The 142,808-nt window shown below is 44.1% G+C and overlaps 8 protein-coding genes and 1 pseudogene across 25 annotated transcripts; 4 read left to right on the top strand and 5 right to left on the bottom strand.

The window, feature by feature from the left end:
* Positions 1–30,132: 30,132 nt before the first annotated feature.
* On the bottom strand, positions 30,133–36,398 carry LOC100380709 (uncharacterized). The gene is made up of 9 exons (XM_014211138.3): positions 36,240–36,398; positions 35,530–35,598; positions 35,370–35,447; positions 33,138–33,213; positions 32,965–33,059; positions 32,629–32,704; positions 32,301–32,456; positions 31,986–32,124; positions 30,133–31,872 (listed from the first exon to the last, which is right to left on the bottom strand). The coding sequence occupies exons 1-9, from the start codon at positions 36,350–36,352 to the stop codon at positions 30,632–30,634; spliced, it is 2,043 nt and encodes a 680-aa protein (XP_014066613.3). The 5' UTR covers positions 36,353–36,398; the 3' UTR covers positions 30,133–30,631.
* An 805-nt stretch (positions 36,399–37,203) lies between these two features.
* Positions 37,204–42,896, bottom strand: gemin2 (gem (nuclear organelle) associated protein 2). 2 transcript variants are annotated; one of them, XM_045723584.1, is made up of 11 exons: positions 42,785–42,896; positions 41,761–41,883; positions 41,573–41,657; positions 41,285–41,374; positions 41,132–41,191; positions 40,925–41,038; positions 38,351–38,395; positions 38,160–38,228; positions 37,794–37,904; positions 37,569–37,627; positions 37,204–37,482 (listed from the first exon to the last, which is right to left on the bottom strand). In XM_045723584.1, the coding sequence occupies exons 2-11, from the start codon at positions 41,880–41,882 to the stop codon at positions 37,443–37,445; spliced, it is 795 nt and encodes a 264-aa protein (XP_045579540.1). In that variant the 5' UTR covers position 41,883; positions 42,785–42,896; the 3' UTR covers positions 37,204–37,442. The 2 variants fall into 2 exon arrangements, with proteins under 2 accessions (XP_045579540.1, XP_014066612.1); XM_014211137.3 differs by lacking the exon at positions 42,785–42,896 and having other exon boundaries at positions 41,761–42,211.
* LOC106611179 (melanoma inhibitory activity protein 2) lies at positions 42,336–74,489 on the top strand. Of its 17 annotated transcripts, none has more exons than XM_045723575.2 (28): positions 42,336–42,710; positions 42,809–42,942; positions 43,043–43,129; positions 43,276–48,058; positions 48,245–48,373; positions 48,568–48,632; positions 50,273–50,404; positions 50,516–50,626; positions 50,779–50,850; positions 50,998–51,108; positions 51,270–51,341; positions 51,479–51,583; positions 51,854–51,976; positions 53,262–53,373; positions 54,758–54,804; positions 54,914–55,004; positions 55,632–55,770; positions 61,699–61,800; positions 62,021–62,081; positions 62,197–62,232; positions 62,315–62,382; positions 62,504–62,586; positions 69,105–69,242; positions 69,937–70,065; positions 71,262–71,384; positions 71,821–71,870; positions 72,035–72,209; positions 72,863–74,489. In XM_045723575.2, exons 1-28 carry the CDS (start codon positions 42,578–42,580, stop codon positions 73,039–73,041), a joined length of 7,590 nt encoding a protein of 2,529 aa, XP_045579531.2. In that variant the 5' UTR covers positions 42,336–42,577; the 3' UTR covers positions 73,042–74,489. The 17 variants fall into 17 exon arrangements, with proteins under 17 accessions (XP_045579531.2, XP_014066597.3, XP_014066599.3 ...); XM_014211122.3 differs by having other exon boundaries at positions 48,517–48,632; XM_014211124.3 differs by having other exon boundaries at positions 48,242–48,373.
* A 237-nt stretch (positions 74,490–74,726) lies between these two features.
* On the bottom strand, positions 74,727–82,480 carry LOC106611180 (F-box only protein 33). The gene is made up of 4 exons (XM_014211136.3): positions 81,913–82,480; positions 80,998–81,108; positions 79,858–80,525; positions 74,727–79,570 (listed from the first exon to the last, which is right to left on the bottom strand). The coding sequence occupies exons 1-4, from the start codon at positions 82,449–82,451 to the stop codon at positions 79,305–79,307; spliced, it is 1,584 nt and encodes a 527-aa protein (XP_014066611.1). The 5' UTR covers positions 82,452–82,480; the 3' UTR covers positions 74,727–79,304.
* An 8,231-nt stretch (positions 82,481–90,711) lies between these two features.
* fam177a1a (family with sequence similarity 177 member A1a) lies at positions 90,712–92,241 on the top strand. The gene is made up of 5 exons (XM_014211120.3): positions 90,712–90,831; positions 91,274–91,456; positions 91,578–91,644; positions 91,766–91,863; positions 92,015–92,241. Exons 1-5 carry the CDS (start codon positions 90,763–90,765, stop codon positions 92,207–92,209), a joined length of 612 nt encoding a protein of 203 aa, XP_014066595.1. The 5' UTR covers positions 90,712–90,762; the 3' UTR covers positions 92,210–92,241.
* An 866-nt stretch (positions 92,242–93,107) lies between these two features.
* ppp2r3c (protein phosphatase 2, regulatory subunit B'', gamma) lies at positions 93,108–102,580 on the bottom strand. Its single transcript, XM_014211119.3, has 12 exons — positions 102,383–102,580; positions 102,042–102,163; positions 101,616–101,720; positions 101,363–101,475; positions 100,391–100,488; positions 99,741–99,811; positions 96,534–96,666; positions 96,247–96,378; positions 95,957–96,093; positions 95,488–95,625; positions 94,839–94,898; positions 93,108–93,572 (listed from the first exon to the last, which is right to left on the bottom strand). Exons 1-12 carry the CDS (start codon positions 102,447–102,449, stop codon positions 93,381–93,383), a joined length of 1,368 nt encoding a protein of 455 aa, XP_014066594.1. The 5' UTR covers positions 102,450–102,580; the 3' UTR covers positions 93,108–93,380.
* Positions 102,581–103,702: 1,122 nt separating this feature from the next.
* Positions 103,703–132,647, top strand: LOC145857939 (mitochondrial ribonuclease P catalytic subunit-like; annotated as a pseudogene).
* Positions 132,648–133,155: 508 nt separating this feature from the next.
* Positions 133,156–135,641, top strand: LOC106611176 (proteasome subunit alpha type-6). Its single transcript, XM_014211118.3, has 7 exons — positions 133,156–133,355; positions 133,796–133,890; positions 133,990–134,071; positions 134,190–134,345; positions 134,854–135,032; positions 135,133–135,227; positions 135,434–135,641. The coding sequence occupies exons 1-7, from the start codon at positions 133,280–133,282 to the stop codon at positions 135,489–135,491; spliced, it is 741 nt and encodes a 246-aa protein (XP_014066593.3). The 5' UTR covers positions 133,156–133,279; the 3' UTR covers positions 135,492–135,641.
* Positions 135,642–138,085: 2,444 nt separating this feature from the next.
* On the bottom strand, positions 138,086–141,063 carry nfkbiab (nuclear factor of kappa light polypeptide gene enhancer in B-cells inhibitor, alpha b). The gene is made up of 6 exons (XM_014211117.3): positions 140,768–141,063; positions 139,870–139,975; positions 139,512–139,725; positions 139,227–139,315; positions 138,813–139,073; positions 138,086–138,573 (listed from the first exon to the last, which is right to left on the bottom strand). Exons 1-6 carry the CDS (start codon positions 141,013–141,015, stop codon positions 138,529–138,531), a joined length of 963 nt encoding a protein of 320 aa, XP_014066592.1. The 5' UTR covers positions 141,016–141,063; the 3' UTR covers positions 138,086–138,528.
* Between the last annotated feature and the right edge of the window lie 1,745 nt (positions 141,064–142,808).

Genomic DNA, 142,808 nt, shown 5'->3' with positions numbered 1-142,808 from the left:
TTTCTTCCCCTTCTTGATTATCTCTATCCATTACAAAGGATCTCTGCTGTTACGTGACACTTCCTACGGCTCCCATGGGCTCTCAGAAGGCGGCAAAAAGCTGAATCGTGGCTTTGCAGGCTCTGGCTGAAAAAAAGTAGCGCGTTTGGGTAGTGGCTGGTTACTGTACTGTGAGACTCAGGCGCGTGCCCGCGTCGACCGAATGCTTTGTTTTCTTTCCTCTGTTTACCTAAACGCAGATTCCCGGTCGGAATATTATCGCTTTTTTACGAGAAAAATGGCATAAAAATGGATTTTAAACAGCGGTTGACATGCTTCGAAGTACGGTAATGGAATATTTAGATTTTTTTTGTCACGAATTGCGCCATGCTCGTGACCCTTATTTACACTAAGGATAGTGTCTTGAACGCACGAACAAAACGCCGCTATTTGGATATAACGATGGATTATTTTGGACCAAACCAACATTTGTTATTGAAGTAGCAGTCCTGGGAGTGCATTCTGACGAAGACAACAAAGGTAATCAAACTTTTATAATAGTAAATCGGAGTTTGGTCAGGGCTAAACTTGGTGGGTGTCTAAATAGCTAGCCGTGATGGCTGGGCTATCTACTCAGAATATTGCAAAATGTGCTTTCACCGAAAAGCTATTTTAAAATCGGACACCTCGATTGCACAAAGGAGTTCGGTATCTATAATTCTTAAAATAATTGTTAAGTTTTTTGTGAACGTTTATCGTGAGTAATTTAGGAAATTCACCGGAGGTTTGCGGGGGGTATGCTAGTTCTGAACGTCACATGCTAATGTAAAAAGCTGGTTTTTGATATAAATATGAACTTGATTGAACAAAACATGCATGTATTGTATAACATAATGTCCTAGGTGTGTCATCTGATGAAGATCATCAAAGGTTAGTGCTGCAATTAGCTGTCTTCTGGGTTTTTGTGACATTATATGCTAGCTTGAAAAATGGATGTCTGATTATTTCTGGCTGGGTACTCTGCTGACATAATCTAATGTTTTGCTTTCGTTGTAAAGCCTTTTTGAAATCGGACAGTGTGGTTAGATTAAAGAAAAACTAACAGGTCTGTGAGAGCCGGAATTCTTACTGGTTCGTAGGTGATCAAATACTTATGTCATGCAATATAATGCTAATTAATTATTTAAAAATCATACAATGTGATTTTCTGGATTTTTGTTTTAGATTCTGTCTCTCACAGTTGAAGTGTACCTATGATAAAAATTACAGACCTCTACATGCTTTGTAAGTAGAAAAACCTGCAAAATCGGCAGTGTATCAAATACTTGTTCTCCCCACTGTATATCAACAAATTGGCGAGGGCACTAGAACAGTCTGCAGCACCCAGCCTCACCCGACTAGAATCTTAAGTCAAATGTCTACTGTTTGCTGATGATCTGGTGCTTCTGTCACCAACCAAGGAGGGCCTACAGCAGCACCTACACTGAGGGAAAAAAGTATTTGATCCCCTGCTGATTTTGTATGTTTGCCCACTGACAAAGAAATTATCAGTCTATAATTTTAATGGTAGGTTTATTTGAACATTGAGAGACAGAATAACAACAAAAAAATCCAGAAAAATGCATGTCAAAAATGTTATAAATTGATTTGCATTTTAATGAGGGAAATAAGTATTTGACCTCCTCTCAATCAGAAAGATTTCTGGCTCCCAGGTGTCTTTTATACAGGTAACGAGCTGAGATTAGGAGCACACTCTTAAAGGGAGTGCTCCTAATATCAGTTTGTTACCTGTATAAAAGACACCTGTCCACAGAAGCAATCAATCAATCAGATTCAAAACTCTCCACCATGGCCAAGACCAAAGAGCTCTCCAAGGATGTCAGGGACAAGATTGTAGACCTACACAAGGCTGGAATGGGCTACAAGACCATCGCCAAGCAGCTTGGTGAGAAGGTGACAACAGTTGGTGCGATTATTCGCAAATGGAAGAAACACAAAAGAACTGTCAATCTCCCTCGGCCTGGGTCTCCATGCAAGATCTCACCTCGTGGAGTTGCAATGATCACGAGAACGGTGAGGAATAGCCCAGAAATACACAGGAGGATCTTGTCAATGATCTCAAGGCAGCTGGGACCATAGTCACCAAGAAAACAATTGATAACACACTAAGCCGTGAAGGACTGAAATCCTGCAGCGCCCGCAAGGTCCCCCCTGCTCAAGAAAGCACATATACATGCTCGTCTGAAGTTTGCCAATGAACATCTGAATGATTCAGAGGACAATTGGGTGAAAGTGTTGTGGTCAGATGAGACCAAAATGGAGCTCTTTGTCATCAATTCAACTCACCGTGTTTGGAGGAGGAGGAATGCTGCCTATGACCCCAAGAACACCATCTCCAGCGTCAAACATGGAGGTGGAAACATTATGCTTTGGGGGTGTTTTTCTGCTAAGGGAATAGGACAACTTCACCGCATCTTAGGGACGATGGACGGGGCCATGTACCATCAAATCTTGGGTGAGAACCTCCTTCCCTCAGCCAGGGCATTGACAATGACCCAAAACACAATGCCAAGGCAACAAAGGAGTGGCTCAAGAAGAAGCACATTAACCTGTTAGGGCTAGGGGGCAGTATTGACACGGCTGGATAAAAAACGTACCCGATTTAATCTGGTTACTACTCCTGCCCAGTAACTAGAATATGCATATAATTATTGGCTTTGGATAGAAAACACCCTAAAGTTTCTAAAACTGTTTGAATGGTGTCTGTGAGTATAACAGAACTCATATGGCAGGCCAAAACCTGAGAAGATTTCATGCAGCAAGTGGCCTGTCTGAGAAGTAGTGTTTCATCTTGGCTCTTTTTATTGAAGACTGAGGATCTTTGCAATAACGTGACACTTCCTACGGCTCCCATAGGCTCTCAGAGCCCGGGAAAAAGCTGAACGATATCGAGGCAGGCTCTGGCTGAAACACTTTATCGCGTTTGGCAAGTGGCCGCTCAGAGTACTATGGGCTTAGGCGCGTGCCCGAGTCGACCGAATGCTTTCTTTTCTTTTGTCTGTTTACCTAAACGCAGATTCCTGGTCGGAATATTATCGCTTTTTTATGAGAAAAATGGCATAAAAATTGATTTTAAACAGCGGTTGACATGCTTCGAAGTACGGTAATGGAATGTTTAGAATTTTTTTGTCACGAATTGAACGCACGAACAAAACGCTGCTGTTTGGATATAACGATGGATTATTTTGGACCAAACCAACATTTGTTATTGAAGTAGAAGTCCTGGGAGTGCATTCTGATGAAGACAGCAAAGGTAATAACATTTTTCTTATAGTAAATCTGACTTTGATGAGTGCTAAACTTGCTGGGTGTCTAAATAGCTAGCCCTGTGATGCCGGGCTATCTACTGAGAATATTGCAAAATGTGCTTTCACCGAAAAGCTATTTTAAAATCGGACATATCGAGTGCATAGAGGAGTTCTGTATCTATAATTCTTAAAATAATTGTTATGCTTTTTGTGAACGTTTATCGTGAGTAATTTAGTAAATTCACCGGCAGTGTTCGGTGGGAATGCTAGTCACATGCTAGTCACATGCTAATGTAAAAAGCTGTTTTTTTGATATAAATATGAACTTGATTGAACAAAACATGCATGTATTGTATAACATAATGTCCTAGGGTTGTCATCTGATTAAGATCATCAAAGGTTAGTGCTACATTTAGCTGTGGTTTGGGTTTATGTGACATTATATGCTAGCTTGAAAAATGGGTGTCTGATTATTTCTGGCTGGGTACTCTGCTGACATAATCTAATGTTTTGCTTTCGTTGTAAAGCCTTTTTGAAATCGGACAGTGTGGTTAGATTAACGAGATTCTTATCTTTAAAATGGTGTAAAATAGTCATATTTTTGAAAAATTGAAGGTTTTGCATTTCTAAGGTATTTGAATTACGCGCCACGGGATTACACTGGCTGTTGAGTAGGTGGGACGCAAGTGTCCCACCTAGCCCATAGAGGTTAAGGTCCTGGAGTGGCCTAGCCAGTCTCCAGACCTTAATCCCATAGAAAATCTGTGGAGGAAGCTGAAGGTTCGAGTTGCCAAACGTCAGCCTCGAAATCTTAATGACTTGGAGAAGATCTGCAAAGAGGAGTGGGACAAAATCCCTCCTGAGATGTGTGCAAACCTGGTGGCCAACTACAAGAAACGTCTGACCTCTGTGATTGCCAACAAGGGTTTTGCCACCAAGTACTAAGTCATGTTTTGCAGAGGGGTCAAATACTTATTTCCCTCATTAAAATGCAAATCATTTTATAAAATTTTTGACATGCCTTTTTCTGGATTTTTTTGGTGTTATTCTGTCTTTCACTGTTCAAATAAACCTACCATTAAAATTATAGACTGATCATTTCTTTGTCAGTGGGCAAACGTACAAAATCAGCAGGGGATGAAATACTTTTTTCCCTCACTGTAGATCTACTGCACAGATTCTGCCAGACCTGGGCCCTGACAGTAAATCTCAGTAAGAACAAAATAATGGTGTTCCAAAAAAGGTCCAGTCGCCAGGACCACAAATACAAATTCCATCTAGACAACGTTGCCCTAGAGCACTGTCACGGTCGTCGTAATGATTGGACCAAGGCGCAGCGTGAGTAGCGTTCCACATCTTTATTATAACGTGAAACTTCAGCAAAATACAAAAACAATAAATGATCAAACAAAACGTGAAGACAGTGAAATGCAAACAGGCACCTACACAAAAACAAGATCCCACAAAACACAGTGGGGAAATGTCTGCCTAAATATGATCCCCAATCAGAGACAACGCTAAACAGCTGCCTCTGATTGGGAACCATCCAAGCACACCAACATAGAAATAAACAACATAGAACACCCCCAGTCACGCCCTGACCTAGTATACCATAGATAACCACGGGCTCTCTATGGTCAGGGCGTGACAGTACCCCCCCCAAAGGTGCGGACTCCGGCCGCAAAACCTGAAACCAAATAGGAAGGGTAGGGGGGGGTGATTAGTGTCGGTGGCGACTCTGGTGCAGGACGAAGTACCCACTCATCCCGCGGATCCGCCAGCATCGGGGGCGGCTCTGGTGCGGGCCGAAGAAACCGCTCATCCCGCGGATCCAGCCATGGACCCAGGCTGAACACTGTGCCTGGACTGGATCTCGATGCCGAGGAAGGCTCCTGCCATGGAGCGGGACTGGACACCGGCCCTGGCCTGGACATCGGTGCAGAGGAAGACTCCTGCCATGGAGTGGGACTGGACGCCGTGTCTGAACTGGGCATTGGCGCCGAGGAGGACTCCTGCCATGGAGCTGGACTGGACACCGTGTTTGAACTGGACATCGGTGCAGTGGAAGGCTCCTGCCATGGAGCGGGACTGGACGCCGTGTCTGGACTGGGCATTGGCGCAGAGGAGAGCTCCTGCCATGGAGCTGGACTGGACGCCGTGTTTGGAAGCTCCGGGCCGTGGACCGTCTCAGGAGGTTCTGGGCCGTGGACCGTCTCAGGGGGTTCCGGGCCGTGGACCGTCTCAGGGGGTTCCGGGCCGTGGACCGTCTCAGGGGGTTCCGGGCCGTGGACCGTCTCAGGGGGTTCCGGGCCGTGGACCGTCTCAGGAGGTTCCTGACTGTGGAACCGTCACTGGAAGCTCTGGACTGGGAACCGTCGCCGGAAGCTCTGGACTGGGAACCGTCGCCGGAAGCTCTGGACTGGGAACTGTCGCCGGAAGCTCTGGACTGTGAAGGCGCACTGGAGGCTTGATGCGTGGGGCCGGCACAAGACGTACTGGGCTGTGGAGGTGCACTGGAGACCTGGTGCGTAGAACCGGCACACATGGCCCTGGACAAATGATACGCTTCTCAAGGCGAGTGTGGAGAGCTAGCACAGGACGTACCTTGCTGGGAAGGCGTACTGGAGACCTGGTGCGTGGAGCCGGCACAACTTTCACCAGACTGATAACCAGACTCCTTCCCTTTGTTGATTGCCCCATCTATAACTGTCTGCTCCCTGTTTGTTCCCTGTGTCTGCATTAATGTCGTTATGTGTTCATGTCGACATTGTTTTGTCCTGTTCCATGTCCTTTGGTAATTAAATGTTCACTCCCTGTACAGTGTGCAATCACAGCAGCAAGATTTGTGACCTGTTACCACAAGGGCAACCAGTGAACAACAAACACCATTGTAAATATAACCCATATATATGTTTATTTATTTTCCCTTTTGTACTTCAACTATTTCCACATTGTTACAACACTGTATAAAGACATAATATGACATTTAAAATGTCTTTATTCTTTTGGAACTTTTGTGAGTGTAATGTTTACTGTTAATTTTTTATTGTTTATTCTACTTTTGTTTATTATCTATTTTGCTTGCTTTGGCAATGTAAACATATGTTTCCCATGCCAATAAAGCCCCTTAAATTGAATTGAAATTGAGAGACAGTGAGACAGCCAGAGAATGCGAGAGACACGGAGAGCGAGAGACAGAGACACGGAGAGAGAGAGACAGAGAAAAAGACAGAGAGCGAGAGAGAGAGAGAGAGAGAGAGAGAGAGAGAGACAGCAATACTCAAACAAATGAGTCACACCAGACAGCAACTCAACTCGGTAGTGTTTTACATCAGGTTTATTAAAACATTATTAAACACACCAAACCAATTGGCATTCTGTGTGAATATCTGAATATCGTAGAGACAACAATGCACATAATTCCCATCTCTACAAACAACTGTAGATTGACTGTTTTCATTATCAGAAGACTACCATACAGTTAAAATGACCGTCTTTTTGTTATTTTGTCAGCTCAGACCAGATGGACACACAACACAACAGATCCATCAAGTAGCTCATAACACCAACTGGGTCCGAATCTCCCTACTTCGGCTAAGGTAAATGAACAGACTAGAACAGAACCCACTGAATCAGCATAGGACCGTAATTAGGAAGGGAAGTTAATTTTTCACCAGGTGACAGTGGAGCGATTAAGGCTGGCTGCCAGATAGTGCTTGAGGTGGCTGGCTTGTCGACCCCCGGCTGAGGCCCTAATGGCTCTGAGAGCCTGGGAGCAGCAAACAAAGGTAGAGAGAGGATGAGGAACAGTTATGTGATTCAGGGCCACGACAAGAGTCTTACCACCAGAACAAAGTCTCCCTCCATAGACTATGGGGGAAGAGTGATCAATTGGCCTGAAAGGACAAGGTAAACAAAGTGAGGGTTAAAGGTTTGGAAAGCAAAGGAACTTCCGTTCAATAATCGCTGTTGTTGGAGGAGCAGGCTGTTTTCAAGTGGTGATTATTCACACGTTAACTAAATGCATGAACATAGTCGTTTGGGTCTATTCTTCTATCTGGCTCTTTCTACAAACATTTTACTAGAGTGGCCTACAAACATTTTACTAGAGTGGCCTACAAACATTTTACTAGAGTGGCCTACAAACATTTTCCCAGCCTCACAGTTACTTCTCCACACTGCCTCGCTGTTTATAATTGGGGAACAGAGTACCGAGAACAGAGATCTTTCCAAATCACATCATCTGCTTGTGGAGATCCATTCAAAAGCTATTTTATTTTATTTCACCTTTATTTTAACAAGGTAGGCGGGTTGAGAACAAGTTTTCATTTACAACTGCGACCTGGCCAAGATAAAGCAAAGCAGTGCGACAAAAACAACAACATAGAGTTACACATAAACAATCATACAGTCAATAACACAATAGAAAAATGCAAATGTAGAAGAGTAGGGAGGTAAGGCAATAAAAAGGCCATAGAGGTGAAATAGTTACAATTTACCATTAGCACTGGAGTGATAGATGTGCAGATGATGATGTGCAAGTAGAGATACTGGGGTGCAAAAGAGCAAGAGGGTAAGTAATACTATGGGGATGAGGTAGTTGGGTGTGCTATTTACAGATTGGCTGTGTACAGATACAGTGATCGGTAAGATGCTCTGACAGCTGATGCTTAAAGTTAGATAGGGAGATATAAGACTCCAGACTCATGATTTTTGCAATTCGTTCCAGTCATTGGCAGCAGAGAACTGGAAGGAAAGGCAGCCAAAGAAGTGTTGGCTTTGGGGATGACCAGTGAGATATACGAGCTGGAGCACGTGCTACGGGTGGGTGCTGCTATGGTGACCAGTGAGTTGAGATAAGGTGGGGCTTTACCTAGCAGACTTATAGATGACCTGGAGCCAGTGGGTTTGGCGACGAATATGAAGCGATGGCCAGCCAACGAGAGCATACAGGTCGCAGTGGTGGGTAGTATATGGGGCTTTGGTGGCAAAACGGATGGCACTGTGTTAGACTGCATCCAATTTGCTGAGTAGAGTGTTGGAGGCTATTTTGGCATCGCCGAAGTCAAGGATCGGTAGGATAGTCAGTTTTACGAGGGTATGCTTGGCAGCATGAGTGAAGGAGGCTTTGTTGCGAAATAGGAGGCCGATTCTAGATTTAATTTTGGATTGGAGATGCTTAATGTGAGTCTGGAAGGAGAGTTTACAGTCTAACCAGACACCTAGGTAGTTGCAGTTGACCACATATTCTATGTCAGAACTGTCCAGAGTAGTGATGCTAGTCGGACGGGAGGGTGCGGGCAGCAATCTCTATAGGGCTAGATTGAACGATTTACACAAGCCCCAAAACTGTACAAACAGATCATCAGTGACCTGCCCAGAACAAACAAGGAGAATGAAAAAACTATGAAAATCCATTTTCAACCACTTAAAAAATCTCTACAGTGGAGTGTGATGTATAACTTAACGGTGGATTGGTTTCCAAGGCAACCAGCATTATCTGTCTCTTTGATAGGAGCTGGCTGGCTGGCTTCTGTCTATTTGGTGCAGGAATGAAACTCACCTGAGGCTCTCGGCTGTTTAAAAATAGAACGCCATTAGAAACCGTATGCAGAACCTGCTGCGCGGGCGCGAGGCGCTCAGAAAAGAAAAACTGACAGCGCCACAGTCAGAACACCTTATCAGATGTTAACGTCAATACACTAGAGTCTCAGCTAGAGAAATATGGTGATGACTCAAAAAATAATGGTCACTTTCTTCGAGCAGCTGTGCTACTTTTCAGACTGTAGTAACTTGACAAGGAATGCCCACACGCATTTCAATATTACTTTCCTTTACTTTCAACCCAATAACTAAAAGGTGTACAGCCAGGTACAAATGGCACAAAAATAGCAGAACTATATAGCCCACTCAACCGGTGATGGAACCACATTGCACAGATCTGACTCTTTGTGATGACATCATCAAAGGGGAAAGGTCACGGTCAATGCCAATAATAACCATGTAATTATTTATATAGTGTCCACACTATAACACAGACCAAAAGGCAGAAATAACAAAGTATAGGTATTATATTATATAAAACACAATTTAGACAGAAAAGGTCTGTATTCATGAGAGGTGCTGTACTGTACGAAAAACAATAGAAAAGTTATGTAGAACTAAAACTCACCTTGCAGCAATAAGATAACAGGGATTTGTTTGCCACTCACTGTTCTGATATGAGCAGGAAGTGTCTTATAGACTGCCAATAGACCAATAGCTGTTAAGAAAACACTCCCATTCCTCAGAGGAGACCTGAGCTCAAAAACTTTATCCCTGGCCAACATTCCACAACAGCCCTCACCACAAATGTAAATCCTCACAAAATAACTCTTTCCTCTCTACATTTAAAACATTTTGCCTCACTGAAGAGAAGCATCATATTTTTCACCTGAAAGTCTTTAAACTCTCAAATTAAGATAAAGTAACCTGGGGAGTATGGTTATGTCCCAAATGGCACCCTATTCCCTCTGGCCAAAAGTAGTGCACTATATAGGGAATAGGTTGCCATTTGGCACCCTATTCCCTATGGGCTCTGGTCAAAAGTAGTGCATTATATAGGGAATAGGTTGCCATTTGGATTCTTCATGCAGCCCTCTGAGGATGCCTGACATGAGACAGGGACATAGTCACAAGATTCAGATTAGAACTGCACACATTGACTGTTCTTATCCTAATATTCATTCTGTAACTGGCTGTGACACAGTACACAGTAGACCTGCAGTAGATTACCCAAGTGATCAACCCCCCACTGCCACGACACAAAATCCTTGCCCAAAATTAGTTAAGGATCAAGAAACTCAGGCATTTAAAATGGGTAGATATTCTCTGTGACAAAACCCACAGACCCAACGAGACTTGCTAAACTCTATTCCAAGGTGAAAAGAGCACTTGGTCTGGCAGCTCATCTTTTAACACTTTATGTCTCTCCAGCTACAGCACTGTGTACAACGCAGCTGTCTCCATCACTCACTATAGGATATTACTCTTTGTCTGATGATGTAGAGCCATCACACATTGTACATAGCCTAATGTATGGATTCATTTTGTTAATATTTCAAAACACACTGAATGCAAACATGCAGATAGTGTTAAGCATTTGTAGCTTTCCCTGTCCTCCTCATTTCGCATTGAGCACAGTGCTTTATTCATACAACTGTTATATTTACACATGGTAATACCAATGCTTACCATTTTGTCTAACTGCAAAAAAATCAAATGGACATTGTTCTATGAAAAAGCTAGCAAAAACGACATCGTCAACTAGAGCTGAAAAAAAGCAGTGTAGCAGCACAAAAGCACACGAGGGTTTTTCATTTTAACATCCCTCCCTGATACTGTATATCAAATGGTAGCTCAGATTATCCACACTTTGCTCTGCTATCCTACTGCCACTTTCCTGACTTGGTGTCTCAGCCCAAGTGGTCAGAGCAGAGGATAGGCTACAGTACCCCCGGATCACATGGCTCAGCCACTGGCTTTGATTCCCATCCCACCAGACAGGCTCAGCCACTGGGTTGTAGCTGTGTTTGTATCCAGGCTGCTGGCCGCATGCGGGGACCAGTCAGGCCCAGGCTTTGTAGTAGGAACTGTCAGAAAGACAATGGGAACATGAGTAACTCCTACACTCTGCCTGTCTGGAGCTGCCCTTTGTGTAAAAGGGACAGTACTGCCAACCTACTTCAGCTGGCCAACACTACAAATGGAATAGGATATTCATGTCTCTCTTTCTCTCTTGGGCAATTGAAGGCCTGTGTGTATGCATGTGTAATTCTAAGAGGTAATAGACACATTTGAGTGGTGTGTGTGTGTGTGTGTGTGTGTGTGTGTGTGTGTGTGTGTGTGTGTGGTGTGTGTGTGTGTGTGTGTGTGTGGGTGTGTGTGTGTGTGTGTGTGTGTGTGTGCGTGTGTGTGCGTGCATGCACGTGTTGCTGGGCGTAAGTTATGCATGGGGCAAATGCACATTTGGAATATTAATGGTTATATAAATTCACTGCCAAAACGTGTGGCCCAGGAATCCATTTGACTAAACACAGATAGCTGCAGTGCTTCAATACAGCACCATATGATGTGTGCACTTCATTGGAATGTTTGCTCGGCAAATAACATTATTTCTGGGAACATTTTGATACTCACAGGCAACATAAGACCATAATAGTGTTCCATACCTTACATCCACACTCTCTCTGCTAACATGTTGGTGCTGTAGCACTTTCCCTCTAACAGCTATAAGTGGAGCTGATCTGAGTGCCTCCGCACGCAAGGGAAGCTGGTTGGGTATAGTAAGGATGGATGATAATGGGTGGTACAAGTCGAGAAAACGGTCCTGCTGTTGCCATGGCACTGTCTGCAGGTGATGTCTTCATCGTTCTGTAAGGTCTCCAGGAGCGTGTAGTGCAAATCTGTTTTTATCCTTTTAACCAGGGAAGTCACATTGATATTGATATATCCTTTTATGGGGAGCCCTAATTTCAAGTGTGACCTAACCCTATGGGCCCTGGTCAAAAGGAGTATGCTATAAAGGGAATAAGGCGCAATATGGGACATAACAAAAATGAATTTGTGATGGATCCACCAATACCCCACTGGTCAGCATATACAGTGTATTCGGAAAGTATTCAGATCCCTTGACTTTTTCCACATTTTGTTACGTTACAGCCTTATTCTAAAATGAATTCAATTGTTTTTTTCCCCTCATCAATCTACAGTCGTGGCCAAAAGTTTTGAGAATGACAAAAATATTCATTTTCACAAAGTCTGCAGCCTCAGTTTGTATGATGACAATTTGCATATAGTCCAGAATGTTATGAAGAGTGATCAGATGAATTGCAATTAATTGCGGTCCCTCTTTGCCATGCAAATGAACTGAATCCCCAAAAACATTTCCACTGCATTTCAGCCCTGCCACAAAATGACCAGCTGACATCATGTCAGTGATTCTCTCGTTAACACAGGTGTGAGTGTTGACGAGGACAAGGCTGGAGATCACTCTGTCATGCTGATTGAGTTTGAATAACAGACTGGAAGCTTCAAAAGGAGGGTGGTGCTTGGAATCATTGTTCTTCCTCTGTCAACCACGGTTACCTGCAAGGAAACACATGCCGTCATCATTGCTTTGCACAAAAAGGGCTACACAGGCAAGGATATTGCTGCCAGTAAGATTGCACCTAAATCAACCATTTATCGGATCATCAAGAACTTCAAGGAGAGCGGTTCAATCGTTGTGAAGAAGGCTTCAGGGTGCCCAAGAAAGTCCAGCAAGCGCCAGGACCGTCTCCTAAAGTTGATTCAGCTGCGGGATCGGGGCACCACCAGTACAGAGCTTGCTCAGGAATGGCAGCAGGCAGGTGTGAGTACATCTGCACGCACAGTGAGGCGAAGACTTTTGGAGGATGGTCTGGTGTCAAGAAGGGCAGGAAAGAAGCCACTTCTCTCCAGGAAAAACACTGCAAATATTGACTCTTTCTCAAAACTTTTGGCCACGACTGTACACACAATACCCTGTAATAACAAAGCAAAAACAGGTCTTTATAAATTTTGGCTAATTTATTACAAAAAAAAAACTGAAATATCACATTTACAAAAGTATTCACACCCTTTACTCAGGACTATATTGAAGCACCTTTGACAGCGATTACAGCCTCGAGTCTTCTTGGGTATGACACTACAAGCGTGGCACACCTGTATTTGGGGAGTTTCTCCCATTCTTCTCTGCAGATCCTCTCAAGCTCTGTCAGGTTGGATGGGGAGCGTCACTATTTTCAGGTCTCTCCAGAGATGTTCGATCGGGTTCAAGTCCAGGCTCTGGCTGGGCTACTCAAAGACATTCAGAGACTTGTCCCGAAGCCACTTCTGTGTTGTCTTGGCTGTGTGCTTAGGGTCGTTGTCCTGTTGGAAGGTGAACCTTCGCCCCAGTCTGAGGTCCTGAGTGCTCTAGAGCAGGTTTTCATCAAGGATCTCTGTACTTTGCTCCATTCATCTTTCCCTCAATCCTGACTAGTCTCCCAGTCCCTGGCACTGAAAATCATCCCCACAGTATGATGATGATCACCATGCTTCACCATAGGGATAGTGCCAGGTTTTCTCCAGATGTGATGCTTGACATTCAGGCCAAAGAGTTCAATCTTGGTTTCATCAGACCAGAGAATGTTGTTTCTCATGGTCTAAGAGTCTTTAGGTGGCTTTTGGCAACTCCAAGCGGGCTGTCATGTGCATTTTACTGAGGAGTGGCTTCCGTCTGGCCACTCTACCATAAAGCCTGTTTGGTGGAGTGCTGCAGAGATGGTTGTCCTTCTGGAAGGTTCTCCCATCTCCACAGAGGAACTCTAGAGCTCTGTCAGAGTGACCATCAGGTTCTTGGTAACCTCCCTAACCAAGGCCCTTCTCCCCCGATTGCTCAGTTTGGCCGGGTGGCAAGTTCTAGGAAGAGTCTTGGTGGTTCCAAACTTCTTCCATTTAAGAATGATGGAGGCCACTGTGTTCTTGGGGTCCTTCAATGCTGAAAAAAAAAATTGGTACCCTTCCCCAGATCTGTGCCTCGACACATTTCTGTCTCTGAGCTCTACGGACAATTCCTTCGACCTCATGGCTTCGTTTTTGCTCTGACATGCACTGTCAACTGTGGGACCTTATATAGATAGGCATGTTCCTTTCCAAATTATGTCCAATCAATTGAATTTACCACAGGTGGACTCCAATCAAGTTGTAAAAACATCTCAAGGAAGATCAATGGAAACAGGATGAGCCTGAGCTCAATTTTGAGTCTCATAGCAATGGGTCTGAATACTTATGTAAATAAGGTATCTGTTTTTTATTTTTAATGCATTTGTAAAATGTTCTAAAAACCTGTTTTCACTTCGTCATTGTGGGGTATTGTGTGTAGATTGCTGAGGATTTTAATTTATTTAATCCATTTTAGAATAAGGATTTCCCAAAATGTGGGAAAAGTCAAGGGGTCTGAATACTTTCCAAAGGCACTGTATAGCTAGCAGCATATCTAGTGAGTTCCAGCTTCTTTGGGGTGGCTTTAAGGGACACGCAGCACCTTCTAAAGAGCCCTGTGTTCTCATTAAGCCTAGCTCAACCCCCCTGGCTTTGAAGCTTGAAGGGGAAAATCTCGCTATTGATCTGAAAATCGGACTACTCTCCCTAGAACAGCAAACCGCTGACCACTGAGAAAGTACTGCAGCAAAAAGAACACCTAAATGCAAGTCAGGAGGATTACATAATTCCGTTCCTCTGCATATGACAAAGGGCCAAGAAGAGAAGTATCATAACTTATTATTAACCTCTGAAATTACTGTTGACGTAGTTTTTCCAATACGCAGCATACAGTCATTAGCTTACCCCTTTCACACAGTCACCTGAACATTTTGGCAAGTACTTGATTTTGTAGGAAGGCCGGGAACCAAATACATAAAGTAAGTCATCAAAAGAGGTATGTCTAACATAAATTGTATCTAATGTGGTGGAATGTATACATACTTGGCATAAGTTGATGGTAACAGGCTTCTCCTGTCACTCACTGCCCCTAGTTTCAAACGCAGTGTACGTACATACAATAACTTGCAGTTGCTTGGAACAAAAAAGATCACTGTCCCCAGCACCTCTCCGCACCGATGGGCAGCCCTCCAAGAACTATCCGTAACCCACTCTTGTTCCTCCCTCACACAGCATTTCTCTGCCCCTCTCCCGCAACACCCATCTCCTCCCGTGGGCAGCACTCCCAGAACAAACCCGTTCCTTAGACTACTCTACTCCTGTACTATTCAGACCTGGGTTCAGCTACTATTTCAAATCTTTCAAATACTTTGAGCGTTTGCTCTAGCCTGCCTGGAGTGGTGGGGTGCAGTTATTGGACTATTCTATTGGTTCCATTGTGCCAGGCAAGCTCAATCAAGCTCAGATAAAGTATTAGAAAAAATATCAAATAGTATTTCAACCCAGGTCTGGTAATGTTTATACAGCAGCTTTCCTCCGGTGGGTCAGTTGGTGGGCCGTTAGGTGGAGGGAGAGAAGGAGGATGAGGATCAATAGAAGGGCTTCCTCATCCGGCCTCATCCGAGACGCAGGACACTAATGAGCCGAGAGAAAGAACAGCTGACTACTCACTTTCCATCTTGTATACACCCCGGTCGGACCACAGGGGACTCGGACTTACACACACACGCACACACTGTACTGGGACAAAGTGAAAGCAGATTGCAGGGTGATATGCAAATGAGTTGCTGCATGGATCATTGACTCATATCGGAGCAAACCATGGAGGAACAAAAAACATCATGCAGCCACATTCCTTTGTTTAACCTCTCACTACCCCACTCCACAATGCATAGCAGTAGCCTAGGAATACTATAAAGGTTTTAACACATTTAAAAGAATGCAGGCCTCTCATTAAAATGAAAGTTAGAAGACAGTTATTGGTGATATAAGTATAGCCAGTTATAATTGTAATGGCTTAGCAGATAATAAGAAAAGACTATCAGTATTCACCTGGCTAAAAGAGAACAAATATAATATCTACTGTTTACAGGACACTCATTCAACAATTTCAGATGAAGTTTTTTGAAAAAGGACTGGGGGGCAAAATATATTTCTCCCATGGGCAAAGAAATTCAAAAGGGGGGATGATATTAATTAACAGTAATTTTGATCCAAATGTGCAAATTGTCCAAACAGACCTTCAAGGTAGATGGATGATTTTAAATATGTTATTGGACCATAAACAGACATGGTGTCATAAGATAGTTCTGCAGGAAGGGGTGAAGTCAGGCGCAGGAGACTCAGGTACGTGAAACACGTATTTTAATAAAGGGAAAGAACAGTCCAAAATATCAAGCCGAAAAGGCAGGGAAAATTCCAATAAAGGAAGACTAACATAGTCTTCTAAAATAATTTGGGACGCAGCACAGCAACCCTAACACCTAAACGTTAAGATATAAAAATGACAGGAATAAATTCCCCAACCTACAACAGCAGACACGAAACAATCCCGCACAACCCCAAAAAAGAAACTGACAAACTAAATACCCTCCCACTAATTACAAACACGAAACAGGTGCGCACAAAACAGACATAACTAACAAACACATGAAACATGGATCGGTGGCAGCTAGTAGGCCGGTGACGACGACCGCCGAGCGCCGCCCGACCGGGGAGTGGCGCCACCTTCTGTGGACGTTGTGACACATGGTTTATTAACCTATATGGTCCAAATAATAATGTATCAACTCTACAAGCAACACAAGACTCTATTATTATGGTGGGAGATTATAATATGGTTTTAAATACCTCTATGAACCGTAGAGGAAATAAATGTCATGGATATATTGGAATTAGTGGATATATGGAGGCTTAAATACCCTGACCTAGTGAGATACACATGGCGGAGGTGTAATCAAGCTAGTCGTCTTGATTACTTTCTTATGTCATTCTCTCTGGCACCAAAAGTTTAAAAAGTGTTGATAGGGGACAGAAAGCGGTCAGACCATCACATAATTGGCATATATATTACTCTTACAGAATTTCCACGTGGGCGAGGATATTGGAAATGTAATCAAAGGCTACTGGATGATAACTTGTTTTAAACTAGGACAGAATAATTTATAACTGACTTTCTCCAACATAAGATAGGTACAGCAGATCCCCTTATTGTACGGGACACTTTTAAATGTGCCTTTAAAGGTCATGCAATCCAGTACTCATCTATAAAACAAAAGCAATTTAGGTCAAAAGAGTCCATATTAGCAAAGGATATTGAAGGACTAACAGTACAGATAGATAGCAATAAAAACTGTACCATAGAGGCTCAGAGTAAGTTAAAGGAAAAGCAAAAAGAAATGAAGGAACTTATTCAAGAAAGATCCAGTGTAATATATTGTAAAAATAAAGTGAACTGGATGGAATATGGGGAAAAATGCACCAAATTATTTTTCAATCTTCAACATAGAAATGCTACCCCAAAAAATGTATTGAAACTTCTTACAAATGATGGAGTCACTCATGATTCACCAAACTATATTTTGAAAGAGGAAGTAAAGTACTTTAAGCATATGTTTTCGTTTCAATCTCCTCCATCTCCACTAACCGAAGCTAATTGTATGGAATTTTTTCCTATTAATAATGTAAAATCAACATCTGTACAGAAAGACTCATGTGAAGACCAAATTACAGAGGAGGAAGTTCTTGATGCAATTAAAGCCTTTAAGGCTGGAAAAACTCCAGGGCTGGATGGCACAACAGTGGAAGTATACCAAACTTTTTTTATATACTCAGAAGACCATTATTAGCATGTTTTAACCACTCCTATATAAATGGTAGATTATCGGACACTCAACAAGAAGGTCTGATTTCATTATTACTGAAACGGGATCCAAGTGGTATATATAAAGATCCAGTCCATAAAAAAAATGGAGGCCTCTTACACTTTGGTGTTGTGATGCAAAAATTCTAGCTAAATGCTTAGTGCATAGAATTAAAAAGGTTTTGTCAGATATTATTCATCCTAATCAGACAGGTTTTTTACATGAACGATACATTGGAGATAATGTAAGATGAGTACTGGAAACGATAGAAATATCGGGGAAAACAGATATTTCTGACTTTCTGACATAGCTGACTTTGAAAAGGCTTTTGATAAAGTACGACTGGAGTTTATATATAAATGCCTGGAATATTTCAATTTTGGAGAATCTCTTATAAAATGGGTTAACGTTACCTATAGTAACCATAGGTGTAAAATAGTAAATAATGGCTACATCTCAGAAAGTTTTAAACTGTCAAGAGGAGTAAAAAATGGTTGTCCACTATCGGCATATCTATTTATTGTTGTCATCGAAATGTTAGCTGTTAAAATTAGATCCAACAATAATATTGAAGGGATTAGAAATCCGTGGCTTAAAAACAAAGGTGTCATTGTACGCTGATGATTCATGTTTTCTTTGAAATCCACAATTAGAATCCCTCCACAGCCTCATAGAAGATCTAGATACTTTTTCTAACCTCTCTGGATTAAAACCAAACTATATTACGTATTGGATCACAAAAAATGCAACTTTTACATTACCGTATAGTTTACCGATAAAATGGTCTGACGGGGATGTTGACATACTCGGTATACATATCCCGAAAGAAAGAAATGATCTCAGTCCAATACATTTGAATAGAAAGTTAGCAAAAATAGATAAGATCTTGCTACCATATAAAGGAAAATACCTGTTTATTTGTGGAAAAATCACCCTAATTAACTCTTTAGTCATATTACAGTTTACCTATTTGCTTATGGTTTTGCCAACACCTAGCGACCTGCTTTTTAAATTATATGAGCAAAAAATATTCAATTTTATTTGGAAGGGCAAGACAGACAAAATAAAAAGGGCCTATTTATATAATGAATAGGAATTCGGAGGGCAGAAATGATTAAATATTAAAGCATTAGACCTCTCACTAAAGGCTTCAATCATCAGAGGTGTGGAATCGAGTCACATGACTTGGACTCGAGTCTGACTCGAGTCACAAATATAATGACTTGCAACTCGACTTTGACTTTAACACCAATGACTCGTGACTTAACTTGGACGTGAGCCTTTTGACTCGAACTGACTTGATACCCTCCCCAAGCCCAAATATTAAAAATGATGCTATTTAAAAAAGTGTGCAGCGCATCAACTCTTCATTTAACGGATTACAGTTTGAATCGGACAGCAGCCAATCAAATTGTGCCATTATTTTCGGATATAAAATGACGCTGTATCAACAAAAAACGGATTGCAACTTGCAAAACATGTGGGAAGAAAATTACAGACGGAGGCGCAACAATTTCTAACTTCGTTCGACATTTGAAGCTGCACAAAGAACGGTAAATCGTGGCTAATATGGCTGACAGCTATATAATTTAGAACTTTACTAGTATAGCATGTAGGCTAACGTAAAGTTAAATCAATGAGCCTCCACACAGTCAGTCAGTGCGGGAACGTGATCATTGCACCCAAGATTGAGCTACAACTGCTGGCTAGGCAGTTGGTAGCCTAAATCCTGCCTGATGTTAATGCTGTTCCTAAAACCATTGACATACGTTAGCCTACTGTAACCATACAGAGAGAGTGTGTGTGTGTTTGTGTGTGTGTTAAGGTTGGGCGATTGTGTACAAGACTACATCGCCCGATTGCGCCCCATAGCGATCCTGGGGGGGCTTTCTCATGGCTACCCATGTATTTCCATGGAAATAACGTTTATTTGGAAAGTAATAAATCTAATAAAAATACTCTTTTAAAAAATATGAAATGGTATTACATTTGGTGAAGAGCACATTATAACTTGTTTAGGACTCGAAACTCAAGTTTACATTTTACATTTACATTTAAGTCATTTAGCAGACGCTCTTATCCAGAGCGACTTACAAATTGGTGCATTCACCTTATGATATCCATTGGAACAACCACTTTACAATAGTGCATCTAAATCTTTTAGGGGGGGGGGGGGGTTAGAAGGATTACTTTATCCTATCCTAGGTATTCCTTAAAGAGGTGGGGTTTCAGGTGTCTCCGGGAGGTGGTGATTGACTCCGCTGTCCTGGCGTCATGAGGGAGCTTGTTCCACCATAGGGGTGCCAGAGCAGCGAACAGTTTTGACTGGGCTGAGCGGGAACTGTGCTTCCGCAGAGGTAGGGGGGCCAGCAGGCCAGAGGTGGATGAACGCAGTGCCCAAGTTTGGGTGTAGGGCCTGATCAGAGCCTGAAGGTACGGAGGTGCCGTTCCCCTCACAGCTCCGTAGGCAAGCACCATGGTCTTGTAGCGGATGCGAGCTTCAACTGGAAGCCAGTGGAGAGAGCGGAGGAGCGGGGTGACGTGAGAGAACTTGGGAAGGTTGAACACCAGACGGGCTGCGGCGTTCTGGATGAGTTGTAGGGGTTTAATGGCACAGGCAGTGAGCCCAGCCAACAGCGAGTTGCAGTAATCCAGACGGGAGATGACAAGTGCCTGGATTAGGACCTGCGCCGCTTCCTGTGTGAGGCAGGGTCGTACTCTGCGAATGTTGTAGAGCATGAACCTACAGGATCGGGTCACCGCCTTGATGTTAGTGGAGAACGACAGGGTGTTGTCCAGGGTCACGCCAAGGTTCTTAGCACTCTGGGAGGAGGACACAATGGAGTTGTCAACCGTGATGGCGAGATCATGGAACGGGCAGTTCTTCCCCGGGAGGAAGAGCAGCTCCGTCTTGCCGAGGCTCAGCTTGAGGTGGTGATCCGTCATCCACACTGATATGTCTGCCAGACATGCAGAGATGCGATTCGCCACCTGGTTATCAGAAGGGGGAAAGGAGAAGATTAATTGTGTGTCGTCTGCATAGCAATGATAGGAGAGACCATGTGAGGATATGACAGAGCCAAGTGACTTGGTGTATAGCGAGAATAGGAGAGGGCCTAGAACTGAGCCCTGGGGGACACCAGTGGTGAGAGTGCATGGTGCGGAGACAGATTCTCGCCACGCCACCTGGTAGGAGCGACCTGTCGGGTAGGACACAATCCAAGCGTGGGCCGCGCCGGAGATGCCCAACTCGGAGAGGGTGGAGAGGAGGATCTGATGGTTCACAGTATCAAAGGCAGCAGATAGGTCTAGAAGGATGAGAGCAGAGGAGAGAGAGTTAGCTTTAGCAGTGCGGAGAGCCTCCGTGACACAGAGAAGAGCAGTCTCAGTTGAATGACCAGTCTTGAAACCTGACTGATTTGGATCAAGAAGGTCATTCTGAGAGAGATAGCAGGAGAGCTGGCCAAGGACGGCACGTTCAAGAGTTTTGGAGAGAAAAGAAAGAAGGGATACTGGTCTGTAGTTGTTGACATCGGAGGGATCGAGTGTAGGTTTTTTCAGAAGGGGTGCAACTCTCGCTCTCTTGAAGACGGAAGGAACGTAGCCAGCGGTCAAGGATGAGTTGATGAGCGAGGTGAGGTAAGGGAGAAGGTCTCCGGAAATGGTCTGGAGAAGAGAGGAGGGGATAGGGTCAAGCGGGCAGGTTGTTGGGCGGCCGGCCGTCACAAGACGCGAGATTTCATCTGGAGAGAGAGGGGAGAAAGAGGTCAAAGCACAGGGTAGGGCAGTGTGAGCAGGACCAGCGGTGTCGTTTGACTTGGCAAACAAGGATCGGATGTCGTCAACCTTCTTTTCAAAATGGTTGACGAAGTCATCCGCAGAGAGGGAGGGGGGGGGGGGGATTCAGGAGGGAGGAGAAGGTGGCAAAGAGCTTCCTAGGGTTAGAGGCAGATGCTTGGAATTTAGAGTGGTAGAAAGTGGCTTTAGCAGCAGAGACAGAAGAGGAAAATGTAGAGAGGAGGGAGTGAAACGATGCCAGGTCCCCAGGGAGGCTAGTTTTTCTCCATTTCCGCTCGGCTTCCCGGAGCCCTGTTCTGTGAGCACGCAATGAGTCGTCGAGCCACGGAGCAGGAGGGGAGGACCGAGCCGGCCTGGAGGATAGGGGACATAGAGAGTCAAAGGATGCAGAAAGGGAGGAGAGGAGGGTTGAGGAGGCAGAATCAGGAGATAGGTTGGAGAAGGTTTGAGCAGAGGGAAGAGATGATAGGATGGAAGAGGAGAGAGTAGCGGGAGAGAGAGAGCGAAGGTTGCGACGGCGCAATACCATCCGAGTAGGGGCAGAGTGAGAAGTGTTGGATGAGAGCGAGAGGGAAAAGGATACAAGGTAGTGGTCGGAGACTTGGAGGGGAGTTGCAATGAGATTAGTGGAAGAACAGCATCTAGTAAAGATGAGGTCAAGCGTATTGCCTGCCTTGTGAGTAGGGGGGGAAGGTGAGAGGGTGAGGTCAAAAGAGGAGAGGAGTGGAAAGAAGGAGGCAGAGAGGAATGAGTCAAAGGTAGACGTGGGGAGGTTAAAGTCACCCAGAACTGTGAGAGGTGAGCCATCCTCAGGAAAGGAACTTATCAAGGCGTCAAGCTCATTGATGAACTCTCCAAGGGAACCTGGAGGGCGATAAATGATAAGGATGTTAAGCTTGAAAGGGCTGGTAACTGTGACAGCATGGAATTCAAAGGAGGCGATAGACAGATGGGTCAAGGGAGAAAGAGAGAATGTCCACTTGGGAGAGATGAGGATTCCAGTGCCACCACCCCGCTGGCCAGATGCTCTCGGGGTATGCGAGAACACGTGGGCAGACGAGGAGAGAGCAGTAGGAGTAGCAGTGTTATCTGTGGTAATCCATGTTTCCGTCAGCGCCAAGAAGTCGAGGGACTGGAGGGTAGCATAGGCTGAGATGAACTCTGCCTTGTTGGCCGCAGACCGGCAGTTCCAGAGGCTGCCGGAGACCTGGAACTCCACGTGGGTCGTGCGCGCTGGGACCACCAGGTTAGAGTGGCAGCGGCCACGCGGTGTGAATCGTTTGTATAGCCTGTGCAGAGGGGAGAGAACAGGGATAGACAGAGACATAGTTGACAGGCTACAGAAGAGGCTACGCTAATGCAAAGGAGATTGGAATGACAAGTGGACTACACGTCTCGAATGTTCAGAAAGTTAAGCTTACGTTGCAAAAATCTTATTGACTAAAATGATTAAAATGATACAGTACTGCTGGCTGGTGAAGTAGGCTAGCTAGCAGTGGCTGCGTTGTTGACTTTGTTTGAAAGTGTAGCTGGCTAGGTAACCTCGATAGTTTCAGTGCTACACATTATCATGATACAAAGGCAACTATGTAGCTAGCTAACATAACACTAATCAAGACGTTCCTTTGGGACTTGAGACTTGACTTGATACTTGACGCTCTTGATTTGAGACTTGACTCGGACTTGCCTGTCTTGACTTGGGACTTGACTTGGGACTTGAGTGCTAAGACTTGAGACTTACTTGTGACTTGTAAACCAATTACCTAGTCCCACCTCTGTCAGTCATACAAAAGTTATTCCTAAAACCCGAAATGATTCTCTAGTAAATTAGTAAGAATGTCTCACCCCATGTTCAAGAATGGCCTTTTTCCCTTTATTCAGATCACAACCGCTCACTTTCGGTTATTTGAAAATTAAATAATCTCCAAAATATCATTATTTTTTAAACAAGCCATAGAAAGTTTGTTGCAATTTCAGTTTAATCCACCTGAAAAGACAGAACTGTCACGTCCTGACCAGTAAGGGGTTATTTGTAATTAGAGTTTGGTCAGGACGTGGCAGGGGGTATTTGTTTTATATGGTTTTGAGTGTGTGTTTATGTAGAGGGGCGTTTGATTTATGTTTCTGGGGTTTTTGGTATAGTTCTATGTTGTATAGTTCTGTCTGTTTCTAGGGTGTTTATTTCTATGTTTAGTAATTGGGATTGGGGCCTTCAATTGGAGGCAGCTGGTTATCGTTGCCTCTGATTGAAGGTCCTATAATTAGGAGTATGTTTGTTTTGGGAATTGTGGGAGGTTGTTTTGCACTGCTAGGGTTAGCCTGCAAACTGTTATGTTGTCGTCCGTTTTCTTGTTTTTGTGAAGTGTTCGTGGTTATTTAAAATAAAGGTCAAAATGAGCACTCAACCCGCTGCGCCTTGGTCCAATTTATACGACGGCCGTTACAGAACCCCCCACCAACAATGGACCAAGCAGCGGGCCCAGGAGGAGCAAGGAACCTGGGCTAGGGAAAGAAGGGAGCAGCACCTGAAGTGGAGAAAGCAGCGCGCTCGGGAGGTGATGGCATCCTGGTCGCTGGAGGTATTAGAGGCAAGGATAGACTGGACGTGGGAACAACTACTGGACCATTGTGACAGCCTGCCTGGGAAGCAGGTAGAGGTGGAGAGGCATCCACAATAAAAAAAAATGGGGGGGGGGGGGGCACACGGGTAGTTTGGCTGGGCCAGGGTTAAGCCCCAAGCCAACTAAAGGGAGGGAGGGAGGGAGGGTGGCTGCCGTCACCGACGGCTCCCGTGCTTACACCCCCCCTCCCCAAACCTCCTACAGTGGAGGTGGCTTAGGCTCAGGCCTTAGTCCCCTACCTAACCAGTCCACCCCTACTGAATACCTCGGCCTGAAGCCTGTCACTGTAGATCCTGGACTGGACTCTGGGAGCTCCGGAATGGAGGGCCGACTCTCTTGGTTCCGGACAGTGGGCCGTCTCTCTACGGGGCACTGTCGCCGGAAGCTCTGGACGAGGCACTGTTGCCGGACACTCTGGACGAGGCACTGATGCCAGTGGGCATTTTTCCTATTTTGTTGCATTACAACCTGTAATTTAAATTAGATTTTTATTTGGATTTCATGTAATGGACATACACAAAATAGTCCAAATTGGTGAAGTGAAAAGAAAAAAAGAACTTGTTTCAAAAAATGCAAAAAAATTAAAACGGAAAAGTGGTGCGTGCATATGTATTCACCCCTTTGCTATGAAGCCCCTAAATAAGACCTGATGCAACCAATTACCTTCAGAAGTCACGTAATTAGTTAGATTGCACACTTGTGGACTTTATTTAAGTGTCACATGATCTCAGTATATATACAAGGGGCAAAGGGCACCACCAAGCAAGCGGCACCATGAAGACCAAGGAGCTCTCCAAACAGGTCAGGGACAAAGTTGTGGAGAAGTACAGATCAGGGTTGGGTTATAAAAAAATATCAGAAACTTTGAATATCCCACGGAGCACCATTAAATCCATTTATTTAAAAAATTGAAAGAATATGGCACCACAACAATCCTGCCAAGAGAGGGCCGCCCACCAAAACTCACGGACCAGGCAAGGAGGGCATCAGAGAGGCAACAAAGAAACCAAAGATAACCCTGAAGGAGCTGCAAAGCTCCACTGCGAAGATTGGAGTATCTGTCCATATGATTACTTTAAGCCATACACTCCACAGACCTGGGCTTTACGGAAGAGTGGCCAGAAAGAAATAAGCAAACATGTTTGGTGTTCGCCAAAAGGAATGTGGGAGACTCCCCAAACATATGGAAGAAGGTATTCTGGTCAGATGAGACTAAAATTTAGCTTTTTGGCCATCAAGGAAAACGCTATGTCTGGTACAAAACCAACACCTCTCATCACCCCGAGAACACCATCCCGACAGTGAAGCATGGTGGTGGCAGCATCATGCTGTGGAGATGTTTTTCATCGGCAGGGACTGGGAAACTGGTCAGAATTGAAGGAATGATGGATGCCGCTAATTACTGGGAAATTCTTGAGGGAAACCTGTTTCAGTCTTCCAGAGATTTGAGACTGGGACAGAGGTTCACCTTCCAGCAGGACAATGACCCTAAGCATACTGCTAAAGCAACACTCAAGTGGTTTAATCATTTAATTATCTTGGAATGGCCTAGTCAAAGCCCAGACCTCAATCCAATTGAGAATCTGTGGTATGACTTAAAGATTGCTGTACACCAGCGGAACCCATCCAACTTGAAGGAGCTGGAGCAGTTTTGACTTGAAGAATGGGTAAAAATCCCAGTGGCTAGATGTGACACGCTTATAGAGACATACCCCAAGAGACTTGCAGCTGTAATTGCTGCAAAAGGTGGCTCTACAAAGTATTCACTTTGGGGGATGAATAGTTATGCACACTCAAGTTGTCAGTTTTTTTTGTCCTAATTCTTGTTTGTTTCACAATAAAAAATATTTTGCATCTTCAAAGTGGTAGGCATGTTATATAAATCAAATGATACAAACCCCCCCAAAAAATCTATTTTAAATCCAGGTTGTAGGCAACAAAATAGGAAAAATGCCAAGGGGGTGAATACTTTCGCAAGCCACTGTAAGGCTGACAGCATTGGTGGTCTACGGCGATATCAAATCTTAATGGTCACATACACATGGTTAGCAGATATTAATGTGAGTGTAGCGAAATGCTTGTGCTTCTAGTTCCGACAGTGCAGTAATATCTAACAAGTAATCTAACAATTCCACAACAACTACCTTATACTGGGCCAGACGTTTTGTTATTGTTTCATCTGTGGATTTGCCCTTTAAACAGCTGCATATTATCAAGATATCAAAGTGTCACCAACAAAAAGGTAAACAATGGCCTATAGCAAATGCAGCATATGGCATTACATTTTCACATGTAAATAGAACTTTTCAGTAGTGCTCAAAGCATGGCATTCCAAGAGCGCAGCATTTCTTTTTCAACTCAAATCAATGAGCCCAATCAGTCCTCCATGACAACAAGATCATAAACAACAGAGAAGGGCTGGCTAATAAGTCCTTAATATAGTGGTCATGCTCAGGTAAAACAATTTGGCTAATCTATACTTCCATATTTCCAAGTCCTATTCTTGAAGTTCAAGGGGTATAACATTTATTGGAATGACTGGAATTCTGAAAGACTTTCGTTTTTAATGTGAAGATATCATTTAATCGTATTATTATATGTAATAGAAAGCGTTGGGTTAGAAGAAGCCGGCATAAAGTAAAATTTAACATCCATATACGGCCATGTAAACTTCATGACTGTGTAAACTTGAACACTGATAACTTCTGCAATAGATGTTGTTCAATTGGTAACATTTTTGTCTTCTCTAATGCCTCTTAAGGGGAAAGTAATCCAAAAGTAAACGGAATGTAATCAGATTACGTTACTGAGTTTGGGTAATCCAAAAATTGTTACTGATTACAATTTTGGACAGGTAACTGTAACAGATTACATTTAGAAAGTAACCTACCCAACCCTGAGACCTCACTATCCATTAATAGGCCCAGTAAACCATCTGTATCCTTGCACTGACCCAAAATCAAAAGTATATTTATTTTCTATACTATTAAAGATAATGAACAATGTTGCAGTTGGTTATATAGTCTACCCTAGTGATTCAAGCAATAATATTGTTTGTCCATGAGTGCTTAGTGCGCAAGAGAAACGCAGATAGGGCTTTGGGTTTATACCCCTGGGGCACTACTGTCACCAAGTGGACATTACAGCTACTGCACCTCTGGTATAATTAATCAAATCAAATGTTATTGGTCACATACACATGGTGAGCAGATGTTAATGCGAGTGTAGCGAAATGCTTGTGCTTCTAGTTCCGAAGGACTGCATAGAACCCTCAAACTCAACTCTGGACCTCGAAGCCAGTTCCACTGCATTTTGTCCCCCTCTAGTCAGGGACTGACTTAAACCTGTGACACCAGGTGTGCAATTAATAATCAGATAGAACAGAAAACCAGCAGTCTCCGGACCTCGTAGGGTAAGAGTTGAGTACCCCTGGCATAAAACACCCATCTTAGCATTCTTGAATTTGACATTGGAGAGACACTGTGAAACCTTTTGTGTCCAATGTGATCAGCAGTACAGGTTCATTACTTTTTCATCCAGTCACTGTCAAACTGTCCTGTTATCATGAGCTTCATTGTGCATCACCTGTATATTTAGTACCGGATTCGTTCCAAGCCACTTGAGCAGAATAATATTATAATTAGCATTACCATTTGAGAACTACATGACTCTTTGCCTGCAGCATGTTCAAAACCGGACTACCTTTAATCAAGTCATTTTGCAGGACGCAGTATATAAGGGCTGGGCAGTATGGCAGTGAATGACATATTACAGGTTGAACGTACAGTGCCTTCGGAATGTATCCAGACCCCTTTACTTTTTCCACATTTTGTTAGAATAAGGCTTTAACCTAAAATTGATTAAATCATTTTTTCCCCCTCATCAATCTACACACAATACTCCATAATGACAAAGCAAAAACTGTTTACACATTTTTGCTAAAGTATTAAAAATAAAACTGAAATATGACATTTACATAAGTATTCAGGCCCTTTACTCAGTACTTCATTGAAGCACTTTTGTCAGCAATTACAGTCTAGAGTCTTCTTGGGTATGACGCTACAAGCTTGGCACACCTGTATTTGGGGAGTTTCTCCCATTCTTCTCTGCAGATCATATCAAGCTCTGTCAGGTTGGATGGGAGCATCGCTGCACAACTATTTTCAGGTCTCTCCAGAGATGTTCGATCGCATTCAAGTCCAGGCTCTGGCTGGGCCACTCAAGGACATTGAGACTTGTCCCGAAGCCACTCCTGTGTTGTCTTGGATGTGTGCTTAGGGTTGTTGTCCTGTTGGAAGGTGAATCTTTGCCCCAGTCTGAGGTCCTGGAGCAGGTTTTCAGCAAGGATCTCCCTGTTCTTTGCTCCGTTCATCTTCGCCTCAATCCTGACTAATCTCCCAGTCCCTGCCGCTAAAAAACATCCCCACAGCATGATGCTGCCACCACCATGCTTCACCGTAGGGATGGTGCCAGGTTTCCTCCAAACGTGACGCTTGGCATTCAGGACAATCTGGTTTCTCATGGTCTGAGAGTCTTTAGGTGCTTTTTGGCAAAATCCAGGCAGGCTGTCATGTGCCTGTTACTGAGGAGTGGCTTCCGTCTGGCCACTTTACCATAAAGGCCTAATTGGTGGAGTGCTGCAGAGACGTTTGTCCTTCTGGAAGATTCTCCCATCTCCACAGAAGAGCTCTGTCAGAGTGACCATTGGGTTCTTGGTCAACTTCCTGACCAAGGGCCTTCTCCCCCGATTGCTCAGTTTGGCCGGGCAGCCAGCTCAAGGAACAGTCTTGGTTCCAAACTTCGATTTAAGAATTGAAGCCAAACTGCAGGATTTTTTTGGTACCCTTCCCCAGACCTGGACACACCCCTGTCTTGGAGCTCTACAGACAACTCCTTTGACCTCGTGGCATGCACGGTCAACTGTGGGTCTTAAATAGACAGGTGTGTGTGTGCGCGCTTTTCCAAATCATGTCCAATCAATTGAATTTACCACAGGTGGACTTCAATCATGTTGTAGAAACGTCAAGGGTAAATCGATGAAAACAGGATGCACCTGTGCCCAATTTCGAGTCTCATAGCAAAGGGTTTAAGTGACGTGACTCATCTTTAATCAAACATTTGTCGTAGGAAAGATTCCCAAATATTGGAAAACTGCTTGTTTTACCACTCCTCAGGGGAGGTAAAGAGCCGATAATTATCCAATTCACTACCATCTCTAAGTTCTCCTATTTGGCAAAAATTCTAGAGACATTGGTGAATAGGCAACTAATCTTTAACTGTTAATACTCTTTCTAGTAATCAATATGGCTTCAGACCTAAACACAGTACTATTACAGCCACTGTACGCATTGTAAATTATATTAAATGCCCTAGATAGAAAGTACTGTGCCGCCTTGTTCATAGATTTATCGAAAGCTTTTGACAGTGTAGACCATGCTACTAAACTTGCACTTGAGACTCTTGTCCCCCTTGCCCAATTTAAATATTTATTGGAGGATTTTTATTTTTGTATTGTTTGTAACTGTTTCAGGTAATGCAAGTTCTTGTGCTGTTAGGGGAATAACCTGTGTAAATGTAATCTGTTGCTGAATTATGTGATAGTGTAGTTTCTTAATCATTGTACCTAAACTGTATGTGTAAACATGTATACGCAGGGCCCAGCTGTAAAAGAGACCTTGGTCTCAGTCTGTGTTCCTTGTTGAAATAAAAGGAAAGTTCATATTTTTGCAAAAATTCATAATTTTTTTTGCTTTGTCATCAAGGGGTATTGTGTATAGATTGAAATTTCATCAGCATCGATTTTAGAATAAGGCTGTACTGTAACAAAGTGTGAAAAAATATATTTGCCAAAGACACTGTGTGGAGCATCATGCGTCACAAACCCATTCTAAAAAGGGTACCGGTCTGCCAGAGGGTATCCACCAATTATATAAAAACACTTAAATCAGTTAATCTAAAGATAACATTAAACAATATACATTGAATATGCATGTGGTTTCTGCATCCCAACCAACAAGTAGCATTTAATGACCATTAGGCTGTAAGAAATCATTAAGATGTGAGCCATTAATGACAAGAATATGACCTGTTTCTTTCTCTTTTAATTGAAGATGCTTAGATTTCATTTGAAAAAAAATTATAATAAAAACATTACATTCCAAAACAAGTGTCATGCACATTGCAGTCAGACTGAGGCTTTAGATGAATAAAAAAGCTGTATGTTAGAATTCCTCAACATTACACTACTACCCTATACCTTAACACTGGATTCAAAGAATACACCACATCCTCTTCACATTGCACCTGTTTAGGAACAATTAAAAACCAAACAATAGAACAATCAAATAAAATAAATCTAGGTAAAATAAGTCCAGACCCCAGCGCAACAGGGCTGTCAACTGAATGGGGACTAGAGAAAGAAACATTTGATTAAAAACCCACATTGTTCCAAGAAATACACTAAGGCAGATAAGTTTCCCTACCCGGTGGAACTCCATTTAAGGAAATCCACAACATTTCAGTTCTGAAAATGTATTTATCAAAAGGAGAAACAGAACTAAGCATGACAGAAGAACCAACTTTAACGTCTTTTTTCCTTCCTATCAGACTTGCGATCCCGGTCACTGCGAGAGGACATCTTCCCTGACCGGCAGCCCTCAGAGCTGGTCCTCTTCCTGTCAGACTTAGAGCCCTTGTCTTTGGAACCTTTGGATTCACGACCACTGCCCATGGACGACTTCTGGCTCTTGTCCCCACCTCCCTTCTTCCTCTCCCTCTCGGACAGCTTCCTCCTATGCTTCCTGTCTTTCCTCCCCCGGCTGCGGCTCCTGCTAGAGGAGCTGGAAGAGGAGCTGCCGCTGGAGGAGCTGCTCCTGCTGGAGGATCCACTAGAGGAGCCGGAGCTCCCGCTGGACGAGGAGCCAGAGGAGCTGCTAGAGGAGCTACTGCTGCCACCACCATCTCCCTTCTTGTCCTTTGACTTGGACTTTCCACGTCCCCTGCTTGATTCCTCGATCAGAGGCTCCAGCTCCTTGGGGGCAGCATCATCCTGGGCAGGCTGGACATCAGCGGTCTGCTTCATTGAGCCTTGATAAGCCTCTTGGCTCTGCTCTGTTGAGAGAGGCTCTGTTCCAGCCTCCAGCAGGGGGATCTGAACCTCAGGGGCTATAGATGCTCCATCAGAGACTTCCAGACAAGGGTTGGGCTCTGAGAGCAGGGGTTTGGACACTTCTGTTTGCAGCTCTTCATCGTCGGTTGGTTGCATTTCAAAGCTTTTCTCCTGGTCGTCTGACACAGCTGTGGGGTCCTGATTCTGAAGGGGCTTATTTTCCTTTTCTACCTTAACCTGTTGCTGCTGTTCTGCGACCCTCTCCTCATTACCTACCTCTGCCCCACCTATCACCAAACTATCCTCCATCTTCTTATCCCCGACCTGCCCCTCAGCCTCCCTCACCACTGCAGTAACCTCCATCTGCTCTTCCATCTCTCTGAACTCTACTATTCTAATGTCTTGACCATTTTCCTCATTCTCCCCCTTAGTTGCCTGCTCCTCGACTTTCTCTCCTGACTTTTTCTTTCTATCCTCCTTACACATTACACCCACATCCCCCTCTTCCTTCTCTAGTGTTGCCTCGTCCTCCATCTCCACATTAAACCGATTACCTGTCACTTTGACTACCTGACCCGTGGGCTTACCCTCCTCTTGTTCTTCTTTCTTCAGGTCCTTACCCAGAGCGTTGTCCCTCAGAGACTGGCGTCGAGGCCGAGCCTCCATCTTATTCAGATACTCGGCAAACGCCTCGCGTCTCTCCTCAAACATAACTGGAAACAGGGATAAAACAAAAACAGATTCAGTGACAGACAACGCACACCAAGGACGTGTATTATTGCCACTTGTCGAGCGCAGAGGAATGGCTAAAGGCACAATTGCTTACCATTCATTTTTTTCTGCGACTCATCAAAGAGCTTCTGAGTGGCTGAGCACATCCTCCCAGGCAGATAGAAGATGGGTGGCTTGGTCTTTGTGCGGATGTACTTGACAATTTTTGTATTGTGCACATTCCACTCCTCTTGCTAGAATACAAAAAAGTTAATAAGCACAGAATCTCCTCATTGACATGTGGGGAAAACACATGAGGGTTTAATTTCATCTTACTGCAATGTTCCTACTGGTTTAATATTTACTTTGTTTTTGTAAGGCTACTCCATAACCAATAAGATTGAATATTGCTTTCAAGAAAGGTCCTTACCAAGTGAGCAAGCTCCACTTTCTGTTCCAACAGTTTCAGCTCTGTCTGCTTGGCACGCCTCTCATCAAAGAGCTCTCGTCTTTCGCCCTCTACTTTCTTGCGTTCTTGTTCAGCTTGAACTTCCAATTTCTGTTCAATCTCAATGCGTTTCTTTTGCTAAGACAAGAGATAAAAATGAAGTTCCCATTGGGAAATATTCCAAACTATAGCCTAATGGTTGGAATCATTTTCACCAAGCATAAAGCTAAGGCAAATGTTTATGCATTTACAGTATTATGCAGTGATTAGTTTTATTGATGCACATATTGCAGTAAAGTGTTATCCCTACCCTATCTGTTGCCACATTAGATTCCTGCTTAAATTTCTGTAACGTTCCCATCAACAGGCCAAACATGCGTCGATTCCTATAGGGAAAAAGAAGCAAAAGCAATGACTAGTATGATAAGATGATTTCTTGGAAATAGAATAGTTAAATTATTTAGCACATGCTCTTACCCAGAGCAACTTAGAGGCGGAATTAGGGTTAAGTGTCTTACTCATGGGCACAGATTAGCGCCTAGTCGGCTCAGGGATTCGAACCAGCGACCTTTCGGTTACTGGGGCTCTTAATCACTAGGCTACCTGCCGCCCACTTATTCCTTACACATACGTATTGATGCATTACCTTTGTTTTCCCCTCTCATCCATGGTCTGATCCTGAATCAGGTCTCGACGCGTACGCTCCTTGGAGGTAGCTACTACTGATGACTGCAACGCTGGCTGTGTATGGAGAACGGCAAGCGGGGAGTTTAAAGACGGATTAAAGACATTAAAGACATTCAGTGTACAATGATTTACCTTTTTGACATCGTCATCATCCTCAGCGTCACTGTCATGGCGTGAATCTCTCCTCGCTCGCTGGTCACCGGCCAGCCTATACAATAAAGACACGCAAGAGGACAAACGCGTGATTTACCGGCCATATGAAATAGAAAACCATTTGAATACCACCAGGTAAAGGTAATGCCTTTTTAGGAGTGCCCACTGCCGATTCATTGACACCACATGGAAGTGACTGCAATAACTAAGGAGGAATGGCAGCCTACCAAGTGAAAGTTGGCTTCTTGCACATCTCCATCTATTTGGGCTCTATGTCTACTTTTACACTTGTCTGTGCATCCATCTTTGGTACAGCAGCCACAGATTTTTTCTTTTAAGCCAACTACTCGACCAGGCATTAGAGGGAGAGAAGCAAAAATGACTTCAATTAAATACGTGGGAATACTCTTTCAGGGATATTAATCCAGCAAAACAATCTAAAATACCACAACACTTCACCCATGCACACATACAGCTTATGCTGTCACGGAGCTGATGGCACGGGAAAGTTTGCGCCCAGAACCAGTTGATACAAAGTTCCAATTGACAGACTCCACTCAAGACAGAGTGTGGACAGGCAGAGTAGAAAGATGACTCGAATGAAAGACAACCTGAACCAACTTCCATGCAAAGCAAATGTGATTGAGGATATTTATTCTCAGTATATTTTCTGAATGTTTTCCTATTCTAATTATTTATTTTAAAAATCAGCCAACAGCTGGCTAAAGGAAACGCAACTACACTCCCTAAACAAATCACAATCAGAAACACCAAGCTCTAAGGCCAGGGAGAAAACCCCCGCAGTAATGAAGAGATGGTAGATTCATGCTGAAAACCAAACAAATTAGGCCTGGCTATATACCCTAGAATGCATTGGATTTTTTGCTGTGAAGGTATAGCCAAGCCTGAAAAACATGGATGCAATTCTCTGTAAAGGGTGAGATCTGAACCGCAGTCTCCGCTCGGGAAACCAACCAAAACAGTAGTCAATTTATCACCCGATTTACTTAGAGGCACGTCAATAGAGCAACAATGATTTAGAAGTTGGTGGTGAAGGTAGGAAACAACATCTCCACTTCGCTGATCCTCAACACTGGGGCCCCACAAGGGTGCATGCTCAGCCCCCTCCTGTAATCCCTGTTCACCCACGACTGTGTGGCCATGCACGCCTCCAACTCAATCATCAAGTTTGCAGACGACAACAGTAGTGGCCTTGATCAACAACAACGACGCAACAGCCTACAGGGAGGAGGTGAGGGCACTGAGTGTGGTGTCAGGAAAACAACCTCTCACTCAAAGTCAACAAAAGGAGATGATCCTGGACTTCAGGAAACAGCATAGGGAGCACCCCCCATCCACATCAAATGGACGGCAGTGGTGAAGGTGGAAAGTTAAGTTCATGGGCGTACACATCACAGAAACTGAAATGGTCCACCCAACAGCGCCTCTTCAACCTCAGGAGGCTGAAGAAATTTGGCTTGTCATCCAAAACCCGGACTAACTTTCACAGATCCACAATCAAGAACATCCTGTCGAGTTGTATCACAGCCTGGTACGGCAACTGCAAGGCTCTCCAAGGGTGGTGCGGTCTGTACAACGCATCATCCAGGGGCAAACTACCTGCCCTCCATGACACCTTCAGCACCCGATGTCACAGGAAGGCCGAAAAGATCAAGGACAATAACCACCCGAGCCACTGCCTGTTCACCCCACTATCATTCAGAAGTCAGTACAGGTGCATCAAAGCTGGGGCCGAGAGACAAATAAAAATAACCTCTCGACCATAAACAGCAATCACTAACACAGAGAGGCTGCTGCCTACATTGAGACCCAATCACTGGCCACTAAGTGGATCACTAGTCACTTCACACAATGCACCTAAATGTATACATATCTTACATTACTCATATCACATGTATATACCCTATTTTATACCCTCTATTGCACCTTGCCTATGCCTCTCAGCCATTGCTCATCCATATACTTACAAGTACATATTCTCATTCACCCCTTTAGATGTGTGTATTAGGTAGTTGTTGGGGAATTACTTGTTGCATATTACTGCACTGCCGGAACTAGAAGCGCAAGCATCTCGTTACACTCACATTATCATCTGCTAACCATGTGACAAATAAAATTTGACTTGAGCAGAGTGAGTACGACTCATTTTTGCTACAGCAGGGGAAGGCCAGATCTATAGATTATTCTGACCTCAGAAGGGCCCCTTCAATGTCCCTCTGTTTAGCTGGGGGTCCTCCAGGTCCTCCACCAATGTCGGAGAGTCCACGTCTGTAGACAAATGTGAATGTTACATACAGCTCTCACAGAGGTATTGACACCAACTGATGGAAAGTAAGGCAAAATGTTTTACCTCAACAAGTTGATTCCTCGCCCCCTACCTCCAACGCCTGGGATTGTTGGCCTTCTAGCTTGGCCAGGTCTGTAATGAAGGTAGAGAGATTAGCTACTTCTTGTGATTTAGCTGTAACATACATAGATGGACCAGAGTTGTAGTCATAGCTAGCGATAGCTTTTAGAAAACCTAGCTAGTTAACGTTATATAGTGGTGATAATCCATTTGGAATGGAGATCGACACAATAATAAATCAGTGTTCCATAGCTAACTACCGTTACTTCTACTCCGATAAGTCTGGACATGAAACTGAATCGAAACTAGCCAACGTGGCTAGTACTGTTAATAATTAGCAAGCTAACGTTAATTGGAGAATAAAACATAACTGACAACGACTGAGTAAGTTAGTAATATTATATTTTTTCTGCTAGAAAGCTATCTCGCTAACGTTACTTCGCCAGTTCAACAATAATGAATGGGCAACGGCAACCACCCAGCTGCCACCTACCGGTAAGTAAAAACTCCAGTAAGCCATTTAAGTATATGTACTTCCATTTAACTAGCACAAGGTCGATTCGATTATACAGCACGCACCCTGGTTGTGGACGAGAATGGGAGATGCCATTTTTTTCTTGGGACTGGCGTATATTACTAACTAACGTTAGTTAGACGAATAAAGGCTGACAAATAGAATACGATGTTGCGTTTCAAAATGCAGTATGTCTTACCTCAATTCATTAGGATCCCGGCCAGTTAATTTACGAATATTATCGTCTACATTTTTCAAACTCTCTTTAGCTTTCTCAAGCTGGGCTTGCAAAGAACCTACTGCCACCGCCATCTTAGCTAACTAACAAGCTTTCCTCTCACAGGTCGCTCGCTGCAATGCATCATGGGGGGTGATAAACGCGTTTCACAACCTTGATTGACAACTCAAATGCCCAATTGGCAACTTCATTAGCGTAGTTAAACGCACATGTCCATAAATTGTGGGTTACTGCTTTCCAGAATCCTTGGGACATCCCTACCCCAACCATTTTCAATGTTAACTTCAATGGGGTTAAGGACGACCCAAGGATTCCAGAAAGCAATGACCATAAATGTGAGCATTCTCCAATCGCCACATGTCCAGTATTTTCTTGACGATAATCAAATATTTTCTTTGGGCGAAATCGTTTTGCATGGCCCGCTGCCCCGGGTAAGCGGAGTTTGTACATTTTAGACCATTCCATTGGTCCTTAAGTGAAATCTCCACCCGGGAACCGGCCCATGCAAAACGAACTCGCCCATTGATTCTGACTGGGTCCTGTATATCGTTTAATCATGTCACATGACCTTGATTTGACGCTTTTTCATCAAACTGTCCCGTTTTCTTTTGGTCAGCAGCACCATCCTCAGACACTTGCTTTTATTTTTTGGTCTAATTCTCATTTTTGTCAAATAAAGGCTATAATTCAGGTCATGTCACATTATTAACAAAAACACAGGGCCCTAATGATGACAAATAATAATAGTAATTTGGTTGTTTTGATCCTAAAGTTACACAACAGAAAAGTGGCATTTAAAACATCTGGTTACTAAAACACTCCTTCAGAACAATGGATTTATGTGTATGTCTGATGTCTGTATGGCATACAGTTTTTCTTTATGGTACATAGCAGTGGTGGGCTTGTAAAGATGAAAACACAACAATTGTGAAAGCAAACATTTTATTTACTTCCAACAATAGCAGAAGTTGAAAACAACCTATAATAGAAAAAAACAAAAAACGGTCCAATTTCACCATTTATTGGGTACATTTTCTTCACAAATTGCCACAGTGCAACTTCCCATGAATCCCAAATCTGAGCAAGATGATGGGTTCATAGAGCTACAGTTCATGGTGTGATCAGTTTCAGCCTCAAATCGTGGATTTCATCACATTAACCCGTTTAGTCCTCCTTATCGGCCAAGTCGTTCTGATCAAAGTACCTATGTAAAAAAATATATATATATGATTATCAAATGACAAGTTTTCCTGGCTGTGAGTGTTTGTGAAGTCAAATAACGTAGCTTACCTTGCAACAAGGCAGATCATCAAGTTTAGAGGAGACAACCTTTCATCTTCCTGGCTTTCCTGTAATGGTAAAGAAAGAAAAAATTAAGAATGACTATCATACCCTGATCAAACATTATCATGCAAACATTTGAGCATCTGATGTATTTGAACTTTACCCATAAGGAAGTTGGTTTGCAACCTCTCATCTCAACATCCATTAATACCAGCCACTATATCATCCTACCAGATTGGCCCGCACTTCAGAACTCCGTCTGGCCAGCTGTCTTATTAGGGAATGTGCTTCAGGGAGAAGAGGTTTCTCAAGGCAAGCCAGCAGTGCATACAGCCATCTTCCCTAGAGAAGTTGAACACATATTAGCCATGAAAGCATCATGGTTGGGGTAAATTCCATTTAAAATTCCAGTCAATTCAGAAAGTAAACTGAAATTCCAATGTCAATTCCAAATACTCTTCAATGCTTTTTATTTGGGACAATTTGGAATTGGGTTTACTTTCTGAATTGACTGGAATAGATATGAAATTGACCCCAAACCTGGAAAGTATTAAAAATGCCAAATTGTCTTGATGACGTTAAAGAAACTGAACTTACCAACTGTGGGACAAACTCTCTCTCTTCAAACCAGTTTATCAAGTACTCCAAAACTGCAGAGATTGTGGCCTAGTAGGGAAGATATAATTGAGTGTCAAACAAGAGTACCGTCATTGTGGTCATGATTAGAAGCATCAATTGATGAGGGAGGATTGCAGTGAGTGTCATGCCAATGCTGTGAAAACACTCACTTGATTTAATCTGCTCACTATGCTAAGGAAAGGTGGAAAACCAACCTGGTGAAACAAATGGTTAAATATCAGACACATGATTAATGGCAAACTCTTCATACAAAAATCTTACATGATGTATATTATCTATGGTCAGATATTTCCACTTTAACAGGGGTTCTTAAAGGTAACTCTCAATCCCAATTTCAGCATTTGCCCAAAACCTTCAAATAATAAAAAATAAAATGCATTCAGATGAGAAGTTGTGGCTGGGGGAGAATTGCTCATAGATATTCATTTTTGGGGTGGGTAAACATTATTGTACCGGAGCCAGACACTTTCTCACAAAAGCATAATAACTACATTATGCTACACAAGCATAAAATGTTTGGCTTTAGACAGTTAGTTAAGGCACTAAATTCTAGACATCTATTGTCACTTGCGGTGTAAATTCAAATCCCCCATGGGGCGTAATTGTTTTGTTGTTGAAACGTGAACTCACATTTATTTCAGTATTGTGTTGGGAAGAAAAGTGCAATCATCACCTTGAAAATGAAAATTAGGGGCTCAATTCAATTCAACCAGCATTGCAGTATTTAATCCAACTGTAAAATGAACTCACAGATTAGGTTTTTATACAGTACCCAAGACCACAACTACTACGAGGGCGACGCCTCTCACAGGTAGGCGTTCACTTTTCAGAATTAGAAGTGTGGGCACGGAATGAATATTGAAAATAAAGCATATGAAGAAAAAAGATATCTGCCCAATGTGGGATTAGAACTCACAACTATTGAACTAAGAGCCAAACTATCATGGTTCAAACACACCAAAACAGTCGTGAAGAGGGCATCACAACACCTTTTCCCCCCTCAGGAGACTGAAAAGATTTGGCTTGGGTCTCCAGATCCTCAAAAAGTTCTACAGCTGCACAGCAAGAGCATCCTGCTAGGCAACTGCTAAGCATCTGACCGTAAGGCGCTACAGAGGGTAGTGCGTACGGCCCAGTACATCACTGGGGCCAAGCTTCCTGCTACCCAGGACCTATTTACTTGGCGGTGTCAGAGGAAGGCCCAAAAAATTGTCAAAGACTCCAGTCAACCAAGCCATAGACTGTTCTCTCTGCTACCGCACAGCAAACGGTACCGGAGCGCCACGTCTAGGTCCAAAAGGCTCTTTAACAGCTTCTACCCCCAGCCATAAGACTGCTGAACAATTCATCAAATTATTTTACACTGCTGCTACTCACTGTTTATTATCTATGCATAGTCACTTTACCCCTACCTACATGTACAAGTTACCTCGACTAACCTGTACTCCCGCACATTGACTCAGTACCGGTACCCCCTGTATATAGGCTCCCGGGTGGCACAGCGGTCTAAGGCACTGCATCTCAGTGCAAGAGGCGTCACTATAGTACCTGGTTCGATTCCAGGCTGTATCACATCTGGCCGTGATTGGGAGTCCCATAGGGCGGCGCACAATTGGCCCAGTGTCGTCCGGAGTTGGCCGTCATTGGAAATAAGAATTTGTTCTTAACCGACTTGCCTAGTTAAATAAAGGTTAAATATATATTTTTTGAATTATGTTTAAAAAATATAGCCTCGGTATTGTTATTTTATTGTGTTACTTTGCATTTTATTTTATTTAGTAAATATTTTCTAAACTATTTCTTGAACTGCATTGTTGGTTAAGGGCTTATAAGTAAGAATTTCACGGTAAGGTCTACACCTGTTGTTGTCATGTGACAAATAAAATTTGATTTGAACTGTGTCATAGCAGACTGCACCACCAATCAGTCATCACCACTGAGGAAAAAAAACAAATACTTTGACATGACCACCACTGTCATCTATTTCTTGTTACAATGGATGTAGACACGAATATAAACATATAATCCTCATAGCCTACATGTTTTTTTCTCGTAAAAGCACAGTGTATGAAATGGTAAGCAAAAACATTGAATTTGGTCATCTGCGGAAATGTGTCTTACTGCATTTTGAATTTGGTGTAAGGTCAGTAGTTTAGTCATGGAAGTATCATTCAAAATATATTGGCACACTCCACTTAGCAAGACCATTGCCAAATTAGGCAGGCTTTCACCTGCTTTTATAGTAAGCTTTGAGGTGGGACCACCCAGCACATCTTGAAGGGGGTGTACTTCATACCAAACCCTCCCTTGAGATGACGTAGAGGCACCTTCTCAAGGTGCCTCTACATCACGATTTCAATGGTAGAGTTAAACCGCAACAGGGAAAGAGCTAGATTTACTGCTAAACTATATCACTTTTGCAACAAACTGTCAATCTGAAGACATTAAATGACGTTTCACTATAACTTACTCAAAAACATCTGGTTTTCAATTAAATAAATGTTTTTTCATTAAAGTTACTCTTTAAACTTTTTCAGCTCGAGACCCAAATGAGAAATGTACCATCCTCCCATGACCCAAATCGTCCTCCCATGACCCAAATTAAGAAAAAATAGTGTGAGACTATAGATGAATTCTTATAACTCGTGACCCACTGCTCACATGCCCAGGGCCCGCTTTGGGTCTGGACCCATAGTTTACGAAACCCTGGTCTAAAAGATTACCTTCACATAATCAAGGCCTCGATCTTCAGCACCAGGGTCAATGGGAGGGGAGTTCAAATAAACATTTTCACCCAGGCAGAACTTTTTCCATTGTTCCTCCGCATCCTGTTTTGGCTGGAGATAGACAAAACACATAGTTAGAGAGGGTGTTGTATTTTACAATTCACTTTTACCAATAACAACAAAAAATCATAATCTCATACTCACCATTAACACATTGTCATCCAATGCATGACCACTCCAGTGTTGTCTATGCTTACTGATACTCTGCAAGTAGTAAAACATGATCAGAATAACTCACTTCAACCCAACGTGACAAATAACTTGAAATGTATAGGGGATAATACAATCTACAGCTACCTGTCTTATTTCTGAGAAGTTGCTGACTTGCTGTCGCTGCCATTTTAAACTCGGTGAAAATCCTTGTGGAGCAGCTTGGCAACCTGTGAGCTACCAAATAGAAGAGTTGTCAAGAAATTATACATACATAGATAAATAGATACATACATACATACATACATACGTACATACATACATACATACATACATACATACATACATAGTCGGACAGACTCTGTCGGTCTCTCTCACGCTCTGTCTCTCTAGTTACATTTTATTTGTGGCTGTGGCCTATATGCTGAAACTTACCGACACGTTCACTGATTGTTTCTTCCTCAATTTCTTTGGATCAATCTTCGCCACCACAACATCAGGACAGAGAGACGCCTCTAATCTGAAAAAAAGAGAAAGGCGGCGTAATTTTTTTATTACATGAATGCGTGTTTCCTGGGAATATGCGTGAAAACTATGAAAAGACAGAGCAATGCGGGACTTACTGAACCTGTCTCAAATACTCCTGGGGATTTCTTGGAGGCTCGTTTAGATTGAAGTCTTCGCCAGTGTCGCATGTTTCCACAGGCAGAAGCCTGGGCATCAGTTCCTCCACGTCGGATTTCATGCTGAAACTCCAAACTATTTGCTCAGTGTCGGATTGATATACTGTTAGGTTAACAGGCAACTAATGACACTTGCATTTACTACTGTACTTCTGTTATCACGTTATAAAGGTTGTTTTGTTGGATAAGGACACAAGTCTCACATCAAAATAAACTTTGACGCCATTTTGTTTCAAGTGCGAATCATGACGCGTATAGAATGTGCCCGTTGCCATGGCGATTTAAAGATAACGCTACATGTGTATTTTGGCATTCCAAATTCCACAGGTCAAGGTCTACAACATAATTTTCCACGCGTTGCTTTCCAACATAATGACCAATAACATATTGTTTTAACAACAAAATATACTATACGCCATAATTACTGTACAAATAATTAAAATCACCCAAAGGGAGATACTTCTCCAATAAACATTGATTGTTTGTATTGCTTATAGATCAGCCCTTGCCTTGGTAAATTAAATCGTTCTTGTTGCAAGCACTGTTGCCACGTTAATCATTACTCCTCAGTTACATTGTATCTTGATTCCCTCCTCATTTAGCCATTGAAACATGTTTACTTGTTGAGATGTGACTGCAACAACTTGAAGGCAATGTCCATTTGGCACAATGGAATTCAACGCAACATGACTATTCAGCTTGGAACCGTTTCACCAAAGTTTTTTTAACTACCCAGTTTCACTGTGGACCATTCTACATGACAGGACTTTCCAGCGTCGATATGGCTGCTTTACAGATATACATTTGGACATTTACTATTTTCATTTTTCCAACTCTAACTTGGGGATTGCTGTCTGACTTCAAAATTTGTGGCGACTCTGAATGTGAAAGTAAGTAGATAACAAGAAAATAAGTGGTTAGGCTATGTGCAGCACATATTACAAATTAATAATTCATACATTACCTTGTGTGGCTTTTGTGTGTATAGGCTTGCTGAGTCGGGTCAGGGCCACAAGAGATCACAGAGGAAAGGATTGTAGATTCCTGAACTTCAAAAAAGGGGATGTGATATTTGTTTACCACAAACTCTCTGGCAAAAGAGATGATCTATGGGCAGGAAGTGTAAGTGGTTTTTTTTTGTCACTGAAATTACATTGAATAACATATATTTTGTTGTAAGTTTGTTATGCAATAATGTTTTGTGCCCTATGCTGTATTTCAGATTGACAGACGATTTGGTTATTTCCCAAAAGACGCTGTGAAAGTTGATGAAATTTATGCAAACACAGAGAAAGAAGTGGCCACACAGGTAATCTTTCCACTTTATTACTCTATGAATTTTAGGCCTACTGAATGTATGGTTATAGATGTGTATTGAAGGGTGAATAAGCAGTGCTTTAAATATTTTTGTTAAACACATTCTGTTAATTAAACATACTCTTATGTTCCTTTTAGAAACAAGACTTCTTCTGCATAGATGAGTATGGCTCATTAATTGATAATGACTCCAGTGAGTGGGACAATGAAGAAAATCTAGTTTCAGAATTTCAGGAAATTGCAGCCAATGATGCTCAGGATTCTAAAACTTCCAAAGATGCCTTTCTGTCCCAAAGTTTTGCACAGAGCAGTGATGAAACAGGAAACAAAGATGCCATTCAGGCTGTAATGGAAGACTTCTCTGATGATACCAAACCTGCACCTAGCGAACAAGGTGGGTCTCAGTGGATTGGCTCTACAGTAACTGGATGGCTTAGTTTAGGTGGTGAAAGCCCTGGTGATAATCCCAAAGAAGACAACCCAGAACAAGAGTCTTTCAGGAGCAGGAAACTTTCTTTGGACATTGATGCAAACCAATTGAAGGAAGAGACGAAAAATACGGAAAACTCTGGCTGGTTTGGCAATGGACTGACTAGCGCCTTTGGTTTTGGTCAAAAAGCTCCAGAGGAGGAGAAGCCCATTGAAAAGGAAGTGGAAGAGCAACCCCCACCCTCTAACTCCTGGCTGAATATTGGCATTAAAGATATCTTACATTTTGATCAATCTAATCAGGATAAAGTTGAAGAGAGAGTAGAAGCAGCAGGCAGAGATGAATCGACAGGCACAATAGACCCACAGGACCTTGGCACAAGTCAGTCTCATCATGATGCCACAGTGGAGCAAATAAAAGAAACAGAGCACCAGAGAGATGATAACACTGGTAAGAAGGCAGAGAGAACAGAGACACACCCCTCAAAACCTGTTAAGGATTATAACCAAGAGGACCGTCATAGTCAGGAAGAAGATGGTGAGTTAAGAAAAGAGGAAGATGCAGGGTGGTATGGTAGCATCTATAACAATATTGTTGGCCTTTATGGAGAACAGGGTGATGTTGAGGAGGAGGATATACTTATAGCTGAGGATGAAGAGGATAAAGATATCAGCCTTCAGTTAGAAACAGAAACAGAGTCACAGTCTGTGTTCTCATCCATGTTTGACACTCTGGTATCACCGTTTCAGGCCAATACAACTAACAATTATAAAAATGCCCAAAGTGATGAGGTAACAGATATAAAACCGGCAGAAGCAGATGGAGATACAGAGATCTCCCTTACTTCTCAGACGGCTATCCCATATGATTCTACTGAGGCTTCTGTAGGTAGGAAGGATGATAATGATGGTAATGACAGCAATGAGCCTCCACATCCCCCTCCATTAGATATAGATAAGGTTCAGAGTGCCAATAAAATACTTGAAACTAGCAAGTATATGTCTTTGTCCAACGACCCTCAATTACAAGACACAACCAGAATAGTGAATCTTGAAGTTGATCCTGAAAAAGCTATAGCTGAGATGGAAGTTGTTGATCAAGAGCAATTTCCTTCCTCTGATCATTCCAAGGAGTGGCACGTTGAGACCGATCCCATAGATAACATAGGGTTTATAAACATTATCCTTGACCCAGTGTTAGACTCAACTATACTAAATGCTGACACTACAAGTAACAATCTTCAATTTGATAAAGGTAATGATGATGGGGAAAGTTGTATTGTGGACAAAGCATCTGAGATAGAGGAAGCAGATTCAACTAATGAAGTTACTGAGACAGAGGGGCTAGAACCAGGGAAAATAGTTGAAGTTGAGAGAGACCATGGGGATCAAGCAACTCTCCCTACACATGTCTTTGAAAATACACAGAGCAGTTCCGGACCTGATGCTAAAATTGAAATGTATCCTGACAGCTCAGATCTAGTTCCCTCTGAGACAGGAGCAGGAAATGAACAACAACAGACAGAAATCCTTGATAAGGCAGACATAGAAAACATGTCAGTGGACGATTTCATTCATGTCCACAGGGTGTCCCATGAATCTCAAAAAGACAGTGATGAGAAAAACGTCCTGAATGATAGATCTGGGATGACGGATGACCAGACGACAGCAAATGAGGACAGTAATCTGCTGCTAAATGACAGAAATCACACAGATGACAGTAATGAAATGCTGGAGGCATTCAAACAGCTACTTGGAAATAGCAAGTATATGTCTTTGTCCCACGACCCTCAATTACAGGACACAACCGGAATAGTGAATCTTGAAGATGATCCTGAAAAATCTATAGCTGAGTTCAGTGAAAATGATGAGCACGATTCTGTAGGTAGATTAGAGCTAGATGATGTCACTACTAATGAACCTGTCAGTTCCCAAGGAGATGTAGAGCCAAAGCAATTAGTGTCGGACCCCAAACCAGACAATGAAGAGGACTTGAAAATATCAACTGTGCTCCCCGAAGCGCTTTTGCATGATAGTGATGAGAATGCCCTTAATCACCATGAAGACAGTCCTGCTGTTGACCTTGCTGAAAATAGCCTGGATGATTTTGAGACTGATCATTCAGTTGGTCAGGATGCTTTAGAAGGCTCAGGGATTCTAAATCTCTCTGATTCGATTCCTATTCAGACAAAAGCAGAAACACTGACAGAGGAACTACCTGATGTGTCTGTAATGCACGCTGAGGTGGAGGACATTGACACTACAGGTATTGAAGTGGTATCCTCCAATCAGAAAGGAGACGACAGTATTCTAGTGCCTCAGAGCCCAGCAGAAGAGGACAGTGGGGACAGAGTAGGGATGCTATATGGTCAGACAAGCATGCCAGGTACAGAGGATGCTTCAGTGCTGGAGGAGGTCACACAGACACCTGACCCCCATCTGCATGATGCTCAGGACCCTCACATAGCTGAACTTATCCTGAACCTATCTTTAGTTGAACCTGTCATAGTTGATCCAGTCATTGAAAATGTATCAGGAGAGGAAGGACATCATTTGATTACCTCAAGAGAGGATGGGGAAAGTAAGGACAAGAATGAGAATACATTAGAGGTACCAGATAAGAATGTTCATGTTGGAGACATAGATTCAGTTTTTCTCAAAGACTGGTTATCTTCTAACTATGAGGAAAGTAATTCCAATGTAATGGAAGTTGTTGATCAAGAGGAATTTTCCTCCTCTGATCATTTCAAGGAGTGGCGCGTTGAGGCCGATTCTGTAGATAACATAGGGTTGATAAACATTACCCTTGACCCAGTGTTAGACTCAACTATACTAAATGCTGACACTACAAGTAACAATCTTCTATCTGATAAAGGTAATGATGATGGGGAATGTTATATTGTGGACAAAGCATCTGAGATAAAGGAAGCAGATTCAACTAATGAAGTTACTGAGACAGAGGGGCTAGAACCAGGGAAAATAGTTGAAGTTGAGAGAGACCATGGGGATCAAGCAACTCTCCCTACACATGTCTTTGAAAATACACAGAGCAGTTCCAGACCTGATGCTAAAATTGAAATGTATCCTGACAGCTCAGAGCTAGTTCCCCCTGAGACAGAAATAGGAAATGAACAACGACAGACAGAAATCCTTGAGGAGGCAGACACAGAAAACATGTCAGTAGAAGATTTCATTCATGTCCACAGGGAGTCCCATGAATCTCAAAAAGACAGTTATGAGAAAAATGTCCCGAATGATAGATCTGGGATGACGCGTGACCAGACGAAAGCAATTGAGGACTGTAATCTGCCGCTAGATGACAGGAATCACATCTCATCAGTCAGTAGCCAGGAAGTACATTCAAAAGGGACCAAAGGATTGTATAATGAGATCACTCTAGAAAACGAGAGAGCACAGGAATTAGGCCTACAGGATAGGGAAACCAATGATGGACGAAATAGCTTTGATCAGTCACATGCAGTTAGTCAGCTTTCCCCCACTGATGAAGCTTATGATGTCATTACTCAGTCAGAGAGAACAATAGACCATGATACATTGTATTCAGGTGAGAATTTCCTCTCAGACAGTTGGTCTAATTATCAAGAAGCAACAGATGTAAAGAGCACAATTAGTGATGAAGATAGGCAGCAGGATTTTGAAAAGGTGGACGTGATTGAGAAGGATGATTTTGAGAAAATCAGTTATCGGGATATTGAATCTATTCACAATGTTGAAAGAGAGGGTGAGACTTCCACTTCTCACAGTGAACCCCCTGAAAAGCAAGACATGCCATCAGATCAGATAGTAGGCCTAGACCCCACTCAAGAAGATATTGTAAACAAATCAACTTCTTACAGTGAACCCCTTGAAAATCAAGACATGCCATCTGACCAGTATTCAGTAGGGCCCCCTCAAGAGGAAATCACGGACACATCAGTCAACAAGGGTACTAGGAGTTTCTTTGAAAATGCTATGGACTTTTTGATCCAAAGCACCGACATCAAAGACTTAAAAGACCCAGAACCAAAGGGGCAAGAAGAGGAGGAACAAGAACCCCCACCTGTTCTTCCTTACCTGGACCTCCATGAACCGGAACCACAGTCTCAGTCAACCTCAGTAGAAGACTCGCTAAAAGCTACAGCATTTTTGAAAGAATACAAGAATATCCAAAAGCAAATCAGCGCAGATGAAATAACTACTTTGTTGGACATGTTTGGGAAGCACAAATTCCTGTGGCTTGACTACAGCCTAGGAAGCTCAGAGACTTTGACTGATGGCCAAGATGGTGTTAATGACCTAGCTATTATATCAGACTTTGAAAGGCTCCTGCAGTATCACATTGATGAGACAAAAACTCCATCTGGTGGAGTACTGGAGGATGAAGACCAATCCAGAAAATTGGTGTCATTACGAAAACTAGAAATACTCTTGTCAAACATAAAAAACAGATTCACCCAAGTGAAAGCACCTGTCAGTATAAAAGACAATCAAGGTACTACTCAAGTAGTATGAGAAACATTTATTGATTTTGGTTGCATGTTTCTTTCTTGTCTCTTACATGTCAATATTGAAAAGGTTAGCAGTTGTCAAAGTGTTATATCTGACAACCATTTATTGACAAGGTCTTACATGTTTTAAAGATGATTTGGTATCATAATGTCTATATGTTATCCAGCAGAAACAGACAAGGCAAACTGCATCAATGATGATTGTTTCACTCGCAATGAAAACAAAGACCTAACCAACCTGAAAGGAGAACATTTCTCTGGGGAGGGAGACATCCAAACCCCAACACTAACAGACAAATGTAATGCATTTATGTCCATTCTTAAAAATAACATACTAATTATATAGATGAAAATGGTTCCATCTGTGGCTGGTAAAAATATATTATCAATTATTATGACACTCACTATTGTGTTATTTATACCTTGTAATTATATTTAACAGATAAACCTGAGCCTGCATTGATGGAATATCTTTTTTCTTCTGCACGTCAAGTCACTGGTGATGCTGTTGCTCATATGCTGACAGTTAAGGCTCTTCTAAAATGGCTCACTGTACAGGTAAGAAAGTTATATGACTACTATATCCCCCTTGTAATTTATTGAGATTAAATTAGCTAAACAGCCCATACATTTAAAATGATTGGACTGCGCTATGGATGCCTCCATCATCCTAAATAGAATGTCATATTTTTCCAAGAGAGGGAACTTCGGTTGTGGCATTGGACTTAGACAAATACATAACAGCACAATACACACATGACGATAATCATTGACTAGATAGCTGAAAAAGCTGGTCCTTTAAAACCTCTGGTATGTGTCTCTGGTATGCAACATGTCATATGCACTGCCCCTATGAGCCATCCAACACTTTGAGGAGTTGTAGTTGGCTCTGGCGACGAGGCTTTTCCACACACTATGGTAGTGCAATAACATGAGGACTTTATATTGAGAATACAGATGGAGGTTCAGGTTCAGGATGTTGACCAGGTGAGTAAAGGGTAGTGTTTTGGACACTGGGGAAAGCACTGAAAAGCTACAGGAAAGGTCAACACCCAACCAACAACAACAACTGGGGCTACTCTGATAGGGCAAGGCAGTTGACAGCAGAGGGAATTTGGTGACAATCTGTCTCAGCTGGAGGAAAAGGTCCATTTCTCCTGATTTATAGACTATTTGAGAATAGGGATAGGAGATTGACTAATATGTGTTGTTTTTCCACAATTTGCATGTTTCGTCAGCTTCAGTGTCACTTTAAATACGCCTCAGCCTGCCGGTGTGGCGTTCTACGATTGGTGACGTTGAAAATATACCAACTCAACGTTAGGCAGGAAGTGGGAGTGTTGTAACAATTACCAATAACTCTTTTGATTGAAAAGTCAGATAACATATATCATTGTAAAAGATTACAATTATATAAATCAATAAATATTAGTTTTAGGAAAAAATAAACGAAAGTGAGTCGTTTAAGTGAATCTGGCGTGCATAAAATAGCAACAACCTCCACCGTACGTTTCAGCGTGATGACGTTACCCGCTACCACTATCAGGTCCAAGTAACAGCTGAGCATTCGTTTTTTCAATGTTATCTAACATAATCCCGAAAATAATATTTAAATGAAATATTCGACAAATGGAAGATCAAACAAGTGTCGAGACAGTCGCTACTCAAGTGACTGATTTCAAAATGACAGCAAGGACCTATTACACTCTTGCCTTGGAGAAAGCGAAATATGTGAGTCACGTGTCATTCTATCTAACGTTAACTTGGACCAATCACTGCTAAAAACATCAACTGGTGTTATCAAGCAAGCTAGCCAACTACTACATCATTTTATTTGTAGGGCTGTCAGATAAGGCTTATCTAGCCAGTGTCTCGTGTCTTGTTGGCTATGAGAGCACTGTTGCCTGGTAAACTAACGTAAGCTAGCTAACTACTTAGCTAGATAACTAGCTATCTAAGTTGCTGGCTAGCTATTTAGCTTGTTGAGGCTCCTTATAGCATTGACAATCACTTTACTTCTCAGTAACTCACAACAAGTTGTCTCTGTGTTTGGAGGAAGTTGGACGTTTGAACTATCATGTATCCACAATCCAGGACCTGAAACAAAAATCTATAGCAGATCTATAATGATTGTCATTTCTCTGATTTTAATAATACTTTAAAAAAAGATTATTATATATATTTTTCTTTCTACCCAGGTCGTGTCATCCTTTCCTGATGACATAAGGCCAGGTCCTGACCTGTATGGACTGCCATGGGAAGCTGTCATCGTCACTGCCTTACTGGGGTTGGGCACCCTTCTATTGTTCAGCTGCAGGTTCTACCAATGTGTAAGTTGTCTGATATTATTATCAGCATGCAAGTATAGGGATGAACAACCACATTCTTTATTTTGATTGGCGAGTGACCAAGCTCACAAAATTGTTCCATTGTTTCCACAGATAAAGAGCAGACTGTATTCAAGCAAAGAGAGGCGGATGGGCCTGAAGGTGGCTGAACTATTAGAGGAAAAGTGCAAAGTCCTTGAGACGTTGAGTGACGTTCAACAAAATGTGAGGCCTATGTCAAATAATCCTGTGTGTGTGTGACTGACTGGATTTGCAAACTATTCAATGCAATTCCCTTTGAAATTACATGTTTTGTATTGACCTGTGTGTTATGAATGCCTTTGCTACTGTTTATGTTTATTCATGTACCTTTTTAGTATGAAGAACTGGAAACTGCCCTGCGGAATAGTGGCGTTTTGGCTCATGTCGCAGAGAGAGAGGATCTGGAGGTAAGACAGAGATACTACACGGTATGATTGTTCTCAATACTGAAGAAACATTCCCATATATCACAGCTAAATAACACTGCCAAGTGGTATAAAAGGACTTTGTGTGACTTTCAAGTCCCAGTAAAACTATAATGGTGTCCTCCTCAGGTGATGTCCCAGAAGCTGAAACAGTCAAATACACAACTTGAAAATGATATAGAAAAGTTAAAGGAGGACCTGAATATCCAAAGAGCGAGGAGGTTGCAGCAGGAGGAGACAGTGAGTTTACCTTTGGACTTCTTTCTCATCACCTTTTCCTGTGTTTTGATGTTTATGCGTTGACATGTTTCAGCTATTGTTATTATTTTCCGTTTTCCTCTCTGCTCTCATATTTCATTTTTTTTTTTTTTTGAGTTGTGGTGTTGTGTGCAATTCTTCAGATTGCAGATATGCAGGAAACCTTGAAAACCTTAGAAGAAGAAACCAGGGACCTCAAGTCCCAGATAGAACAGGTAAAGTCTGATCTCCCCATTACAATGTTATATATTGTGAACAACATGTTAATTGTAATTCCTTCCCATAAGGCATTTTAAATCTGTTGACACAGTCAGAGCCAGGTTAGATGTAACTCATTCTGTTATCATTTCAGGCACAGACAACCCTGAAAATATTTGACGTGAACAGTGAAAGGAATCAGAATAATCTGGAGGCAGCAAAAGAAGAGAAGGTGTTGCTCCAGGAGAAAAATGGCCAGGTATGTGACCTGACATCTAAAATGTAAATTTTCATCTATATCTAGGCCTACTCATGAATCAGAGCCATAGATGCAGTATCTATGTGTGTGGCTCTGTCACTAATAGTGGTGTATACTCCAGTTCCATATCAGCCTTTGTTGCCATTAATGCAAAACAAGGCATTTGAAGTTTCTTGTTACACAAAGAACCTGCATGGGTTGTCCTGAACAGAAAGCAGAAAGAGTCCTATAGTCTGGTGGGGTCCTCACCCTCTCCCCCTCTTCCCACAGCTGGTCCAGGAGGCAGAGGGCTGGGGGGAGCGGATGAGTGAGCTGGAGGAGGAGATGAGGATGTGTGAGAGCACCTACACTGGAATGCTGCAGGATGCTACCAACAAAGATGAGCGCATCAAGGTTTGCATTCATATTACTGCACTGGCAAAAACCACATGCAGTAAGATGTCTAAAACAAATATTTGTGTACCTTGCCCTGTACTGGAAAAACCAGTCAACACCCACTGAAGATTACTTGGGGTTTCAAGTTAAACACCCTAAATGGCTCAACCTATTTAGGCCTATGATAAGCTTCATAATGGAAATCCTTTTGCTTGTTATGTAATAATAAATTGCATGTACTGTGTGTGGTATGTGTATGTGGACACCCCTTTTGAATTAGTGGATTTGGCTATTTCAGCCACACCTGTTGCTGACAGGTATATAAAATCGAGCACACAGCCATGCAATCTCCATAAGAACATTGGCAGTAGAATGGCCTGACTCTAGAGCTCAGTGACTTCCACCGTGGCACCGTCATAGGATAGCACCTTTCCAACAAGTCAGTACGTCAAATTTCTGCCCTGCTAGAGCTCCCCTGGTAAGCTATGTTATTGTGAAGTGGAAACGTCTAGGAGCAACAGTGGCAGGCCACACAAGCTCACAGAAAGGGACCACTGAATTGCTTAGCATGTGAAAATCATCTGTCCTCGGTTTCAACACTCACAACCGAGTTCCAAACTGCCTCTGGACTTAACGTCAGCACAATAACTTTTTGTGTCCTTGGCTGAGCAGCCGCACACAAGCCTAAGATCACCATGCGCAATGCCAAGCGTTGGCTGGAGTGGTGTAAAGCTCGCTGCTATTGGACTCTGGAACAGTGGAAATGTTTTCTCTGGAGTGATGAATCACGCTTCACCATCTGGCAATCTGACGTACGAATCTGGGTTTGGGGCTGTTTTTCATGGTTTGGGTTAGGCCCCTTAGTTCCAGTGACGGGAAATCTTAATACTACAGCATACAATGACATTGTAGACAATTCTATGCTTCCATCTTTGTGGCAACAGTTTGGGGAAGGCCCTTTCCTGTCCAGCATAATGCCCCCGTGCACAAAATGAGGTCAATACAGAAATTGTTTGTCAAGATCAGTGTGGAAGAACATTACTGGCCTGTACAGAGCCCTGACCTCAATCCCATCAAACACATTTTGGATGAATTGGAACAGAAGAGTGGAGGTTGTTAGAGCAGCAAAGGGCGGACCAACTCCATGTTAACGCCCATGATTTTAGAATGAGGTGTTCGACAAGCAGTTGTCAACGTACTTTTGGACATGTAGTTTATGTGTTTTGTTGCATGTATACAACACAAGTTCTCAAGAGTAAAATAAAGTTGAAGTTTGAATGGTAAAGCCTTCTCTCTCCATCAGTCCTTGACAGACTGCCTGTTGAAGATGAAGGACTGGGACTCGGTGCTGGAGGACGGCACCAACAGAGAGGAGAGGAGTGGGACACAAGGGACAGAGAATGGAGAAGGACAAGGTGAGATTCTCTTAATGATGTATACAAGGCTGACCACTTAAAAAATAAATATATATATATTTCACCTTTATTTAACCAGGTAGGCCAGTTGAGAACAAGTTCTCATTTACAACTGCAACCTGGCCAAGATAAAGCAAAGCAGTGCGACACAAACAACAACACAGAGTTACACATGGAATAAACAAACGTATAGTCAATAACACAATAGAAAGAAATCTATGTACAGTGTGTGCAAATGAGGTAAGGCAATAAATAGGCCGTAGTGGCGAAGTAATTACAATTTAGCAATTAAACACGGGAGTGATTGATGTGCAGAAGATGAATGTGCAAGTAGAGATAGTGGGGTGCAAAAACAAAATAACAGTATGGGGAGGAGGTAGTTGGATGGGCTATTTACAGATGGGCTATGTACAGGTGCAATGATCTCTGAGCTGCTCTGACAGCTGATGCTTAAAGTTAGTGAGGGAGATATGAGTCTCCAGCTTCATTGATTTTTATATATATATATATATATATATATATATATATATATATATATATATATATATATATATATATATATATATATATATATATTTTTTTTTTGCAATTCGTTCCAGTCATTGGCAGCAGAGAACTGGAAGGAAAGGCGGCCAAAGGAGGAATTGGCTTTGGGGGTGACCAGTGAAATATACCTGGTGGAGTGCGTGCTACGGGTGGGTGCTGCTATGGTGACCAGTGAGCTGCGATAAGGCGGGGCTTTACCTAGTAGAGACCTTATAGATGACCTGGAGCCAGTGGGTTTGGTGACGAATATGAAGCGAGGGCCAGCCAACGAGAGCATAGAGGTCGCAGTGGTGGGTAGTATATGGGGCTTTGGTGACAAAACGGATGGCACTGTGGTAGACTGCATCCAATGTGCTGAGTAGAGTGTTGGAGGCTATTTTGTAAATGACATCGCCGAAGTCAAGGATCGGTAGGATAGTCGGTTTTACGAGGGTATGTTTGGCAGCATGAGTGAAGGATGCTTTGTTGCGAAATAGGAAGCCGATTCTAGATTTAATTTTGGATTGGAGATACTTAATGTGAGTCTGGAAGGAGAGTTTACAGTCTAACCAGACACCTAGGTAGTTGTCCACATATTCTAAGTCAGAACCGTCCAGAGTAGTGATGCTGGACAGGCGGGCAGGTGCGGACAGCGATTGGTTGAAGAGCATGCATTTAGTTTTACTTGCATTTAAGAGCAGGAGGCCACGGAAGGAGAGTAAGGCATGGTCAACAGGCTTTTGCTCACCATCTCTTTGGATCGTTTTTTAAGGAGTCAAGATATTGACTGAGGGGTGTCTACATATGTGTATGTGTCTTCCCACATTTAACTTATTTGTTAGTTTTTTTTGTTCCACAGATAACCATCAACGACAAAGAATACAGAAACTCATTCATGCAGCCAAGGTATGTCTTCTCTTCAACAACTGAAATGATGGCTTAAAAACAAAACTCTTATCAGCGATAAATGGAAGATATGAGACTTGTTTGTTTTGTTTTTTTCCCTTCTCTTTAGATGAATGCAGACTTGAAGTCGGTGGATGAAGACAAGGACAGGGTGTTTGCTAAGCTAGCAGATGAAGTCAAGGCCAAGGAGGACCTCCAAGGTAAGCAGAGTAGTCAGCTGTTCAATAGTAATTCCTCTGATCACGGTGGGTAACAAAACAACGTTTGTTTCATAATGTACATAAAATGAAGGTCTATTGAAAGACGCTTCAATAGCTGTTTTCATGATAACAGACAATTTTTACATTTTAGTAATTTAGCAGATGCTCTTATCCAGAGCGACTTACAGTTAGTGCATTAATCTTAAAATAGCTAGGTGAGAACCACATATCGCAATCATAGTAAGTAAACGTTTTCCTCAATGAGGTAGCTATTAGCAAAGTCAGTGCAAGTAGGAAAAGACAAATACTAGGGTTAGTTCAAAAAGCGAGGGTGTTTTGGGAATAATCAAGATGCAAAGACAAAAGGTCGGTTTCCCAGACACAGATTAAAGGGATACTTAGCATTACTAGTAAATACCCATAGACTTCCAGTTATTGCACTAAAGCTAGTTAGCATTGGTTCGTGAAACTACCTCTCACTTCCTTCATACTGGACAGAGATACATTAAACTGGTATCCAAGTTCATCTGACTTTGGGGAAGTCGATTAAAGGGCCTCATTACCAAAATCCCAAAGTATCTCTTTGAGCCTAGACCTGGACTAAACACCTTTACTGTTGTGTTGCAGAGGGGGTTAAGAAACTGGAGAATGAGAAGGCCTCTCTGCAGACAGACAGTGAGAAGTACACGGGCCAGGTGCAGAGACTCCAGCAGAAACTGCAGATCATGACAGAGATGTTCCAGGAGAATGAGCTCAAACTACACAGGTACTCTACGGGAGCCACACCAACGCTGACCCAAATGCACAGCTTCATCTATAAACATTCAAATCAAATAACATTTTATTGGTCACATACACATGATGTTATTGCGGGTGTAGCGCAATTCTTGTGCTTCTAGCTCTGACAGTGCAGTAATATCTAACAAATAATAAATTACACAACATATACACACATCTAAGTAGGAATGAATTAAGACTATATACATATGGACGAGCGATGTCAGAGCGGAACGGACTAAGGTACAGTAGAATAGTATAGAAAAACAGTATATACATATGAGATGAGTAATGCAAGATATGTAAGAATTAAGTGTCTAAGATACCATAGAATACAGTATATACATATGAGAAGTGTAATGCCAGATATGTAAAACATTATTCAAGTGACTAGTGTTCCATTCCTTAAAGTGGCCAGTGATTCCTAGTCTATGCCTATAGGCAGCAGTCTCTAATGTGCTGTGATGGCTGTTAGAAGCTGTTTTTCAGTCTCTCGGTTCCAGCTTTGATGGACCTGTATTGACCTCGCCTTCTGGATGATAGCGGGGTGAACAGGCAGTGGCTCAGGTGGTTGATGTCCTTGATGATCTTTTTGGCCTTCCTTACTCCCTGTTCAAAAAATGTAGAACCAAGAAACAGATATAGCCCTTGGTTCACTCCAGACCTGACTGCCCTTGACCAGCACAAAAACATCCTGTGGCGTACTGCATTAGCATCAAATAGCCCCCGTGATATGCAACTTTTCAGGGAAGTTAGGAACCAATATACACAGGCAGTTAGGAAAGCAAAGGCTAGCTTTTTCAAGCAGAAATTTGCATCCTGTAGCGCAAACTCCAAAAAGTTCTGGGACACTGTAAAGTCCATGGAGAATAAGAGCACCTCCTCCCAGCTGCCCACTGCACTGAGGCTAGGAAACACTGTCACCACCGATAAATCCACGATAATTGAGAATTTCAATAAGCCTTTTTTTACGGCTGGCCATGCTTTCCACCTGGCTACCCCTACCCCGGTCAACAGCTCTGCACCCCCCACAGCAACTTGCCCAAGCCTCCCACATTTCTCCTTCACCCAAATTCAGATCGCTGATGTTCTGAAAGATCTGCAAAATCTGGACCCCTACAAATCAGCCGGCTAGACAATCTGGACCCTCTCTTTCTAAAATGATCTGCCGAAATTGTTGCAACCCCTATTACTAGCCTGTTCAACCTCTTTCGTATAGTCTGGTCATGGGTGCACCTCAGCCACGCTCAAGGTCCTAAACGATATCATAACCGCCATTGAAAAGAGACAATACTGTGCAGCTGTATTCATTGACCTGGCCAAGGCTTTCGACTCTGTCAATCACCACATCCTTATTGGCAGACTCAACAGCCTTGGTTTCTCAAATGACTGCCTCGCCTGGTTCACCAACTACTTCTCTGATAGAGTTCAGTGTGTCAAATCGGAGGGCCTGTTGTCCAGATCTCTGGCAGTCTCCATGGGGGTGCCACAGGGTTCAATTCTCGGGCCGACTTTTTTTCTCTGTATACATCAATGTCGCTCTTGCTGCTGATTCTCTGATCCACCTCTACGCAGACACGCACAAATATTAGGCAGGTGAGTATTCTGATCTCATTGTTTCTATTCACATTTTCGAACTCCAAAACCATATAAACTTGAATGCTTATTGGATTTAATCATTTTCAGGTGATATGTATTTGTGTAATGAGGGAGGGTGTGGCGCAAGTGAATAACACCTTATATCAAGGTGTGCATAATTATTAGGCAGCCTCATTACCTCAGGTAAAATGGGCCAAAAAATAAATTTAACTGACACTGAAAAAACAAAAATGTAAAATGCCTTTCAGACACTCTTTAAATGGCTAAACTATTGAGGTGTGACCACCAGACATTCAAACGTTTTGTTGCGAATAGTCAACTGGGGCGCAAAAAAACACACGGGGAAGAAAAGGCACAAATTAACTGCAAAAGACTTGAGAAGAATTAAACGTCAAACTACCAGGAATCCATTATCCTCCAGTGCCACCGTATTCCAGAACTGCAACCTACCTGGAGTGTTCAGAAGTACAAGGTGTCAAGTGCTCAGAGACATGGCCAAGGTCAAGAAGACTGAAACAAGACCACCACTGAATAAGATTCACAAGTTGAAGTGTCAAGATTGAAAAACCTGTCTTCAGGTATTTCTTTGCTCAAAGGTTTTATGGACAGATGAAATGAAAGTGACTCTTGATGGACCAAATGGATGGGCCTGTGGCTGGATCAGTAATGGACACAGGGCACCACTTTGAGTCAGGTGCCAGCAAGGTGAAGGAGGGGTACTGGTATGGGCTACTATCATTGAGGATGAGGTAGTTGGATCTTTTCGGGTTGAAGATGGACTGAAACTCAACTCCCAAACCTACTGCCAGTTTCTGGAAGATTCTTTCGTCAAACAGTGGTACAGGAAGAAGTCCTCAGCATTCTAGAAGGCCATGATCTTTATGCAGGACAATGCTCCATCACATGCATCCAAGTACTCCACTGCTTGGCTAGCCAGCAAGGGCCTCAAAGATGCCTGAATAATGACCTGGCCCCCTTCCTCACCTGACTTAAATCCTATTGAGAACTTGTGGGCCCTTCTCAAACGTGAGATTTACAGTGATGGAAGACAATACACCTTTTTGAACAGCATTTGGGAGGCTGTGGTTGCTGCTTCAGCGGAAATTGATCGTGAACAGATCAAGAAACTGACAGACTCCATGGATGGAAGGCTCATGGCAGTTATTGAAAATAAGGGTGGCTATATTGGTTACTGAATATTTTTGAAAGGCCAAAAATGTTATAATTGTCATTTTGTGTTATCTGTTACTTACTCTAAAAATTGAGAATAAACAAGTGAGTTGAGAGATTATTTTTGTAATTTAGTTGCCTAATAATTCTGCACACTTATTTCCCTGAGAAAGACACAACTCACTTTTCCTTTGTTAAACATTCAGGTTTGAGGTTCAATAACATTTTGGATTGACTGAGCATTGTTTGTTCAACAATAAAATTAATCCCGAGGAATACAATTTGCCTAATAATTGTGCACGCAGTGTACTTCTGGCCCTTCGTTGGACACTGTTTTAACTAACCTCCAGACGAGCTTCAATGCCATACAACTCTCCTTCCGTGGCCTCCAACTGCTCTTAAATGCAAGTAAAACTAAATGCATGCTCTTCAACTGATCGCTGCCCGCCCGTCCAGCATCACTACTCTGGACGGTTCTGACTTAGAATATGTGGACAACTACAAATACCTAGGCGTCTGGTTAGACTGTAAACTCTCCTTCCAGACTCACATTAAGCATCTCCAATCCAAAATGTAATCTAGAATCGGCTTCCAAATTCGCAACAATGCATCGTTCACTCATGCTGCCAAACATACCCTCGTAAAACTGACTATCCTACCGATCCTTGACTTCGGCGATGTCATTTAAAAAATGGCCTCCAACACTCTACTCAGCACATTGGATGCAGTCTACCACAGTGCCATCCGTTTTGTCAGCAAAGCCCCATATACTACCTGCCACTGCGACCTGTATGCTCTCGTTGGCTGGCCCTTGCTTCATATTCGTTGCCAAACCCACTGGCTCCAGGTCATCTATAAGTCTTTGCTAGGTAAAGCACCGCCTTATCTCAGCTCACTGGTCACCACAGCAGCACCCATCAGTAGCACACGCTCCAGCAGGTATATTTCACTGGTCACCCCCAAAGCCAATTTCTCCTTTGGCTGCCTTTCCTTCCAGTTCGCTGCTGCCAATGACTGGAACGAATTGCAAAAATAACTGAAGCTGGAGACCCATATCTCCCTCACTAACTTTAGGCACCAGCTGTCAGAGCAGCTCACAGATCACTGCACCTGTACACAGCCCATCTGTAAATAGCCCATTCTCACTGCCTCATCCCCATACTGTTATTTATTTAGCTCCTTTGCACCCCAGTATCTCTACTTGCACATTCATCTTCTGCACATCTATCACTCCAGTGTTTAATTGGTATAATGTAATTATCTTGCCACTATGGCCTATTTATTGCCTTACCTCCCTCATCCTACCTCATTTGCACACACTGTATATAGACTTTTTCTATTGTATTACTGACTGTATGTTTGTTTATTCCATGTGTAACTCTGTTTGTCGCACTGCTTTGCTTTATCTTGGCCAGGTCGCAGTTCTCAACTAGCCTACCTGGTTAAATAAAGGTGAAATAAAAAAATGTAATATGACATTGGGTGCTGTAGGTGTCCTGGATGGCGGGTAGTTTGCCCCCGGTAATGTGTTGGGCAGATTGCACCAACCTCTGGAGAGCCTTGCTGTTGCGGGCGTTGCAGGTGGTGATACAGCCCGACAGAATGCTCTCAATTGTGCATCTGTTAAAGTTTGTGGGTTTTAGGTGACAAGCCAAATTTCTTTAGCCTCTTGATGTTGAAGAGGCTCTTTGCGCCTTCACCACGCTGTCTGTGTGGGTGGACCATTTCAGTTTGTCTGTGGTGTGTACGCCAAGGAACTTGAAGCTTTCCACCTTCTCCACTGCAGTCACGTCGATAGGGGGGTGCACCCTCTGCTGTTTCCTGAAGTCTACGATCATCTCCTTTTTGTTTTGTTGACATTGAGTGAGAGGATGTTTTCCTGGCACCACACTCCCAGAGCCCTCACCTCCTGTCTCATCGTTGGTAATCAAGCCTACTACAGTTGTGTCGTCTGCAAACTTGATTGAGTTGGAGGTGTGCTCGGCCACGCAGTCATGGGTAAACAGGGAGTACACGATGGAGTGGAGGTGATGTTTCCTACCTTCACCACCTGGGGACGGCCCGTCAGGAAGTCCAGGACCCAGTTGTGCAGGGCAGGGTTCAGACCCAGGGCCTTGAGCTTAATGATGAGCTTGGAGGGTACTATGGTGTTGAAGGCTGAGCTATAGTCAATAAACAGCATTCTTACATAGGTATTCTTCTTGTCCAGATGGGATAGGACAGTGTGCAGAGTGATGGCGACTGCGTCCTCTGTGTATCTATTTGGGTGGTAAGCAAACTGAAGTGGATCTAGGGTGGCAGGTAAGGTAGAGGTGATATGATCCTTGACTAGTCTCAAAGCACTTCAGGATGACAGAAGTGAGTGCTACGGGGTGATAGTCATTAAGGTCAGTTACCTTTTGCCTTCTTGGGTACAGGAACAATGGTGGCCATCTTTAAGCATGTGGGGACAGAAGACTGGGATAGGAAGAGCGTGAATATATCCGTAAACACACCAGGCAGCTGGTCTGCGCATGCTCTGAGGACGCGGCTAGGGATGCCGTCTGGCCAGGCAGCCTTGTGAGGGTTTTACTCGCGTCGGCCACTGAGAAGGAAAGCCCACATTCCTTGGTAGTGGTCCGCGTCGGTGGCATTGTTATCCTCAAAGCGTGCGAAGAATGTGTTTAGCCTGTCCGAAGCAAGACGTCGGTCTCGGTGACGTGGCTGGTTTTCCTTTTGTAGTCCGTGATTGTTTGTGGTCCCTGCCACATGCGTCTCGTATCTGAGCCGTTGAATTGCGACTCCGCTTTATCTCTATACTGACATTTAGCTTGTTTTGATTGCTTTGCGGAGTGAATAACTACACTGTTAATATACTGCCATATTACCAGTCGCCTTGCCGTTGTTAAATGCGGTGTTTTGCGCGAATGCTACCATCTATCCACGGTTTCTGGTTAGGGTAGGTTTTAATAGTCACAAATAATTCTATACAGGCTAATCATAAAAAGATGCGTACGCTAATATAGGATTTATAAGCAAATTTATAATGGCTTATGTATGAAAGTTATAATGAAGTGTAACCAAGGTTTCACTTATTAGAGTAGGGCTATTGAACTGTACTATGCCTGATAATGTCTGTCTGATAGTGGGTGTTCTCCCCTGGTGTCAGGATGTTGACTGTGGAGGAGAGGGAGCGTCTGCAGAAGGACGAGAAGCTGACCAAGGCTGACAAGAGCATCACCCTGGCCGTGGAGGAGCTCAACAGCTACAGGTCAGTTTCTGCATGGTTTTTGCCTTAGCACTAGACCGCTGATAAAACTTTGATTATTTGAATCAGCTGTGAAGTGCTCGTGCAAGAAACCAAAGCGTGCACCCCAGAGGGAGTTCCTATCCATCAAATAGATCCAATGTGTCCTATGAGACTCCACTTTGCGGGGTGTTTTTGTTGTGAGTGCTTGTCTCAGGGTGCAGTTTTGTTTTCACACATACAGGCAAAGGGCACAAGACCTGGAGGATGAGCTGGAGAAGACTAACCAGGCCTACAAAACCCAGGTGGGAGATCTGACACTGTTGTATCATAAGAGACTGGGAGAGGGCAAAAACATTCACCACGTGCAATGATGATGTATGGCCAAAGACGCATTTTAATTCTCTTTCCATCTTTCAGATAACTTCTCAGGAAAAGAAGGCACACAATAACTGGGTAAGTACATAGTTGCATCATACATACACTATGGAGCACACCTCAGGTAACTCGTCTGTAATCTCTGTCATCTGCATTGTAGCTAGCAGCACGAGGTGCTGACCGAGACCTGGCTGAAGTTAAAAGAGAGAATGCACACCTGAGGCAGAAGTAAGTACTAAAGAATACTTCTATATTCAAGTCAGTTTCACCAGACATGGCAGTTGTTGCTACAAAATAGTATTTCCCTGTAGTGAGCAGTATTCTCCAGCTGTGGTATGTCTCCATGCAGATTGACTGATACTCAGTTCAAGCTGGATGTCGTGGAGAAAGACCCCTATACTCTGGACAACATGGACAGACCTCTGTTCAGAGGTCAGTCTCTAATAAACCTCCCTAACTGGAACAATATCTTCTGCAAAATCTCAGCTCGCCCGGTAACCCCTACTCCATACATTGAGAGGGTTGGATAGGGGAAGCAATATGGCGACAATCCAAATGCAAGATGAAGTTAACACAACTGCTTATAGCATAAAACTGGTTATGGGCGACAGGTAGCCTAGCGGTTAGGACAGTTGGACAAGTAATTGAAAGGTCGCTGGTCTAAATCCCCGAGCTGACTAGGTGAAACATCTGTCAATGTGCCCTTGAGCAAGGCACTTAACCCTAATTGTTCCAGGGTCACTGTCAATAATGGCTGATCCTTGGCTCTGACCCCACTCTCTGAGGGGTGTATCAGGGGGAGTGCAATATGCACAAAAAAAAAACATTTCCAATTCACACATGCACTTGTACATGTGTGAAATAGGACAGATGTAAGCACCCACCTAATTATTATTTGTATAATATCCATCCTCAGATCTACAGGAGTGCATTCTTACTTACAGGCCCTTCCCAACAATGCAGAGAGAAAAAGAATAACAAATACACAATGAGTAACGATAACTTGGCTATAATTTAAAATCTATATACACTGGGTACCAGTACTGTGTTGATGTGCAGGGGTACGAGGTCATTGAGGTAGATATGTACAGTGTATCTGGAAAGTATTCAGACCCCTTGACTTTTTCCACATTTTGTTACGTTACAGCCTTATTCTAAAATTGATTGGTGAGGGGGGAAAAAACTATTCAATCTACAAACAATACCGCATGAGAAAGCACTTTTTTTTTTTTTTTTGCAAATTCATACATTTCAAATGGAAATATAACATTTTAGATAAGTATTCAGTCTATACTCAGTACTTTTGTTGAAGCATAATCCAAGATGCCGTAGCAGTCAGACGTCTTTGTCCTGTCCCTTGTGTATATATCTTTTTCTCCACATATCTTTTAAAAATATTTTCCTAAACCTCAACTTCTAAATACTCTCCTGCAACCTGCCTCACCCAATGTGGCTTGGATCTGTTTTTTTCTTCTAAAGTATTTCTATTTACTTCAGATCTGGAATCCCTCAACTGAAGCTAGCCAGCTAACTACCTACCAGCTATCAGTCAGCAAACCATTGCTAGCAGTCATCAGCTAACCTTTAACTCGGAAAGCTCTCGCCAGTTCGAACAACGTGACTCAAACCAGAACATAACGGACCTATTATTATTTTTTTATTTCCCCGGAATCCTACCGCAAACTCTGAACATTTTCATCTGGATCTTCGCGACTAGCTAACTACAATCCCGGGTGACTACTCCTGGCTAGCGTTTCCATCCCGGCGCAAGCGCCAATTAGCCTGAAGCTAGCCCGGCCAGGGCTCCTGTGCTACCACCGAAGCCCACACCTGGGCTACAATATCCAGACCCCTTCTACTGCCGGTACGGGGCACGGAACCCCACCGATCCTCTACGACTGGAATACTGACATATTCAGCCCGAGGATTCCAACAGGCCCCTCAGGAGCGACGTCCGCTGAAGGCCCATTCTGCTAACCGCGGCCTACTAGCTACCTAGAGCTACTTGGAACCCTACTAATTCCAGAGGCAAAAACAGACTTACCCCCATCGCGACATCCCCCAAATGCTAACTTGCTAGCCCCGGTCAGCTAAACTGCTAGCTTGCCTGCCCCGGTCTGCTAACTGCTAGCCCCGGTCTGCTAGCTGCTAGTTTGCTAGCCCCGGTCTGCTAATTGCTAGCTTGTTTAGCCCTGGCCTACTAACTGTTAGCTTGTTAGCATCAGCCTGCTAACTGTCTGAATCGCCGTGTCCCCAGTCAGCCCAACCACTCACTGGACCCATATGTTCACTTGGCTACGCATGCCTCTCTCTAATATCAATATGCCTCGTCCATTACTGTCCTGGTTAGTGATTACTGTCTTATTTCACTGTAGAGCCTCTAGCCCTGCTCAATATGCCTTAACCAACCATGTTGTTCCACCTCCTACATATGCGATGACATCACCTGGTTTAAACGTCTCTAGAGACCATCTCTCTCATTACTCAATGGCTAGGTTTACCTCCAATGTACTCACATCCTACCTTACCTTTGTCTGTACACTATGCCTTGAATCTATGCTATCGTGCCCAGAAACCTGCTCCTTTTACTCTCTGTTCCGAACATGCTAGACGGCCAGTTCATATAGCCTTATCCTACTTTTCCTCTGGTGATGTGGAGGTTAATCCAGGTTCTGCAGTGCCTAGCTCCACTCCCACTCCCCAGGTACTCTCATTTGTTGACTTCTGTAACCGTAAAAGCCTTGGTTTCATGCATGTTAACATTAGAAGCCTACTCCCTAAGTTCGTTTTACTCACTGCTTTACCACACTCTGCCAACCCGGATGTCTTAGCCGTGTCTGAATCCTGGCTTAGGAAAACCACCAAAAACCCTGAAATCTCCATCGCTAACTACAACATTTTCCGCCAAGATGGAACTGCCAAAGGGGGCGGTGTTGCAATCTACTGTAAAGATAGCATGCAGAGTTCTGTATTACTATCCAAGTCTGTACCCAAACAATTCGAGCTTCTACTTCTAAAAATTCACCTTTCCAGAAACAAGTCTCTCACTGTTGACGCTTGCTATAGACCTCCCTTTGCCCCCAGCTGTGCCCTTGATACCATATGTGAATTGATTGCCCCCCATCGGTCTTCTGAGCTCGTGCTACTAAGGTGACCTAAACTGGGACATGCTTAACACCCCCATCCTACAATCTAAGCTTGATGCCCTCAATCTCACACAAATTATCAATGAACCTACCAGGTACAACCCCAAATCCGTAAACACGGGCACCCTCATAGATGTCATCCTAATTAACTCGCCCTCCAAATACCCCTCTGCTGTTTTCAATCAAGATCTCAGCGATCACTGCCTCATTGCCTGCATCCGTAATGGGTCTACGACCACCCCTCATCACTGTCAAACGCTCCCTAAAACACTTCTGCAAGCAGGCCTTTCTAATCGACCTGGCTGGGGTATCCTGGAATGACATTGACCTCATCCTGTCAATAGATGATGCCTGGCTATTCTTTAAAAGTGCCTTCCTCACCATCTTAAATAAGCATGCCCCACTCAAAAAATGTAGAACTAGGAATAGATATAGTCCTTGGTTTACTCGAGACCTGTCTGCCCTTGACTAGCACAAAAACATCCTGTGGCGTTCTGCATTAGCATCGAATAGCCCCCGTGATATGCAACTTTTCAGGGAAGTTAGGAACAAATATACACAGGCAGTTAGAAATGCTAAAGCTAGCTTTTTCAAACAGAAATTTGCATCCTGTAGTACTTATTCAAAAAAGTTCTGGGACACTGTAAAGTCCATGGAGAATAAGAGCACCTCCTCCCAGCTGCCCACTGCTCTGAGGCCAGGAAACACTGTTACCACCGATAAATCCACTATAATTGAGAATTTCAGTAATTATTTCTCTACGGCTGGCCATGTTTTCCACCTGGCTACCCCTACCCCGGTCAACTGCCCAGCACCCTCCACAGCAACCCGCCAATGTCCCCACCATTTCTCCTTCACCCAAATCCAGATAGCTGATGTTCTGAAAGAGCTGTAAAATCTGGACCCATACAAATCAGCTGGGCTAGACAATCTGGACCCTCTCTTTCTAAAATGATCTGCCGAAATTGTTGCAACACCTATTACTAGCCTGTTCAACCTCTCTTTCGTATCGTCTGAGATTCCCAAAGATTGGAAAGCTGCCGCGGTCATCCCCCTCTTCAAAGGGGGTGACACTCTAAACCGCTACAGACCTATATCTATCCTACCCTGTCTTTCTAAGGTCTTCGAAAGCCAAGTTAACAAACAGATTACTGACCATTTAGAATCCCATCGTACCTTCTCCGCTATGCAATCTGGTTTCCGAGCTGGTCATGGGTGCACCTCAGTCACACTCAAGGTCCTAAACGACATCATAACCGCCATCAATAAGAGACATTACTGTGCTGCCGTATTCATCGACCTGGCCAAGGCTTTTGACTCTTGTCAATCACCACATTCTTATTGGCAGACTCGACAGCCTTGGTTTCTCAAATGACTGCCTCGCCTGGTTTACCAACTACTTCTCTGATAGAGTTCAGTGTGTCAAATCGGAGGGCCTGTTGTCCGGACCTCTGGCAATCTCTATGGGTGTGCCACAGGGTTCAATTCTCAGGCGGACTCTCTTCTCTGTATACATCAATGATGTTGCTCTTGCTGCTGGTGATTCTCTGATCCACCTCTACGCAGACGACACCATTCTGTATACTTCTGGCCCCTCTTTGGACACTGTGTTAACTAACGTCCAGACGAGCTTCAATGCCATACAACTCTCCTTCCGTGGCCTCCAACTGCTCTTAAACGCAAGTAAAACTAAATGCATGCTATTCAATCGATCACTGCTCGCCCGTCCAGCATCACTACTCTGGACGGCTCTGACTTAGAATACGTGGACAACTACAAATACCTGGGTGTCTGGTTAGACTAAACTCTCCTTCGACTCACATTAAGCATCTCCAATCCAAAATGAAATCTAGAATCTGCTTCCGATATCGCAACAAAGCATCCTTCACTCATGCTGCCGAACATACCCTCGTAAAAGGATCCTACCGATCCTCGACTTCAGTGATGTCATCTATAAAATAGCCTCCAACACTCTACTCAACAAACTGGATGCAGTCTATCACAATGCCATCCGTTTTGTCACCAAAGCCCCATACACTTCCCACCATTGCGACCTGTACGCTCTCGTTGGTTAGCCCTCGCTTCATACTCGTCGCCAAACCCACTGGCTACAGGTTATCTACAAATCTCTGCTAGGTAAAGCCCCGCCTTATCTTAGCTCACTGGTCACCATAGCAGCACCCACTCGTAGCACGCGCTCCAGCAGGTATAGCTCACTGGTCACCCCCAAAGCCAATTCCTTCTTTGGTCGTCTTTCCTTCCAGTTCTCTGTTGCCAATGACTGGAACGAACTGCAAAAATCTCTGAAGCTGGAGACTCGTATCTCCCTCACTAGCTTTAAGCAGCAGCTCACAGATCACTGCACCTGTACATAGCCCATCTATCTACCTACCTCATCCCCATAATGTATGTATTTATTTATCTTGCTCCTTTGCACCCCTGTATCTCTACTTGCACATTCATCTTCTGCACATCTACCATTCCAGTGTTTAATTGCTATAAGAACATTCAGAGACTTGTCCCAAAGCCACTCGTGCATTGTCTTGGCTGTGTGCTTAGGGTCTTTGTACTGTTGGAAGTTGAACCTTTGCCCCAGTCTGAGGTCCTGAGCGCTCTGGAGCAGGTTTTCATCAAGCCTCTCTGTGTACTTTGCTCTGTTCATCTTTCCTTCGATCCTGACTAGTCTCCCAGTCCCTGCCGCTGAAAAACATCACAGCATGATACTGTCACCACAATGCTTCACCGTAGGGATGGTGCCAGGTTTCCTCAAGGCTTGGCATTCAGGCCAAAAATGTCAATCTTGGTTTCATCAGACCAAAGAATCTTGTTTCTCATGGTCTTGAGTCCTTTAGGTGCCTTTTGGCAAACTCCAAGCAGACTGTCATGTCTTTTACTGAGGAGTGGCTTCCGTCTGGCCACTCTACCATAAAGGCCTGATTGGTGGAGTGCTGCAGAGAGGGTTGTCATTCTGGAAGGTTCTCCCATCTCCACAGAGGAACTCTGGAGCTCTGTCAGAGTGACCATCGGGTTCTTGGTCTCCTCCCTGACCAAGGCCCTTCCCCACCGATTGCTCAGTTTGGCCGGGCGGCCAAACTTATTCCATTTTAAGAATGATGGAGGCCACTGTCATTGGGGACCATCACTGCTGCAGACATTTTTTTGGTACCCATCACCAGATCTGTGCCTCGACACAATCCTGTCTCGGAGCTCTACAGACAATTCCTTCGACCTCATGGCTTGGTTTTTGCTCTGACTTGCACTGTCAACTGTGGGAGCTTATAGACAGGTGTGTGCCTTTCCAAATCATGTCCAATCAATTGAATTTACCACAGGTGGACTCAAATCAAGTTTTAGAAACATCCCAAGGATGATCAATGGAAACAGGATGCATCTGAGCTCGATTTTGAGGCTCATAGCAAAGGGTCTGAATACATATGTAAATTAGGTGTTTGTTTCTACATTTCAAAAATGTTGCATTGTCATTATGGGGTATTGTGTGTAGATGATGAAAAATGGTAATATAATCCATTTTAGAAAAAGGCTTTAACGTAACAAAATGTGGACAAGGTCAAGAGGTCTGAGTACTTTCTCAATGCACTGTCCATGTAGGTAGGGGTAAAGTGACTAGGCAACAGGATGGATGGACAGTAGCAGTCAAGAGTTAGTGCAAAAAGCTTCAATGCAGATAGTTAGTCCTTGTAGCTACTGGTTAACTATTTAGATGTCTTATGGCTTGCCTATCGTGTTCTGGGTGTTGATTTAGAATTTCTTATTATTCTGTACATTGAACCATCTGTCCTGCAGGTGAAAGGTCACCGTATGGTCCCTCCCCCCTTCATCGCCCTGCCTCTGAGAACAGAGCCTTCCTGTCTCCGCCTACCCTGATGGATGGCCCGCCCCGCCTCTCACCAAACTTCCCCCCCATGGGACCAGGAGGCAGAGGTGAACTCTCCAGTCCATGCCTCTTATCAGTGCACTGCAGGCCTGGGTCATACCAGTCATACAATAACACCACAGCTGAATTTACATGTCTTGTGACATGTGTGCCCTTTTACCATCAGTGCCATGTTATACTCGTTGAAATGGCGTGTGATGAGTTTATATTTAACATAAATATTTTTACGTTTGTATATAATACCAATTTCCTATGTGCCATGACCTTGTAAAAATGACATTAAGAAAAATGATCTGCAGGATAAATTGATTGTTTAATTAATTCATTGAAATTAGAGTTTTCATTTTTAGTCTTATTGACTAAAACAACGCTGAAAACCTGTTCTTAAGCACATAATACAAATGCGTACTAAGTCTTGATTGGCACAACATCTGTTAGAGATGCTTATCTTTATAGTAAATTGTCTTGGCAGTGAGCATGCACCAGCAAGATAGGAAATGCTATGCTGCTGCAGTATATATATCACCTACAGTGAGGGGAGTGTTGTCTTTGCACATGTTTTGGTCTTGTCATCCATGCTTCATGAACTCATTGACATTATGCTGGCTCTCTCTTTCTCACTCACCTACCACTCCCACATATCTCTCCTCTCTTTCTCATATGCTCTTTGTCATGCTCTCTCTTTCTGCCCTTCCTTCTTCTCTCCATCCCCCCCTTTCTCTCTCTCTCCCCCATAACCAGTATCCCGAGGCCTGTTAGATCCCCCTGGTGGGGTGGACTCTGATCGTAGTGGTGGTCCTCACTCTGACAGCGGCTCGATATCTCCCACCTGGGAGAGGGATCGCAGGGGCCCACCTATACACCCTCCAGGTACAGTGATGACCACCCGCTATTGCCCCCCCTATGATCTCAGGCAGCAGCCGCTCCAATCACAATAGACAGAAGTTATTCTATCCTTCTGCTATTCTAATCATCTAGCCTTTGACACATTCATTTGTTTTTTAGTATCAGCCCTAAAGGGTATGTTCTTTATTTATTTACTTCAGTATGTTTTACCATCTTTCTACGTAAAGAGGCCCTGACTTTCTTTTGGGTTTTAGATAATTAGTAATCAGGTTAGAGTGAGTTATGTTTAACTAACTGTCAGATTTGTTCACAGCAAAATATTTCCCCTCAGTTGGGTTACTATTTAAATTTCACGGTGAAGTCTACATCTGTTTTTATTTGATTGTGGTGCTGTAGTGTGGTCAGCCGGCCCTGTGTAAGGTTTGAGATTCTCTATTTTGGTTGTCAGTCTGTGAGGCATAGGTCAGTGAGTGTATGACTACTATTTGTCCAGTACTGATGTGGTCGATTGTCGTAGTTTCAGCCTCACCTCTGTCTGAGTCACGTGACAGGACCACAGAGATGGGCAGCGTCAGCTGGTTGGGCACACTGATTGCAGACCACTGAATTGAGGAGCTTGAGCCTCCACTGGTTTGTTCCAGAGTTTTCCCCCACCCACACTTTGGCCTTTGTCACCTGGGCCCCTACGCTACTCTAACCCAAGTCTGGCCTCAGCCTGGTTTGAGATGTCTAATATTCACTGGAGTTAGGAACTATTATCTATTTGGTTGCGTTATCATGGGGAGCAATTAGCATGTGGCATCACTGTATTTTGATTATACATTGACAATTCCACCCTGCCTACTACTGTCACTGTTTTGATGTGTACTAACTCAATGCATCATGATTTAAATGTGTGCTTGTTTTTTGTTTCTGATATGATGGAGAGGCTTTTGCTTTTTGCTCCAATCTCCTTTGGACCAGTGGAGGCTGCTGAAGGGAGGATGGCTCAAAATAATGGCTGGAATGGAGCGAATGGCATTAAACACATAGAAACCATGTGTTTGATACCATTCTGCTCCAGCCATTACCATGAGCCTTTCCAATTAAGGTGCCACCAACCTCCTGTGCTTTGTACACTTCTGACTGTGATCCCCTAATTCAGCTGAGCTGGTCTAAATAAATCTGAAACGGTGCTCTCTCCTTTTTTTTAAATTTTTTATTTTTTTTTCCTCATATAGGGTATATGTATCTAGACCCAGGCCTTCCCTACAGGAGACCTCCACCCGGAGCCCTTCCTATGGGCCCCCTACCACCCAGGGGCCCCGGTCCTGCTGAGCCCCACAGCTTTGGCCACCAACCTGGTGAGAACCGTCCTTTCTAACATGTATTACAGCACCATAGATTTCGTTTTTTAAAATGTCTGAGATGATTTCTATGTCTGCACTATAGCCACTCTGTCAAATTAACTTCAAAAGGGTGTTTAGTGCTTGGAGTATGTAACTAAAGTGATTAAATATATTTCAAAGACAGGATCTTTAATGCTGACGTGATTCAGACCGATCTCCTTCGTCAGCAGTGACTAGTAGGAGTGTAGATGATTAGTATACCCCTGAAGAACAATCCAATTTTAGAGAATGGGCAGGATATTGTGCCTAATCTGGAAACTCCCTTGGTTTAATAGAGTTAAGCTAATAGCATTATCGAGGCATGAATGAGCCCTCTTCATCAAATAAACCCACCAAAGACGGAAGTGAATCTAGCTAGGTTATTACTGTGTTTTTCCTCGTGTTCTTGCAGACTCAGCATTTATGGGAAACAGTATGGGTCCTGGTGAAAATGAAAGAGACGTAAGTTTTCTCACCCTTCTACTAACAATAGTGGTGCATTCATGCAATGTCTATTTCTCTCATAGTTTTTTTATATAAATAAATAATTTCCCCATGGGGATAATAGTGTTGTAATGCTACAGTGCCCTCCATCATTATTGGGTATTTTAAATGTGTTCCCTCAGTCCCATCTGTCAGCACCTGGAGATCAGAGAGACATGAGGATGGGACCTCCTCTCTTAGTACCCCCTGGTATCGGTCCCCTCCCACCCATGGACCACAGGGACCCTTACTTTGCACGCAAAGGCGCTTACGGACCTCCAGACTTTTTCTCCCCACGAGGTCCAGCCCCCATGGGCAGTAAGTATGATGATTTCCCTACATAAAAGGCTCATGTGCTTTTAAGTTGTAATGCATTATGGGCCTTCCGAGTGGCGCAGTGGTCTAAGGCACTGCATCACAGTGCTAGCTGTGTCACTAGAGATTCTGGGTTCGAGTCCAGGCTCTGTCGCAGCCTGCCGCGACCGGGAGACCCATCGGGCGGCGCACAATTGGCCCAGTGTCGTCCGGGTTAGGGGAGGGTTTGGCCTTGTCCCATCGCGCACTAGTGACTCCTTTGGCGGGCTGGGCGCAGAGCACACTGACACGGTTGCCAGGTGTACAGTGTTTCCTCCGACACATTGGTGCGGCTGGCTTCCCGGGTTAAGTGGACATTGTGTCAAGAAGCAGTGCGGCTTGGTTGGGTTGTGTTTCGGAGGATTCATGGCTCTCGACCTTCGTCTCTCCCGTGTCCGTACAGGAGTTGCGGGGAGAAAAAGGGGTATAAAAAAAGTTAACGCATTAAAACTGCAGGTTTTAAGTAGTATTACATGTAATAATTTGTTTCTATTAAACTAAGTTTTGGGTGGGAGATGACGATTGTCATTCCATACATCATTTGCTACATCTTGCAGGTTAAATGTCTCTGCGTTCATACTGTTAGACTGACTAAAATATAATCATTTCCCCTGTAGTGCGAGGACCACCTCCCCCGGGAATGTTCGGGCGAGTCCCCCCTCCACCGCCGCAGCATATGGGGTACCCTCCCCTGAGGCCCCACCCAGACAGTTTTCCCCCTGGACCCCCTCCAAGGCCCTCCCCACCTGGCAGCGAAGTGTCTTCTGACCAGTCCCCCTCTCCACATGTCATCTGAGCCAGCTCTCTCTGTGCGGGAGAAACTCTCTCGGCCCGCTTCCTGTGTGAAACTTCACTTCCTGTTGTGATAGTAGTGAGCGTGTGTTCAGGGACTGTTTCCTGAAGTGTAACTTCAACATTCATGTGACTCTTTCTCCCTTTTTTAGAGGTTGGGAGTGGAATTGTTGCACACACAAACATAGATCACTGTGTCTTAGGACTTAATAGAACAATGTGGTACCACTAGGAGTTTTACACAACTGGAAGTACTGAGCGATCATTTATGTAACAGTTTTTTTTGTAGATTCACATAGCTGTAGGAGTCATAATACCCAGCAGTCAAACAGGGAATTGTTTTTCCAACCATTTTTCCCATAGGGGATTTTAGAAACACTTAAAATGGATGAATTGAGGCAAAGGTAAGAATCTCTGTATTAAGGATCTAATTTTCGCTAAATGTATACTGAACAAAAATATAAATGCAACAATTTCTAAGATTTTACTAATAGTTCATATGAGGAAATCAGTCAATTGAAATGAATTCATTAGGCCCTAATCTATGGATTTCACATGACTGGGAATACAGATATGCATCTGTTGGTCATAGATACCTTATGATCGGGAAGCCCTTTTCTTGTCACGGTATCTGTGCATTCAAAATGCTATTTTGCCCATACCATAACCCCACCACCATGTTCACAGCAAACATGACACCATACACGTGGTCTGTGGATGCCAAATTCTTTAAAATGGCGGAGGCGGCTTATTGGCAAGGAAATTATCTTGAAACAGCTTTGGTGGGCATTCCTGCAGTAAGCATGCCAATTGAACGCTCCCTCAAAACATCTGACAACTGCACATTTTAAAGTGGCCTTATTGTCCCCAGCACAAGGGGCACATGTGTGATGATAATGCTGTTTGGTGTCACCTAGAGATGACTTGCAGGGATTTGTCATTTTGCATGTCTACTAATTAGCATTTTTGAATCTGAGTAAATAGAGCCGACTATATTAAAGTCTCCTTTGTCCGAGAGCGTTAGATGGTTATCAAAATGTCACACCAGGGTAAGCCTACATGAAACACAGCCCGTAAGGGTTTCTGAAATCCCTACAGGAAAAGTAGAAAAACGATTGGAACCATTTCTGACCGCTAGGTGTTATGGGTATGATGACTCTGCCTTGTTCTGAGTGGCGACTTAGACTAACTTGAAGGGTGCGTTTGCTTGTAATGTCAAAGGCCTTTTAAATCAATCTTATGTCCCTTGCATTCTTGACATGGGTATATATATAGAGATTGTCAATATTGTGAAGGAATTGTATATACCACTCACATTTCCTGTGTCTAAATTGAGCTGAAAAATATTTGTTTTTAGCATTGAGGTCTTGACAGTCCATAGTTTGATCATTGAAGAGATTTATTGTAAAAATGTAAAATGTTATGCTAAAGTAATTAAACTGTTGCAATGTTCATATAGTATCAAATGTTTCATTAAAAATTACATTGGTCCTATTCAGGTATAGCTGTAACCTCATGATCTGAACCACATAAGCTGTGCCAAGTCACAAATGTCCAACGACGTCTAGCTCTGACATGTTCCTGTAAGGTAAAATTACACCTGATGAATATTAAGGGTGAGATGTGGAACAAGATTAAACACTGCAATAAAAACTAGGATCAGCAAAACAATGAATACAAAAGACCATGTTTGTCTTTATAATGCTTTTATTCACTGATTAAAAGAAGCATTCAACATTGATTCAAATCAACATTCGGCTGGTTTACCCAATCTGTCAGTTAGGGGTTGTTTTTTTTTTTCATAGGATTTTCCTTCTTTAGCTATCTTGAAACCTTGGATCACTTTTCTAAATCAATAAAATTCTCTCCACACCTGGCATTTTCACACATGCGCCAGTGGATTTCCCGTTTGCAGATGTACATATAAAATCCAATGCTATGTGCTCACTTGAAACAGAACACACCTGTCCAAATATTTAAACATTTAAGATGGTAACAAACCGCTTACAAACTTTGTTCATAAATAGAACCCAGACATGTTGCATAAGAGTGTATGTATTGATATATACAAGTATGCAATGCGTTATTTTCTTCCCCGAAAGTTTATAAGGACACAGCCCAGGTGTTCGCACTGCTCGTGCCCCCGTGGTTGCCACTTGTAATGTATGACTTATTTTATTGCAAACTGTCCTGATTTTAAACAAATGCACGACATTCGTACCACTTAACTGGGGCCTGCTGGCCAGTCTCATAGAGACCATGTCTGTAACCCACGGTTGCCTTTGAAACAGAGTTTGGCTTCCGAAGAATCAAGATCTTAAAACAATAATTGTAATAAGGCCAAGTATCGTAGCAAGTTATTTCCATTTGTAAGTGACAAAAAAAAAACAAAAAAAGAAAGCCACTGGATTATATGCATTCCACTTGCATAGTTTGACTGCTGTAATGCAAGCCAGCCATTAAGAGATGTGGCTTGTTTTAAGCTCGCCTCCCTCCTGACCCTCACAACAGTGGACCTGTGGTATTACAGTGGTTCAGGCTTTTAATAATGGAATAAAACCAAAAGACAGAAAGCATCAGTTCTCCTCACTCAGGTCTCTTAACTTCAAGCATTTACACTCTTAAGGCTGGCATGAGTTAATTTAGCTGTAAAGTACTGTAGCTTCTATAGACAAGTTAGACCTGCCCTCCAAGCAGCTCACTGTAGCTACACAGCTTCATCCTACTCAACAAGAGAGATTTGGATTGCAAATGCATATAAAGTGTTCAGAAATAATAAAACTATCAAATAAAAAAAGGGGATCCGACCTCACAGTTGTAACCTACAAATAACCCAACTGGTCTTTTTTTCCATAGTAACAAAATATCCCCAGTCTGCTCTGCTGTGCCTTTTAACGTGCAGAAAGACTGGGCTACACAACCTCTATGCAAACAATTATTTTCATCAAAAGACCAGTTGTGACCAACCTACTGGATCCCGTTACCCTTCAAAACAAAGAATAAAAGAGTAAAAAAAAAGTCATCTCATGCAGACATTTGGCCATTTTGTTTGTTTTTAACTCCCCAGTGGAATGTTCCTTACACATTTCTTAGCAGCGTACTGGTCTGATAAAAATCAAGATTGGTTGATTCTATCTATACTTAAATTACATTCACTCTTCACAGTGAAACAGGTGCATTTGTAAAGAGAGAGAGAGCTCTACTGTTGTTGACCAAACCACAGCTCAGCTGTGCACCACATGTGGTCCAACTTCACCCCCTATTCAGTAAGTATATCATATTTCTAGAAGTATAGTAGTAGTTGTAAAGGAGTAGTCGTAGTAGTACATAACGGCTGATCAGCCACGGGCCCTGCCCTCTGCCAGCATGTGGGCACTTTATAAGAGTTGTTTCACACCGTGATCTTTGGCAGCTGACGCAGACGCGCTGACAACGTTTTTAAAATCCAGTGACTTGTTGGAAAAAAGATTGATCCTAACTTTCATTATGATGTTGAGGCCTGAGCGATGGAAATCATTTCCTCCTCTCCCTCAACTGACAGTAACCCTGAGAAAGGCTGTTTCCTGCTCACTGGTGAGAAAGTGGTACACCATGTTTTACTTCAAAACACACCATACACCCCCTTCTCTGATGTATGCACTTTTGAAACTTTACACAAAAACACACAACAACAAAAAAACACTGATGCGTAAATGAGCTATGCTTCTGTAACGGTAGACAAATGCGCTACTGGACAATGAACTGGAAACGAACGCAGAACAAATGGAACATTTGAAATGAAAGCTACTCTGGACTTAGGCACAGCATGAATGCAACATTAGGATGTTTTACACATTGTAACAATTGACTGGCATTCATCATCCTCTAACAAGGTCTTACCCTACCCCTGTTCAGCACAAACAAGTTAACTCCAAATATAGAATATTATCTATCCTTTTTGGTGTGGTACTAAAAATAGACAGGACTTGAACACTTTTAGAATCCCTCTTAACATGCATATAGTTTCAATATGACTTTTCCCCCATATTGATGCTTCTCATGCATAAACCGTAGATAGACTAAGTTTACTCCGAGTGGAACCTTGCATGCAGGCTCATCTGACTGCAACAGCTAAACAGATTAGTAGTGGATTCCACAGGCTGATTGTGACATTGTTTGAAACATGGATCACACACACACACACACACACTTCTTGCCATCCGATGTCAGATGTTTCTATGCAAGGTAATTTTTTCCTCAATATACAGTACTTTATCTCTTCTTTAACTGAAATGGCTGGCTTTGGTAGTACCAATGAAAGTCATGGGCACGGAGGAACGCAACAAGAAGCAATAGCCGACCGACGGCTTCATAACCACTCAAGGTCAAGAGATGTAGCCTACTCTCGTCTTCTCTGGAATGTTACAACATCTCAGCAGCACAGAACAAGCAGAGACCTACCAGAGAGGTCACCTATTCCAGGCCCCACACACTGTACTGCCTTATCAGTCAAGACTGGTTCCCTAAGCTTTACAAGCGAGGATAAAGAAGATATTTGTACGTAGGGGGAATCCTGGATAGCAGACAACTTTACACATTAAAAAAGGTTGTTAGCTTCACATTTACATTCTACCACTGAGCAACCAACTTCAGATTCCCTCTACTACTCTGAGCTCTAAAACAGCAAGTACACAACAATAGAAAACGTCATTAAAAGTCTTTTCACAGACGGACATCACGGATCTTAACCTTCTTAAAAGTTCAGTCGAGGGAACGAGGCGGGCTAGAAAAATAAAACCAACAACCTCTGGTGTGCGTTGTGTTGGAAGATTTCTTTCCCCAGTATTAGTATCCAGTATTCAGTCCCACCACCACGCACACTGGCCCTCAGAACAACAGATAGCTTTGCATTAAAATAAAGCCTTCATTGGAAAAAAGTACAGAAAGTGCAAAAATCCTGAGATATGGAACAAGCAAATATATGCCTCCCTCCATCCAACGCTCAGCAGGTGAAACACTGTGGCCCTGGAGTCAGTCAACACAGCAAGTACTTTGCCCTAAAACTGTGAACAAGAGAAATACGTGCAAGGAGTAGTTTGCCATTCTTTAAACTCTTTCAACACCTTAATCTTAAAACAAATGTACGACTAAGTTAGTTTACCCCGTGGTAAAAGGGGCAGATTTGATGGCAAAAACGATTGAATCCAGAACACAAGGGGATTTCCAAGGCAACTGTGACTCAAGAAAAACTGGATTAAACTGACAGACTAGCTGATTGTTTCATAGTATACATCATCACCCCCACCACCATCTTCATCATCATGTTTTGCCTACCTGAGACAGACAGAGGATTTTTCTGAGAGCAAACTGCAGCGCATGACTCTCAATGCTGACCCCTGACTAAAGTACTGCAGCTGTACATAGGCAGCTCAAAGGGTCTCAGCATGAGTGTGTCAGTGTGGAAACCTTAGCAATTGGTTTCACCAGCAGAACTGTATCACATCCCACCTCTGGGCTGAGAAGAACCAGCAGGATCTTAGTCCCGTAACATAGCAATCATATTATCTCCAAAACACAAAAGTAAAGAGCAGACAGGAAGGGAGGGGTTAGGGGGGGCCTAACAGTCCACCAGCACTGTCCCTCCCTCTGCCGGAAGACCACTGGACTAATCTCCCCTTAAAAAGGTGAACAAACAATTACAAAGGATTCCGTCATTGCAAAAAGCCAAGGTGGATTAACTGATAAGTTAGTTTACGGTAACTCAGCACTCGCTAAGAGAAAAACAACAAACAGACAAAACCAAAAAGAAAACTTGCAATACAAGTAAGCTAGCTGTGTAAAAAAAGCCCCCTCCATACACCAATCGCTCAATTAGCTACTAATCAAATACCCGACTATACTCTCCTATTCATAAGCAGGATATATATAGATAGATATAAATAGAGCTAATACTGATTAAACACAGCACATATAAAGGATTAGTTCATTCTACAAAGAAAGAAAATATAAACTAAAAATAAAGTATGCAAATGAGATAGGACCCATAAGGTTTAGATTATATCATCATGACAAGCACTGAGCATGTGCAGCAGGCCAGACCAGGGTCGTGTTCTTTAGGGAACGCAACAGAAAACGTTTCAAAACGTTTTGCAACAGAAAACAGAAGGTGAGTGTTTCTTACTGGACAAGTCCAGGTAGTCCCTCCCTGTTTAGGTCTTGTTTTCTTCCGTTTGGTGCCTAATGAACACGACCCAGATGGAGGCTCGGCCTGGCGGCTGTAGCTCTAGCCTACATGCCCAGGCTGAAGCTCTGCATCTCCCTGTGGAAGTGCTGGGTGGGCTCGCTGAGGACCAAGTTGGAGTCCATGGAGGGGTGCCAGATGCGCCCCAGGCCCTGGGACACCTCCTTCACCAGGTTGTGGACGGGGTCACCCTCCATGAAGACACCCTGGTCCGGGTCGAAGTCGATACTCTCCTCGGACACAGCCAGGACCTTGAGGCTGGAGCCACGTAGACGGGAGATGGCCACCAGGTTGTGGGACCACACAGTGTAGCCTGTGGTGTTCAGACAGAGGAGAAATTGAAAACCACTGTAGAATAAACATACTGAATGTAAACCAACTCCATTTGATCTGTGCTATACAAATCAACATGCTGCCAATATGACCTCTACACTATACACACACTAGACATAACATTACTCCTATAAAATAACCAGTTATACATCTTTTCTATCTGAGCAACTAGAACCCATGATATTTGAAATCACTCCCATTAAAATGTTAGGCTACACTAAAAGTGTTGAGCTATGTAATACTAGCTTTTGACCCAGGCTGACTCACCATGGATGACCAGGACAGAGAGGTGTACGCAGCGCCAGGTCAGTAGGACCAGCGGGTCTTCGTTGCGGTTGACGCTGAGGTCAGGGAAGCCGGTGTCATCCCTCATCAGGACGAAGTGGCTCAGGGTCTTGTTGTACTGCTGGGAAATGAGCTCCAGAGTGCCATCTGTGACCAGGGTGGAGTAGCTGTCCAGGTGGATCCTCTCCAGGGGCAGGCTGGGCTTGAACACCCTCAGCAGGTCCTGGCTGGACACATCCAGGGCCATCATGTAGACCCGCAGGTTAGCGCAGCGTCGGACCAGGGCCTTCCAGTCATCCTCACTGGCGGTGCAATCCAGTGGCTTGGCCTCCAGAGCGGCGCCATTCACCATCAAGGAGAGGCGGTGTAGTGGAGCACGATGTCCTCCAGCCAGCAGGCGGCACATCTCAGAGGTGAAGTCACAGAAGTCGAGGGCCAGGGAACGCAGGTGGACAAGGCGCTCCAGCTCCACAGGGGAGGACAGGCAGGGCAGCTGGTTGTCCAACAGGCTGAGGTGCTCCAGGGAGGCAGCGCTGGGGTTGGACAGAGAGGCCAGGGAGCAGGGGGTCACCACACCCAGCATGAAGGCTGAGGACAGCCACTTCATCTGCCTGCTGTTAGACAAAACTTCCACTAACAGCTGCTGGATTCTATTCCAGGCAAGAGGAATACAAACACAAAAAGAGAGAGAGAAAGTTCAAATCTGTGTAACGTCTTTGACTCTCAGATCTGCAAATAAAAGCCTACTCTAAATGAAAATGAATACAGGAAGAAAAAAAAAAAAATAGGCAGAACATAAATCCTATTGGATTACCTGGGGCAGGAGGTAGCCTAGTGGTTAGATTGTTGGCCCAGTAACCGAAAGGTTGCTAGATCAAATCCCCGAGCTGACAAGGTCAAAATCTGTCATTCTGCCCCTGAACAAGGCACTGTTCTTAGGCCTTCATTGTAAATAAGAATTAGTTCTTAACTGACTTGCCTAGTTAAATAATAAAATTAAAAAACTAGTTGTGTGTTCTATATGTAATTCTATGAGGCAGAATTTCAACTGAGGACAGTACTGTGATTGTGACCCATATATGCCATTTTGTCACCTTGGGCAAGATATAAAAAGACACTCACTCTTTGATTTTCACTCCTCCTTGGTCAACCTGGTTGAGATCGGCACTGTCCAGAATGCCCTCATCCTGAAGAACGCAGGTATCCCCATACAGACTCAGCTTCTGGAGATTTCTAGAGCAAGAAAGTAGCATGAGCTTTAGACAAAACCGGACACAATCAGCCATAGTGGTCAGTGACAGTATGTTCTAATTGTACTCTGCAACAAACACGACTGCAAACAAGCTCAAACAGTATGCACTTCCTCACCAATTTGCCAGAAGGCACCTTTCAGCATCACTGGTGTACACCACAAACCCAGCATTCCTCATATGACTGTACAACCAACATCTCTGGAGCTCTCTTTCACAAGTGTGCTGTTATTGAATGAGTACTGGAATTAACAACCAACAAAGAAATGCCTCAAGACAGCTTTAGTCTCCCTATGTGGCAGTGCAACTGGAACTTTTCAGGACAGTACGTGTCCAAAATATATTGGCATATTGCTAGTACAGGTTTGAGAAGCCGGACTTGCAAATGAAAGCATGCTGCCAATGTCATTGCGGACCTTAGTGGTTCCGTGTATAGATTACCTGAGCATGACCACCACTGCCGCAGCAATGTCGTTCAAATTTTCAACATGCCCTAGTAACATTTGCATACCAGGCAGAAAAACAGACTTCAGACTGTCATGTCCTATATACCAAGTAGCTAGATTATAGCTTGAATAGGCGAAAAACGACACGTCAATCAGGCAGTACACGCAGAAATCCGTAGAGAACGACATGACCCGATTACGTAATGACATTGTGGGTTTGTTTATAGTTAGGCTAGCTAAAGGTTAGCTCGTTGACTACGCAGACCCAACACACTCAAATTGGCGAGTATGGCGTAGCTGACGCACTTTGCATTAAACATTATGTTGATGTATCCAACTACCTGTTGTTTCGAATACATCCGAGGACACACAACACCTGGTCCAAATAGGTGATAATTGCGTCTTTCCAGCGGCCAGGGAACTGAGGGTCGCTTTCGACAGATTCCATCCTGCCCTCCACACCATTCAATGGCCTTAGATATCCTTCAACTGGGGCAAACTCGAGCTGTAGCTCGTGCACGAAGGAGCCAAACTTCCTCATGAGAAAGTCTAATCTTGGGGTCTGTTCGGAGCCATAGCCTCCCCCATTCGAGCCACCACCGACACGCAACTTGAGCTCCGTCCAAAGCGATGGGTAAAACAGACACTCCCTCCAGCGAGAGCACACCGACGAGGCCCGAAGCTTGTCACGGTCGGACAAGAATGAAAATATGTGGACGATAAGCTCGCTTGGTAAAGCCATAGCTCCAACACCCCCGCACAGCGCCATGGCGCAGGCCACTAAACTATTATTCGCAAACAAAAGTGTAAATATAACCGTTGTAAGATTGTGCGACAACGGTACTGTTCCGCTACTCTCTATGTGGAAAACAAACAACATTCAGCAGCTTTGCGTTCAATACTATTGGATCATACCACTTCTATGACTACGTGGGAATGAAAACAATACTCTGCAAAATCCCACTTATGAAACAGGCCGACATAGTTTGTTTTCCTTATGAAAATACATATGTTTGATACACGTTTAGTTTCCCTATAGTATGTTGTCCATTTAGTTGTACTGACGACATCTACAAATGTAGTATTATTTTATCAAGCCATTTGGAGAAATGGTTTGACCCAAGTGCTGTTATTTTTGCCATACCTCTCAAGTGCGCAAGGTGGAGTACTTTCATTGCAGTTGAGCCCCGCACTATTCTACTGGATTTCTAAAAATAAAATAGTAAAATGGTCATTTTATTGAATTCTCTGCCCACGCCAAGACCACGTCGTTCAATCAATCAAATGTATTTATAAAGCCCTTCTTACATCAGCCGATGTCACAAAGTGCTATATAGAAACCCAGCCTAAAACCCCAAACAGCAAGTAATGCAGATGTAGAAGCACTGTGGCCAGGAAAAGCACCCTAGAAAGGCAGGAACATAGGAAGAAAACAAGAGAGGAACCAGGCTCTGAGGGGTGGACAGTCCTCTTCTGGCTGTGCCGGTGGAGATTATAACAGTACATGGCCAACGTTCATAGATGACCAGCAGGGTCAAATAATAATAATCACAGTGGTTGTAGAGGGTGCAACAGGTCAGCACCTCAGGAGTAAATGTCAATTGGCTTTTCATAGCCGAGCATTCAGAGTTCGAGACAGCAGGTGCGGTAGAGAGAGAGAGTCGAAAACAGCAGGTCCAGGACAAGGTAGAACACCCAGTGAACAGGTCAGGGTTCCATAGCCGCAGGCAGAGCAGTTGAAACTGGAGCAGCAGCACGACTAAGTGGACTGGGGACAGCAAGGCGTCATCAGGCCAGGTAGTCCTGAGGCATGGTCCTAGGCCTCAGGTCCTCCGGGAGGGAAGGGAGAGAGAATCAGAGGGAGAAAACTTAAATTCACACAGGACACTGGTTAAGACAGGAGAATTACACCATATAACAGACTGACTCTAGCCCCCGACACAAACTATTGCAGCATAGATACTGGAGGCTGAGACAGGAGGGGGCAGGAGACACTGCGGCCCAGTCCAACGATTCCCCCGGGCAGGGCCAACCAGGCAGGATATAACCCCACCCACTTTGCCAAAGCAGAGCCCCCACACCACTAGAGGGATATCCGCAAACCACCAACTTACTACCCTGGGACAAGGCTGAGTATAGCCCACGAAGATCTACCCCACGGCACGAGCCCGAGGGGGCACTAACCCGGACAGGAAGATCACGTCAGTGACTCAACCCACTCAAGTGACGCACCCCTCCTAGGGACGGCATGGCAGAGCACTAGTAAGCCAGAGGCAGAGAATCCCAGTGGAGAGAGGGGAACCGGCCAGGCAGAGATAGCAAGGGTGGTGCGTCGCTCCAGTGCCTTTCCGTTCACCTTCGCACCCTTGGGCCAGACTACACTCAATCATAGGACCTACTGAAGAGATGAGTGTTCAATAAAGACTTAAAGGTTGAGTCTACGTCTCTCACATGGATAGGCAGGCCATTCCATAAAAATAGAGCTCAATAGGAGAAAGCCCTAGGGACAATAAGGAGGCCTGCATCTTGTGACCGTAGCGTACATATAGGTGCAGTGGGGGAAAAAAGAATTTGATCCAAAGCTGATTTTGTACGTTTGCCCACTGACAAAGAAAGGATCAGTCTATGATTTTAATGGTAGGTTTATTTGAACAGTGAGAGACAGAATAACAACAAAAATATCCAGAAAAACTCATGTCAAAAATGTTATAAATTGATTTGCATTTTAATGAGGGAAATAAGTATTTGACCCCCTCTCAATCAGAAAGATTTCTGGCTCCCAGGTGTCTTTTATACAGGTAACGAGCTGAGATTAGGAGCACACTCTTAAAGGGAGTGCTCCTAACTGCAGCTTGTTACCTGTAAAAAAGACACCTGTCCACAGAAGCAATCAATCAATCAACTCCAAACTCTCCACCATGGCCAAGACCAAAGAGCTCTCCAAGGATGTCAGGGACAAGATTGTAGACCTACACAAGGCTGGAATTGGCTACAAGACCATCGCCAAGCAGCTTGGTGAGAAGGTGACAACATTTGGAGCAATTATTCGCAAATGGAAGAAACACAAAAGAACTGTCAATATCCCTCGACCTGGGGCTCCATGCAAGATCTCACCTCGTGGAGTTGCAATGATCATGAGAACGGTGAGGAATCAGCCCAGAACTACACGGGAGGATCTTGTCAATGATCTCAAGGCAGCTGGGACCATAGTCACCAAGAAAACAATTGGTAACACACTACGCCATGAAGGACTGAAATCCTGCAGCGCCCGCAAGGTCCCCCTGCTCAAAAATACATATACATGCCCGTCTGAAGTTTGCCAATGAACATCTGAATGACTCAGAGGACAACTGGTGAAAGTGTTGTGGTCAGATGAGACCAAAATGGAGCTCTTTGACATCAACTCAACTCGCCATGTTTGAAGGAGGAGGAATGCTGCCTATGACCCCAAGAACACCATCTCCACCGGCAAACATGGAGGTGGAAACATTATGCTTTGGGGGTGTTTTTCTGCTAAGGGGACAGGACAACTTCACCGCATCAAAGGACGGGGCCATGTACCGTCAAATCTTGGGTGAGAACCTCCTTCCCTCAGCCAGGGCATTGAAAATGTGTCGTGGATGGGTATTCCAGCATGACAATGACCCAAAACACACGGCCAAGTCAACAAAGGAGTGGCTCAAGAAGAAGCACATTAAGGTCCTGGAGTGGCCTAGCCAGTCTCCAGACCTTAATCCCATAGAAAATCTGTGGAGGGAGCTGAAGGTTCGAGTTGCCAAACGTCAGCCTCGAAACCTTAATGACTTGGAGAAGATCTGCAAAGAAGAGTGGGACAAAATCCCTCCTGAGATGTGTGCAAACCTGGTGACCAACTACAAGAAACGTCTGACCTCTGGGATTGCCAACAAGGGTTATGCCACCAAGTACTAAGTCATGTTTTGCAGAGGGGTAAAATACTTATTTCCCTCATTAAAATGCAAATCATTTTATAACGAGAGTTGCACCCCTTCTGAAAAAACCTACACTCGATCCCTCCGATGTCAACAACTACAGACCAGTATCCCTTCTTTCTTTTCTCTCCAAAACTCTTGAACGTGCCGTCCTTGGCCAGCTCTCCTGCTATCTCTCTCAGAATGACCTTCTTGATCCTAATCAGTCAGGTTTCAAGACTGGGCATTCAACTGAGACTGCTCTTCTCTGTGTCACGGAGGCTCTCCGCACTGCTAAAGCTAACTCTCTCTCCTCTGCTCTCATACTTCTAGACCTATCTGCTGCCTTTGATACTGTGAACCATCAGATCCTCCTCTCCACCCTCTCCGAGTTGGGCATCTCCGGCGCGGCCCACGCTTGGATTGCGTCCTACCTGACAGGTCGCTCCTACCAGGTGGCGTGGCGAGAATCTGTCTCCGCACCATGCGCTCTCACCACTGGTGTCCCCCAGGGCTCTGTTCTAGGCCCTCTCCTATTCTCGCTATACACCAAGTCACTTGGCTCTGTCATATCCTCACATGGTCTCTCCTATCATTGCTATGCAGACGACACACAATTAATCTTCTCCTTTCCCCCTTCTGATAACCAGGCGGCGAATCGCATCTCTGCATGTCTGTCAGACATATCAGTGTGGATGACGGATCACCAGCTCAAGCTGAACCTCGGCAAGACGGAGCTGCTCTTCCTCCCCGGGAAGGACTGCCCGTTCCATGATCTCACCATCACGGTTGACAACTCCCTTGTGTCCTCCTCCCAGAGTGCTAAGAACCTTGGCGTGATCCTGGACAACACCCTGTCGTTCTCCACTAACATCAAGGCGGTGACCCGATCCTGTAGGTTCATGCTCTACAACATTCGCAGAGTACGACCCTACCTCACACAGGAAGCGGCGCAGGTCCTAATCCAGGCACTTATCATCTCCCGTCTGGATTACTGCAACTCGCTGTTGGCTGGGCTCCCTGCCTGTGCCATTAAACCCCTACAACTCATCCAGAACGCCGCAGCCCGTCTGGTGTTCAACCTTCCCAAGTTCTCTCACGTCACCCCGCTCCTCCGCTCTCTCCACTGGCTTCCAGTTGAAGCTCGCATCCGCTACAAGACCATGGTGATTGCCTACGGAGCTGTGAAGGGAATGGCACCTCCATACCTTCAGGCTCTGATCAGGCCCTACACCCAAACAAGGGCACTGCGTTCATCCACCACTGGCCTGCTGGCCCCCCTACCTCTGAGGAAGTACAGTTCCCGCTCAGCCCAGTCAAAACTGTTCGCTGCTCTGGCACCCCAATGGTGGAACAAGCTCCCTCACGACGCCAGGACAGCGGAGTCAATCACCACCTTCCGGAGACACCTGAAACCCCACCTCTTTAAGGAATACCTAGGATAGGATAAAGTAATCCTTCTAACCCCCCCCCCCCCCCCCCCTTAAAATATTTAGATGCACTATTGTAAAGTGGTTGTTCCACTGGATATCATAAGGTGAATGCACCATTTTGTAAGTCGCTCTGGATAAGAGCGTCTGCTAAATGACTTAAATGTAATGTAAATGTAAATAACATGTTTGACATGCGTTTTTCTGGATTTTTTTGTTGTTATTCTGTCTCTCACTGTTCAAATAAACCTAATATTAAAATTATAGACTGATCATTTCTTTGTAAGTGGGCAAACATACAAAATCAGCAGGGGATCAAATACTTTTTCCCCCCACTGTATGTACGACAGGTCCAAATCGGAGAGATAGGTAGGAGCAAGCCCATGTAATGCTTTGTAGGTTAGCGGTAAAACCTTGAAATCAGCCCTAGCCTTCACAGGAAGCCAGTTTAGAGAGGCTAGCACTGGAGTAATATGATCACATTTTTGGGTTCGAGTCAAGATTCTAGCAGCCATGTTAAGCATTAACTGAAGTTTATTTAGTGCTTTATCCAGGTAGCCGGGAAGTAGAGCATTGCAGTAGTCTAATCTAGAAGTAACAAAAGCATGGATTAGATATTCTGCATCATTTTTGGACAAAAAGTTTCAGAGTTTTGCAATGTTATGAAAATGGAAAAAAACTGTCCTTGAAATAGTATTGATATGTTCGTCAAAAGAGATATCAGGATCAAGAGTAAGGCCAAGGTCCTTCACAGTTTTATTTGAGATGATGGTACAACCATCAAGATTAATTGTCAGATCCAACAGAAGATCTCTTTGTTTCTTGTGACCAGGAACTAGCATCTCTGTTTTGTCTGAGTTTAAAAGTAAAAAATGTGCCGGCACCCACTTCCAGGGAGAGCAATTTTGGGGCTTCACCATATTTTATCGAAATGTAGAGCTGTGTATCGTCCGCATAGCAGTGAAAGTTAACATTATGTTTCCGAATGACGTCACCAAGAGGTAAAATATATTGTGAAAACAATAGTTGTCCTAAAACGGAACCTCGAGGAACACCGAAACGTACAATTGATTTGTCAGAGGACAAACCATCCACAGAGACAAACTGATATATTTCCGACAGATAAGATCTAAACCAGGCTAAAACTTGTCTGTGTAGACCAGTTAGGGTTTCCAATCTCTCCAAAAGAATGTGGTGATCGATGGTGTCAAAAGCAGCACTAAGGTCTAGGAGCACGAGGACAGATGGAGAGCCTTGGTCTGATGCCATTAAAAGGTAATTTACCACCTTCATGAGTGCAGTCTCAGTTCTTTGATTGGGGTCTAAAACAAGGCTAAAGCGTTTCGTATACATTGTTTGTCTTCAGGAAGGCAGTGACTTGCTGCGCAACAGCTTTTCCCATTTTTTTGAGAGGAATGGGAGATTTGATATAGGCCGATAGTTTTTTAATATTTTCTGGGTCAAGGTTTGTCTTTTTCAAGAGAGGCTTTATTACTGTCACTTTTAGTGAGTTTGATACACATTCGGTGGATAGGGAGCCATTAATTATGTTCAACATAGGAGAGCCAAGCACAGGAAGCAGCTTTTTCAGTAGTTTAGTTGGAATAGGGTCCAGTACGCAGCTTGAAGGTTTAGAAGCCATAACTATTTTCATGTGTCAAGAGTGAATGTGTCAAGAGATATAGGATTTTAAAAACTTGAGTGTTTCCATTGATCCTAGGTCCTGGCAGTGTTGTGCAGACTCGTGACAACTGAGCTTTGGAGAAATATGCAGATTCAAAGAGGAGTCCGTAATTTGCTTTCTAATGATAATGATATTTTCGTTGAAGAAGTTCATGAATTCATCACTGCTGGAGTGAAAGCCATCCTCTCTTGCTGTTTTTTAGTTAGCTTTGCGACAGTATACATTTTTTATTTTGGATTGTTCTTATTCTGCTCAATTAGTTTGGAAAAATAGGATGATTGAGCAGCAGTGAGGGCCCTTCGATATTGCACGGTACTGTCTTACCAAGCTTGTCGGAAGTCTTCCAGTTTGGCGGAGCTCCATTTCCATTCCAATTTTCTGAAAGCTTGCTTCAGGCCTCTGGTATTTTCTGTATACCAGGGAGCTAGTTTCTTGTGACAAATGTTTTTGTACTCCGACGTCCTTGGGTAGGTGGAGGGAGTCTGGAAGGGCATCTAGGAATCTTTGGGTTGTCTGAGAATTCATAGCACGGCTTTTGATGATCCTTGGTTGGGGTCTAAGCAGATTATCTGTTGCGATTGTAAACGTAATAAGATGGTGGTCCGATAGTCCAGGATTATGAGGAAAAACATTAAGATCCACAATATTTATTCCACGGGACAAAACTTTGTCCAGGGTATGACTGTGGCAGTGAGTAGGTCCAGAGACAAAACCCACTGAGTCGATGATGGCTCCGAAAGCCTTTTGGATCTGTGGACCTTTCCATGTGAATATTAAAGTCACCAAAAATGTGAATATTATCTGCCATGACTACAAGGTCCGATAAGAATTCAGGGAACTCAGTGGGGAACTCTATATATGGTCCTGCAGGTCTGTAAACAGTAGCTATAAAAAGTGATTGAGTAGGCTGCATAGATTTCATGACTAGAAGCTCAAAAGACAAAAACGCAGTCTTTTTTCTTTTTTTTTTAGGTAAATTGAAATTTGCTATCATAAATGTTAGCAACACCTCCGCCTGTGCGGGATGCGCAGGGGATATGGTCACTAGTGTAACCAGGAGGAGAGGCCTAATTTAACACAGTAAATTCATCAGGCTTAAGCCATGTTTCAGTCAAGCCAATCACATCAAGATTATGATCAGTGATTAGTTCATTGACTATAACTGCCTTGGAAGTGAGGGATCTAACATTAGAGGGATCTAACATTTAGTAGCCCTATTTTGAGATATCATAATCTTTTTCAATAATGACAGGAATGGAGGAGGTCTTTATTCCAGTGAGATTGCTAGTGAACACCGCCATGATTAGTTTTGCCCAACAGAGATCGAGGCTGAGCTGACTACACTAACTATGCTAGTGCCAGACTCCACTAAACTGGCAGGCTGGCTGGCAGCTTGCTGCCTGGTCTGCACCCTATCTCATTGTGGAGCTAGAGGAGTTAGAGCCCTGTCACTCCTGAGCAAGCCAAGCTTGGTTCTGTTTGTGGACACCCGATTAGACAACATGTTGTGGATGAGTCGGATGAGTCCCAGAAAGAGGGCATATTATCTACAAATTCTTTCTTTTGGGAGGCACAGAAAACAGTTTTCTACCAGCGATTGAGTTGTGAGACTGTTGTAGAGCTCATCACTCCCCCTAACTGGGAGGGGGCCAGAGAATTACTCAATGCCGACACATCTTTCTAGCTGATTTACACGCTGAAGCTATGTTGTGCTTGGTGACCTGACTGTTTCATCCGAACATCGTTGGTGCAGACGTGGATAACAATATCCCTATACTCTCTACACTCGCCAGTTTTAGCCTTAGCTAGCCCCCTCTTCAGATTAGTTTTTACGTCGGTAGCCCTTCCCCCTGGTAACTTACTTATGCGTTACATTTTTTTTAATTATTATTATTAAAAATTATTATTATTATTTTTGCGTTACATTTATTGTCCTGTGTAAGTATAAGCAGGAAATGCATCACCTATGCCTCTACTGCCATTCATTCCAATTAGACAGGTTTTGGATTTCTCCCTGACTAAGGTGGCTGCCATTGTTACCCATTTTGGATCTTTGAGGGTTTATGAAACATCCGTCTAGTCATTTAATAGGATCTCTATGACCAAACCCCTATCTACGTCACTTCCGAAATTTGAGGGAGAAGTGAGATGGCAGAGCTGTCGCTATATCTCACTAATGTCAACATCTCTTTGGGGAAAGCTATGGACGCCGAAAAGGTGCGATTGTGTCATAATTGCAATTTTAGACCTGTTCTCATGAGTTTAGCCAATAAAAAACGATTGTGTGTTGTGTTTGTTTTAGCTAGCGATCTAACGTTAATACTTCCTTGTAGCATCAGCAACTAGCTATATATCTAGCTTTCTATTTCGAGCATGAATAAATATGTGCATTCTGTAGGCTATTTGTTCACAATTATAACACAGACATAGCTGGCTATGAATCAGTCACTCACAGAAACTGCTTGAAAAACCTGTTGGAATGTTTTCATTCAAATGGGGATTTACTAACCTCAAAATAACGTGAGACAAACAGCCCTATAATGTAGCTGCTAAGTTTTCTAGTGCTAACATGATAGTAAAATCCTGTTTCTACCAGCTGTAACCAAACATGTCTTGAGAATAGACTGTTTTTGTTGTTGTTGGTGATGATGATTGACAGAGCTCCAATATGGTGAAGGAGTTTGAGAGTGTGGAGCTGGGAGACATAGGGATGAAGAAGCAGAAGGTGCCCCGAAGAACAATTTACTTTGCCAGTGGAGAGACCATGGAGGAATACAGCACAGATGAAGAAGAAGAGGAGGAAGTGCAAGCTTCTATAGCTGTTAAGACCTCAGCTGACCCTGTTGGTTTCTATGTCCTTATAAATTCAAATTGGACTTTACTCCATGACATGAGCTTGAATAGAATGACATTTTCCTGCATTTTGTTAACTTTGTTTTCTTATTGTGTCATTTTTGTTATAGTCCAGGTTGACTTGGGGTCCATATTTTTTGTTTCACATGTGGAGAGTGGCAACCTCCACTATTTCAGGTAAATGTGGTATTACGTATACTAGACTAAAGATACACATATGATGAGTGTCAAAATATATCCTATATAAATGTCATGTTCTGTGTCTTGGTAATACTGTGCCTCTGCCTTGTGCTTTCAGTTTGTGACTATCTTGGGGAGAGAATGGCCTCATTGTTTGGCATTACCTCACCTAAGTACCAGTATGCTATTGACGAGTACTACAGAATGAAAAAGGAGGTACGTTGTCTTGTCAATGGGGGAAGCATCTACTGGCAGACCTTGGAATGCTTAATTACTACTAATGTGTTACCACTATTTTGTCACTACTTGTTACTACTCCAAGGTGTAGTTTAGTATCCCTGCTCCTCATTCATGTTGTGACTGACAGGAGGAGGAGGAGGAGGAGGAGAACCGGCTGTCTGAGGAGGCAGAGCGTCGTTTTGAGGAGGAGCGTGACCAGGAGATGCAGCAGCCAGCCATGGAGCAGCCGGAGGGTAAAGCCTCCTTCGTCAACGTCACCTTTGAGCTGGATCAAGATGCCACACCTGATGCCAACAGATTCCCTGCCCCCATCCCCACCTAACAGTTCAATTAAATGGACATCTTCACATTTCACGATGTAGCCTCCTCAGCATTTTTGCTATAGTGTAGTTCTTATTTTTGTATCATATTGATCATGTTCTATTAATACTGTAAGTCAGACATGAGACAGAATACATTTTTTAGTTGCTGTGTTGTCAATATGCATTAACTTTTGTGTGCAATGAACATTGCTGTGCGTCAGTGAATGAGCACACACATTATAGATATGATGCTGATTTTAACTATTTGCGGGTTTAAGAGATCTCTATGATACATTTTTTCAGGTACTTAATAACATTGTTATACAATAAGTTAGCAGCGAGATAAGTGACCTTTCTAAAACCATTTCAGAGGTGGATAATGTTATTGGAATAGTTGATTTATTTCAGTTGGAAATTGCTTTTTATATTCATTGTCAACTATGACAATTTTCCCCTTAAAATACCCACAAATATCCTATTGCTTTACTATGACTAGTTCTCCTGTTCTTTTCAGAAAGTTCATCAAAATGATGTTGGGAACTGTCCTCCAGGCCTTTAACAAAACTTCACACGTTGCTTGTTGGCATCTGTGCTCACACTTCAGTCATTACTATTGTCCAGAACCATATATTTAGAAATAGCTCTGCTGAAGTTTACCTTATCTGCCATGATCCCTTCTATAAGCCTTCTATAAGGCTTGAGAAGTAAGCCCAAGGTAAAGCGAAACATGTTTAAAAAATATCTGCTGCTTTTCTTTTGAACAGCAGTATTGTCAAGATAACTACTTTTCACAGTCCCCAAATAATATGAAATGCCACTTTATTAGGGCTGGTTGTATAAGGAAAATATGTTCCCATCCTACGGTATTCACACTACACACCTTTACCCAAGGAAAGAAAAACTGAAAGGCCAACATAATTATGTAAAAACATTTTATAATGTGTTAATGGAAAAACAGTTTCATTTGAAGGCTTTTTATAATAACTTTTAGAGTAAAATACATAGTATAGAAAATGAAAATACAATGTACACTACATTAATAAACATTTAAACAGGTCATACAACTGTTGTATTTTGAAGTCTTCACAAGTTATTTTTTAAACAACTGAGTTCCAGTGAGTGTCTAGAAGTTTTACTGTAACATTTATCTTCTTCTTGCTGAGTCTAGTAGTCCCCAGTTTGACAGAAGATTCATGTATCGTCAAGGTCAGCTGTGTTGCTGTCGTTGTCGTTAGCAACCAGAACTTCCCTGTTTTCATAAGTCCAGAATCCGTTGAGATCAATGAGGATGCTGGTTACTGTGTCTCCTTGGCTGCTGTTCACTAGATCCTGCAACGTGATCTTGTAGGGATCCTTTGGCTTCACCATGTCAAAGATCTCATCCTGAAGGCACAACATTGCGACTTATTAAAATCATTGAGTTAATTATTGAAATCATCATTAAAGATGGAATCCACAGTGGGGGAAACAGCGCCACTCTCCGCCCCACGGCCGTTGTTATTGTTTTTGTTTTGTTGAAGCAGAGCTGGGGAGCATCAAGGTGAAAGAAATGTCAGTAAATATGCTGCTGTTCTTTCACGCATGCAATGACGTCTGAGGGAAAAAACTGTGTTCTTTGCAGTCATTTCTTGTAATATCGCAAACGGACGTATCACCATTAAAGATTCCAGTTTTAAAAACAAAATCCCTACTAGTACAAATGAGAATGCAGTTTGAGACTGTAAAAAAAGGTCAGGGAACTTCGATTTTATGGCATGAGAAATTTGAATCAATGTAAAATTTGTATAAACAAACTCAGAATAGAGCTTGGGGAAACACTGAACACCTACTGAGCACAATACCTTCTGGTTAACTCCATACAAATGCTTGACGCCCACACTAACATGCTGACCAGAACACTCGTGTCGCGTGTGTCCCAAAATAAATGGACACATACATGTTATTCAATTATTTCACCCACACTGCTCGTGCGCGCCAACGAGCGTCTGCGTTGCCAAGCGCTAAAACAGAAGTCAGTTCTATTTGTGACACTGAACGCAGTGCAAGTCCTGCCTCTCCCATCTCCTCATTGGTTTATAGAAGCATATACCCACGTGCCATCTCCTCATTGGTTATACCCACGTGGGTAATTGATAAATGAACTGAGGTTGGTGGGTCAGTTGTGGTAATACACCTTATTATGAATGCTAGATGCCAATCGCCATATAAAGTCCAAAGAAGAAAAACGCTGGAAGGAGGAGAGATGAGTAGAAATGAGTCGGTTGACCGTTTTATGTGTGGATTAATTGTCGGAGTCGATGACCTTGTGCATCTCAGGTAAAATAACTCAACGTTTATATCCCAGGACAAATTAGCTAACAACAGCAAGCTTGCTAAATTGGACAAATTTGCTAGCAACTTCAAGCTAGCTAGCTTCAAATTAATATAATTGGTTCAGAGTTTGTTGTGATATTTCAACCTGCGAGTCGTGATCGCGTTTGGTGTGGGGGGACAAAATCAATTTGCGCACAATGGCTTTTGGGCATGGTGTAACCACACAATATTTCTGGAGGAAATGGATACTTCAAGTTGATTTACAGTAACCAGTAGTATACTTCAGAGTTCCTTACTCCATGGTGAATTCGGTAACAGGGGACAAAGTCTATTTACCTTGACATCCTGGAAGGACACCGACTCCTGGCCATGGATTTTCATCTGCTCCTGAATGGCCTGGTGGAAAATACATGAAGCAAAAATACATGATGCAATTTTCAGATGTAGATCAATTATTATTATTATTCTCATTGATTGGTTTGATAAAGTGACTTAATAAAAAACAATTGCTCACAAAAAAAGTTGATAATTGATATAGATATCTTTTTTTTTTCTCCCCAATTTCATGGTATCCAATTGGTTGTTACAGTCTTGTCTCATCGCTGCAACTCCTTTACGGACTTGGGAGATGCGAAGGTCGAGAGCCATGCGCCCTCCGAAACACGACCCTGCCAAGGCCCGCCACAAGGAGTCGCTAGAGCACGATGAGACAAGGACATCCCGGCCGGACAAACCCTCCCATAACCCAGATGGCGCTGGGCCAATTGTGCGCCGCCTCATGGGTCTCCCGGGCACGACCGGCTGTGACACAGCCTGGGAACGAACCCGAGTCTGTAGTGACGCCTCAGCACTGCCATGCAGTGCCTTAGACTGCTGCGCTACTCGGGAGGCCCATGACAACACTTTTTATTCAGTGAGCAGGATTTCAGATGGAGAGATCTCACTGTCTACTCTGCTGTCTCTATTTATCCCTCTGATGTCTCACCCTGAAGAAGTAGTTGAGTGCGAAGACGTTGAGGTAGCCCTTATTCTCCATGTCCAGCAGCTTGAAGATGTACTGCAGCGCTGCAGGCTCCTTCCTGTTCTCCAGAGCCAGGACAAAGTCCAGGTACGTCTTATAGTCCTGGGAGACACAGGGTCAAGACCAGATTAAGCATCAAATCAGGTCATAACACATTTCACACTTACTGTGTCCTTTGATAAAATCTTAGAACGACTATTATGTGATAATGGTCTTATGCCACGTGGAATCTGAGCAATTCTGAGTAAGAGTGTGTTTTAGATGGTTTTGTACAGTTCAAAGTCATCGTATTTGGTTAAACTATTTTAAATGTAGACAAACAAAGAGCTATAAACCTGCAAGGAGAGTCTTTGCAACACACCAACATCAATCATCTATTCTAAGTGTGCATATGTATAGTAAAATAGGTCAGAACAGCAGGCAAGGTTCTTACCATCTCTCCGTCGTAGGTGAGGCACTCCTGGTACACGCGGTCCAGAAAGATGCTGGTCAGAGTGCCAGTGCCGTAGCGAGACAGCTCCTCCTTACTGAGCATGCCGTTGTGGTCCTTGTCAAGATTCAGGTACTGGCCTGCAAAAGGGAACACAGGATTGACCATCTTACCAAGAGGGCAAGGAGAAAGATCATCTGGAATCTCTTTTTTATTTGAACATTCAGGTGTTACCGGCTTCAGATTAGCCTAATGTCTATGAGGCAATTTTTTATCAAATAGCTGCTGTGTACCATAAACTCTAAGAGCAGAGGGTGCAGAGAACCAATTGGATTCCTGGCTCTCCTTGGAAAGCTCCTCATCTCTCAGCTCGAGTAGATCATCCAAAAAGCTGCAGGCCAAGATGTCTTGAATCTTAATTTTCCCTGAGAATAAACATGAATAAATGGAACAAGATGTTATTTTGTCAGAGTACGCACAGACAAACAAGTTATAGGCATGACAAAGAAGTTATAGAAATCTTACAGAAGTCTGCACATTTGACAAATATGTTTTTGGTTAGTTATCATAAGTAACAAACCAGTCCGTAGGGGATCCAGGAAAAAGAAGAACTTGCGGACAGCGGTGCAGACATAGAAGGAATAGAAGGACTTCTCCAGGCCATCCAGCTGAGGGAGTGTGGGAATCAGCTCTAAAATGTAGTTCTCCAAGTCCTATCACATTACAAAACACACACATATCATCTCAACAATAAGTCAAATCTGAATTCTAAACAGTCTGATGTTCAACCTATAGTGAATCTGGGGCAACTTGGACAATTTACACCCCAAAAGTTCATAACATTTGTCGCGTTGCTGGAAAAAACTAATCAAATAAAATTGTATTAGTCACATGCGCCGAATACAACAGGTGTAGACCTTAAAATGGCAGGAAGCTTGGCCCCAGTGATATACTGGGCTGTTCACACTACCCACTGTAATGCCTTGCGGTCGGAGGCCGAGCAGTTGCTATACCAGGCAGTGACGCAACCAGTCAGGATGCTCTCGATGGTGCAGCTGTTGAACCTTTTGAGGATCTGAGGACCCATGCCAAATCTTTTCAGTCTCCTGAGGGGAAATAGCTTTTGTCGTGCCCTCTTCACGATTGTATTGGTATGCTTAGACCATGTTAGTTTGTTGGTGATGTGGACACCAAAGAACTTGAAGCTCTCAAACTGCTCCACTGCAACCCTGTAGATGAGAATGGGGGCATGCTTGGTCCTCTTTTTCCTGTAGTCCACAATAATTTCCTTTGTCTTGATCACATTGAGGGAGAGGTTGTTGTCCTGGCACCACACGGCCAGGTATCGGACCGCCTCCCTATAGGCTGTGTCGTCGTTGTCGGTGATCATTGGCAAACTTAATGATGGTGTTGAAGTCGTGCCTGGCCACACAGTCATGAGTGAACAGGGAGTACAGGAGGGGACTCAGCACGCACCCCTGAGGGGCCCCTGTGTTGAGGATCAGCGTGGCGGATGTGTTGTTACCTATCCTTACCACCTGGGGGCGGCCCGTCAGGAAGTCCAGGATCCAGTTGCAGAGAGAGGTGTTTAGTCCCAGGGTCCTTAGCTTATTGATGAGCTTTGAGGACACTATGGTGTTGAACGCTGAGCTGTAGTCAATGAATAGCATTCTCACATAGGTGTTCCTTTTGTCCAGGTGGGAAAGGGCAGTGTGGAGTGCAATAGAGATGGTGTCATCTGTGGATCTGTTGGGGCGGTATGTAAACTGGAGTGGGTCTAGGGTTTCTGGGATAATGTTGTTGATGTGAGTCATGACCAGCCTTTCAAAGCACTTCATGGCTACAGACGTGAATGCTACGGGTCGGTAGTCATTTAGGCAAGTTACCTTAGTGTTCTTGGGCACAGGCACTATGGTGGTCTGCTTAAAACATGTTGGTATTATAGACTCGGACAGGGAGAAGTTGAAAATGTCAGTGAAGACACTTGCCAGTTGGTCAGCGCATGCTCGCAGTACACGTCCTGGTAATCTGTCTGGCCCTGCGGCCTTGTGAATCTTGAGCTGTTTAAAAAGGTCTTACTCACATTGGCTGCGGAGAGCATGATCACACAGTCTTCTGGAACAGCTGGTGCTCTCATAAATGTTTCAGTGTTATTTGCCTCGAAGCGAGCATAGTAGTTTAGCTCGTCTGGTAGGATCGTGTCACTGGGCAGCTCTCGGCTGTGCTTCCCTTTGTAGTCTGTAATGGTTTGCAAGCCCTGCCACATCCGATGAGCATCAGAACCGGTGTAGTACGATTCAATCTTAGTCCTGTATTGACGCTTTGCCAGTTTGATGGTTCGTCGGAGGGCATAGCGGGATTTCTTATAAGCTTCCGGGTTAGAGTCCCGCTCCTTGAAAGCGGCAGCTCTACCCTTTAGTTCAGTGAGGATGTTGCCTGTAACCCATGGCTTCTAGGTTGGGTATGTACGTAAGGTCACTGTTGGGACGACATCATCGAAGCACTTATTGATGAAGCCAATGACTGATGTGGTGTACTACTCAATGACATCGGAGGAATCCCGGAACATATTCCAGTTTGTGCTAGCAAAACAGTCCTGTAGCTTAGCATCTGCTTCATCTGACCACTTTTTTATTGATCTAGTCACTGGTGCTTCCTGCTTTAATTTTTGCTTGTAAGCAGGAATCAGGAGGATAGAATTATGGTCAGATTTGCCAAATGGAGGGAGAGCTTGGTATGCATCTCTGTGTGTGGAGTAAAAGTGGTCCAGATTTAACATGCTGATAGAAATGTGGTAAACCGGATTTAAGTTTCCCTGCATTAATGTCCCTGGCTACTGGGAGCGCCGCCTCTGGGTGAGCGTTTTCTTGTTTGCTTATGGTGGAATACAGCTCATTCAATGCCGTCTTAGTGCCAGCTTCCGACTGTGGTGGTATGTAAACAGCTACAAAAAATACAGATGAAAACTCTCTAGGTAGATAGTGTGGTCTACAGCTTATCATGAGATAAGGCGAGCAATAGCTTGAGACAAAAATACCTGCCGGTACAGCGTATCACCAGACAACTGTATGTTGATAGTGTCGTCGTTCAGCCACGACTCCGTGAAGCATAAGATTTTACAGTTTTGAATGTCCCGTTGGTAGTTTAATCTTGCGCGTAGGTCATCAATTTTATTCACCAAAGATTGTACGTTTGCTAGCAGAATGGAAGGAAGTGGTGGTTTATTCAATCGCCTACGAATTCTCAGAAGGCAGCCCAGCCTCTGGCCTCTTTTTCGCCGCCTCCTCTTCATGCAAATCACGGGGATCTGGGCCTGTTCCCGAGAAAGCATAATATCGTTCGTGACGGGCTCGTCAGACTCGTTAAAAGGAAAAAAAGGATTCTGCCAGTCCATGGTGAGTAATCGGAGTCCTGATGTCCAGAAGTTATTTTCGGTCATAAGAGATGGTAGCGGCAACATTATGTACAAAATAAGTTTAAAAAAAACCAGTTACAAACAACACAAATAAATGAACAAAAAAACACCATCGGTTGGTTAAACAAAGGCAAATGGGTCACTGAGAAGAACATGTCACTGAGAAGAACAACACCCTGTAACCAGAGATGCTTCACAGGAGGGTGGTTCCTGCATCATGGTCATAGTAAATATCATCTTTCACATCTCTGAAAAGCACAAATGGGTCTCAATAGGAATCATGAGAAAGTAGGGAGGGAAGGAATATCCCTATTTCACTAAGGAACCATCAACACAAGATTTTGGTGTAAAAGTAAAGTAGTGAGTGCTTACAGACTCACGGAGGTAGCCCTGTCCAGCCACGTCATAGAGACTCAGCCCTATCCTCGTCTGGTGAAGCCACACTGGAAGAAGAGACATCAATATCAAAATCAGGACAAGGCACTTATCAAACACTCTTACAAAATACCAACTTCACTTTCTCACCAAACTCAACACATTTTCACTTAGGGCCCTCAAAAAGTATGGATGTGGGTTCGCAGACCCACTGCGGCCCCTCATGATGAGTTCCAATTTTTTGTGGCTCCCACCCCATCAAAGTTGCCCATCCCTGATGTACAACATGCCATTACACCAGACTTAGTTAGATAGCACATTTTATGTGATAATTTTCTTCTGTAGTCCCTAGGCAGAAAACAGCAATATAACACTAATATACAATAATAGACAAAATAATGATATTTTGTTTAAAGGTATCTGACATCTTAAGAGTAGGAATGTCTTAATTTTCACATGACTGGTTTGCCTTTAGCCACTTTTTCAGGTTTTGATGCTAGTAAAGGTACTGCACTCTCTTGGTTGGCAGGGTGTTCCATTATCCAGATGCTCTGACTGAAAAAGTTGTCTGGACAAATTTGTTGGACCTAAGTTATGGATGAACGTTATGGATGCAAGACGATAGGAGACATGGATAATAAACTGACCTTTTCTCATAACATAGTTAAAGAACTGCATAATTGATATCCTGCCATATGGATCGTTGTGGAGAAGTTTGGCATACACTCTGGCAGTGAAGAACTGCCTAGGAGCGAAAGGCGGGACAAAAAAAACTGTTAGAAGATTTCCACGTTCCATTCCAAGATATAATGTCAAAAATGGTTAATGAGCTTAGTGTTCCATCTGCTTGTGACACACATAGTCCTGGGGTGTATTCATTAGTTGCTCACCGTTGCAAAAAGTTTTACACTGCAAAAAAACAAACATTTTGCAACGGAAACATTAACTCTAAACCAGGGATCATCAACTAGATTCAGTTGCAGGCAAATGTTTTCTTGAGCAGATGGTAAGGGGGCAGGAACATAATTACAAATAATTTGTAGACTGCAAATTGACAACAAGAAACGAATATAATATTAGATTAAAACATAATATTTTCAAACCTTGCTTACATTTACATTTACATTACATTTAAGTCATTTAGCAGACGCTCTTATCCAGAGTGACTTACAAATTGGTGCATTCACCTTATGATATCCAGTGGAACAACCACTTTACAATAGTGCATCTAAATTTTTTAAGGGGGGGGGGGGGGGGGGGGGGGGGGGTTAGAAGGATTACTTTATCCTATCCTAGGTATTCCTTAAAGAGGTGGGGTTTCAGGTGTCTCTCTTACATTTGTATACAATCACATATACTGTACCTCTCTATTATTCGTGGGAATACTTTGGAGCAGATTTACAAAATAAAAATTGCTATGGTGCAAAACGTTTTGCTACGACTAATAAATCCACCCCTAGTTTACACATACAGTATGTCTCATTATGGTATTCATGTTGCCTTTTCACACCAGCTAAAAACATGCTTTTGGGCTAATATGAATGTAAACAGTGTTAATTCTGCTCAAGTGATTAGCACAAAACGTTGTGGCTCCAAAACGTAATATGCCGAGTACTCACTTGCACTTAACTCCTGCTTTTTCTCCAACCTTCAGAAAACTGTCATAGCTTATCATTGCCTCCTCTCCTGTCATGGGTGGCACTTGATGTTTGTCAAGCAGAAACCACAGATTCTAGATAACAGAAAGAAGGTGTAGGTTAAATAATTAGGTTTGATTACTTTAATAGTGCCATGGACTTACCAGATTCCAGTGCTTGTAAATCTTTCTATTTGACTAAATAGTTGTTTGATTGAACCAGATATCAGTCTCACTTGTAACTCCTCATTGTCCAGAAGCTCCCGGCTCTTCCTCTGCAGAAAGACAGCTCTGGACTCCTCTCGCAGCTTCTGCAGGAGAACTTCATCCTCTGCAGGAAGCTATAGGGATCACACAGATATATAAGACTTCAGAAACCATGATCCTTTCAGCCCCTCACAGAATAATTTCAGTCCCGTTTGGCTCAGTTGGTAGAGCTTGGTGCTTGCAACGCCAGGGTTGTGGGTTCCATTCCCACGGGGGAAATGTATGCACTCATACTGTAAGTCGCTCTGAATAAAAGCGTCTGCTAAATGACCCTAACATTTTTTTTTTTTAATTGACACGTTGTGAATATCACAATTGCTATAAAGATGTCAAAACACCACCAAAGAATTATCTGATTAGTTAGCTAGAATGTTTCTGTCAGAATGTTCAATTGCCCTGTAGTAGAAGCGTGGAATGTTCCTGTAGTTCTCTCTGTTGCCTCCACCCCTCCACTCTGTGTAGTATTTAGTGAAGAGTGCCGTCTCTTCTGCTTTCTTCTCCTCCTCAGTCCTCTCATCTGTACAGAAATGGATACATGTTGACACAATAAGGCTTTGTGAATGTTCAATAATTGAGTGGGTAGATTGCTAGTTATCTCGTTTTTCTTACACAAAAATAAATAATTAGATAACTAGCTATTCATAAATATGACTAGCTAGCTGAAATTAGCCTAACATTAGCTAGCTAACTTGCTATCTAAAAAAACACAACAGATCTAGCTATGGACGTAGAAAACCTTTCTTGGAGGATGCCAATCTTCTTTTCAAAAGTTCCTTCCAGTGTACTACCGTATCGTTTGACATTTTAACTTCTGTTTATTCCTAATAACATGAAAACAAGCTAATCAATGTTATGATAACTTATTTTTTCAGCTTCTCTGACATGTCTAAACAATCGTTAGCTCGCTTGGGATTGGTCGGCTAACGACTTCTTGTTCTTCGGTGGGGTTTATCGGCGCTTGGCATCCAACGTTATGGTGCATTACCGCCACCTACTGTACTGGGGTGTAGACCAGAGACGGAGAAACAAAATTCTACCTGCCCCGTTGCTCTTAAAAAATATAAAATATTTGAGACTATATCTAATGACGTTCTACTCTATATACTCATTAAACTAATTTCCTGTATCCCCTTCTCCGGCGTCACTACAGACCCTGGTTCGATTCCAGGCTGTATCACAACCGACCGTGATTGGGAGTCACATAGGGCGGCGCACACAGCGTCGTCCGGGTTTGGCCGGAGTAGGCCGTCATTGTAAATAAGAATTTGTTCTTAACTGACTTGACTAGTTAATTAAGGGTTAAATAAAATAAAATAATTAAAATTCTCTCTCATACTTGATCTCACCCTCTCTCTTTCCCTCTGATACTGCCCACACTGTAGCAATACATGCTCCACCGTCCTGGCAATAATCACACTTTCCTGTTGGATGCTTTCCTATCACATTTAAGGACTTATTCAACCGGCTGTGTCCCGCCCTTAATCTTGTAAAAATAGCCTCCTCTCTTCTGTCCCTTCCTGCCATCCTCCCCTCCCCGTATACTCATCTGTCTAATCCTGCAATGGGTTTGTCGGCTATCGACATGATTATGACATCATGAAATTCAACTTTCTGATCACAGGCATTCATTCTCCTGCAGGTGAATACTCCGTCAATTCTTCTTCAGCTATATTATTTAGCCAAATTATCAGCCAAAGAATAAAATAATAAACCTGTTATTATCAGCTGTTAACTGGTTGTTACTTGTAGGCAATGACAACGGATGTGTCTTGACACTTCCAGCTAGCTAGCTAATGTTAGTTTGAATTTCACTTAACTGTTTTTGGTACAACAGAGGCATGAGACCGCACAGCTGACACTGACAGTGTATACAAAATAATATTGTTAAAGTAGTTGGTATCATCAAAATATTTTCTGTAAACAATGGGCTCCTTCCTGATATCAAAACCAAGAAAATGTCAAATACATTAGCCCACACTTTCATCCCAGCACTCCTGGCTTTATTCCCCTAAATAATGTGATCAGCAAGCTATCAGGTTGTACCAGACTATTATGCATGAAAGGAGTGAGTAGACATGAAAGTACCAACAGGAAAGAAGACAGACAGAGGGACTTCAATATCAGAGAGAGGCCCCCTTTTCCCAAGTCTGTGTTTGCTGCTGGAACAGCTAAGATAACTGCTGAATACCAAAAGAAGAGAGCTGAGGCGGCCCTGCTCATAAAGGGCTTCAGCAGATCAGAACGCTGGAAGGAGGCGCTATCACACCCATCAAGAGGGCCATCACAGCGTAACTACGGCGATGCCATCGTGGGGGCAGTACTGCATGGTGACGGTGCCACTGCCGGGGCCCTGTATGCCGAACTGATGGAAAAGGGCCTCATTCCCAACCAGGAGACATGGCAGGGCCTATTCCAGTGTGGCCTCTCTCATCAGGGCCACGGGGACGGGCTGCAGTTCATGCTTCATATAGAGACAACCAGATCTATCCCATGGAGACTCTGGCTAAAGATATCAAAGCTTGGTTTGAGAGGTAAGTCCTGAGTATAGGTTACTGAATAGGCCTACAATCACACAATATTATTGGGACAAAGCATGGGTTGTGCCTATTTTAGTTTGATGATGATGATATCTTCCTCTCTCCTGCCAAGAGTGGAAGCTGGTCCACCGTAGACCCCAGGTAACGACATAAACATTCTCCTCTTCATTAAACCATTAGACCTAATGAATTCAGAGTTTTAATCAGCACTTCATAGGCTACTTCTATACTTCTATAAGAAATCTAGATGGCTGGAAAATGTAAATATTTTTTTACCTCTGGCCTTTACCCCCTGTAACCAGGGAATTGTGTCTGAGCTGTCAGGCAGAGCTGGAATTCATCACACAGAGTCAGGAGGAGTACACCCAGCTCAAGGACAGGGTTATGGGGGATGTGATCCAAGGCAGTGACGTCTTAAATGAGACCACTCCAGAGGTTTTGGAACCTCTTTTTCTTTCTTATTTGTCTCCCTCTTGTCTATCCCCACACTGATAGTGTCCAAACACATTATGCAAACTGTCTGCACTACAGGTCAGCTTTATGTTTTTTTATCAGCCGATCCTTTTGAGTACATTTGGTTGAACAAACACATCATGTAAAAGTAGATAGATCAATGGCCAGTAGATGGTGCTAGTTTCGTATTAAACCAAGTCTGCACGATGTGAATTTAATGGCAAAGGGTTGGTATTGTCAAGCAACTGCAGATTTCTCCTGCATTTCTCCAGATGCATGCAGTGAGATTTGCACATTTTTGATTTTGCATTGAACTATTCCTTTGGTGCTGGATGTTTGGGGAAACATTTTAAAAGTATTGGTCAAACTAATCAGCTGGGAAATGCATTATTGCATGATACAGTGTTGTTCAGGGCTGATCTTGCTTTAGTCTTAGAGTTTGCTGTAGTTTAACGATTTATCTCATTCCTGAATTAGACAAGATAATTTGCTGCATGGGGTCCTCTTGTATGAGCAGGACGTCTACTGATTAAATAACAAGATGTCCTCCAAAGAATCAGGCATGTTTCACAATTAGATGAGATTATGGGGATTTCCAGTTGCAGCACATTTAGCTCCCCGTGTCTCTCTATGCATCCCTCACTGAGCCCGCTCATAGTCAGTCAGCTCAGTCCAGCCACACATTGCAGACACTAGCAAAGGCTGGTCAATATGTAGGTGACAAAATAAATTTCAGCCTTTACTGGCAAAGACCTGTTGCACCTCATTGGCTTTGTTAGACAGGCAGCCCAAATCTGATTGTTTTCTTTGTCACTAATTGGTCTTTTGACCAATCAGATCAGCTCAGAAAAAGAGCTGATGTGGAAAGATCTAATGTGATTGGTCAAAAATATCCGAATTGGGCAGCCTGTCTAAATGCAGTGTTTGATGATAGCTGCTTGTAGGCTCTTCACAGGTCAAAATAATTGTACAGTATCTAGCTTACCTCCATTTGTCACTGTTCCTATATGTGGCAATTTATGTTTCATCAATAAGAAATCTTCAGACGCATGAGAGGAAACATATAATTCTTAGAGACTGAGTCTTATCTTATGTACCTAATGCTCCTTAGGGCTCAGACACAACAATAGCATTTACAGTCTGAGAGTACTTAGCACCTCTGAACGTAATTTGCCCACGGATTTTACATGTAGAATTTTGTGAAAATGTTGCCAGCCAGACGTCTACCGCGGGTTGTACTTAAAACACAGCGCGCTGAACGATCAGCAGACGAACGCTAGATACACATTCATTGCGATGTGTGCAAGCCTTTATACACAATATAACCTACAGACTATTGTGGGGAAAACACCTTGTTAATTCTGTTTTGTCTTAATGGGACTATGGGAACTCCTTTTTGTACAGATACACTACATGACCAAAAGTATGTGGACAGCTGCTCGTCGAACATCTCATTCCAAAATCATGGTCATTAATATGGAGTTGGTCCCCCTTTGGCTGCTATAACAGCCTTCCAATTAAATTCCAATTCATCCCAAAGGTGTTCGATGGGGTTGAGGTCAGGGCTCTGTGCAGGCAAGTCAAGTTCTTCCACACCGATCTCGACGAACCAATTCTGTATGGACCTCGCTTTGTGCACAGGGGCATTGTCATGCTGAAACAGGAAAGGGCCTTCCCCCAAACTGTTGCCACAAGGTTGGAAGCAAAGAATCATCTAAAATGTAATTGTATGCTGTAGCATTAAGATTTCCCTTCACTGGAACTAAGGGGCCTAACCCAAACCATGAAAAACGAAGGATACGTATGTAACAGCGGTTATGTGAGCTATATGGATCACTCCAATATATTGGTATTGCTCCGCGGCGGAGGGATAAATCCGAAGTGAGGATTTACAGATTTACTCCCGTGTACACCTGTGTCACGGCTGGGGTCCGCCCCTATATATAGACCCCATGGCCGTGACACATGTTCTCGACATCATTTTTGAGGCGCCTCTAGCACCCTAGAGGATTAGAGTGATCCATATAGCTCACATGACTGTTGCTACATACATAACCTTCGTTATGTTTCACTATATTGGATCACTCCAATATATTGGTATACCCGTACCAGATTTAGTCGGTGCTAGAGGGACCTGGCCAGCCTGCAGCGAAGTCCCAGCGAGGGATCGAGACACAGGGGCCGTCAATGTGGAAGGGGGTCACGGCACAGTCCCAGGAAGGGGAGACGACGCCCAGGACCGCTGAACCAACCGCAGAGGGAGGTGCCACATTTACCCGATAGTACCTAGCAAAGTTGCAAGAGGAAGCCCAGCTGGCCGCAGCACAGATATCAGCAAGGGGTACTCTTCTCAGTAGAGCCCAGGATGCAGCCACACCTCGTGTTGAATGTGTCACCTCAGATCCCAGCACTGGCCTGCCAGCCAGGCGGTATGCTGTCGTAATCGTGTCTATGATCCAGTGAGAGCCTCTGCTTTGATAGCCCAGCCCCCAGGACTCTCTCACCATAGCAGACAAAGAGCTGGTCTGTTGTTCTCACTGACCGTGTTCGCTCCACATAGGCAGCCAGTGCCCACACAGGGCACAGCATGCCGGAGGGAGGCCCAGGCTCCCCCGCCATTGCCCGGGGGGTCGTAAGCAGACAGGATAAAAGGGATGTTCACATGTTTGTCTGACAGAACCTTCGGGAGGAATGAAGGGTTGAGGCGGAGAGATATACTCCTCCCACCGGGTCCATCCGGTAGCACTCAGAAAGAGCATGGAGCTCACCCACCCCCTCATGGAAGTAATCGCTAATAAGAAAGCCACCTTCATAGAGAGGTGTTTCAGGGAGGCAGACTCCAACGGTTCGAAAGGCAGCTTTGCCAAAGCTGCCAAGACAACATCCAGATCCCAGCTCGCCATTGAGCGGGCCCAAGTTGGATGCAGGTGACAAACCCCCTTCATAAACCTGGAGACCAAAGGATAGCACCCTCTAGCCTGTCCATCCACCCCACATGGCAGGCAGATATAGCAGCCAAATACCCTCTCAGTGTAGAGGTTGCCAAGCCCTCATCCAAGAGAGACTGCAGGTATTGGAGGACATACTGCACCCCGCATCACTCGGGCACAACCTTAATACCAGTGCAACAAGAGCATAATAACCGCCAGTGCAACTGGTATGCCGCAATTGTAGCCGGTGCCCTTGCACTCTGCATGGTGTTCATTACACCCTCCTAACATGGACCATTGGTGCCGTTTAGCGGTCAAGCCCACAGACTGAGGCGGTGTGGTCTTGAATGCCACAGAGTTCCCCCAGCCTGAGACAGCAGGTTGGGTCTCAGGGGCAGTTGCCTAGGTGTCCCAGTCAACAGGGACAGGAGAAGGCTGAACCAGGGTTGTCTGGGCCAGTACGGGGCCACCAGCAGCAGACAATGCTCCGCCATTCTGGTCCTGTCCAGCACAGCCTGGATCAGGGGAAAAAGGGGGAATGCGTAAAGCTCCAGCCCTGGCCAATCATGAGCCAGAGCATCCAAGCCCAGAGGCCCTGGTGGCTCCGACATGGAGTACCACAGGAGGCGGTGTGCATTGTCCAGGGAGGCAAACGGGTCAACCTGCAACCTCCCGAACTTGTCCCACAGGTGCAGCTCCAGTCCCATGGTGGCGGGCCCTCCCTCGAGAACATATCCACAGCTACATTCAGGATGCAGGTATGTGCGCTGCGCGTAGAGACGCTAGATGTCCCTGATCCCAGAGAAGGAGCTCCCGTGCCATAAGATGGAGGTGGTGGGACCTCAGTCCACCCTGATGGTTGATGTAAGCCACCACTGTGGTGTTGTCCGTTCTCACCAGGACATGTCTTCCCTTCAGATGTGGAAGGAAAGACCGCAGGGCCAGCAGTACATCTCGGAGCTCTAGTGTATTGATGTGCCTGCTGCTCCAAGGGGGTAGCCAACAGCCGCTGGCCTACCTGCCCTTGGTCACCCCCCCCATTGTTGAGGAGTGACAGCACCACCTCAACAATGCTTTGAGGCACTGTGCGGTCACCCACAGCTGGCGGTGATGGTGGCGCTTCGGGTGCGGCCGGTGGGAGTTGAACCATCGTTGAAGAGGCCAGAGATGGAGCAGGCCCAGGGGAATCAGCAACGAGGCCGCCGCCAGCAAGCCCAACGGGCATTGGCAGGTCAGGGCGGATACCACCCGCTCCTGCCGAAAGTGGTCGAGACAAGATAAGATCGCCTGAACCCTTCTGGTGGGCAGGCGTGCGCTCATGAGAACTGAGTCCAGTTCCATGCCAATGAAGGCCACCCTCTGGGTGGGCATCAGACCCAGCCTGCGATGTGGGTCAGTAGCATGTCTCTGTCTGACAGGACCTAGGTCCTGGTCAGGGCACAAATCAGCTAATCGTCCAGGTAATTGAGGATAAACAATCCTCGGGACGTGAGAGGTGCCAGGACAGCGTCCATGCACTTTGTGAAAGTGCGTGTGCCAAGGAGAGGCCGAAGGGAAGAACCATGAATTCGTAAGCTGTCCCTTCGAAAGCGAATTGGAGGTACTGCCACAGGAACATGGAAGTACGCATTGAGGTTTCGGAGGTAAAGAATCAGTAGAAACCCTCCATCTCTTTTTGGGAGCACAAAATAAGTGGAGTAGAACCCACCTAGCCGTTCTGATGTCTCGATCCTGCGGATGGCACGCTTGTCCAGGAGTGAGGAGATCTCCAGCCGTAGGGTTTTCTTCAGGGGGTCGGCCACAGTGGTGACACAAAGGTCCCTGAAGGATGGGGCCGGCACCGGAATTGGAGTCAGTACCCCTCGAGCATTGTGGACAACACCCAGTGGGACTCCACACCCTCCCCCCACATTGCCCTTTGAGACCGGGAGAAGCGGCCGAGGCCGGAGAAGGGTGTGTCAGAGGTCCTGCCGTGGCCCGCCTCTCCTCGGATTCCCCAGGCACGTCCCTGTGGCGGTGACGGTTGACAGGTTGTTGCTCCACCGCACGCTGTGCCCCTCCCTGCTGTCATCCCTCAGCATGAGGCGATGGGGCAGGAGAGGGACCCCACTATCGTTCAGGTGCAGGTGGGTGGCATGGATCGGGGCCTGAGGAGGCCTTGGACCAGGGCCTGAGGAGGCGGCATGAACCGTCTCAGGGTCTCCCGGTCCCTACGAACCTTATCGGTCCGCTCCAGAATGTCATCAACCCCTGGGCCAAACGTCAGCCCTGGGGTGATGGGGAGAGTGGCAAATGTGCTCTGGAGAGCAGCTGGCAGACGGGATTGGGCCAGCCAGAGATGGCGCCGGGAGGTAACCACATGCGCCATTGCCCATTCATTGGCGCGGGCCACATCCCTCAAGAGCAGGGAAAGCAGGCGAGACACCTCCATCGCTTCCCGGAGGAGCTCCTCTGTGCCCTCCTGCAGCCAGGGAAACAGAGTCTGCAGGTAGGCCTGCAGCAGCATGGCCGCGTTGGTAAGGCGGCCAAGAGAGCAGAGGGTCCCATATGTGGCTTTCAAGTACGCATCAAAGACTCTGGGGTCCCAGCTTCAGTCACAGGATCCGCCCTATAATCTCCCAGTCCGAGAGGACCATGGCAGCTATCATGGTGTCCATGGTTGGGTACTCCCGGAGCCCTAGTGCCTCTGCGCCCGCAACATAACTCCATGGTCCAGTCTCTGCAGTGAGTCGGAAGGACCCCCTGGCAGAGGCCCAGCTCTCCTGCAAGGTCTCGCGGAACTCAGCAGAGATGGGGACAGTTGGAGAGTCATCACTGTCTACCAGTTTTATGTCCTGTGCAGTGGCTACCCGAGCAGCATCACACCTGTCACAAAGAGAAGCCATAAGCTCAGCCAAGCCAACAAGGCCATGGAGCAGGGGTCCGAGGCCATGGAGCAGGGGTCCGACACCCTGGGAGAGCTTATGTCGTGACCCGCTTGGAGTAATTGGAACCAAGTGAGGGATAAATTACCCAGTACCTCTGCAAAAAACAGGGAAGACCCGTGTGGGAAAAGCAGGCAGACAAAAAAAACAACAACCAGGTAATGGATTTGAATTATTAATTTATTTGTTTTTGGTTTACGCCAACTGCAATATTACCTAGTCGGTTTAATATCCAAGCAGTAAAAACAGCACCATATGATGGAGTAACTCCGTTAAGGAACTCCAAAGTTAATGTCTCAACGTAGTGGAAAGCCCACCATGATACTCTTACACTCTGCAGGGGAAGAAAATGAAAAAAAACCCTGCAGGGTAATTAGCAGAGAACCCGCGTGGGAGCAAGATGTTAAAGCAATTCACAACACACACATAGAACAAGTCAGTCAGCAAGTTGTGTAAGGTAAATTATAGTTTGTGGCAGCAAGAGCCACCATACTAATGGATGCACACAGAATCGTAGTGTAACACTAACGAAACACAAGTACGACAAACCACGGGCAGAAGATACAGATCAACCGTGCACAGCAAGTGGAGCACTCAAGAGGAGGGGCTGGCCATGTGACCAGCTGCTCCAGGCTGCAAACAGCCAGTGAGTATACTTCCACGCAAGATATTACACTTACCAGTGACTTACCACTCTAAAATGTGCAGTTTTGTCACACAACACAATGCCCGTATGTCTCAAGTTTTGAGCGAGCATGCAATTGGCATGTTCAGTATAGATAAAGATATGCATATTGTATAATAAAGTAATATGCTATTTTATGGCAGTTTATTTACGGAAATGCAATTCGCTGCTGCTGCATGACAGTTAAATCCCTGTTTTGAGCTGTAATCCCTCTCTGTTGCTTTAGGTAACACTAGGTTTTTGTGACATGTTTATTTCTGGGCATAGCTTGGACAGTTTTAAACCCGCTGCAGTTGTAAGCTGCACAAAAGAGTTTCACATTTCAGCCCTCAATAGGCTCTCACATGAGTGACCCTGGAAAGTCCCTGCCTGCTCTGTGTGTGTGTGTGTGTGTGTGTGTGTGTGTGTGTGTGTGTGTGTGTGTGTGTGTGTGTGTGTGTGTGTGTGTGTGTGTGTGTGTGTGTGTGTGTGTGTGTGTGTGTGTGTGTGTGTGTGTGTGTGTGTGTGTGTGCGTGCGTGCACATGTGTTTGTGGGTGGACTCTAACCCCCCATGTCTACATGAGTGAGTAGTTCATGTAGTGAAACCACTGTGGGGCACTGAAAACTAACGCCTTCAGTCCTGGGGCTGGAGCATTGCTCCTTGCATGCTCCTATGCAGCATCAGTGTTTTATTTTCAAGGTTCAACTTTTGTTAAGTCTGTCGCATGAAACAGTGCAAGAACAATGCATTTGGAACCAATTGAAAAGCATCTGCATAATTTTTGTCTAGGATTCACAATACTGCTTTGTATTAGCCAGTTTCTCTTTCTGTCCCATCAATACTTTGAGGTAAAGGCATAGCATAAACACAAAATAATCTTACACTGACAAGAAAGAGTTTATGGTAACATTTTGCAGCAAGTTGACAGGGTTTTTTAGAATATAAACCCAGCCATAGAACTTAAACAACCGCTTTCTTTTGCTTTAGACTAGACGCTATTAGGTCACAGACATATGGGTGGAACAAATAGTTATCTACAACTTTTGTTTTGGGAGGTTGGGGGATTTTTGTAGAATAGTTGTGGAATGTCACTGTGTAGCCTAATGCATTTAATATGTAGGCTCCTTGGTGCTTTTAGACATTTTATCTTGTTGATAAAATTGTTTCTCAGACTTCTGTCCTTTTTCCACATGGATAACTTAATTGTGCAAGAACAATGAAGAGCCATCAAATGTGAAAGAATCTCTTCCTACTTGTCACAAGTGTGGAGAGGAGTAGGCAGGAGGCAGTCACAGGTTTAGAACTACTGAATTTATTAAAGCACCATATATAAAAGCGTGACGAAACCCAAAGTGCAAAAATAATAAAGTACTCGGGAAATATTAGGAGAGATTCCTCTCAGGAAAACAAGCAACATTTACAATGACCGACAAAGACAAATGACAGGGAGTATATCTATACAGTGATGGAGTGGGAATTTGAACCAGGTGTGTGTAATGATGACGAGACAAGTCCGGGGTTGACGAGTGAAGGGCATTTGCCAGCAGCAGATTCAGCAGCAACTAGAAAGCCGGCGACACTGAATGCCTGAGCTGGACAGGAGGGGGAGGTCAGTCAGGATGACGCCTGTGGAAGTCCCGAATGAGAGAACGGTCTAGGACGTCCCGCCCCGAAACCCAGCACCGCTCTTCGGGACCGTACCCCTCCCAGTCGACCAGGTACTGGAGAGACCCCTCCAGTACCCATCCCAGACCCCAACAGGCTGCGGACGGAGTACGCTGGGGCCCCCTCGCCGTCCAAGGGAGGGGGAGGTGCGTCGTGGAGTCCAGCACTTGCCAAGCGACCAGCTGCCACCAGCCTGAGGAGAGATACATGAAATGAGGGTGAGATACGGTAATTGACGACGTGCTGGAGACGGGTGTGCGCTGTGTTCCATACCTCCTCGACTCGCTGGAACCAAATCGTCCACCGCAGGAGCCTCGATCTGACTCCGGTGCCAGGATGCCAGGGCCGGCTGATAGCCTAGAACACACTGAAAGTTTAGTGGAGGTTAGTGGAGGAGTGACGGAGGGAGTTTTGTGCATGTTCTGCCCAAGGCAGAAATGCAGCCCACTTCCCCGGCCGGTCCTGACAGTAACTACGAAGGTACCTACCCAGTTCCTGATTTACCCTTTCCACCTGCCCATTTGATTGGGGACGGTACCCAGAGGTGAGGCTGACCGTGAACCCCCAGTCGTTCGATGATGGCCTTCCAGACATGGGAGGTGAACTGAGGACCACACAGCCAGACACGATGAATCCCGTAGTGCCGGAAGACGTGAGAGAAGAGAGCCTCCACGGTCTGCATGGCCGTAGGGAGACCAGGCAGAGGAATCAAACGACAGGCTTTGGAAAACTGGTCCACAATGACCAGGATGGTGGTGTGCCCCTCCAAGGGGGGTAGGTCTGTGACAAAGTCCACAGAGAGATGGGACCAGGGTCGTTGTGGAACCGGCAGCGGGTGGAGTTTGCCATAGGGGAGGCGTCTCGGTGTCTTGCTCTGTGCGCAGGTGGAGCATGAAGAGATGTAAACCCGGATGTCCTAGGCCAAGGTGGGCCACTAGTACTTGGCGGAGAGACAGTCGATAGTACGGGCCATACCCAGGAGCCCCGACACAGGTGCTGTGTGTTCCCAGGCGAGGAGACAGTCCCGCTGTCACGTCCTATACCAGTAAAAGGGGTCATTTGTCATTGTAGTATGGTCAGGGCGTGGCAGGGGATGTTGTTTTTGTGTGTTTTGGGGTTGGTTTGTTTCATGGGGATTTGTTCTTGTTTTCATTTTCTATGTTAATTTTCTATGTGTGGCCGAGTATGGTTTCCATTCAGAGGCAGGTGTCTTTCGTTGTCTCTGATTGGAAGCCATACTTAGGCAGCGTGTTTTTTCCTTTGGGTTTGTGAGTGGTTGTTTTCGTATATAGTCAATGTTACCTTACGGAACTGTTTGCTGTCGTTTGTTTTTTCTTTGTTTAAGTGTTCTCCTATAATAAACAAGTAAGAATGAGCACTCTACACGCTGCACCTTGGTCTCATCAATTCGACGTTTGTGACACCCACACATCAGAGGGTACGTAGGTACGCCCCTTGGGACAGTGGGCAGGTAAGGGCTCCTGTCGCAGGGCTTGACGGATGTCCGCGTCCACACAACAGAAGCCACAACGCGGGACGGGGGAATATTGGGTGTCACTTTCTCCCTCGGATCCTCTGTATCATGCACTCGGGACGACATATCGGCCTTGACGTTCTTAGATCCCGGCAGCTAGGAGAGGGTAAAGTCAAACCCACTGGCTCCAGGTCATCTATACGTTTTTGCTAGGTAAAGCCCCGCCTAATCTCAGCTCACTGGTCACCATAGCAGCACCCACCCGTGGCACCGCTCCAGCAGGTATATTTCACTGGTCACGCCCAAAGCCAATTCCTCCTTTGGTCGTCTTTCCTTCCAGTTCTCTGCTGCCAATGACTGGAACGAATTGCAAAAAAATTTTAAATCACTGAAGCTGGAGACTCATATCTCCCTCATTAACTTTAAGCACCAGCTGTCAGAGCAGCTCACAGATCACTGTACCTGTACATAGCCCATCCAACAACCTCATCCCCATACTGTTATTTATTTATTTTGCTCCTTTGCACCCCAGTATCTCTACTTGCACATTCATCTTCTGCACATCTATCACTCCAGTGTTTAATTGCTATATTGTAATTATTTCGCCACTATGGCCTATTTATTGCCTTACCTCCCTTATCTGCACACACTGTATATATACTTTTCTATTGTATTATTGACTGCATGTTTGTTTATTCCATGTGTAACTGTGTTGTTGTTTGTGTCGCACTGCTTTGCTTTATCTTGGCCAGGTCAAAGATGTAAATGAGAACTTGTTCTCAATTAGCCTACCTGGTTAAATAAAGGTGAAATAAAAAAATGTAAAAAACAAAAGTCGAACCTGGTGAAGAATAGGGCCCACCTGACCTGACGCGGGTTCAGCCTCTTGACTGCTCGAATATACTCTAGGTTCCGGTGGTCCATCCAAACCAGGAATGTGTTTTGAGCACCCTCCAGCCAGTGCCGCCATGTTTTCAATGCCTTCTTGATGGCCAGCAACTCACTATCCCCCACGTTGTAATTTCGCTCTGCGGGAGACAGCTTCCGTGAGTAGAAGGCGCATAGATGGAATTTAGGCAGTGATCCAGTGCGTTGGGAGGGAACAGTTCCTACTCCAACCTCGGAGGCGTCCACCTCCACGATGAAGGGCACATACAGATCAGGATGAGCCAGAACAGATGCATTCGTAAAACGTTCCTTGAGCGCATGGATGGCTTTGTTGGCCTCAGTCCAGCGCAGCTGTTGAGGACCTCCCTTCAGGAGTGTCGAGAGAGGGGCCACCACTGTGCTGAAAACCCCTAATGAAACGCCTGAAATAGTTGCCAAAACCTAGGAACCGCTGCACCGCCTTTATGTTGGATGGAACAGGCCACGACCGTACTGCACTGACCCTCTGCTCTTCCATTTCCACTTCCGCGGTGGATATCCGATAGCCCAGGAAGGAGACAACCTGCTGGAAGAAAAGACACTTCTCCGCCTTGGCGTACAGGTGATGCCCTATCAGCCTCTCCAAAACAGACCTGACATGAGACATGTTGTTCGCGTGTAGTGGCGTACACCAAGATGTCGTCTATGTACACCATTACACAGCGACCCAACATGTCTCTGAACACCTCGTTAATTAAGGATTGAAACACAGAAGGTGCATTTGTCAGGCCGTAGGGCATTACCCTGTATTTGTAGTGCCCGGTGCTGGTGCTGACGGCGGTCTTCCATTCATCCCCCACTCTGATGCGCACCAGGTTGTAGGCACTACGTAAATTCATTTTGGTAAAGTACTGAGCACTGGGTATAAGAGGCAGGGGATAACTGAATTTAACAGTTGCCTTATTCAGTGTCTGGTAATCGATACAGGGGCGGAAACCTCCTTCCTTCTTCAGGAAAAAGAAGCTGGAGGAGGCCGGAGAGGTGGATTGACGGAGGAATCTTTGGGCCAGCGCCTCCTGGACGTAGACCTCCATGGCTTCGGTGCATGCGAGAGAGGGTAGATGTGCCCCGCGGGAGGGTAGAACCAGGCAGTAGGTCGATAGTGCAGTCCCATGGGTGATGAGGGGACAGGCACATGGCACAAGTCTTCGAAAAAGCCACCTGTAGGTCCCAGTATTCCTCCGGGATAGGGACGTGGGTGGCCTGGTCCGGACTTTCCACAGAGGTGGCACAGATAGACACCTCCCCTGACACTCCTGTGACCAACCCAACAACCTCTTCTCTGTCCACGATATCCTGGGGTTATGCAACTGTAACCAGGGGAAACCTAAAACTACGGGGTGTGCAGGAGAGTCTAAGATGAGGAAAGTGATGGGTTCACGGTGGTTGTAGCAACTGAGGGAAATGGGAATCGTGGTCTGGCACACCAGTCCTGTTCCTAGTGGACAGTTGTCTAGGGCATGGACTGGGATAGGAGGTTGTAAAGGGACTAGAGGAATGCGTAATGATAAGGCCTCTGACCGGTCTAGGAAATTGCTTGCAGAACCTGAGTCCACTAGGGCAGGACTCAGTGGGGGGCCAGGATAGTCTGGGAAGGTGACAGGAAGGAGGACGGACTGGGTGGACAGAGAGGAGGAAGGCATGTTCACATCTAGCTGGGAAGGTGCAGGAGCGTCACCTCAGCCTTTCGCTTCCTCGCCTGGTTCTCCTTCTGGGACAGGTGTTCCAGGGGTGGTCCGACTCCTCACATTAGCAGAGACCCTGTTGACGGCGGTGTTGATGTTCCTCTGGGGGAAGGTGCGTCGTGCCCACCCCCATGGGCTCAGTCTTGCTGGAGGTTCCTGGGAGAGACCCGAACCCCCGGGATGGGCGACAACGGGCACGCAGTAGATTATCCAGGTGGATGGCCATGACGATGAGCTGGTCCAGCATAAGGTCCTCATCGCAACAGGCCCACTGGCCCACTGCGGAAAACCATCAACAGGGTCTGGTCGCCAGTGGACGCAGCCACCGTCCGGAAATCCAGAGCGTACTCAGACACTCTCCTGGACCCCTGACGTAGACGGAGGAGATGCTCACCTCCCTCTCGGCCCTCTGTAGGGTGGTCGAAAATGGCACGGAAGAGTTGGGTGAAGTGCTCATAGGACTGCACTTCTAGAACTTCCCTCTCCCAGACAACGTGCGCCCATTCCAGAGCCCGGCCTGTTGAGACCACCAAGGCCACCTTGTCCCTCTCAGAGGCTGTCCCAGCATGACAGGCAAGGTGGAGGTCACACTGCAGGAGAAACCCCCTACAGTGAGCTGGGGTGCCGTCAAACCGCTCCAGGAGGGGCAGGTGGAGGTTGCTAATCAGACCGGGTGATGCAGATGGTGGTGGGGTGGCTGGAACGACCGCGGGGAGCTGGGAAGGTGGTGATTTAGCCTGCAGCTGGCATACAGTCTGGAGCACCTCGTTCATGGCAGTCCCGAGGTGCTCCAGGCACAAGTCGTGGTGGTGGAACTTTGCTCCTGTAGCGGAGAGGTGGCGATGTCCTGCTGCTTCCTGTTCTCTTGGGTCAGTCATTCTGTCACAAGTGTAGAGAGGAGCAGGTAGGAGGCAGTCGCAGGTTTAGAACTACTGAATTTATTAAAGCACCATATATAAAAGCGGGATGAAACCCAAAGAGCAAAATAATAAAACAAGCAACATTTACAATGACCGACAAAGACAAATGACAGGACGAGTATATATACAGTGAACCAAGTGTGTGTAATGATGACGAGACAAGTCCGGGGTTAATGAGTGAAGGGCGGCAGCAGAATGCCAGCTACGCCGAACGCCTGAGCTGGACAGGAGGGGGAGCCAAAGCGAAGGCTGTGCTCTGCCAAACACTTTCTCTCCACAATCAAATCAAATCAAATCAAACCAAAGTTTATTTGTCACGTGCGCTGAATACAACAGGTGTAGACCTTACAGTGAAATGCTTACTTACAGGCTCTAACCAATAGTGCAAAAAGGGTATTATGGAACTAGACTGGAGATTCATTGTATCAGACTCCATCAAACAAACAACATCTAGGCACCAGTCACGTGACCCTACAACCTCTGAGAATTCCCAGTTCTTCTAGTTCCATTGTGCTCCCTCAACTCTCCATGACAACTGCTTTTGCTGCAGGGAGTAGATAGCAACACAACAAGCTGTGTTAATAAGGTAGAGGTGAAGTAAATGTGAAAGTAACCTCGTCCCAAGCCTATTGGTCAACTAGATGTTAACATCCTGCTTTTATCACAGAGGCCTGTATATGAACACTTAATGAATATGAATGTCTATGGCCTGAAACAGGGCCCGAACATTTCTTGTCTTCTGAATGTTATTTATTTCAGATCTTTCTCCCTTCTGCACAAAAGGGATTCCCCAAATATTCTTCCCCTTTCCATTCTATACATATGTCTCACTGCAATGCTGTTAATAATAAAAGTAATAATAATAATAATTTATTACATTTGCAAAGTGATTTTTATTATACAGAATAATCTCGTAGTGCATAATATAAAAAATGTAAACCAAATGGAAAATTTAAAAAAAGGACACCCCTAGACAGAGCAACTGACACAATTCACACAGCTGACGCTACAAGGGACAAGTTACTAGCTTTAGTCAAATAAGCTACAATTCTTTCTAGAACTATTATCTGCATTTTTTATTCTCAAAGGTACAGTACAATCAAGCAGTTGGAGCCTACTTGAAGAATGGTTAGTATTTTGCAAGGGTATACAGTACTGTTGTTCTGGTGGACTTTGAGGTTTGTGTTGGGGTGTGGCGGGGGATTTCTCAGGCTATTTGTATCGCAGAGACAAAGAAGTGAAAGTAGTGGGCTGTTCCCATGGCTACAGTATTGTATAATAGACACTTATACAACATGATTTGTTTAACAATGAATGGACCCTGCAGTGTCCTACTGTAATCTCCTGTGTGTAGGCTGCAGTTGGTCAGTCTCGTTGCATTCTCTGGAAACAGGAGGAAAACATTTGCATATACATGTGATGAAATCCTTTTTTTTAAAGAAACATTTTAGTTCAGCAAAATACTTTAGATTTAGACATGTATGACCAGTATTTACCAACCTCCTACCAATGAAATGTATCTCTATTTCCAATGCAGCAGTGACGGCAACACGAAAGACCTATGCATGCATACATACAGTGTACATTTTTTTACATTTTAGTCATTTAGCAGACGCTCTTATCCAGAGCGACTTACAGTAGTGAATGCATACATTTCATACATTTTTTTTTTCCTCTCCGTACTGGTCCCCCGTGGGAATCAAACCCACAACCCTGGCGTTGCAAACACCATGCTCTACCAACTGAGCCACACGGGACCATGTGTACAATGTACATAATAGACAGACATGTAGAGGTGTGGCCTGGAGTTGGCATGTGGTCCAGCCAGAAATTCCCCCACTGTACTGTGTACTGCCAGACTCATATCTGGAGCCAGTCCAGGTTCCCATTGAAATGGAAACAAGAAAAGAAAAACATGACAAAAAAAGGGAAGGTCTGTCTGTCAAGTTCAGTAAATATTGAGCAAGTCTTGCCCTGTTACTAAAATTCGTCCTTGTTGTGTACAGTCAGGCATGCAACGTGCACTGGTGCTTGTGACTTTCAATAATGTTTTTGTCATGAAGTGATAATGTTCCAGCATGTGAATCCCCCCACTCCCCCTTTATATTTCACGTAAGATTTTCATATTTGATAGCTGTGAGACATTTAAATGCATCATAAAAATTTCAATATTACATATGATATGCACTTGACATGCACAAACATTTAAAATGGAAGCACAAAGCATTTCACCAAATATTTAAACCAGTAGCTTGGGTAACCAAATGTTTCTCCCTCTCCTAGGAGCTGGAAAGCTTCAAGAACTTTGTCAAGTGGAAGCCGGCCTTTGACATGGTCATAGATGGTTTCAGCGTTGCCAACATGGGCATCAAAGGGAACCAGTCGCAGATGGTGAGTGCTCTGCCAGATCTCTCATATCTGCTGGTGTGAATCCAGAATATATAATTGTCATGAGTTAAGGCAAGGCCTTGTCTATTTTCTTAAGGCAGCGACCTGCCAAACTCAATGGAACAACAATCTGAGCAAGATGGAACGAAATGTTCCGAGCCTAGGTTGGCACTGTTGATCTGACCATAAGATCTGACCCATAAGGTTGAGATGTGTTATTGATGTGGCTTCTGCAGTGCAATTAGACTGCACCTGATGGAATCTCCAAGTCCCAGCCCTGCCCTCTCCTGCCATGCCCTGCCCAGCCCTCTCCTTCCATGCCTTCTCCTTCCCTTCTCTCTCCTTCACTGCCCTCTCTACAGTAGCTATTAGAACATAATGAACACCCACAGCTGGTGTTACCATTTCCAGTTGGCGAGGCAACAGCTCATGTTAGTGTGTTCAGGTTCATGCTGACTCACTGTTACTCTTCCTCTGTCTTCCAAACTAAGCAAACCACAGTCCGTGTCACTCAAAAGCAATCTCAAAAGGCAATGGGTGGATTTCCTTAATCTGGATTTTCTACTACTTGAGTGGTCGAGCATCAGTCATCATCATTAAACCAAATACTCTCAAACATCAGTTTGGTTGAATCTGTGAAAGAAAAGTACTTGTTGATTTTCCAATATAATGACTAAGGCTGAAATTCTGTGAATATTACCTAATTCCTAGTTACAGAATGTAAAGGGTGCCTATTCTGTATTTGTGACTCAGTACAATTAAGTAATTCTGAATAGAATGTACTGTATGTACAGTATGTCTCCACCATCTCTCCTTTTGCCACTAGGGGGTAATATGGAGCACAGCCACACCAGCAGATATAGATGAATAGATTAACATTAAGATCACTTTATCGGTCAGTTGCACATAAGGTCCAACCAAAATGTAATTTCCGCTTTTAACCTAACCCCTCAGGAAGACACACATACATATACAGGTTTAGAAGAGGTGCAAGTGGCAGCCTCACTGGACGCCCAAGGAGCTGTTGTTGTGGGGGGTTAAGTGCCTTGCTCAAGAGCACAACTGCAGACAATAGCATCTAGGGTATCTAACCATTAGGCTACCTGCCTCCCCCTCGGATAGACCCCTCGGATAGAGCCAAATACAAATATCCTGAAAGGGAACGTCTTGAATTCCATTGAAGTGACTTAGTTGTAATGACAGTCTTCCCCCACTTGAGACACAGTGGAGATGGCATTGTCACAGCTGCAGGGTGATGTGGGAGGCTGTTGTTTAGATTGGATCCTGTGGGAAAGATGGGTATATATTTTTTCATAGCCTAACCATACTCTGTGGGTTTCTATCCGTAAGCAGAACCCTCAGTCACCACAGAGTCTGACCACACGGTGTGAATAATGACATTCCTTTTCCTCCCTCCAACTCCACACAACTGTGTGGCATTATTGTTTCTCTGACAGGTGAAGTGAGCAGGAGGGGCTGTGGCCTCAGGTCACTGACTGCATAGAGTAGATATTAATCCCCTGCTTTCAAATAAATAACATTTTTGTATAATCGCAGCACAGAGAGTTTTGTTTCAGCACACCTACAGGCCCTGATGCCTTATTGAGGGGGTTTCCTCTCCGGTTCTCACATGACTAACATCAGTATTTCAAGTGTGTGTGTGTGGGGTAAACTTCCATCCCAGTTATGAGCTAAAGGCCACATCTCCCTAACCCACGCGTCTGCAGCCTCAACCACATCGGACAACTAGACATGTAGGAGTTTTTTTGTGTGTAAAACCATGAATCTACTATTAACAGATATTTGCAATAAGCAATGAATTTTAATATAGAAATCATTGTGTAATTAAATCATTATTCTGGGTTTATTTTTTTTCCATCTTCCTCTTCTTGCTAGAAGAGAGAATGAGAAACTAAAACGGATACAACAATGAGGTGAGAAATATAAATTACTTCAGGTTACAGCTAAAAGTTCATGGCTCTTGTCTCACGCTTTACTTGTTAAAGCTTACACCTGCTGCTCCAAGCTCACTTCCCTAATGATGAGTTAGCAGAAAACAGCCACACCCACCGGCTGTTCCCAGGTCAACATTTCCTCATCTAGAGTGGACAGAGAAGAGAAGAGGGTGAGGGTGTGATTAAAAGGGATTGATTAGGGCTGTTGCGGTGACCAAATTACTGCAACACCTGCGGTCCTGAGTCATGAACCCAGTAAAATTCTAAGTGACCGTTGAACCATGGTAATCTCCTTTTATGCACTCTGGACATGCATTAGTAGTACTCAACTCGCTAACAATCACTCAGGGGTCTATTGTCCCTCTAACCTCTCTGACATCAATGCAAACGCAATCGAAAATCACATCAAACACTTCCAGTTCCAGTCAAAAGTTTGGACACACCTACTCATTCAAGGGTTTTTCTTTATTTGTACTATTTTTTACATTGTAGAATAATAGTGAAGACATCAACACTATGAAGTAACTCATATGGAATCATGTTGTAACCAAAAAAGTATAATTTATATATACACTGCTCAAAAAAATAAAGGGAACACTTAAACAACACAATGTAACTCCAAGTCAATCACACTTCTGTGAAATCAAACTGTCCACTTAGGAAGCAACACTGATTGACAATAAATTTCACATGCTGTTGTGCAAATGGAATAGACAACAGGTGGAAATTATAGGCAATTAGCAAGACACCCCCAATAAAGGAGTGGTTCAGCAGGTGGGGACCACAGACCACTTCTCAGTTCCTATGCTTCCTGGCTGATGTTTTGGTCACTTTTGAATGCTGGCGGTGCTTTCACTCTAGTGGTAGCATGAGACGGAGTCTACAACCCACACAAGTGGCTCAGGAAGTGTAGCTCATCCAGGATGGCACATCAATGCGAGCTGTGGCAAGAAGGTTTGCTGTGTCTGTCAGCGTAGTGTCCAGAGCATGGAGGTGCTACCAGGAGACAGGCCAGTACATCAGGAGACGTGGAGGAGGCCGTTGGAGGGCAACAACCCAGCAGCAGGACCGCTACCTCCGCCTTTGTGCAAGGAGGAGCAGGAGAAGCACTGCCAGAGCCCTGAAAAATGACCTCTAGCAGGCCACAAATGTGCATGTGTCTGCTCAAACGGTCAGAAACAGACTCCATGAGGGTGGTATGAGGGCCCGACGTCCACAGGTGGGGGTTGTGCTTACAGCCCAACACCGTGCAGGACGTTTGGCATTTGCCAGAGAACACCAAGATTGGCAAATTCGCCACTGGCGCCCTGTGCTCTTCACAGATGAATGCAGGTTCACACTGAGCATGTGACAGACGTGACAGAGTCTGGAGACACCGTGGAGAACGTTCTGCTGCCTGCAACATCCTCCAGCATGACCGGTTTGGCGGTGGGTCAGTCATGGTGTGGGGTGGCATTTCTTTGGGGGGCCGCACAGCCCTCCATGTGCTCGCCAGAGGTAGCCTGACTGCCATTAGGTACCGAGACGAGATCCTCAGACCCCTTGTGAGACCATATGCTGGTGCGGTTGGCCCTGGGTTCCTCCTAATGCAAGACAATGCTAGACCTCTTGTGGCTGGAGTGTGTCAGCAGTTCCTGCAAGAGGAAGGCATTGATGCTATGGACTGGCCCACCCGTTCCCCAGACCTGAATCCAATTGAGCACATCTGTGACATCATGTCTCGCTCCATCCACCAACGCCACGTTGCACCACAGACTGTCCAGGAGTTGGCGGATGCTTTAGTCCAGGTCTTGGAGGAGATCCCTCAGGAGACCATCCGCCACCTCATCAGGAGCATGCCCAGGCGTTGTAGGGAGGTCATACAGGCACGTGGAGGCCACACACACTACTGAGCCTCCTTTTGACTTGTTTTAAGGACATTACATCAAAGTTGGATCAGCCTGTAGTGTGGTTTTCCACTTTAATTTTGAGTGTGACTCCAAATCCAGACCTCCATGGGTTGATAAATTGGATTTCCATTGATTATTTTTGTGTGGTTTTGTTGTCAGCACATTCAACTATGTAAAGAAAAGAGTATTTAATAAGATTATTTCTTTCTTTCAGATCTAGGATGTGTTGTTTAAGTGTTCCCTTTATTTTTTTGAGCAGTATATTTTATATTTTTCAAAGTAGCCACCCTTTGCCTTGATGACAGCTTTGCACGCTCTTGGCATTCTTTCAACCAGCTTCACCTGGAATGCTTTTCCAACAGTTCTGACGGAGTTCCCACATATGCTGAGCACTTGTTGGCTGCTTTTCCTTCACTCTGCGGTCCAACTCATCCCAAACCATGTCAATTGGGTTGAGGTCAGGTGATTGTGGAGGCCAGGTCATCTGATGCAGCACTCCATCACTCTCCTTCTTGGTCAAATAGCCCTTACACAGCCTGGAGGTGTGTTGGGTCATTGTCCTGTTGAAAAACAAATGATAGTCCCACTAAGCGCAACCAGATGGGATGGCGTATTTCTATCACACCATAACACCTCCTCCTCCATGCTTCATGGTGGGAACCAAACATGCGGAGATCATCTGTTCACCTACTCTGCATCTCACAAAGACACGGCGATTGGAACCAAAAATCTAAAATTTGGACTCATCAGACCAAAGGACAGATTTCCACTGGTCTAATGTCCATTGCTCGTGTTTCTTGGCCCAAGCAAGTCTCTTCTTCTTATTGGTGTCCTTTAGTATTGGTTTCTTTGCAGCAATTCGACCACGAAGGGCTGATTCACAGAGTCTCCTCTGAACAGTTGATGTTGAGATGTGTCTGTTAATTGAACTCTGTGAAGCATTTATTTGGGCTGCAATTTCTGCGGCTGGTAACTCTAGTGAACTTATCCTCTGCAGCAGACGTAACTCTGGGTCTTCCTTTCCTGTGGCGGTCCTCATGAGAGCCAGTTTCATCATAGTGCTTGATGGTTTTTGAAATTCTGGAAATGTTCCGTATTGACTGACCTTTATGTCTTAAAAGTAATGATGGACTGTCATTTCTCTTTGTCTATATGAGCTGTTCTTGCCATAATATTAGCTTGATCTTTTACCAAATAGGGCTATCTTCTGTATACCAGCCCTACCTTGTCACAACACAACTGATTGGCTCAAATAAATTCCACAAATTAACTTTTAACAAGGCACATCTGTTAATTTAAATGCATTCCAGGTGACTAACTTGTGAAGCTGGTTAAGAGAATGCCAAGAGAGTGCAATGAAATGGACAGCACTTTCAGAGGTGACGATTAATTCCAAACACCCATATGCATATTAGACCTTATACATAGGCCTAAAGTAATGATGGACTGAGTATATTCAGAAATGTTTCATACCCTTTGACTTTTTCCACATTTTGTTACGTTACAGCCTTATTCTAAAATGTATTACATAATTTTTTTCCCTCATCAATCTACACACAATACCCCATAATGACAAAGCGAAAACAGGCTTTTAGAAAATTTAGAAAATGTATTAAAAATAAAAACTGAAATACCTTATTTACATAAGTATTCAGACCATTTGCTATGAGACTCGAAATTGAGCTCAGGCACATCCTGTTTCCATTGATCATCCTTGGGATGTTTCTACAACTTGATTGGAGTCCACCTGTGGTAAATTAAATTGATTCGGCATGATTTGGAAAGGCACACACCTGTCTATGTAAGGTCCCACAGTTGACAGTGCATGTCAGAGCAAAAACCAAATCATAAGGTTGAAGGAATTGTCCGTAGAGCTCAGAGACAGGATTGTGTCGAGGCACAGATCTGGGGAAGGGTATCAAAACATTTTTGCAGCATTGAACGCCATCATTCTTTAATTTATTATTTTTAGGTTACACCCTTTTTCTCCCCAATTTTGTGATATCCAATTGCGATCCAATTACGATCTTGTCTCATCGCTGCAACTCCCCAACGGGCTCGGGAGAAGCGAAGGTCGAGTCATGCGTCCTCCGAAACGTGACCCTCCAAACCGCACTTCTTAACACCCGCCCACTTAACCCGGTAGTCAGCCACACCAATGTGTCGGAGAAGACACCGTCCAACTGACGACCGAAGCCAGCCTGCAGGTGCCCATCCAAACCCTTCCCTAACCCAGGTGAAGCTGGGCAAATTGTGCACCGCCCTATCGGACCCCCGGTCACAGCCGGTTGTGACACAGCCTGGGATCGAACCCGGGTTTTTAGTGAGGTGAAGGTTCAACAGAATAGGTGGAATGAATACACCCCTAATCACACGCTAACGGTTCACTTTCATAGCAGCCACATAAAAACAGCATGATCACTTTGCTCATTGTAGGCCTATATATAATTACTTCTCGCAACTATCTATTCAGTCTCCTCCTCACCTTTTCCCTTCACTTGCACAACACATCAGCTGTCTGTGACCAGGTGAAAAAACCTTTCCAAGCCAAAACTTCATATCTTGACCACTAACCGTTACACACAGCCTACATCGTTGTCACATCATAGTCAACTAGAACTACTAATAAACCCGCTAAAATCATACAGTACAGTGTACAGTCAGAAATCAGTTTAGCAGTTACACTGGCTGGCATTAATAAAATACATTAATAAAACCAAAATTGTATTAATACATTAATAAAACCAAATGCTTACCTTGACTTGGAAGAGTTCCAGTGACCAAAGCTTATGATTTCAGTACTAGATTAATTCTATGATCCTTTGATTTGGTGGACAAAATGTCAGTTTATGCTGCAAGAGCTCTGATAGGTTGGAGGATGTCCTCCGGAAGTTGTCATAATTTCTATGTAAGTCTATGGAAGGGGGTGAGAACCATAAGCCTCCTAGGTTTTGTATTGAAGTCAATGTGACCAGAGGAGAACGGAAGCTAGCTGTCCTCCGGCTACACCATGGTGCTCCCCTACAGAATACTGCTGAGGCAACTGTAGACAATTGCAAAACAAAAATATAAACACAACATGCAACAATTTAAACGATTTTACTGAGTTACAGTTCATATAAATGTCGTTGGAAGAAATGGCAGCAGTTTTACGGGCGCCTAACCAATTGTGCTATTATGTGTTTTTTTCGCGCTATTTGTAACTTATTTTGTACATAGTATTTTATGCAACCGTATCTTACGGCAAAAAAGGGCTTCTGGATATCAGGACAGCAATCACTCACCTCGGATTAGACAAAGATTTTGTCTTCAACAAGCAGGATATACTGCTAACACCCGACAAGGTCAACATCCCCGTTATTGGCAAGAGAAAGAGACGCAGGTACAGAGGACACAGAGCGGGGTTCCTCGTAAGGATCCGCAGAAGGCGAGTGGGAAAGCCGCCGTTACCGTTAATATTAATCGCCAATGTACAATCATTGGACAATAAATTAGACGAGGTACGATCACGAATATCCTACCAGCGGGATATCAAAAACGATAAAATCTTATGTTTCACGGAATCGTGACTGAATGATGACATGGATATTCTGTTTATTTACCACCACAGATGGATGCTGGCACTAAGACCACACTAAGACCGCACTTATAAGGAAATAAGCAAACAGGAAATCGAGCACCCAGAGGCAGCACTCCTAGTGGCCGGAGACTTTAATGCAGGGAAACTTAAATCAGTTTTACCTAATCTCTATCAACATGTTAAATTCGCAACCCGAAGGAAAAAATTGTAGATCACCTGTACTCCACACACAGAGACGCGTACAAAGCTCTCCCTCGCCCTCCATTTGGTAAATCCGACCACAACTCTATCCTCCTGATTCCTGCTAACAAGCAAAAATGAAAGCATGAAGCACCAGTGACTCGGTCTATAAAAAAGTGGTCAGATGAAGCAGATGCTAAACTACAGGACTGTTTTGCTATCCAAAGTGGAACATGTTCCGGGATTCTTCCGATTGCACTGAGGAGTACACCACTTCAGTCACTGGCTTTATCAATAAGTGCATCGAGGACGTCGTCCCCACAGTGACTGTACGTACATACGCCAACCAGAAGCCATGAATTACAGGCAACATTCACACTGAGCAAAAGGGAAGAGCTGCCGCTTTCAAGGTGCGGGACTCTAACCCGGAAGCTTATAAGAAATCCTGCTATGCCCTCCGACGAACCATCAAACAGGCAAAGCGCCAATACAGGGCTAAGATTGAATCGTACTACACCGGCTCCGACAGTCGTCTTATGTGGCAGGGCTTGCAAACTATTACAGACTACAAAGGGCAGCACAGCCGCGAGAGCTGCCCAGTGACACAAGCCTACCAGACGAACTAAATCACTTCTATGCTCACTTCGAACCAAGCGACACTGAGGCATGCATGAGAGCATCAGCTGTTCTGGATGACTGTGTAATCCCGCTCTCTGTAGCCAATGTGAGTAAGACCTTTAAACAGGTCAACATTCACAAGGCCGCAGGGATAGACTGATTAACAGGATGTGTGCTCTGGGCATGTGCTGACCAACTGGCAGGTGTCTTTATTGACATTTTCAACATGTCCCCGATTGAGTCTGAAATACCAACATGTTTAAAGCAGACCACCATAGTCCCTGTGCCCAAGAACACTAGGGCAACCTGCCTGAATGACTACAGACCCGTAGCACTCACGTCTGTAGCCATGAAGTGCTTCGAAAGGTTGGTAATGGCTCACATAAACACCATTATCCCAGAAACCTTAGACCCACTCCAATTTGCATACTGCCCAAACAGATCCACAGATGATGCAATCTCTATTGCACTCCACACTACCCTTTCCCACCTGGACAAAAGGAACACCTATGTGAGAATGCTATTCATTGACTACAGCTCAGCATTCAACACCATAGTACCCTCAAAGCTCATCACTAAGCTAAGGACCCTGGGACTAAACACCTCCCTCTGCAACTGGATCCTGGACTTCCTGACGGGCCGCCCCCAGGTGGTGAGGGTAGGTAGCATCATATCTGCCACACTGATCCTCAACACTGGAGCCCCCAGGGGTGCGTGCTCAGTCCCTTCCTGTACTCCCTGTTCACCCACGACTGCATGGCCAGGCACGACTCCAACACCATCATTAAGTTTGCAGAAGACATAACAGTGGCAGGCCTGATCACTGACAACGACGAGACAGCCTATAGGGAGGAGGTCAGAGACCTGGCCGGGTGGTGCCAGAATAACAACCTATCCCTCAACGTAACCAAGACTAAGGAGATGATTGTGGACTACAGGAAAAGGAGGACCGAGTACGCCCCCATTCTCATCGACGGGGCTGTAGTGGAGCAGGTTGGGAGCTTCAAGTTCTTTGGTGTCCACATCACCAACAAACTAGAATGTACACCATGACAATAAATCCATTAAACACAGCAAGACAGTCGTGAAGAGGGCACGACAAAGCCTTTTCCCCCTCAGGAAACTAAAAAGATTTGGCATGGGTCCTCAGATCCTCAAAAGGTTCTACAGCTGCAACATCGAGAGCATCTTGACTGGTTGCATCACTGTCTAGTACGGCAACTGCTCGGCCTCCGACCGCAAGGCACTACAGAGGGTAGTGTGTACGTTCCAGTACTACACTGGGGCTCAGCTGCCTGCCAACCAGGACCTCTACACCAGGTGGTGTCAGAGGAAGGCCCTAACAATTGTCAAAGACCCCAGCCACCCCAGTCATAGACTGTTCTCTCTACTAACGCACGGCAAGAGGTACCGGAGCGCCAAGTCTAGGAATAAAAGGCTTCTCAACAGCTTTTACCCCCAAGCCATAAGACTCCTGAACAGGTAATCAAATGGCTACCCGGACTATTTGCATTGTGCCCCCCCAACCCCTCTTTTACGCTGCTGCTACCCTCTGTTTAGCATATATGCATAGTCACTTTAACTATACATTAATGTACATACTACCTCAATTAGCCCGACTAACCGGTGCCCCCACACATTGGCTACCCGGACTATCTGCATTGTGCCCCCCCCCAACCCCTCTTTTACGCTGCTGCTACCCTCTGTTTAGCATATATGCATAGTCACTTTAACTATACATTCATGTACATACTACCTCAATTAGCCCGACTAACCGGTGCCCCCACACATTGGCTACCCGGACTATCTGCATTGTGTCCCGCCACCCACCACCCCCCAACCCCTCTTTTACGCTACTGCTACTCTCTGTTTATCATATTTGCATAGTCACTTTAACCATACCTACATGTACATACTACCTCAATTAGCCAGACTAACCGGTGCCTGTATGTAGCCTCGCTACTGTTATAGCTTCGCCACGGTTATTTTTCACTGTCTTTTTACTGTTGTTTTTTTATTTCTTTACTAATCTATTGTTCACCTAATACCTATTTTTTACTTAAAAATTCCACTGTTGGTTAGTAAGCATTTCACTGTAAGGTCTACATCTGTTGTATTCGGCGCACGTGACAAATAAAGTTTGATTTGATTTGATATAAGGAAATCAGTCAATTGAAATAAATTCATGAGGCCCTAATTTCACATGACTGGGCAGGGGCGCAGCCATGGGTGTTGCCTGGGAAGGCATAAGGCTACCCACTCACTGGGGAGCCAGGCCCTGCCAATCAAAATTCATTTTTCCCTTCAAAAGGGCTTCATTACGGACAGAAATACTCCTCAGTTTCATCAGCTGTTTGGGTGGCTGGTCTCAGACGATCCCGAATGTGAAGAAGCCGGATGTGGAGGTCTTGGGCTTGCATGGTTACACATGGTCTGCGGTTGTGAGGCAGGTTGGACCTACTGCCAAATTCTCGAAAACAACGTTTCAGGCGGCTTATGTTAGAGAAATTAACATTAAATTATCTGGAAACAGTTCTGGTGGACAGTCAGCATGCTAACATTATGCTAAAATGCAGTCAGCATGCTAATTGCACGCTCCCTCAAATCTTGAGACATCTGTAGCATTGTGTTGTGTGACAAAACTTCACAATTTTAGAGTGGCCTTTTATTGTTGCCAGCACAAAGTGCACTTGTGTAATGATCATGCTGTTTTATCAGCTTCTTGATATGTCACACCTGTCACTAACAGGAATGTAAAGAATTCTGTGCTTAAAATGTGAGAAATGTGCTTTTTGTGTGTATGCAAAATTTCAGGGATTTTTTATTTCAGCTCATGAAAATAGGACCAACACTTTACATGTTGAGTTTATATTTTATTTCAGTATAAAAATTATGTTTTTAAAAAAATATTTGTCTATTTTTATTTCTATGAAATTTTTGTCAAAAGTCGAAAATATGCAATATCCTGTAGAAAAGAACTCCCATCATCATCACCTCTGAGTAGGGTTGTCCAGGAACTCCAACTGTTTTTTTTTGGAAAACCAGGGAAATTTGGGAAAGTTACTGGATTTTTGCAACCCTACCTGAGTAAACCAATAGTTAATACCAAAAAAAGCCAAAACAATGGTTAAGCATTGAGATAATTAATTTCTCTACAGCTGATGTAGGCCGTCATCATAAATAAGAATTTGTTCTTAACTGACCTGCATAGTTAAATAAAGTTTCAAAAATAATAATATGTGTCAATTGTCACAGACTCAACCAGGGAAATTCCCTACAGAGGAAGTGAATGAAGGTATTAACACATGACGGACTGAGTATTCATCCCAATGGGCGAATGCATTGTTCTTTCATTCATAAAAATCTTACATTACAGGGATAGGAGAATGTTCACCCTAAATGCAATGCATTATATTGGCTAACCTTTGTTGATCTTCTAAAAGCAAAATAATGTTTATTAAGGCTGGCATGCAACAAACATTCTGTTAAAATTTGCAAAGAAATTAGTAGTCCTTTTAAATACATTGTGTTCTGTTTGGTTCCTAATTAAAAGGACCATGGTGTGACATAAGTGATGATGGCTAAATGTCTTTGTGTTTACATGCAGCTCCTGGTGGTGGTGTCAGAGCTGGAGCGACAGGGCCTGGTCATTCTGGTCCTGTGGAGGAAGCACATGCAGCGGCCCTCACTCAGCTGGGACAGACATGACATGAGCCTGGTCCAGCAGAAGGCCCACTGCTTTTTCACTGACATGTGAGTTCAGCTGTATACTCTGTCTTACAAACTCAGTCCTATATCTTTACAAACCAAAGCTTTCTGGAGGATCATATTAGGCAACGCAGTATTAGAAAGGTGTTCTTAATGTTTTGTCCACTCTGTGTATTTGTGTGCAATACATTGTGTATTCTTTGGGTTTGTTTGGATCTTGACACCGCTGGTTGTTTGACAGTTCTGAGGATGACCCTTTCCTTCTGTATGTCACACTGCACTCTGGGAACCACTGTAACTTTGAGCCGGGACCTGATGCGGGACCACAAGGCCTGCCTGCCCGATGGTGCTACTCGACGCCTCTTCTTCAAGTGGCAGAGAGGGCACTAGCTGGTGCTGAGCAGTTACACTCCAGGAAAGAGGGTACAATTCCAGGTGAGAGTAAAAGAGAGATGGAGCTTGCTTATTTATTACAAATCAATGCATAAATTCATGTTGTCTATATGAGGACCTAAAAGGAACATTGTGCGCCGCCCTATCGCACAGGGATACAGCCTGGATTTGAACCAGGGTGTCTGTAGTGATGTCTCTAGCACTGAGATGCAGTGCCTTAGACTGCTGTGCCACTCAGGAGCCACAAATAAATAAATACATGGCATGCGTGTGTTTGAGGTTATTATAATTCTTGTGGTGTTCTGTTACTTTTTTTCAGAGGATATCAAGTTATGACACCATTGTCCAGACAAATGGAGGCTCCTGTCACATCCACTATGATGAGAATGGGGCAGAGAGATATACTTATTTAGTTCCCCAGAAGTGGCTTTGATTCACCAGGGAAAAATAAGGCACCTGCTTCTGTTTGCTCTTCACAAACTGTAAAATACAGTGTTCCTTAATGAAACTATATAACGTGAAAAAATTATAAAAGAAAGACGCAATCACTTTGAGTCCTAGATTATATATAAAAAAAAGCATTCATCAAACCAGTGTGAGTAAACTACGCCCCTTCTTCGTTTGACCCAAACAGGAATCTACTGTTCCCGAGAACTACTTCCGGGGGTCATTGCCGTGCATCGTTTTTTCCCTGAGCGGTTCTATTTTCAGTTTCAACTTTTATACATATTTACCAACAAAATGTCCCGAGGGTCGAGTGCAGGATTTGACCGACATATTACCATCTTCTCTCCAGAGGGCAGACTCTACCAAGTCGGTTAGTATGGGATCGTTATGAAGAAAAAAAAAATACTAACTTGCGCAGTCATCACCGGTAGCAAACTAACGTAAGCTAGTAACTTAGCTAGCTACTAATGTTAAGGAACATGTTACTTAAGTTAAGCATATTATCTCTAGCTAGCTGTTTAATTATGTCAGTGAACGAATAAAGTATGTTAACATTGTCAGATCCTAACGCGTAAGTAATTGATTATACTTGCTAACTTGTAGGTAATCAATTAGCTAGTTAGCCAGCTAAGTAGCTATCCTAGCTAACGTTAAAATTCAACAGTTCCTGCTGCGCTTGAAATTTGTTAACTTAAGAACTACTCGTGTCACGTTATTTGACAGAAGTTGCCGCTTTGAATCTGTTATCTCTCCCATAAACAACAGTCTGGAGTGATACATAATTTTTTACTGTTGTGTTTATTTCCCCAGAATATGCATTCAAGGCTATCAATCAAGGTGGCCTTACCTCATTAGCTATCCGAGGACAAGACTGTGCAGTTGTCGTCACACAGAAGAAAGTTCCAGTAAGAACACCATTCATGACTTATTCATTGCTCTGTTATCAATATGCTTATGCGATGTTACAGGCTGTAATGAGATGTACTCTTCAATCTCTCCCACAGGACAAGCTTCTTGATGCCTCCACAGTCACACACCTATTCAAAATCACAGAAAACATTGGCTGTGTCATGTCCGGAATGACAGGTGGGAAATATTTTATGTTGAAATATCCAATACACACTGAAGATTAACTTAACTTAATGGAGTGTATTAATTAATTTCTGTAATAATGACAAATAATAACCGATTCATTTGTCTTCAGCTGACAGCAAGTCTCAAGTCCAGAGAGCTCGCTACGAAGCAGCCAACTGGAAGTACAAGTACGGCTATGAGATCCCAGTGGACATGCTGTGTAAGAGGATGGCTGACATCTCTCAGGTGTACACACAGAACGCTGAGATGAGACCTCTGGGTTGCTGTAAGTGTTACAAATCTGTTTAAAAATAATAATAATCTTGGACTATAAGTGGTTTCAAATTATTGGAGGTGAACCAAACCTGCTGGTTTAAAATTAACAGTACGGCTGTTGTTCCTCACTAATAAAAACGTCAGGACAGCAGAGTCCCTGCCCATCTTATGAAAACGTCTGAAACCCTACCTTTTCAAAGAGTATCTTAAATAAGACATCTGTCTTATCCCCCCTCCCCCTAAAAAAACTGCACTTTTCCTACTTGCACTGACATTGCTGATAACTTCTTTATTGAAGAAAAATGTACTTACTATGACTGCGATATGTGGTTCTCACCTAGCTATCTTAATATGAATGCACTAACTGTAAGTCACTCTGGATAAGAGCGTCTGCTAAATGACTAAAATGTAGATTTATTTTTTGGGGGGAAATGCAGAGTAAGGAAGTTGCATTCTTAGCTAAGATGTTTTGGCCTTTGATCTCACTTAATGCATTGTTTTTTTATCCATTGTTGCAGGCATGATAGTGATTGGTGTGGATGAGGAGTGTGGTCCCCAGGTGTATAAGTGTGACCCTGCAGGATACTACTGTGGCTTCAAGGCCACCGCTGCTGGGGTCAAACAGACAGAGGCCACCACCTTCCTGGAGAAAAAGGTCAAGAAAAAACTGGACTGGACCTTTGCGCAAACAATCGAGGTAAAATACCATACCCCTTGGCGTGTAGAATAATAAAACCTAAATCAGCAAACTAGTCCCGATTTGAAGTAGTTTGAGTTTCATCCTCTTCTGTTTACAGACTGCGATAACTTGTTTGTCTACGGTACTGTCCATTGACTTCAAGCCCTCCGAGCTAGAGATCGGTGTCATTACAACGGAAGACCCTAAATTCAGGTGAGTCTCCATGGGAATTGTTTAATAGTGATGGAACTTTTCGAAGCTTGGTGCAGAAAAGAACATAGGAAGTCATAAGTGTAAATAGAAATGTAATCTGAAATGTAATCTTTTTTTGTATGTCGTGTAAACACCAAGTATACACTGGACAGATAGGTTATGTACAAAGAACCAGGCAGAATCAGTATTTCTCTCTCCATTTGCAGGATCCTGACAGAGACCGAGATCGATGTCCACCTTGTGTCCCTGTCAGAGCGAGATTGAGTGTTTCCATGTGTTCCAGTCTAGAGGGGAGACTACCCTAGATATATGACAGAGAACACTACCGCTGATCTTCAGAACGAAAGCCCCGACTTCTTTTTTGCTGTACATTTACGCTGTTCAATTAAAGAGAATGTTTTCGAGAAACTCAAATCCTGGTAGGTTTTCTTTCCCCATACAGATATGGTGCATAGATCCAAAGCCTTATGCTGACTGTTATTTGACACCATGATTGTGTGTGTGCTATAGAAATTCCTGAATGTCTTATTTCCTCCTTATTTTCCTTCAAAGGCAAGTGGATTCAGATCTTTTGAAATAAATTGTCCACACAGCTCAGCACATTAGTGATGCAATACAATAATATTTGAAAGTTGAGCAATGGGATTGAAGATCCCCTTATTCCCTGTTCTAGACTGCTGGATGTACAGCATTCTTGAAGTGGTTGTAAGCATATGTGCATTATAAACTTGATACTCACATCCACAAATGTCTTATCAAAGACAACTCTGATTTTTAGCAATCACCTAAAATGGAATTACCTCATCTTCAATGATGACATTTTCATAAGTATGCATCCTGTTTCCATTCATTGTCCTTGATGTTTCAACAACTTGATTAGAGTCCACCTGTGGTCAATTCAATTGAATGGGCATGATTTGGAAAGGCACACATCTTTCTATGCAAGGTCCCACAGTTGACAGTGCATGTCAGAGCAAAAACCAAGACATGAGGTCGAAGGAATTGTCCGTAGAGCTCTGAGACTTGGTCAGGGAGGTGACCAAGAACCCAATGGTCACTCTGATGGAGCTCCGGAGTTCCTCTGTGGAGATTGGAGAACCTTCCAGAAGGGGAACTATCTCTGCCGCACTCCACCAATCAGGCCTTTATGGTAGAGTGGCCAGACGGAAGCCACTCCTCAGTAAAAGGCACATGACAGCCTCCTTGGAGTTTGCCAAAAAGCACCTAAAGGACCCTCAGACCATGAGAAACAATATTATCTGGTCTGATGAAACCAAGATTTAACTCATTGGCCTGAATACCAAGTGTCACGTCTGGAAGAAACCTTGCACCATCCCTACGGTGAAGCATGGTGGTGGCAGAATCATGCTGTGATGTTTTTCAGGGACTGGGAGACTAGTCAGGATCGAGGGAAAGATGAACGGTGCAAAGTACAGAGAAAACCTGCTCCAGGGCGTTCAGGACCTCAGACTGGGGCAAAGGTTTACCTTCCAACTGGACAATGACCTTAAGCACACAGCCAAGACAATGCAGGAGTGAGTTCGGGACAAGTCTCTGAATGTCCTTGAGTGGCCCAGCCAGAGCCCAGACTTGAAGCAGATCGAACATCTCTGGAGAGACCTGAAAATAGCTGTGCAGCGACACTCCCCATCCAACCTGACAAAGCTTGAAGAGGATCTGCAGAGAAGAATGGGAGAAACTCCCCAAATACAGGTGTGCCAAGCTTGTAGCGTCATACCCAAGGAGACTCAAGGCTGTAATTGCTGCCAAAGGTGCTTTAACAATGTACTGAGTAAAGGGTCTGAATACTGAAGTAAATGTGATATTTCAGGGGGTTTTTATATTTGAAAAAAATACTAAAAACCTGTTTTTGCTTGGTCATGGGGAATTGTGTAGGTTGATGAAGAAAAAAATGATTTAGTCAATTTTTGAATAAGTCTGTAATGTAACAAAATGTGGAGAAAGTCAAGGGGGCTGAATAATTTCCAAATGCACTGTATATTCCCCTTCATGAAGACGGTCTGGATTTTCCATCCGAAGGCTTTGTCATTTCTCCTTGTCATGCCGAGTCATATGAGCTTCTCTTATTCCCCCTCGGGACTCTTTTCTGAATGGCCTGGCTGTCCCTCTTGTGTTTCCTGATCACTTCAGGCTTTGAGGGAGCATGCTATGACTAAATAATTTGCCTTCACCTGCAGAGGTTTCTTTGAGAATGCACCACTGAAAAGTAGACCGACAAGGCAAAATGACTAATCTTTGTAGTATGAAAATCAGAAGCTCCGTGGTAGGATTCCCATGAGCTTTTAAGCTTGTACTTATACGCATGACAATAACCACACTGACAATAGTCTCAGAGTTCTACCAGACTGTTTGTACACACACACACAGGTAATCAAAGTTACTGTATATCCCTCATCACATGACTTTAATCACAGTAAACATCTGAGAGTTCCTCATGTCTGGGAAGCTCTGACTCCCCAGGGAAATTGTTCACTGCTGCCAGTCTTGGCCCCACCCTTACAGGAAATGCCAGTGTCCTCGGCTATAATAACATTACAAATGACCCATACAAGTCTATGGATAGATGGTACAGCTCATCATATGGCTGTAACACATTCACAAGCCTGATAGACCAGCGTCTTGGGACTTGAGTCCCTTATTCTGTTCAGGCATTTGTGATGTGCCATTTTATCTGCATAATAGTGTGTTCGTCTTGAACAATGACCTTTCAGCATATGTGTAATTTATTTAACATAATTGCATGATTCAGTCTCGTAAAGAAATATGACTGAAGTTCTGAAAAATTACCATATTTTTTCATCAATCTCCAACAGATGGAAAAACACCAGAAATCAAGGCAATGTTAAATATGTATTGTTTTAATTTACTGGAGTGTGTGGCTTGCTTTACCTTTCCACAAACAATGGAAAGCATTTACAATAGTCAAACTTTACGTATTTAAAAATATAAATCTTTGTATTCACATCCATTTACAATATAATACATGTAGGTGTTATTACATCGTTGGTTGGATGTATGCTGTGATAATGAGTCTCTTTCAGAGCCATAAAGACTTATTTATTGGCATCCATTTTGTTTATTTGGCATCTTCTCAGTGGTTCACACTGTCCATCATCACTTTGTCAGTCTGTTGTACCCCTGCTGTACCAGTCTTCTGCCATCCTCTACCTCAGGTTGGCACCACTTCGGCATGCGACTGTACCAAAGCTAAAGCCTGTGCACAGATGAGCTTCTGTCTCTGCCTGTACTACTGTTCTTTGGAGGTTCTGTGGTCTATTTTCTAATGGCACCCATTCCATTGAACGTCATCATACCAACATGTCACCTGCGAAAGGAAAGGAGAAGGTGGATTAGAACCAAAGTTCACTCATGACTATCTAAAACGTCTAATCTGCTGGGTTCACTCATGACATACAGCTAGATATGCTGAACCGTTTTCCCAGTTTAGTATCACTTCAGAACTATATGGCAAAACCCTATACCCTATGTAAGCAATCACACACAGTAGCGATGTGTCACACTCACAGTCCAAATAAACTCACATCAGAGTTAAGTCACACTCACCACTTCATCATCAGACTGTCCCTCCTCTTCCTCACTGTCCTCAGACTCACTGTCTGGCAGTTCTCTCAGCTCCTGAGCCGTCAGCTCATACAGTTCCCTTTCGATGGAGGCGTTCTGGCGTCCGTAGGTCAAGTGGTACGGCGTGTGACCGCCATAGGTCAGGCTGTTGACATTCGCCCCTTTACTGACCAGGAGCAGCACCAAGTCCAGGTTCTGTAGGTCAACAGCCAGGTGGAGAGGGCTGCGGCCATTGCACTGCTCCTGGAACACCAAGGGACAAATAAGTACCAAATAAGTTAACGGAAAATACACAGCATTTGGATGCTTTTTATTAAATGTGCACGGCATTATAGTCAAATGAGTGGACTATTGTGAAGGTAGGGTTGAAGAAAGACTAAGTTGTTGCATGCATACCTGTGCATCGATGTCAGCGCCGAGATCAACAAGGCTCTCCACTAGCGAGAGGAAGCCATGGATAGAGACCAGATGCAAACAGTTCTGACCTGAAACAGAGAGCAGAGGAAGACCAATGGTCAGAGAAAAAGGATAACACTTTACATTAAGCTGCCCTTATACCTGTGTAGTAACTGTAATTACTGCAGTTGTTAAACATTATTAGGTAATTGCTTAGTTTCAGTATGGCCACAGGTTCCCTACCAGCTGAAACAAGTAACAGAAAATAGACTAGACCCTTCTTACCACTGTAGTTTGGCGTGGCCATGATGGCTGGGAGCTGGGTAGAGCAGCCCTGGGTCTGGGTGAGGACACTGAAGCAGGTGAGAGAGCCCTTCCTGCAGGCGATGTGAAGGGCTGTGTTGCCACTGTCGTCCACTAGCGTGGGGTCACAGCCAGCCTTCAGGAGACGCTCCACTATCTCAGCCTGCTCTGTGATCACTGCCAGGTGGAGAGGAGTCTATGGGGGAGGAGGGATTTGGTTAGGAACTGGAAGTATGGGTCTCACACAGAAAAACTTTATTGTAAGTGTGCATCTACTTCACTCTCTCGTACATACACATACACCTTGTATTCTACCTATGCAGGTTTTAGCTGTATTTACCTGTCTCTGGTAGTTATGTTGATTGAGGAAAGGCTCATTGCATGACAGCTCTATCATCTTCCTTGCACAGTCCTTGGCTTCATGGATAATGGCAAGGTGGAGAAGCCTGCATAGATTTAAAAAGAAGTAAGAAAAAAAGGATGTATTATTTAACTGCTCAGATTACTCAACAAAATAAATGAATATGACATGTAGGGGTTTAAAATGTAGAATGAGAAAACGGCAGCACTTCATAGACTTCACACTTTTTCCCCCTCAAGCTATTTCTACTAGTGGTGGCTTGACGCACTGGCATACGTTGCAGCGCGTGGTTTCTGGCACGAGGCCTGGGACTTTCCCGGCTGGGGCAGTGTGAGCGCCGCCCATTTGACCCCCGGCCATAGTACATTCCGTTCTGATAGCCTTTTGTTTACGTACAGTCCACAATGACCATAATAATCACTCTGACTGTAACTCCCCCCAATACCTTCCTTGTGCATTGTTTAGAGGCTGCTTTGCATGCAAATGCTAACAATAACTGTTGCACACTGGAAGGCACCCACAATTGCGCAAAAATTACTCAACTACAAAAATAAGCGTACATTTGTTTTTATATTGTCACATTCACCGGATAGGTGCAGTGAAATGTATTGTATGCCATAGTAGTAAGGCGCCCCTGAAGCAAATTAGAGTTAAGTGCCTTGCTCAAGGGCACATCGATTGATTTTCACCTTGTCGGCTCGGATATTCAAACCAGGACCCTTAGGTGAACTGCCCAACGCTCTAACCGTTAGGTTACCTATATAGCCTAAAAATAACAATAATAATGCATTATTTATAGTAGACTTGGTGTAACTATCTTCTGACATGGAAAAAAAACTTGAATGTCCACAGATGGTATTATAGTTTCTCAACTTACGTGTCTCCATCCTCTGAAACTTGTTCCTTCCACGGTTCATTGCCGCATTCGTCTCTCTGCGGTGGGGGACAATCCACACGAAGACGCTCGAGCTCACAGGCGACAACTTTATATTCCTCATCTTTGAGAGAGTCGAGGCCACTGTCCAGCCGCTCTTCATTGAAAGATTTAACTTTCCCATCCTTAGAATGTCGACCATCAGTGTTACAATCCATGTGGTTGAGGATTCTCGTTCGATGAAGGTCCATTGACACTGGCTTCTGTGTTTGTTGTAATTCAGAACTTTACATACACCAGCATTAAATTATAGCAGTGCCCGAGGGGGAGGAGTCAACACAGGGTGGGGGATTTCCAGGCGGATTGCACTGTCACATATTTCAATTCTGCATTTTCATTATTGTGGCCGTTTATCCAACATGAAACGAACCCCCTTAAAAAAAACAACATATTAGGTTTATGTTAGAACACTGCAGAGGGCATTTGAAGTTTTGAGAAATGTGCATAATCCTACATAAATGCAAATAATAGCCTAAATAAAATCAAGACTATTCACTCATTTAGTTGATTAAAAGTAAGCAAAATATAATTTTGCCTGATTATAGTGCATGGCGTTGGCTACTTGCAGAATAGATCATATAGCCTATTGGCTGAGTAGGCCTGTCAATACATTTTATTTTGTCAAATATTTTATCTCTCTGTACAATGATAGGCCTAATGAGACAGAACTGCATTACAATTAGAAAACTCCTGTCTGCTTAGAGTGCATCCAGAAAGTATTTGGACCACTTTACTTTTTCAACATTTTGTTGTGTTACAGCCTTATTCTAATTATAATTTTTTTTAATCTCCTCATCAATCTACACACAATACCCCATTATGACAAAGCAAAAACAGGTTTTTATAATGTTTGCATGTATTAAAAAAAAGAACTGAAATACAAATCACATAAGTATTCAGACCGTTTACTCAGTACTTTGTTGAAGCACCTCTTCTCTGCAGATCCTCTCAAGCCCTGTCAGGTTGGATGGGGAGCGTCGCTGCAAAGCTATTTTCAGGTCTCCCCAGAGATGTTCGATCGGGTTCCAGTCCAGGCTCTGGCTGGGCCACTCAAGGACATCCAGAGACTTGTCCCGAAGCCACTCCTGCTTTGTCTTGGCTGTGTGCTTAGGGTCATTGTCCAGTTGGAAGGTGAACCTTCGCCCCAGTCTGAGGTACTGTCACGTTCTTGGAAATGAGCGGACCAAGGCGCAGTGTGAGTATAGTTCCACATATTTATTTAAGTGAAACTAACAAAACAAAATAACAAAACTTACAAAGACCGCTCTTCAGGGCGAGTGCGAGGAGCAGGCACAGGACGTACCAAACTGGGGAGGCGCACTGGAGGCCTGATGCGTGGGGCCGGCGCAGGTTGCACTGGACTGGTGACACGCTCTTCTGGGCGAGTGCGAGGAGGAGGCACAGGACGTACCGGACTGGGGAGGCGCACTGGAGGCCAGATGCGTGGAGCCGACACAGGTTTCACCAGACTGCTAACCGGATCTTCTGGTCGAATGTTGAGCAGAACACACTTGCACAACATCTCTCTCCCCAACTTCTCCATTGCCTCCCTGACAGTCTCTGGCTCTTCCCGCGGCTCAGCCACCAGCTCCATGTGCCCCCCCCCCAAAAAATATCTTGGGGTTTCTGTGGCCGTGGTCTGACGACACGCTCCTCCAGAGTTCACCATTCGGGCTCTGGCACTCTCCTCGGCTCGACCGGCCACCCCTTGTGCCCATCCCCCCAAAAATCTTGGGGTTGTCCTTGGGCTTTCTGTGGCCGCGAACCCTGGCGTCGTCGCTGTCCTCCATTATTACCTTCTGTCTGCCGCCAAGGAAGGGTTTTGCATCCACCCATCACTTCTTCCCATGTCCAAAACTCCTTTACCTGGTGAACACGCTGCTTGGTCCTGGTTTGGTGGGATATTCTGTCACGTTCTTGGAAATGAGCAGACCAAGGCGCAGCGTGAGTATAGTTCCACATATTTATTTAAGTGAAACTAACA

This window comes from Salmo salar, chromosome 09 (genome assembly GCF_965601325.2).
Source record: "Salmo salar chromosome 09, fSalSal1, whole genome shotgun sequence".
Taxonomy (NCBI): Eukaryota; Metazoa; Chordata; class Actinopteri; order Salmoniformes; family Salmonidae; genus Salmo; species Salmo salar.
This window is presented reverse-complemented; position numbering and strand designations above follow the sequence as displayed.

Coding starts and splice junctions, on each gene's coding strand:
- ppp2r3c (XM_014211119.3), bottom strand. CDS start 102,449: ATGTCAAACGATACGGTAGTACACTGGAAGGAACTTTTGAAAAGAAGA. Junction 101,476..101,615: donor TGGACAATGAGGAGTTACAA/GTGAGACTGATA, acceptor TCTGTTATCTAG/AATCTGTGGTTTCTGCTTGA. Junction 93,573..94,838: donor TGTCCTTCCAGGATGTCAAG/GTAAATAGACTT, acceptor TTGTGCCTTCAG/GATGAGATCTTTGACATGGT.
- gemin2 (XM_045723584.1), bottom strand. CDS start 41,882: ATGAAATCCGACGTGGAGGAACTGATGCCCAGGCTTCTGCCTGTGGAA. Junction 41,658..41,760: donor GAGTATTTGAGACAGGTTCA/GTAAGTCCCGCA, acceptor TCTTTTTTTCAG/ATTAGAGGCGTCTCTCTGTC. Junction 41,039..41,131: donor TGGATGACAATGTGTTAATG/GTGAGTATGAGA, acceptor GTCTATCTCCAG/CCAAAACAGGATGCGGAGGA.
- LOC106611176 (XM_014211118.3), top strand. CDS start 133,280: ATGTCCCGAGGGTCGAGTGCAGGATTTGACCGACATATTACCATCTTC. Junction 134,072..134,189: donor TGTCATGTCCGGAATGACAG/GTGGGAAATATT, acceptor ATTTGTCTTCAG/CTGACAGCAAGTCTCAAGTC. Junction 135,033..135,132: donor CCTTTGCGCAAACAATCGAG/GTAAAATACCAT, acceptor TTCTGTTTACAG/ACTGCGATAACTTGTTTGTC.
- LOC106611180 (XM_014211136.3), bottom strand. CDS start 82,451: ATGTTGTTTGTTTTCCACATAGAGAGTAGCGGAACAGTACCGTTGTCG. Junction 80,526..80,997: donor GGAGGAGTGAAAATCAAAGA/GTGAGTGTCTTT, acceptor TGCCTGGAATAG/AATCCAGCAGCTGTTAGTGG. Junction 79,571..79,857: donor CTCTGTCCTGGTCATCCATG/GTGAGTCAGCCT, acceptor TGAACACCACAG/GCTACACTGTGTGGTCCCAC.
- fam177a1a (XM_014211120.3), top strand. CDS start 90,763: ATGGCAGAGCTGTCGCTATATCTCACTAATGTCAACATCTCTTTGGGG. Junction 91,457..91,577: donor TTAAGACCTCAGCTGACCCT/GTTGGTTTCTAT, acceptor TTTTTGTTATAG/TCCAGGTTGACTTGGGGTCC. Junction 91,864..92,014: donor ACTACAGAATGAAAAAGGAG/GTACGTTGTCTT, acceptor TGTGACTGACAG/GAGGAGGAGGAGGAGGAGGA.
- LOC100380709 (XM_014211138.3), bottom strand. CDS start 36,352: ATGGCGGTGGCAGTAGGTTCTTTGCAAGCCCAGCTTGAGAAAGCTAAA. Junction 35,599..36,239: donor CGGGATCCTAATGAATTGAG/GTAAGACATACT, acceptor CCTTCATTACAG/ACCTGGCCAAGCTAGAAGGC. Junction 32,125..32,300: donor AAGTGGAGCTTGCTCACTTG/GTAAGGACCTTT, acceptor TTTGTATTCTAG/CAAGAGGAGTGGAATGTGCA.
- nfkbiab (XM_014211117.3), bottom strand. CDS start 141,015: ATGGACCTTCATCGAACGAGAATCCTCAACCACATGGATTGTAACACT. Junction 139,726..139,869: donor AACATAACTACCAGAGACAG/GTAAATACAGCT, acceptor CCTCCCCCATAG/ACTCCTCTCCACCTGGCAGT. Junction 138,574..138,812: donor GACAGTCTGATGATGAAGTG/GTGAGTGTGACT, acceptor TTCCTTTCGCAG/GTGACATGTTGGTATGATGA.
- LOC106611179 (XM_014211121.3), top strand. CDS start 42,578: ATGACAGGACTTTCCAGCGTCGATATGGCTGCTTTACAGATATACATT. Junction 51,342..51,478: donor TCAAGTCCCAGATAGAACAG/GTAAAGTCTGAT, acceptor TTATCATTTCAG/GCACAGACAACCCTGAAAAT. Junction 53,374..54,757: donor AGAGAATGGAGAAGGACAAG/GTGAGATTCTCT, acceptor TTTGTTCCACAG/ATAACCATCAACGACAAAGA.